Below are 139,182 nucleotides of genomic sequence, written 5' to 3' on the forward strand. Positions count from 1 at the left end.
TGGCTCAGGACCCATGGATCCTCGACACGTATCTTAACGCCTCAGGGCACATACGGCTCGGAACCATCTTCATGGATCTCGATGCTCTCTCTGGCATCATTGCGTAAGCGTTTAACAGCTACGCGTAGTAGCTGACCTGGTCTGAATGCTGCAACAGGTACAAGCATACCGGAGACGACGTGACTACTGTTACGGCTAGCTGCGACCGCATTACCATTCACTCCCCACTGACCGAGATATGCGATCTAGAGCTGTCTGGCCGCGTGACCTATGCGACTGGCCGAAGCAGTCTGGAAATCACGATGCAGGTTGCCAAAGCGCCTAAGGAAGGCGAACAGGCCCAAGACGAGGATGTCCTGATCAACTGCACCTTCACCATGGTCTCACTAGATCCAGGCACCAAGAAGTAAAGATCAATATAGTGGGTAAGGATTCTGGCAGCTAACTGGTCCGCAGGCCCGTAAACGTCAATCCCCTAATCGTCGAGACGCCCGAAGAGAAACGCCTGTATGCTCTCGGTGAGCGTAACTCGAAAGTGCGAAAGGAGCGCCGAGATACCTCTTTGCTCAAGCATACGCCGAACGACCTCGAAAGCGACCTCATACACGCCTTCTGGCAAAAGCAGTTGCAGTATCATGGTCAGTCCTATCGCTACCACTACTTATCCCCCAACTAACAATCGCAGACCCCTACGATGACCTACGCAAACCCGATAACGTTGTTTTTATGGATGCGACACGTCTCCAGACCGCCACAATCATGCAACCGCAATACCGCAACCGACATCATTTCATGATCTTCGGTGGCTTCCTCCTAAAGCAGACCTTCGAACTCGCTTTCACCGCCGCCGCAGCCTTCGCACACGCCCGCCCAACCTTCGTCTCCCTCGATCCCTCCACCTTCCAAAACCCAGTGCCTGTGGGCAGCATACTATACCTCACGGCTACAGTCGTATACACAGACCCGCCGCTGATTGGCGCGCCGGACGAAAAGGTCGACGATCAAGCCGAATACACACGAGTGCAGATTAGGATTGACTCAAAGGTGCGGGATGTGGAGCATGGCCACAGCAAGCCGACAGGGCAGTTCAACTACACGTTCACGGTACCGAAGAACATTAGGGTCATGCCGAGGACCTACCAGGAGTTCATGATGTATATTGATGCAAGGAGGCGAGCTGAGCAGGTCAAGCGGACACTGGAGGAAGGATATGGTGTCAGCCCGAAGACGGCAGAGGATAGTTTGACAGAGTGAGGCCTCGATGTCACATTATAGGCAGGAACAAGGCAGATGGAGGTTTGGGTCAATGCTATACAGCATGCGATCAGTATGCTGCAATTAAGCTTATAAGAACAGTATCCAACAACTTGACCAAAGTCTCTCATGATCCCGAACGCCTATCCCAAAACATTCCATTTCGAACAAGGCTCAGAAGCCGGTGAATGCGCCTGGGTGCGCCGATAAGCCAAATCATACAATGAAAAGGTATAGCGCGTCCAACACAGGCCGAAAAGGTAAAAAGGAAAGTACCGCGTAGGATTGATGCAGCGTGCAGTATGCAGCATGCACGAGGCTGACGGTACAGGACGTGCATCAACAAGGCGGTGAGCCTCATCCGGCCAATAACTCCAAACACGCACGCGTGCCATCACAACGCTATGCGCAGTCGCCCTGCAGGACAAGTCAGCTCTCATGCCGTATCCCATCGGACGTGGAATCCGTCTCCGCGCACTCCACTCACTCACCCTGCATACCCGCTTGTCTTCCCCGTCAGCCGAAACGAAAGATGAAGCGTATTCATCCAGTCTTCCCATCTACAGTTCATCCAACTCAAACTCCAACGCCACGTCTTCTGAACAATCAGTGCAGTAGTAATTCGAGAAGCCGCCGCATTCGATCTTCATCTTAGAGCACATGTCGATGGACCAGGCGTCGTAGGAGTAGCCGGAGAGGAGGCGCGAGGAACAGACTTCGATGCTGTTGGCCCTGGGGAGGTGTTAGTTCGAGTTGGTGGTTTGAGGGACTGGGGGAGGGGTAGGAGGGCGTACCAGATGTAGTAATCGTGGTTACAGTAATACCACGAGTATGTGTATGAGCACATCTTGAATCTAACACCAGATTGTTCGTTGGAGTTGGTTGGATAGGTATTTGTGCTTGGGTATGCCAGCCGGCGGAACAATGGCTGTCTGGATAGTGTCGTTATGTGTAACGATGCTATACATATACACGTTAGCTGACCGCTTCTTCCCCTGTAGATCTCCCTTGCGTTCGTGGGTTGTGCTTCCGCGGGACATGGAGTGTGGATTCTAGACCCTGCATTGTAGTCGTGGCTCCAACGGAGCTGTATGCAAGATCTATCGTTTACTTGGTACTCACCTTTTGGTGTGTTACTCCCGAAAAAGAAACCGCAATTGGAAGTCTTGGAGATGTGCTCGTTCCTTCTTGATATGTTTTACTTCAAGTCCACGCCGATGGTGTCCAAAACAGTTTTCATTCAAAATAAGATAGGTCATAAGAGCTCTCGAAGGACATCACCGCGTCTTTATGCTCATCACTTCTGACTCTTACCAGGAGCTTGGGCCGACGGCTCATTGCAGATACGCCGATATGCTTCATGGCAGTCCCCCGGATTAGCTGATAAGACGAGGCGGTGCTTTCCAACCAATCCGACCAACCACACGTTCGTGTCATCCAAGATGGGAAGCCGAGCCGGGGGATAGATCCATGGCCCATGCTCGAGGTTCGGCTATTCTGAGGTCGCGTGGAGAAGGCGGTGGAGGTTCAAGCATGTCAGATCGATGTGGTTTCCAGCTCCTGGCCTGCTCCCTATATCTCCATAGAAGTTTGGAGCTGATGTAGGCTATGTTATGGCTAGTAGATCGCGTCGTTTGACAGCTCAAGTAGAGCATCTGACGATAGCGAGCGCAAAGGTGTGTCAAGAGACCCCAGACTTTCCATCTTTCCTTCTCGCCGACGACCGGTTGGACCCTGCGTCTGCGGGACCTGACCTGCATGCAGGGACCTCAGTCTAGCCGGATCGGTCAGCTTCACTTCTCATTGGACAAGGCAGACCGGAACGAGTAGCTGTAACGGCCTTCGGCCTCGAGATAGCGGTTGCAAAGCTGTCTAAGATAGATTGTATGACAATCGTGCAGCATTTTGAAAAGCTGCTGAGTGAGAAGGGCGCAATTGCAATGTCTCTGATGATCACGTGCCAAGATGTGTGACCAAGACGGGAACAAAGACGACTGAGGATCATACCTAGATACAAGCCGAACTTCTTCACAGAGACTTTCACGCGATCTTCATCCCCTCCCGCGTGTTTGATATTCGCAAGACTACACCCAGATCGTTGCTCGTTGCGGCATCGATCAAAGGCCTCCTGCTTCGGTGAAGTCGGCGGTCTTATCGGCTAGCGTGCGATAACCGACAATGCCTGGGGTGTCGGCATCGCGCAGTCTTCCAGCTTCCAAGGTTCTTCAGCATCGTGAAATGAAGTCAGCCTTGAAGATATCCAAGGCGGCGATACGATGCCGACACTGACCGTGTCACCCGTCACTCATCACGTGCCGAACCTGCCCCAACGCGCCCTCGATCTCGGTCTCGGTCCTCCCTTCCCAAAACCCGCCGGTCTCGCCAAGCAACATCCAGGAAATCGCCCCGTCTTTCTAGTCGCAGACAAGACGGGGCATCGCATCGTCATCAAATCCGGCGCCCCGATGGCTGTCGGGCCTGTCGCACCGCAATGCCGAAGGGTTTCGATGGTTTTCGACGTGTGTTGCCTGTCTGGGCAATGTTGAGCTCTTGGTCTGACGGTGGTGTCGCATGTCGGGCGGCCGACCCCGAAATTTCACGGGCGTCGGCGGTGTTGGAGGGCCACCGTCGGCCGACGGGCATGAGACGTCGTCCTACTCTCCTATGTACAGTGCTTCCATCAAGTCGCGGGAATTCGACATTGCCAGCTCCGACCGTCTTAGCATCTAGTCACGTCGCCTCATCGTTCCTGCCGCGGTCGGTCTTCTACCCAGCTAATGTCACACCAAAGACCCAAATGATCGCTGAAATGCGCATTTGACCCCTTTTCTGCTACGTCGGCCGACGTCTCCGCGCCGTAGGATTCCATTTCGCTCGTTTGCAGGACGCGCATGGCTGAAGGGTTGAGGTTAAACAGAGCGACTTTGTCCAACCGGTTTGGCGGGAAAGACTGTTCCCCGTACAACCCCCAGGTGTGGCCGGGATCGTTTGGATGAAGCTCTTCCCACGCGTCCGCAAGACCGTTGTTACTGACAAGCTCGTCATCTTCCGGAAGAATGCAATTGAAGTCGCCGGCGACGATCCCACGACCAGCAGCCCCGAGGTATGAAGCGCAGATGGAGACTTGACGCGGCCTCATCGACGGATTGATTGGCAGCGAATCCAAGTGGACGTTGATCAGGCGAACTCGTGTAGGCTCTTTGCCTGACGTTTGCTTGCGCGAAGAGTTAAAGATCAGATCGCAACACAGCGCGTCTCGTCCAAAACGACTCGGTAACGCGACCCTCCACATAGCGCCTAACTGGATGCCATCGGCGACTACCCAGGGCTTGGATACCAATGTGATGCTGAGGAACTTCTGGGTTCCGAAAGCCGAAGCGTTAACATCGCTGATGTACCAGTTTTGCTGTATCCAGGAATCTTCAAGCAGTGCTTTAAGCTGTTCCCGTGATACCTCTTGCAACAAGACAATGTCTGCTGCTCCGGTGGTTTTGATAGCCTGCAGTAGTGCGGACATACGAGACTTTGGTAACGGTGCATCTGCGTTCACATTCCAGCTCACGAGGCGGAATGAGCCCGCCCACTGGTGTTTGATGCCAAGCTGAGTGGCTTCGTCGCTGGCAAAAGAAACCCACCGGTCTTGGTCAAAGATGTGCCACTTCTGGAAGTTAGGTGTTGCGGCAGCTGCTGGTAAAGGTGTTTGTTGCCACCATGATTGGAGGCGGGTGCGTATTTGCGATAGCATGGCGAAGTCGTGTTTGTGGTGTTGGCGGGAAGGTGTTCAGCGCAAAAGGGTTCTTATCTTGTTGTTTGTATAGTGATAGGGTAAGGTCTCACCGTGGTTGTCGTCGAAGTAGTAAAGGGTAAAGCGAGTCGGTAGTCTACAAGTTATGCGGGCGAAATTTGAAAAAGCTGTTGCAACGTATTGGTGTTGGCTGATATGAGTTAGCGTTGACGTTGTACCAAGGTTGACGCTTCAGTGAGCAGGCAACCGCTTACCTATCCGCGGTTGCGTCGCTCTTAGTCGGTGGATTCTAGGGTGTACACTCTTATTCTAACTGTGCTGCAAGGTGTGTAGTCGCCTGCGCTGAGGATGTGAATATGGATACGGCTGACATCTCATAGGCGTGGACCAGGCAGCCAATGTAATGGGTGCTGGCTTTTCCTTCGAAATTCGGCTGCAAATGGTCTTTATATGTGTGTTTTGATTGAGTAGCTATTAGGTATAGTGATATATATTGGTACACATGTAACAATCTGAAACTAATCTAAGAAAGCTATACTGGCATGAAGTCTTCGTCGGAGTAATGATATATGGGGACGTAAGATCGCGACAAGCTCTTGAAGTTGCAATTTTTGCAAGCTTGCTGAAAGTCCCGTTGAATGTTTCTGCGGCCATTCTTGTATGCATTCATTCTGTAAGTACCTTTTCCACATTTGTGTCTGAGCAACACTTTGCGGAACCATGCCAGACGTTCGTGGACTTTGTCCATACCAGGCATTGTCAAAGCAGGCTTGATCGCAGCGTACAGATCCCATTGAGGATCTGACACAATCCAGAGTAGGATATCATTGTCAGGATCTCTTAATCCCCTATGGAAGGTTCTCTCTCTCTCTTGCCGTTGTTTATAAAAGGTGGTTCCTGGAGCTTCCTCTCGTCGTCTGCTGTCCCAAAAGACCATTACCATCTGCACGAGATGTCGGATTACCCATGTAGCGTCGACCTCTTCAGATGCTGGATTCGTGACGTAGGCGCATATTCCAGAGGGCTTCCCTGCCGTGTTTACGATCGCTGCTGTGTTTATGAAAACACAGTCTTGGGTAGGGTCTGAGACACAATAGGGCTTCACCGAAAGCGAATGATAGGCCGTTGTGAATCGGTAACATGGTGCGTAAGCTTTGTGAAGCACCGCTCGTGGATTCTCACAAGTGCGCTTGATGAAAGTATCCAGACGTCTTGCCCATGGCGTGACTTCGCTGTCGCTGTGGAAGCTGAGGGCGACACGACCATCCAGTTTCTCTTGTTCAGATGCGGTGACACAAAGCACGTTGGTCTGGTCGCTGGCGTAACGTCGAAAGTAGCTCTCGGGGCTTGAAGCCCAGGCTTCACGCAGCTTGAAGTCAAGTACGTCTGCTTCAACAACTAGCTCTTTCCGCGCTAATACGTCTTCCAGTCTCCACAAGCCCTGGGCGATTGACTCAGTGAGCGCGATATACGTCAATTCTCGAATAGGTGCACCGTCACTGTCCTTGCGGTATCGCACATAAAGCGAAACCAAGATCTTTGGCCGCTGAAGATTTTGGACGTCCGTGGTGTCTTGGACGTCCGTGGTGTCTTGGACGTCCTTGGTGTCTTGGAGGCCGGTCCATGCCTGTTCGATGATCTTGAGTCCCTGGGCGCTTGATAGAAAGAACCAACAGCGGCTCGCATGAACCGTTCTCAATCTTTCCCAGCCCGCGCCCATGAAGTTTTTCTTAGCATCATCATCGGTTTCAGTGATATACAGTCCTCGTACTCGTGACTCGTACTTGGCGCTGTCCCAGACCCTAATATCGATATGATTTCCAGTGCTCTTAAAGAGGGGTTCGAAAGAAGGCACAATAGTGGAGTTTATTGCATCGAAGGCTGGTTTCGCAAGCACCTCAGTGGTTTCAGCTCTGCTAATGGCAGCGAAAGGTCCATCGCCAATCCGAGAGTTGGCGTAACCAGTCCTTGAGAGGATGTTGGGGTCAGCGGTGACTGTGTAGGAAGACTGCTGCCCTTTATCTACTACAGACTTCAGTTGTCGAATGATGTTGGGCCGGTAGATATCACGCGCCCAATCAACGATGTAGTCCATGATGAGAACCAATTGGAGCGCTGCATCGTGGCGGGTGATGCTCCCCTCCCATAGAAGGATGACTTTCTGCCGAGATATTAGTAAACCCATTGGAAAAGCCATGTATCAACTTACGTAAGAAGGCAGACTGTCTGGACTAGACTTTGTGACGTAACATCCGTATACCTTCCATTCTTCTCCCCTGTACGCTAGAAACCAAGATAGCGGGCCTCCAGGTACCTTCATCTTGTTGTCCGGGTCATCTTGGAGTTGCAGCTGTAGGTGCAGATGGTTTCGTATCGGTATTGCTGTTTGCGTCTCGATGTCTTTCCAATTGCCATCGCCTTTGTGGCTCTTGGCTTCCATCGCTAGGAAAGGGTATATGCAGGGTTGGTCACCACCGTCTGGATTGCAGCTCATAGTTAGTCTCTTAGACAGATATTTGAGTGCAGTGTTCTCTCCCAAGTGGGAAATGTGTAGTTGCTGCAAACTCTCCGCCATGGCTTCGGTAGTCCTTAGTCCGTAGACTCGATCAGGCTGCTCCTTAATTCGATGACGATTCTCCGGGTCGTTCTGGATGAGGCTTCGCTCGCCAATACGATAAGTGAAGATATCGGTCAGTCCTGTACTCAAACTAATCACATGATCAGCTGTGATTCGCTTGCTTGGTGAATCTATCGACTCACATGCTATGCTGTTTTGCCAATGGCTCACACGAGCATCCTGAACGACGTTTCTGACGCTCTACGAGCGACATCGTTCGACTGTTGCTGTGTTTCGGATCCACCTGGATGCAAGATTCCCACAGACGTCTCCGACATCCTTGGCTACTTTCGGTCAGCGTGCGAGACATGAAGTAGATCAGATGTATCATACCATCCAACCTCGATCTTAAACCGTTTAAAGACGTAGGGCTCAAGTTCCATTCTCCAGCTATCCTCGTTCTGGTAATCATCCCTCGATCGAACAGCCCAGTAGATCATCTGCTTAGCCCGCCTCTTGTTCTCGAGCTCCCATGGCTTGTCGATGGTGTCAGGTCGAGGTTGTATCGCATACGACTCGTAGCTCATCTTGCCCAGTTGCTGAATATGCTTGAACTTTATCTGATGTTCTTCAGGGACATCTCCTGGATGCGGTGGGTAGAATTCCGGATAGAACTTGATGCGGAACTCTTTGGTTTTTGCCTCGTCTTCAGCAGCTTTCTGGCAAGCTGTTCGTTTGTCGGAAACAGCATCCGCTGTCTGAGGTTCTTGGAGATGCGATACTTCTCTCGTTCGTAGAGTATCCGCTGTCTTCTTCCCTTTCCGTTTCTTTGGCGCCGGATCCGCATGTGTAGCTGAAGCTCCACCTCGTTTTCTCTTATCTCCAGTACTAGCAACAGTCTTCGAGGCTTGCGCATTGCCCCTAATTCTCAGCGTCGGAGCCATGAGTGCTGATACGGAAAAGGCAATGAGATCTGGTGTAGTCGGTCTGAGTCTTGTAGGTAAGCTATGGCAACTTTGCTCCTCGACAACAAATTGCGACAAAATGTGGTGCGGCTGGCGCTGGGAAGTTGCGACCAGATCAGTCGGCCGGGGTTGCGTTATAGGTGCCTTGACTCTTGGGGCCAAAAGGCCCAGCAGCAATCCTTCGCGCAGGCAGCATGTTTCGATGCAAGAGCTTGAAACTGTCTACTAACTGCATTCCGCCCCATCTTCTTACCCGAATCTCGCTTCCCCCACACTAGCGCGGATGCGCGGATGTTGGTGGCCTGAGCGTGCATCAGGGGGATGCGCGCATCGACGTTCTGATCCATGGATCACTTCCTTACACTTCTCACGTTGCGCGCCCGCCATGTTTGCGACTGCTACGCATTCATTGTTGGTGTTGTTTCCCCACGCGCTCCGTTTTGCTGCGGGTCCCCTGTTACCGCCCCCAAGCTCGTGCGTTATAGATGTACGCAGGTGTAAGGGTCCGCTTATCTCTTGCTCCTAATCCGATGCGTTCTAGAGCATGCCATTCCCTTCATCATCCAAGCCACTGGTTGAGCAGACGGTCGATAGAGAATTCCATGGGGAAGTATCCGATAGCATCGGTGGGTAGGAAGTCGATCCAGTCACTTAAGGGGCCACGAGGACCGATCATGCTCACGGCTTTGACGAATTCCCAAGACTCTGGATACCAGCCTGCCGCCTCCCAGTCGATGATAGCCGACACTCGAACGACCTTATGTTCAGTGTGCATCACCTCACCCTGTATTGGAATAGCCTGCCTATCATCTAGAGTCACCATGATGTTTCGGGGGTGCAAGTCACCATGAGTCATTACAATGCGATGATCGTCCTTCATAGAGCTTCGAAGCAATTTAACCCATGGCGTTACTGTTTTCTTGGGGTGTTGGAGAAGGAAGTCGTTGAATTCCGCTTCGGTGCGTAGTGGTGCTGAGCTTACTCGTTTAATTCTCCTTACGTCTTTGCATAGTCCCGACGTAAAACTTCCTAGACGTACACCGGACCCAGAGTCCTCAGCGGTAGGAGTGCGAAGGTGCTGGAACAAAGAGTTCAGCTGCTCCTGTACGGATGTCTTCTGTGTAGCGGAGAGATCTGGCCAGACACTTTCCAGTGTAGTGCCTGTTGCTCGGGACATGAACAGATAAGTCCTTTGGTCACTACGTAAAACGCCTAGGCAGTCGGGGATCGGGAGCTCCGGCACATGTGTGGCAACGTATTGTATATTATCGATGTGATCAGGATCAAGAGACAGGGCGACTTTGACTACATGGCTCGGCCCGATCTCGACGACGAAGGTTTCGTGGAGCTGAAATAGGATCTTTCCGCCGCGTATTAGCTGGTTGAATGCTGCCGCCATTTCTTTGGGTATATGGCTGAGAACTTTGTCGCACTCGGCTATCGCATGTAATAGACCCAGAACCGATTGGTCCAAAGAGTGAGTGACTTCGACGGTGCCATCCACTGGCAGGTCCAGTAGCCCAGTCGCAACGGAAGGCTGGTGATCTTTGTTGTGCGTTTCATTAATTGGGGACGAATTAAACGCTACGGAGAGCTCATTGACTAGACGAGGATACGCTGTTGCTTCTCGCTTCAAGACTTCAGCTATATCTGCAGCAGGGTCGTGGCTCACCATTGAAGTCAATTGGCTAAGCGTGGCTTTGTTGGCTAGACTGCGTGCCTCTCGGACGGCGACATGGGTGGCGGTAAGCTTTGCATCGTCTGAGTCTGCTGCGTGTGGCATGTTGAGCGTCCTGAAGTTGTAGATAGTGACCTCGGGATGTGTGCCTTTTCCCTGCGGACGTGCCCAGGTGGAAGGTTCATCGAGGTTCACAGGTAAGCTGAGGGGCGCCAAGCTACTAGTGTTTCCCCCACACTAGCGCAGATGCGACGGATGCTGGTGGCCAGAGCGTGCATCAGGGGAATCAGGCACCGACAAGTCAATTCACGGGTTACTCTCTTCCAACACACATCCTACATCTTTGTTGCCGGTCTTAGGCGATGCCATGGTTTACTTATGCTGTGTTGGCCAGCTGAGTTCCACCGCGACAGCGCCACGCATGACCGAGAAGCATCCGAGCGTCCACCACACACGGCTTCGCTCGCGTGAACATGGACGACCGTCAACAGCGCCAATATAGGTAGTCAAATCATCTAGACTTCCACATACGACCATAGGATCATGAAAATTAGGCTTCCCGTCCGCTCAGCCATATACAAGCATGATACCGGCGGATTAGTAGTTAGGTGGGTGACCACTAGCGAATCCCCGCTGTTGTATGTTTTTGCTCTTCTTTTTGCCCCCTCAAAATCTATGAATCGCCGTCGACATCGTGAGAAGCGCACTCAGATCGCTCAAGAAGATAGCGCGCATCACTGTTGTGTACTTCTTTTTGCTCACAGTCTAGAGATGCAGCGAACCATGGCTCTACCGAAGGTGTGGGTCGCTTGCGCAACCCACGATCTGCGCCTGCGACCTTACATAAACAAGTGCGGATCGCCCGCCTTGAACCGCCAGTTCGAAAGGTAATCCTCATAGATCCCAAGCATCTGCGGCTTCCAATCGAGAGTCTTGTAAACGCGAACAGCCTTGGACCTCGCACTGGAGCCGTAACCAATCTTGCTAATCGGGTCAACCTCCATTGCCTCCTCTGCGCTGAGGTAGTCCACATCCGGGGTGTCCAGCTGCCCCCTCTCAAAAGCCGCTTTGCTAACAGCTTGCGCAAATTCGCCCCAGACCATCTCGCCGCTTTCCACAAAGTAGTACGAGTTCACTCCTCCCCATGTTGCCGCGCCACCGCCCTGTGCGGCTGCTTCCGTAGCCTTGACGAAGAAGCTTGCTAGATCGGTGATGTGTACCGTGTTGACGATTGCCTTGCCGTCGCCAACTGCAAAGCCCTTTCCGCGATCTAGGATGGAGTTGACGTATTGCCGTGCTGCGCTACGCTCCTGCGTGTCCTGGGCGTGGCTCATGCCGTATATGATCGGTGGGCAGACGATCATGGTTTTGATATGCGGCGCTTCGCGGTCAAGCGCTAGGATCATGGTGTCGATGTTCATGTGTGGCGCTTCGGGAGGGAGCGTGAGGAGGTCGCTTGCATTGTCCCAGTCGTCGTAGATCTTGGTGGTAGCCTGGCCGTAGATTCCGCTTCTGGCAACTTCACCGGTGAGTATACCGCAGCCTGAGGTGTGGATGAGGTAGCAGGTGGATTTGTTCTTCTTCATGCCATCGATGATGGATTTGGTGAGCGGCTCATGGTCACTGCTGCCCCAATTTATGACTACGTCTGCGGCAGCTGCCGCAGAGGAGATGATGTCGTGACTGTCAAAGTCTCCGATCACAAATTGTGTCCCTTGGGGCAGGAAGCGCTTCACACTCTCCTCTTTCGCCTTGTCTCGGAGGAGGACTATCCATTCGTATTCGGGATGCGCAGCTGCAATTGCACGAGCGCTTGCATTGCCAACCCATCCAGTAACCCCGACGCTTTATGATTGACGCAAAGTTTAGCAAGTCTCTTTGGAACAGTTTGGACGGAAGGCTTACGCGAATATCTTGACCATGTTGAGGGTTACTCTACAGACGGACTGGTTTGAGTGGCTGCTTGGTCAGTAATGGACCTTCTTAAGTAGCAGGCAATACAAGCTGGTTACCACTTACCTTTTGTTCCTACATAGGAACATGATCGCGTCCGGCCAAAGACCGTTGAGATTCGTCCGGAGACGCACGCTTGGCGCATGTTTGATCTCTAGTCGCTTCCTTCATGCACCCTCAACCGTCTAATCTCTAATGCTCATGCACTGACTGTGCGTTATCACATTGTTGCCTTTGGCAGTTCAGCACTCTCGTCCGAGACGGACACCGTTACAATTCGCCCAAACAATGCGCGAGTAACGCAGTCGAAGAAATTACTGCATCTGTATGTAGCTCTTGAAGCTGCGAACGCATGCTCATAGCGCGAAGCTTGCTGATTAGTTTCCGCGCATGTGATGCCGCTTACCCGACTAGAGACTTGATTACAAATACAAGAGAGTGATGCGGATGTAGAGGCTAAATAGAGATGCAGTCTGATCTGTTGATCAACAGTAATCAACCAAGGATGATCTTTGTTGGCGGCGTACAGCTCGCATCCCATATCGTCTTCGGTACGCGTCCTGCCGCACACCGATATGCTATTTCTTCCTTGCGCTCAACCCATAGAACATTGTAGAAGTGGTACTCTCGTCCATCTGGGCCTTCTATGCCATACAATTCCATCTCTTTCTTGACTTCTAGGGATTTGTTAGCTCGGCATCCCACAGGATGTAAGCAGGCTCGTTCTACTGACCTTCATACTCAGAGGTGTATACACACTCGTAGTGACGAAGAGACCCAGAATTTTCTGCATCTGCCGGACCGTTGTCAACATATGCGGATTCCATCAGCCTATACAGCTTATCCTCTTCATCACCTTCAACACCGGTAGAGTCGATGGTTCCTGTAGATATGGCTATGAGATCAACGGTATCGCCTGGCTTGACTCCACCCTTCTTCATGTGACGAAGAGTACCAGCAGAGATTCCTGCTTGGTTTTCGAGACTAACCAGGCTGCAAGTAATCTCCTGCGATGGGGCATTCGCGAATGGTGGGAGTTGAAATATTGATGGCCTCGCCGTCATCCCTAGCTGCAATGTAGCACCAGGGAAACTATAAACATTTTTGATGCGTAAGCATAGACAAGTTGTCTGACACGAAAGAAAAGGCCAAGTATCGTGAGGCTGGGGGACGTATCGCGGACTTCCGCCAAGCGATACGGGACCAAGAAAAGGCGAAGAGTCCGTTTCTTGACGCGCTGATTGAACGCTCGCCACACTTCCTGTGGCATAGAGATCGCTGTCTCCAAGTTGGGTCGCCGACATTCTCAAAGATATGTCATCTTTCCTGCCCATGGATACTCCGCCAACGGAGATGAATGGCTTGTCCGCTGGTACTTGGCAATGCATATCTTCGGGCAACGTGTACCACTGTACGAGCTTTTGCGTTCTCCAAATCGGGCTTTGAGAAGCGCGATCGTCTTGGTTGAAATTCGAAGATCGCGTCCGAAGAAAATATGGGTCGACAGGGCAGGTCCAACCACACCATGACCATGAGGGCAATTGCGCTTTTGGGGCTGGGGTACCTGAGTCTTGATTGATTCTTTCCCTGCGAGCCGCCTTGTGAAAGGGTTGCCATAGGAGCGCAATGTCTAGTTGGTCGCGAGGCAAACCATACTGAAATCCAGAAGGAAAGTTTTTCCCAAGGGTTGTTAAAACACCAGAAAACGCCGGTAAAACATCCTGCGGATATGTGAAGACGCGCTTGTTGTAAAGACTGATCATCTCTGTGTATAAGTCGAAGTCGGGGTAACAGCTGGTCAACATACGGTTGGCCTTCTCAAAATGTGGAGATTTGGAGGAAGCACTTCCGGCTGCGGTCGTTTCCGGTGTTGATCCGTCTGGGCTCCAAACGGCCTGTTGGCACTCCCAGAACATACAATCATGGATGAATACAACAGCTCTTCTTGAGAGCATCTGCTCCTGAAAGGTCCAGCCACGGGATGCCCACGTGGATCCGTAGAGATCGTCGTAAAGATCCTCCACCTTTCCATTCCTTCTCGTTTCGTAAAAGGGACTGGAAAGACCTTCCAAGCTACCCCAGGGGGTCGCCGCTATAACCGTCAGATGTGCCCCAGAGTATATATCGCCCATGTGATCAACTTGTTCACGTGTCTTTTCGTCGTCTTGAACGATGCACAAACAGTCAACCCAGAGGTAATTCTCTCCAAGCCTGCGGACTAATGGTATAGCATCCTTGACAGCAGTTGGGAATCGAGTCCGTACATTCTTCAGATACCCAGGTGTTTGGAAATCCGATAAATTGCGTTTCTTCAGCAAGATGCTGTCGATTGGACGCGTGTCATTTGGGGTCTTAATAGAGCCTTGAGACCAGACGTAGCTCAAGGCAACGTAACGGGATACAGTATTTCCCGGAACTAAGCACTCCCGACTGATGTCGATAACCCAATGTGGCAGTTGTTGGGGTAATCTGTGCTCGAGGCATGCTGGCTTACAATGCTCTCCGTGCTGAGCGTCGCATGATTGCATCCAGTGAGTGATATATGGAGGATTGACGTTACTAGAGCCTATGTCTGTTTCCAAACCCTCGTCAAGCCTACCACTGTTGAGCAGCAGTTCCTTCACTTCGTCATTGCGGGATGTGACGGTCCACATAAGAGGTGTAATACCAAGCTTATCTTTGCAGTTCGCATCCACTCTGCCAGTGTTGAGTAGCATCTTGGCAATTCTGACTGAACGGCTGCTTCGCGAAGCCCAAGCTAGAGGTGTGAGACCGAATTTATCTCTCGCGTCGGGATTGACCCTGCCACTAGCAAGCAGCAATTCTACGACGATCTCGTGCCACTTTACAATCCTGGATTTTGAGACGCAACCATGCTCCATCACGGCAACAGCTAGTGGTGTCTGGCCGTACCTGTCTCTTGCGTCTAGTTCCACTCTGTCGTTTTCTAGGAAAATTTCAACGACAACCTTGGAGCCCAACCTCGCAGCCTCCCACAATGGAGTCCGACCTCTTACATTGCGTGTATTGACATTGACTTCCTTTCTCTCCAGCAACATTTCGATAACCGTTTTGGAACCATGGTGTACAGCTCTGTGTAATAGAGAGGAGCCTCCGTGGTTCTGTATATTTGGGTCGACACCGTGATGTTCGAACAAGGCTTCTAACGCTGCAATATTCCCGCTCCTGATGTGTCCCGACAATTGACCCCATTCTGTATTCGTGACCATTGTGGCGGACTGTCGCTTGGTCGTTTGAACACAGTTTACGAGGCCCAAAAGCTAGCCAAGTGCTCACGAGCCTGGCTATGTATATTGCCAACGGCGTCGCTGATCGTGTGTGTGATAAGTTCGGGACCAGAGGAAGGGCCTCAACTGTGGAGTTGCGTTTCGCGCATTGGAACGTTTGACAAGGAGCGCAAGGTTCTTCCCACCTGCCGGGTGATTTGCAGACTTTACATGCGAGACTAATGCTGACATGCAGCCAAGGCTCACGTGAAGGCCGCATTCTGCCTAGACTTTCCGCTAAAGACCGAGGCGTCATCGTTATCATCAATGCAGCCCAATCGGAAAAAGGGAGTTGCGATTTCGCCACTGCTGCGCCGCTGCACAGCTGTTGCGAGACATCAAGTGCATGCCTTACGCAGGGACTTGGTCTCGTCACTCACCCCATCAGGCTGACCGTTTCCCCAATCCTCTTCAACCCTTGTTTTCCTTGTGGTACCGACGTAACGCAGTCCATTTTGCCAGTTATAGCAACTTCAAAGTCTTTCGCACCCATGCGCCATCGGCCACGTCAAAGTCGGTGAGCCCGACACGTCGAAAAGCTTCTTCGTCGGAGTCTTTCACTTTTTCAAGGACCAAGCCTATGATCTTTGGGTTCTTCTCTCTTTCTTTCCGCTCCCGCACAATCTGAACACATAAGTACTCCCTGACATTCTCGCGATCGTATTGTTGATCGACACCCGGGAAGTCTGCCGCAAAGGAACACACATCGTCGCAGGACCCTGTCCTCGAGTCCATAAATACACGGTGTCCTGGCTCGTTCCACTTTCCGATGGCTTCTATCACATCCCAGACGTTGTGGTCGAAGTCCGAGTCTGGAAGGTTTGCCACGTATATTGAGCGGCAATGCCCGACCATGGTTAAGCTGCTACCTTCTTGTACCCTGCCTTTCCGATCCTCATTCATGGGAATGATATTGTGATGTTCGAAGCGTGGCCCGTATCGGCTATTCCATGACACCCACTCAGATAAACTCTCAGCAGATATACGATCGCTTCGACGCCATGTGTCGTAATACCACACTATTTGACCACTTGTCCATCTGCAGCCCCATGATGGGCTCAGGTAGACTTCTGGCTGTCTCTGCGCGCCACGCGTAAACCAAGCCATGGAAAGAAAGGGGTTGCTTGCCCAGACTCCGGCTAAGTATTCACCCATCCCAGGTGCCTCTAGTGCTGATGCCAAACCGGAGATAGAGGGAAGCTTATCTGTCTCATGTGTAAGTCGACGGACAGCCATCTCTTGTAAAACTTTGTTCCAGGCTCCAATCTTGTCAATGATGTCCGATTCCGTGGGATTAGGGTCAATATTTCCTTGTTGATGGTAGAAATTGGTAAATGTGTGCTTAGCGAAATGACCGATCTGGGTGCTGTGTCTTCCCCTGTCTTGTTCCAGATAAAGTGTTGTGTTACACTCCCAAGCAATCTGGCTTCGAAAGAAATGTAAGTTACGTGCGGAAAGAACTCGTTCCTGGAAAGCCCATCCGCGAGAATAAAGCGGATGTTCAGTCATGTCTTCCCAAGGTGAACAGGTAGTTTGAAGGCACATCGCGAAGTCAGGGCCGAAAAGGGGTGACTGTAGGACTGTGCGGTTGAAGAATATACCATCTCCTGTAATACTGGATGAGTTGTAGAATATACCATCTTCTGTACTACTGGATGCGTCTGCACAAATAGTGAAAGCTGATTTGCTATAGATTTCAGCCATACGAGATGATTCAAGACTCCAGTCATCGATGCTGCCTTGGAGAATACACAATTGGTCGATCCAGATCCACTCGAGGTCCATCTTGTGTACAATGGCAACAGCATCCTGTAGAGTCTTTGGTAAATCTGCTGTTCGAAAGCCGGATCTCAATCTATTGATGGAATCGACCGTGGTCTTGAGGGTATTCCCTTTACCCCACGAATAGCTCAGGGCAACGTATAGCCCTTGCATCCCTCGTGTCAGGCACAGCTTTAACTGACTGGGATCGTCGCGTGGAATATGAACCAGGCGTGTCGGGAGATCCACGGTCGCTGGAAGGGCGCATGCTGTACCATGCGATCGGGTGCAACGTTCAAGCCAGCTCTTTGCGACATCGAAGCGCTCTGCGCTGTCTGCTTGCGACGCTATACGGCGGGCCAAGTACCTGTCATCTAGACCCTCGAAGTCGGCCCAGAACGGTATTTCGAACCCTGAACACGGTGAAGATTAGAATACGTGTGGTTGACATTGCATCATGCACATACCAAAAGCCGCACAAAGCCTTAGCTTATGTGTTCCTACAACGGACGAAAAGGGGTCTCCCACTCGAACATAAACCACGTCGATGTAGTTTCCGTCACCAGAACGTCGTCGCAAGAATACATCCGTCTTTGCTTTGAAGGCTATCTTGATTCCGTATCTTCGAGCAACCAGGAGGAAGAAGTGGCAGCCCTTACAGTCTGATAAGGTCATGCTGCTCAAGTTTTCGAGAGCATAGTAAATTTCCTCTTCTAGAAGGATGCCTGTGCAGAGAGGACACGTAGCGGCAACTATGGCTGACATGACTTTGCTAGTATGACATTTCTGAGTCTGGATGCTGGCCGCTGAGGCGCGCACCGTACTTGTACGCACTGTAAGCCATCTTACAGGGGAGTCAGTCGTGTAACATGTCCCAGGCTCACATGAGCTTGGCTGGATATTGATCGTCGCTAAACAGCCTCGCTTATTGGCAAACCGAATCTTCTTTATCTTGAGGCAGGGGCATTAAATAACTCATGCTGGGGCGAATGTTGGCGTACCAATAAGTGCGCTCAATGGCCTGCGCTGAAGCAGCAGAAATTCCGCTCACCAGGAGAACGATACAGATTACAGCTAGAACACGTCACAGGTAGACTTTACATTCAATGTACTAGCACTAGACAACCTAAATAATCTAAATAATTAACTAAATAACCTATTACTTATAATAGCTACTTAGCTATTACTATAACTACTTTATATATTTTTATTTTTATTCTTTATAATAATTTTATAACTTACTAGAATAGCTAATATCTATTATAGACTAGCCTTAAAGTGTAGCTATAATAAGCGTTAGTAAAGATATTATATTTCTTAGAGAGAGAGCTTATAGTAAGCCTTGCTCTATATACTAAGCTAAGACTTAGATAAAGCTTAAGCCTATTATAATATCTACGTCTTTTAGTTTATATTTATAAACTAACTATTTAAAATATTTTACTTTACTTAAGTAAGCTAAATACTAAGTAGTTAAAGTTACTAAATAAAATTTAATACTACTACTTTTTTAGTAATTAAGAAGTTCTTAGCTACTTAGTTTATACTTATAAATATTAGCTATATTTATATTTATATTAGTATTTTTAGTATATATATTTATATACTTTAATACTTATTAAGAATAAAACTATACTTTTAAGTATTATATAATTATTTAGTATATAGCTAAGCTCTAAAAAAAGTACTACTTTTAAAAATAATAATAAGTTAGTAATAAGTAGCTTATAATTTTACTACTTTTTTAATTATAATAGTAAACTATAAAAAAGCTAAAAGTTATAAAAAAATACTAAGTAGTAGTAATTTACTATTAAAAGTAAGCTAAGTATTTATATAAAAAATAGTAATTATATTAGTAGCTATAGTTATATATATATTATAATTAAGAAGTAGTACTTATAGTAGTTACTTTTTATATTTTTTTTTCTTTAACTTATATTTATATATAGTATTTTTATCTTTTAGTTACTATTTACTTTATTTTATAGTACTATAGTAATATAGAGTAAAATAAGCTACTTATAACTTTTATAATATTAATAACTTTAATAAAAAGATACTCTTATAAATAAGAGAAATCGCAAGTATAATATACACGTCACAGGTGCAGGTGGTCTGTGGGGACAGCCTACTAGAGCCTTCTGCCTTCTGCCTTCGAAAAGGCAACGAGGCGTTAGGATCGAGCTGCACTTCTGCAATATGTGGTAGATAGCCACCTTTGAAACGTTATTCGGGGGTTGTCCGCGTCCCTTCCTGCTCTAAGCACCGACTTCTCTGGCCTGGATAAATTGTGCTCTGCTTATCGATCAGCACGACCACTGTTGTGGTGAGGCTACGCAGGATGCCACAGCAAGGGTTTTGCCGACACTACCGGCTAAAGAACGAGGCATTATCGCTCCCAGCAACGCTGCCTGCCTGAAACAAGTAAGCCGCGACTGCACCACAACGAGGCTGACAGTGAGCATGAGGTGGGGCCACAGCCTCCATATGACGGACTAAAAATCCCACGCCGTACGAAGGGACTTGGTGTCGTCGCTCACCCCATCAGGCTGACCATCTTCCCTCTTCCTCTTCTTAGCCTTCTCCTCCTGCTCCTTCTTCATGTCCCTCCTTTCCCGTCTCTCCACTGCGTCCCATTGATCAACTCCCCACTTGACATACTCTTCCAGAAAAGGCTTAAGCCCACCCCAAATCCTCTCCTCATACGCGGAGTGCTGAAACTCGATGCATAGCCACTTCAACGCCCTGAGCTGATCTATACCACCATAAAGATCCAAAGCTGCACGCTCATAAACTCTCTTGTTTCCCTCGTTTGCTTCCGCGTACACCTTCTCGAATTTCTCGACGATGGGTTTGACCGACGCAGGTGGTATAAGTGTAACGTTGCCTTCACCATCGCCAGTGCCGATGGTGAAGCACGCGTAGTCGCCTAGTTCGATCTCGTCGAAGTCTTTATCGCTGCCATGAAGGAGGTGGTCGTTGTTTTCGTTGGGGAACAGTGTATAGTCCATGTCATGCATCCAGCTTCCTGATGTATTGACTTCGTTCGTGCTGTAGAAGATATCCTCATCGATGCCGTTGCTCGCACGTAGGAAGTCTTTGTAGTCATCAGGAAGCTTTCCACTGGGGAGCGCGACGAACGAATGCTCGTCGGGTGAGGAGAGGCGTTTTTCGAGGGCGGCAATCTGAGCTTCCGTTGCGCCGTCCTTGAGAACAGTGGGTATTGTATCTTCACCGCTATCTTCGCGTTCGGTGAGGATGTTTTTGTCAACCATCTTTACAAGTTCGGCCATCGTTTTGGATCGATACGGTCGAGCGGGGCCTTCGGTAGAACGCTTCTCGATGAGGGCGCAACCTTCTTTGACATATTCATCCACGTCACATGCACGCACACCGAATGTATCCCCGAGCTTAACAGACGCGAGAACGGGCCAGATGCCTGGGCAATACTCCAAGCCTTGGCGACGAAAGATGTAGTGCCTGGTCTCGTCACCGCTTCTATCTGGGTTGTCCCAATTATCCAGCAAGTACTGATATAGTTCTTTCATGTTATCTTCGACCAGACTGGTAGCTAGACGATGTTCGTCCGCAAGTAACGCAACCTGTGTCACCGCACCGAGCGTCATGGTTTCCCCGGCATGCCTGTAGGTAGCATCCGGCTTCATGTTTAGGCGCTCGCGTACGGTTTCCACATCCTCTTTACTGAGCGTCCCTTCCTCAGCTTTCGTTGCGATGTCGTTCGGCAAACCCGCGGTGCTGATGCTATCCGCATCCGCGTCGTCTGCTCTGCGAGCCCATGTTGGGAAAGTGTCGCTAGTTGTCCATGCTCCTTGCAACTGCTTTTCGGTAGTGTGACCGTAGTAGTCCCAGGTTGTTGTGTCAAGACCGTACTTATGGATTGACTCGAGAAGTTTGTTGGCTTGGTGGGGAAATCCAAGAACGAACAGGTCCAGAGCTGCGTGCTGCGCTATCCTCGACGAGTTCAAATGCATGCGACAAGTAAGAATGGAGGTCTTGGACCAGGGTATGAGAGGCAGGGCGCGTGCCATGATGTCGAAAGCGGCGTCCCAGGTGCTACTGTGGGTGAGGATGAAGTGGCATTTTAGACCTTGGTTACATGTTTGAAGACCTTTGAGCTGCTAGCCGTAGATGTCACTATGTGCCGGTATCGTGGTGTTTTGAGATTAGCTGCCAGGCTGCAAGCAGCATCCGAGGTGCGATGACATCATGCCCGAATTAGCCAACCTTGGAAGGCTATACCAGCGAGGCCTTCCAACATGACCGCGACTGTTCCAACGCGATGCCATGAACTGATTGAACCTATACCCATGCCATCGGTATGTCAATCTTTCCTAAGGGTCCTCGGTGCGCAACCCGTGGACGGACCGTGTCGTCAGGTGACATACACGGATGCTCGGCCTCGGGGGACTCTGGAAGGTACCCCGAAATGCGCAAGCGAGCCTCGCGCGGTCTAGACGATGCGCGCAGATCCGTAGAACTAATGCCAGGGACGTGTGTGTAGGCGACACTACTAGTCGTATGAGTGAGGTCGAAAGGAACGAACATTGTCGCTGCGTCCTCAGTCAGCAAAGCCACCGGATTGTGGCACAGCCGCGCGATTTAATCAACTGCCGCCTGGGCAAACTGTGCCAATGTCGGAGGTTCCGTCGATCCTGCAGAATTGAGGTTTCCGCTCGCGTAGACATTACAGTTTCTCGTACGGAAAAGCGTCGCCACACATCACATGACGTGCTGAGAAATCAGGGTCAGCTCTGGCTGGCTCCAAAACTTCGGCCCGTGGAGGTGGCGCGGCGGCTCTTGTGGATCTGGTGGGGTCGGTCTTAGGGTCCGATCCACAACTCAACAGCGTTGGATTCGTCCGTTCGCCATGCTTTCATAAACCTTGAACTACGCAATCTTGATCGGTCTTCAATCAAGTGTAATGGCGACCATGCAATCGCTGAAAGACAGTCGCGCGACGACGTCCTGTACTGAGTGTCAACGGAGGAAGCAAAAGGTGACGACACTCCACATTGGCCCTGCATCTACCCCTTGAACTAATGACGCGGCTAGTGCTCGCGAGAATGGCCCTGCAATCACTGTCAGGCACGAAAAGTACCCCATCTTTGTCAATTCTCTGTCAAAAGAGGGCAGCAGGAGCCTTCTCCAGAGTCGTCTCGGTATGTAGATCGTCCTGCCTACCCCGCCATTAGCGGAACGCGGTAGTAACAGCGATTGCGCAGTGAAAATTCGGCGTCCAGCATCAAAGGCACAAAACGAAGCGCTCCTGACTCTGCAGAGCCGCAGTTTCTGTCGCAGGATGGCGAGCAAGAAGAGCTCGAAGATGGGCTGAAAGCGTGGGGGTACATGCCTGGTCATGTGCACTACAAAGTCGGCGGAGTCGAGGAGGTAAGAAGATACCCCACAACATTGATATCGACTAACGCGTTCAAGAACGGTCCCCGGAAAGACTCACCGACAGAAAGCTCCGTCACTACGGATGTTCTCGAGAAAGTCCTTTCAGCCGTGCCGCCAAGATCAATAACGGGTAGGCACAATCATTGCGAGATCTTAGCGATCCATTCTCTAACCATGAGCAGATGCGTTCGTTAACCACTTCCTCAATGTCGTAAACTACCGCTACACAGCCATATACGGGCCAACATTAGCCGAACAGTACGTCCAATGGTGGGCAGATCGCGGTGCCGGCAAGCAACTTTCTCCAGAATTCACCTGCCTACTCCTAAGGATCTGCGCGTACTCAGTGCAGTATCTCACACCCGCACTCCGCAAAATGATTGAGTTTGAGTTGGCTTGCAATTGCCAGACTCTGACGGACCGGTTCTCCGACGCAGCGGAAGAGCTGAGCCGGAGTTTTGGAGCAGCGAGAACAAGCGTTGAACGCGTGCAAGAGCTGTTTCTGAAGTGCGTTTGGTTGAAGGCTGAGTCCAAGATCGTAGAGTCGTGGCATGCGCTTTCGCGCACGATCCGGGAAGCACAAGAGCTGGGTATCGACAAGGATGGAGGTATCGAAGGCCTGTGCGAGTTTGATATCGAGATCAGGAGACGTCTCTGGACGTTGCTGTATATCTGGGACTGGTAAGTACAAATCCGCGTATGTTTGAAGCATGATCTGACTTTCGTGCAGGCAAATGTCAGCATGGCTCGGCCGTCCAAACCTCATCGACCAAAAGAATCTCGACTTCAAGTTCCCCAACCTACGGCTCGACAAGTCGACCACGGAGCCAAACCTACTCTCACCCTTTGCACACATCGCCCTCCAAGCAACCCTCGGTCGTAGGATCGCCGCTACCATGGGGAATGCCCAATCTGAACACGCCCTCTCGGACAAGCAGGTCTTGGCGATAGAAGCCGAATGCGAAAAGTTCATTGAGGAGCTACCCCCCATTTTCCGCTTCACAGACCCCGACACGTCGTTCGATGAGTCCCATCCTTTCTTCGTGTTCCAGCGTTGTCAGCTCCATTGCGTCATATTCGTGACGATGCTGAACTTCTTCAAGCCCTACCTGACCCGAGAACGGCGAGACGCGATAGCCGACCAGGACGACGAGTTCCGGAAGAAAGGCGTAGATATCGCGTTGCGTCTTCTGAAAGTAGCGCGACAGCTTTTCGACCACGAGTTTCCCATCAACGCGAAGTTCCACATGGTTGTCTTTGCGATCTTCGACACGGCGACGTTGCTCTGCTCGGCTATTATTCACGACCGCGAACACCTCCTACCTCATCGCGAGGAAATTGTTGATGCAATCGAAAGCTCGCTGGATATGCTGCATCAACTCAGCGGGACAACGAAACTAGGCGCTACATCGTACAACTTCCTCTTCAAGCTCGTGCAGGCCACACCAGAGCTTTCGCGATACTCGTCAGCTAGCAAGCGACAACGACAGACTTCTTCCTCGGTCCCTACGACAACACCCCCGGTACCGGCGCATGAGCCTGCGCCTGCAGTGGTGATGCCACCGGTGAAGAACACAGCCCCGCCGGAGCCGACTGCTGCGCCGATGGTTTCCACTGCTGCTGATCTTCCGTCAATGACCATCTCGGATGAGCTGTCCTTCGATATCGACCAGTTCCTTGCTCAGAACCCCTTTGGCACGGTCGGCGATCCGGCTGCCGTCGATATGGGTGGCATGGAGCAGATTTGGGATTGGCAGGATTTGCATATAGATGTTTACGCGCAGGGAGAGCCAGATGCATGGAATGCTACTGGTGATGGATCGTGATGATGCTGCCTTCAACGTCTTGCCAACGGTGTTAACGCTTCCGATGGAATCGTGACCGTGCAGCCGCGGGTCGTTCTGGAAGATGATTAGAAGAGCAGATTGTCAGATCTGGAACGTATGGCCAACGAATCGGGGTCATGCATGCTTTTGCCGTAGGGGGCGGGCTGGGTTCAGCTCGTTATGAGACGACAACGAGGAGCCTGGCAACATCGGCTCTTGGGCATCCATAGTGCGCGATCGTGCGCTCTCATGCAGCATCTCATACACCACATGCCTGGTGTCTTCGGTCATTTTTCTACCTTCATACATACCAGTTTCTTTGCCGAACACATAGTAATACCATACGTTACCCTAGTACACACAGTAGCAATCGGAGCCCCCTCACACCCGATGCGAAGTCAAACCACGCACTTATGATTGCAAATTCCGCGAAGATTGCATATTCGAGATACTGACGCAAACTACCTTAGGTTTCAGTGTTCAGAAAAGGGCGGGCAGGGCTGAAGTTAAGTGTCGCAGGGTGGCTCAAACCCGAAAACCTTCGGAGGCCCTAAGTCGCGGCGCCGCGAACATCGTCATGTGTGGCGGTGCAAGGAGACAAGCTTTTGTTTAGTGATTTCGTTTTTCTTTGCACGTGGTGAGGGAAAGCAATAGTGTTATTGTTGGTATACTCACTGCAGGCCACCATTTATCCATAGTCGATAACCTCGCCTGTCCCCTAACACCACGCGAACCATGGACCAGACATGATACTCACGCGATCAGAACGGGGCTGATTTGCAACTCAGCTTCCTTGCTTTCCTTGCCGACGCTGCCTCCAGCTCAGCGGCCTTGCGCTTCTCGGTGGGCTTCCTGACGCGCTTCGGGCGTCGCGGCTCTGTTGCCAAAGCACCAGGGGATTCCAGGACTTCCTCCTTCGTGACTGGCTTGGCCGATAATCTCAGGACCAAGCGCGGATGTTTGGCACGTCGTTCAGGCGTCGTGGGAGGCATGATCGGAGATGGTGGTATTCCTCCGACACCATGGTCTCGTCCATCCGAAGTCGATGTAACATCCTGACTGTCCGTCGCAAGAGGAGTATCTCTCAGATCCTCCAGTCTAATATCCGCCGTGGATGTTGAACGCGGTGTGTCGAGATACAAAACCTCCGGTTCTTGCCCTTGGACGCGTACCGCAGCAAAGCTGTTCTCCGTGCGCGTTTTCCACTCGCTCATTTCCATCAAAACCTTGGCGTGATTGCCTAGCTCTTTACACTGCTTCAGTGAAAGCCCCAGGAGTTCGTTGTGTTTGTCGGAGAGAGCTTGGTAGTCCCCCCGCAGGATACCGTATGATGATGAGAGCATGTCGATCTGCTCTTCCAGGTCAAGAAAAGACTGTGCGCTGCTGATCCGTAGGTTATCAAGTTCCTGTCGGAGGGCGCGAATGCTTGATTTGGGATCTATCGCAGACATCCGACGGCTTCCGTGGTTTTGGTCATCATAGACTGTGGGTGGTGTGTTGTAACGGAGACGGACGATGCTATATGATGTCAGCAGGTCACCTACCTGATCTGGACGGCCTCAACAACGTACTCATCCGCATCATCAGAGGAACATTGACAGCAGCTCTCATTCGGGGAATATTCACCCTCTGATGCAGTTTCGTGTCCGATGATAGGGAATTCCTTGTCACCCGTGATATATGACTGCCAGTCGCTATCGCTATCGGACGGCTCACACATGGAGGACAAGTCAATGACCTCGTGTCGACACACCTCTTGGTCACAGTAGTGATCATTGCGGGCTGCTGGCCATTTGGGTGTAATTGCGACCGATCGGGACGCTGCAAAACGTTTCCGTTCATCAAGTAGCTTGTAGAAGGCAACCACGCATTCAGCGCTGTTCTTGCTGACGAGGGGTTCGGCGTCGCACATGTCGGTAGCTGATAGTAACAGTTGATAGAAATGATGGTCGTGCTATTGCTGAGTGGTGTTTATGGCACTGTTGATAGAAGATGCTGGTGCATGTCGCTCGAAGGAAGGCTGACCCACGATAGAGCGGATCAATGAGGAGGGCTACTACCTCGTCCAATTTCAGACGACGTTCGCCGTTGCCATTTGGGAGGAACACGCATCTCACCTCAAGGCAGCCTCGACGCAAGGCTGGAGCAGTTGGGGTGAGAGAGATGGAAAGATCGAATCAAACCTTATGTATCTTTGTAAGGCTGATACTGGGAAGATGCCGACACCGGGCGCAGAGTGCGCAAACATTCCTCAGTGACATGCATGCCGTCCTGCAGCTTTGCCTATGGTGTCGCTCGAGAGATGCAGTCGGTGTCAGACTCAGGCGATACATGTTGGGAAGAACCGAAAGATTCTTGATCTTGCTGTCGCCAAGTAGTGTGGTACGTAGGTTACATTCGGGTAACACTACAGTACCGAGGCGATACGAGGTCAACAGAAAGGCCCTGGGTCCTTGTATCGAGCATGTCGCGTGACATTGCCCGTTGTCGATGCGACTTGCTTTAGGGCAGGCCCACCCTCGCGCCTACTCGGCACGTGCTGCCAGGGAAAGTGTTGCATTCGGAGGAGACCGGTGAACTTACTGCAGTGGTTGGCAGGTGTGGAGCCGGGCAAGGGTCCAACAACCTGCCACAGTGAACGGCAGATTTCTCGTTGCAATTCGAGCGTTTCGGTCTCGGTCTTTCCAGTAGATTAGCAGTGGCAGGCCGCGCATTCAGGGAATGTCGATCTCCCATCAATGTTGGGGTCGCAAGCATCCCGCGCGTTCTGAGATTGATATCTCTGGGACGTCATGCCTGATCTGGGCATTCAACGAGAACACTCGAGCCACCCCGCTTACTGTCGGTGTGATTAACGACTGGCGATAATTTGAGGCCGGTCTTCTTAGCCATTTCGCGTGTGCGAAGCCTGCGAAAGTAAACGTAATCGGCACGTCTTTAGTCTAGTCGCGTTTCGGCACGCGGCAAAATTCGTCGGGTCCGCCACAAGCGAACAGCCTCGCGACGCGAGGTCAACGTCGTAGTAGCAACGACGATCTGTGCTGGTAGCCATCAATGTCGACCGATGCACCTGGTCTGTGAGCTGTTGTGTTCATCGAGGGCTCAGCGTGTAAGGTTCTGTCATTGCGCCCATCAGGCGCGCTGCTGCAGGCGCACCCACGCACAAGAAGAGAGAGTGCAAAGCTTACCAGACCGATGGTATTAGCTAAGGCCAAGCCAAATAGGATCGAGCGAACCACAGAGGCGAGGTGGGACGATCTTTGCAGTGAACGGCAGAGGAACGTGATGGGGTCTGATGCTTGGTCCACCAAGCACTACGTCACCGCGCGCCTTAATGCCGCTACCTTGGCGCACCGTACCAACGACTCCACACCATCTGTCCGTTCCAAAAGATTTTTTGACAGGGGCGGCGCCGGGGAGAGCTGGAGTATATGAGGGGCCATGACCCTCCTCCAGGACCGAGCTCGTGTAACTCTTGTCATCAATTTCCTGCGACCCTGTTGTCGCGGAAGCTTGCCATATCCAATATACAAGCTTTTCCAAGCCTCACAAGCCTTTAGCATCCTGCTTGGGTGAAGACGCCGTGACGGTTCGACACATAAACGACAACGCCACCAGATTACAGCGACACCGACGATTCGACGACCCTGGACAGCACCATCCCAATTGCGACTGCCCCATTATCGCACCCCTCTTTACCATTGCGCCAACCCCAAGCAACAACTCCACGCCCATCCTCCATCGCGGCACCACCACCATCACTACGCCAAGATGGTCCGAACTATGTTTGTGAATCCCTTTAAGGCTCATCATGTCGACGAATTCCCCGGCGTCCATGTGCCTCTTGATGACTCGACCCATCGCGCTTCTGTAGCTTCCACCCACCCACGCGCCTCCCTCGCTGCCACAGAGAAAACGACCAAAGACGACAAACCAGAAGATGGCCTCACGCGCCCTGATAGTAATGCATCTAGTGGTGTGGTTAACCATGGCTTGACAGTCGCAGCATTGAAGGCAGAGATTGAAGCAGAGGTCGCTGCTTCGGACAACGACACGCCATATGACCGTACGTCGTGTGGCTTTTCCTATCACTTCGGTTAGTTGCGCAAGGAAACAGTACTGATATTCCACAGGCAAGTCCAAGGTTATCAACAAAGCCTTGCAGGATATGGGCATGGGCCGCTACCAATGGCAGCTTTTTGCTCTTTGCGGTGGCGGTTGGATGGCCGACAACTTGTGGCTGCAGGTGCGCATATCAAATTCCTCATCAACCAACAGGACTTACCAGAATACAGGGTGTTGCTCTTACACTACCACAACTCAGCGTTGAGTTCGGTGTCAGCGAGACGGAAGTCAGATACACCACACTAGCGCTCTTCCTTGGTCTCTGCATTGGCGCTTCCTTCTGGGGTACCGCCTCTGACATTATCGGTCGCCGTCTCGCTTTCAACTTTACTCTTTTCCTCGCTGGGGTCTTTGGTCTTGCATCCGGCGGCGGGCCCAACTGGATCGGCACATGCGCACTCTACGCTTGCATTGGTCTTGGTGTCGGTGGTAACCTCCCAGTTGACGGCGCTTTGTTCCTCGAATTCCTGCCTCAAACATCGGGAAACCTCCTTACGCTGCTTTCCATCTTCTGGCCTGTCGGTAACCTGATTGCCTCGCTCCGTAAGTCGATACCGCTAGCTATACTCATCATTTACTAACGACCTGCAGTGGCATGGGCATTCATTCCCAACTTCTCATGCGCTGACGGCACTCCCCTCGGACAATGCCGCATGGAAGACAACATGGGCTGGCGATACCTCATTCTGACTCTCGGCGCGATCACATTCTTCATGTTCATCTGCCGCTTCTTCCTCTTCCATCTTTACGAGTCACCCAAGTTCCTGTTGTCTCGCGGTCGCCAGGCCGAGGCCGTCGCCACCGTCTACGGCATTGCGCACTACAACAAGACGCACACTTGGCTCACCGAGGACATTCTCAACCAAATCGGCGGCGACCAGGAAGTCACTGGAGAAGATGTCAAGCTTAGCGTCTTCGAAATCGTCAAGCGCTCCCTCAGCCGTTTCTCGATGAAGCGCTTCAGGACTCTCTTCCAGGACAAGAAGATTGGTCTTACCACTGCTCTACTCTGGTTCCAATGGTCGACTATCGGTATGGCCTACCCGCTGTTCAACGCTTTCCTCCCGCAGTACCTCAAGAACTCGGGCGGCGGAGTTGAGAACGACATCAGCATCGTCTACCGCAACTACGCCATCACCGCCATCGTCGGAGTCCCCGGATCCATCCTCGCCTGCTACACCGTCGACCTCAAATACGTTGGCCGCAAGGGCACAATGGCCATCGCCACCGTCATCACCGGTGTCTTCGTCTTCCTCTTCACCATCTCTTCCGACTCCGACTTCCAGCTCGCTTTCACTTGTCTCGAGGCTTTCTTCCAGAACATCATGTACGGTGTCTTGTACGCCTACACACCTGAAGTCTTCCCTGCCCCAATCCGTGGCACGGGTACTGGAATGAGCAGTTTCTTGAACCGCGTTGCTGGTCTTTGCGCGCCCATTGTTGCTATTCAGGCGGGTGGAAGTAACCCCAAGGCGCCGATTTACGCCAGTGGTGGATTGTTCATTGCGGCGTTCTTTAGTATGTTGGTGTTGCCTATTGAGACGAGAGGCAAGCAGACTTTGTAGATGGTACGCTTTGAGTACTTGACGGCAGGACCGCATAGCGCAGTTGTTTGATATGTAGCGCTAAGAATTGACAAAATCGAATTCTATGTTGAAGCCAATTTCATGTTTTTTATCCGTACACATCCTTAACACCCACTCACAGCCTAGCCCTCACCTCCCCCAGCTTCAAACCCCATCCCCTCAACCACCTCTCCACGAGCTCCTCCGTAACATCTTCAACCTCCGGCAACATCTCCATCGCATTCTCATTTCTAAAAACCATCGCCTCATTCTCCCTACCCTCCCTACCCTCCATCAAAAACGCATGCATCTTAAACTTCTGCGGGTCCAACATCCCCAACCACTGCGGCAAACTACACTCCCTTACTTCCAGTCCAAATCTCTCTACCAGCACCTTCTGCAGCAACGCCCAAGGTGCAGGACGAGGGTGCATCATGTTGTACACTTTAACATCGTCTGCTGATGTGCTTTGTTGGGATAAGGTGACATTGGCAATACCCTCTGCCAATGAATCAACAGGAATCCAATCCACAGCATTCATCCTCACAGGCCAATGCCCCAATTTCTGAGCCGTCTTGAATATAACGTATAGCCAACCCTGGATAGGCCACTGCGGCGCATTGAGTATCGCGGACGATGCACCACCAATCTGGCCTGCGCGTACAATAGCCACGCGTAACCCGTGCTCCTTTCCCGCGCGAGCGAGAAGTTGCTCCGCAAGACATTTACTTTGACCATAACCCGTGTTCGCTGCGCTGGAAAAGTCCCAGGCGTGGACTTCAGGGATGAGCGGGGTAGAAGGGTGCTGGGTTGGGTGGTTCATTATCGAGGTATTCGACGACACGAAGACGATACGCGGGTTTAGGCAATTGGCAATACATGTAGTGATAACATGTTGAACCGCATTGAGGAGGGGTAAGTAGCCGATAAGAGGCGTCGCCCAGTTTGCGTTCCACGCATTGAAAACGATTTTCGAGACGCTGGTTGTGAAGTGTGTGTATTGGGTGGGGGATAGGCCGAGTTGCGGGAGGGTGATGTCAGTTGTTATGAAGGTGAGGCGGGTGAGGTCTTCGTTGCTGATGCGGGTGAGAGACGAAGTGGTGCGTTGTTCTGCGTCTCTGCTACGGTTTAGGCAGAGGATGGTGGTGTGGGGATGTTTTTGGAGGAGAGAGGCGGTGATGTAGGGGCCTAGGAAGCCGGTGGAGCCGATGAGGGCGATGGTCTTTTGTGAGGTCATTGCTGGCTGTGAGGGTGTGGTGCTATCTTTGATTGGAATGAGGTTCTTGATATGTATAATCGGGGTGGTGAGAGTACTAAACAGTCGTCCATTGATACTATTACGCACGTGAGTAAGTGAAGGGTGAGGTTAGTACGTGATGTCAGGTACACGTCCGTTTGCGCCTTATACTTGAAGACGGGTCGGGAAGTGAGGTCGCCTCGACTGAGATGTTGGACATGCCGTGCAACATCCATTGGTAGGTAACATAGGGGCGTCCTGCATATAGCGATTTTAGGCCCGATACTTGTTCTCTCCAATGAACTGAATGTGAGATACACACTGACTGTCTACAATCGACATGACTTGTTGTCGGGTGGTCCGCGGATGCGTGCCAATCTCTCACAAAAGCGTAAGGGGCCCAACAACGGTAGCGATGTGCTGCTACATTGCATAAGATACACATTGCTTGTACCGATCTGTGTAGAGCGACGTCGCGGAACCACATCGATCACGCGTCCCGTTGTGTTTGCAGCCTTGTGCTCTTGGCCCTTCGATCTCAGCTTGCGAAGAGCGTGGCTGAAAGGGTAGGTCACCGTTGAGCGATACACGACAGGGTTTTGTGTGGCGTTGCTCCAACTGCGTGGTGGAATCCTGCAAGGCGTTGACTATAGTGTCTCTCCATGTCCTCGAGACGGACTGGAAGGCCTAGACCTAGCGCGATAGTAATCAGACCAAGTTGAAGATTTAAAGGCGTAAAGGGTACGTTGCCATAGGCTAGGAACGAATGAGGAAAGAGTCTATCGTCGACGTTCAGTTCACATCGCAGCATCTGCCGTGATACAACATGCCAGTACCCGATACGTGACGGTTCGCATGGGTGGGTAATTGTGGGCGCAAGGGTGACCCAAGACTGAGGCACGGAAAAGGGAGGTTTGAGATATCCCTTTGGTCTGATGATGTAGCAATGCGACTCCACAATCGCCACGCGCTGCTCCTTACCTCTCCATACCACATGTTGTGTACACCCACCGCAACGGCTGCCGTTTTGGTCGAATGATGTACTCCGCAGCGGCACAGGGAAATAGTTTCGAAACGCCGTGAGGCGTTGCCGCGCTTGCCATCGCCTTTCTTGAAGAAAGAAGCTTGCCCCGAGCTGCCCTCGACTGAGCGACGGTCCGCGCTGTCATAGACTTTCCCGTGCCGACCATGCCGCTCAGCCAAGATATAGACTTGCCGTCCTTGCTGTTCGTCCATGTTGTTGTCTCGTCTAGCAGCTCGGTGCGGGTGTTCGATACACATCGTGCATTGTGCTCTTCGTCGTGGGAATCGGAGGAGGGACCTATTGCGAAAGGCAGTATGGCTAGATCCAGCTTCGGGTCGTCGTGGGCAGACAGAGCAGAGCAGCGAGGCCGCTGTCAGGCTGGACGCAAAATACCACTCAAAGTCATTACAATCGACTCATGTCGAGACGAGCGCGAAAACAATAAGATCTTGTCAGGCTGAAAGTACTGCTGCCATTCATTGTCGTCTGCCCAAGGCTGAGAGTACTGGCACAGCTGCGCGGAGGGTATTGCATCCGGCGCTAATCCACAAACGCGTCGGAGCCACGTTTCGCCGACGCCCGCTAGTGCGTAATCGAAAGATGAGCGACCCCCGGGGCGCACCATGCCAAGGTCATCCCCAATCGCGTGCATTGCGATGTCTCTGTTTGAGCATACTGTTGATGCGCTAGATAAGATACACTAACACGACACCACTCGATGGCCTGTACACAGCAATTGAGATGTCCATCAACCACCCGGCACGTCCACGGGTTGCTTCCTGAAGAGCGTGGTCGCCCTACATGTGCGAATTCACGCTGCGACGCTCGTTGTACCAGTCCAGGCTCTAGAAAGTCACTCTCCTGCGACGATGGCATCAACATTCTCCCGACGTCTCCTGACATCTCGGTCGAATCCGAACCCCCGCACTGGCCTATCGCTGACATTGCCCGACCGCAAGGACACAAATTCTCCACGATCGCGACGCACCAGCGACCCAAGGTTCAGCGGTTTGTTTGCACTAGCCATGAGCAACTTCAGCACTGGATCAGATCGCTGGCAGTGCACATGTCTTGAAGCTAATCAGCGACACCAAAAGGTTCTCTGTCCGAACCACAAAGCGGAGTGCCGATACCGGATATGCCGTCTATGATGCAAATGATCGGCTTTCGCTTGTCCATGTCGCCCACGATCGAGCCGAACAGAGATACTAAAGCTGGCACGTTGCATGGCGACACTGCGTCGTAGAGACTCTGCTCCTATGAAGATAGCTTGACGTGCGTTGAGTTAGGATAAAGGAGTAGCTGGGTGATGAGGCTGCGTATAAGTCCAGATGATTCGCCAATCATGTTCTGGTCAAGCTTTGTAAGACTGCTGCGAAGAAGCGCAGAATTACACTGGAGCGTGTCTGGACGAGCGTGGTTGCCAAAGAAACTCTTGAGACGAGAGGGGAATTGTCTTTCCCATACCATCATCTCTGCAATGCCCATTAACCAAGAGGATTTCAGAGAACGGCCGATTAAGTCAAAGGAAGCAGCTTTCGTGCAGCTACATCGCTGATTGAACTCAGTGCAATGCAGATAGTAGCGCGGATACCGCATTTGTATTGTCAGCGCCGGATCAAGAGATACAAACCATAGGCTTGAGGCCAATTAGAGAGACGGATCTCGCCGCGCGAATGGGGGCTGACAGTCCGCAGCAAATCTGATCAGAGAACATTATTATCAGGTCGGGTCCACGGCAGTGGGCCTATGCGAACCCCAGATCTAGAACGCTCTGCGGAAGGTGTGCTTGTCCAAGCCTGACACCGATAAGATTCGATGCGGGAAACCACAGCTAGCGGTCAAACCCCCTAGTAAGGCAGTCGACGAGAGCTTTATTCTTTACGTAGCTCATGGACTGAGCGGTATTGTTATTTCATCCCCAAACGTGTGTAAGGAAGCCTCTGCGAGAAATAACTCGCGGCTGCCACAGTTGCTGAGTCTAACAGAAGGCAGCGACTGCACTACCTGGCCGACAGGTACACGCCACAGCCAATCACCGATTTTCCCCGCACTGCCCTCAAAACACATCGAAACTGGTCCTTTTCGCGCAGCGTCTCCATGCAGCGTTTGGCTTATTAGATTAGCCACAGTAGCTCGAGGTCTATATCTGGTTCCCGGCCAGCGCGCACTTTGACCGGAACCGACGGGGCACTCATCGTGGCGATTTGGCAACCAGGCAACCCCGATCATCCGTTGAGAATCACCGCTACCGGCAAGAAGTGTGTGCCCGACACGCAGTCAACGTATATCGTGCAAACAGGGCGTCTTGGATTGGAAGTGACCCCCTTCAGCCTTTACTACTGCGATCGAGGCCTTTCGATTTGCCAGGCAAGATGTCTGAAGGTCAGCAGGCAGCCGTTAGAGACGATGGTGATGGATTCGCTCAAGAAGAGCCAAATGGTGTGGCACACTCGGAAAAGATCATTCCTCAAGTCCGAGAGTGTAATTGGGAACAGTTCAAGAACAGACATAACGGTAGTGGAGAGGTTTCCGCTTTGGAGGTGCTGGTTGCTGGTGATTCACTTCCACGTCAAATTTATGACGAGGATGTCAGAAGGATGCACATTCCTGGACATAACTCTGAACCTCCGTCTTTCCTTGCGGACCCGACCATCACGATCAAAAAGCACGGCCTAGCACATAGCAAAGTACGCAGCGATCGTTGGATCCAACAGGTCCGGATCAATTCCAAAGCCGTGATGAAGATCCTTGGAAAGTTCAGTGATGCCGACAAAACTTGGGAAGGGAAACCACACACATTCCTGCAGCCTTTTCGACATCTCCTTCACTTCCACGAGAACATGAAGAAGGAACTTCACATCATCGACGCAAAGATTACAGGCTCATCAGTACCACCAGAAACGAATGTCACCTCGCTGGATGCATTCAAGCTGATGGACACAGCGCCTGCTTCCGTTGCCGATGGTGGAGACATGAACAATAAAAAAGAGCAAGATCCAGACGATCTGGAAGCGTTGTATCTGAAGAAAGAAACGCTTGAAGAGGTCCAGTGCTACGTCAACTTTGTAGAAGACCACCTGCTACCTCTGCGCCAACGATTCCGTAATCCGACCGCGTCAGGAGTGCCCAAAGTAGGCTACGAAGATCTGAGCTATCTCTTCGAGCCGGGCGATCTGGTGTATGTCCCACAGTCGAGCCAACAAGGGCCCATCGCAAACTCAACTGTACAGGAGATCCGAAGAGTTTTTCGGGTTCACGTCGGCTACAATAAAGAGTTGCTGACCGGCTGCGATTGCTCCGTTTGCAGGATACACAAGTTTACCTCAGTGCAGTCGTACTACTTGGACTACGACGGCGAGGGATACGGTTGTGTTATGACACCAATCTCCTTTGAACCATTTCCGGGGAAGAAACTTGTCACTGAGCTGCCATGTTACCCTCTTCTGTTCGTCAATGATCGGGAGATGAAGCTGAAACACGCCAAGAGTGACGGGTACAAATTTGTGGAAAACATCGCCAACCGATACGGCTTCTATGACGGGTGGTCGGTCAGCAAAAGTCCTGTCGGGGACAACCTTGAAGACGCAAGAGGAGGTATGATCAAGAGCCCTGAGCATATCCAGAGCGACGTGTTGGTGGACTTCATGGAAGCTTCCAACGTATATCCAAAGTGGAAACCCGAGCTGACCCCACAAGAAGAAGACGCATACACTCTGTCACCAGTTAGCGATGACACATCCATCATAACATGGAAGGGTTCTAACCGGAAAGATCTTCTTCGAGAAAGCCCTGACAGTCTCATGGATGACAGTTTATTCGAGTTCCTGGAGTACAATGCTTATATTAAGCGCGATGCCTTTCTGGCGAAGCAGCATAACCAAGACCCTCCTACTGGAGAAGACCTGGTCCTTCTACCACGGCGCATGTTTGCGTACGCCGTACGGGATCGTAAGTTCGTGCATATCGACTCTCGCTATCTCAAGCCCGTGAAGCAGCTAGGCAGGGCGGCTGAGGCATTCACAGATCTTCAGATTGAGGACAAGAACAAACGACTCATCGAATCGCTTCTGAAGTCGCACTTCAGGAAGAAAAAGGAAGAATCGGAGGGCACGGAAGTTCCCTCGCAAGATCTCATTCGAGGAAAAGGCCGAGGCGTTGTCATCCTTCTACATGGTGCACCAGGCGTTGGAAAGACGGCCACAGCGGAGGCCTTTGCCCAGAAATATGAGAAGCCGCTGTTTCCGATCACCTGCGCTGACCTTGGTTTTACTCCGGAAGGTGTGGAGAAGTCGTTGAAAGAATTCTTCCGCTTGGCCCATCTTTGGGACTGTGTTCTGTTACTCGATGAAGCTGAGGTCTTTCTTTCGCAAAGAGACAAGAATGATCTTCAAAGGAATTCTTTGGTGTCCGGTAAGCCGTCTTCATCCCGCAAACAATAATACTCATACTTACATCATGATTAGTGTTTCTGCGCATGCTCGAGTATTACAACGGTGTGTTGTTCCTCACGACCAATCGATTTGGGGTTCTTGATGAGGCAATCAAGTCTCGAGTTCACCTCCATCTGCGATACAACCAGCTCAACAGACAACAGACCACAGAGATCTTCAAGCACAACATCAGTCGACTCAAAAGAATCGAACTTCAACGCCAGGATCCAGCTGATCGCCTATTTATCGTTGAAAGCGAAATCAACGAATTTGCGCTGACCCATTTCGACGAGACCGCCAAGTCTGGCGTAGGCCGGTGGAATGGCAGGCAGATTCGAAATGCATTCCTGATCGCTGCTTCACTCGCGCACCTCGATGGCGATGACAATCCCGGCATGCAGAGACAGCTCAGAAAGATGCATTTCGATACTGTCGCCCAGACGATCACAGTATACGATAGCTTCGGAACCGCCACCCTGGGTCGAGATGACAGTCATCTTGCCGACGAGCGCGAGGAGAGATACGACGGGTTTGATCAACGTTCTAGTGTAGCTTTCCCGAGTAGTCCATATGGACAGCCTTCGTATGCCCCGCCGCAACGTCCTGGGCCTTCCGGCTACTATGCTGCACCGACAGCTCAGAATGAACGTACAAATTATACGGGGGCTCCGGTACGTGGCCAAGCCTGGTACTCCGACAGCATATAATTCACTTCCATTGGATTCAGATTGTTGGAGTTCTTACGAAAGGGGTCCAAGATCATTCTCGAGAGCAGCAGAGTGGCAGCAAGCGTGTAGCATTCAGTGACACGAATAGAAGAACAACGTCGGCCGATCCTTGTGTAGCAGACGGTTCAATTTGTACCTTTCTTAGATGCCGATCTCTTCTCTTACTTTCCGTTTATCGCTTCTCATCTTTGGGCTAGCTTAGCTTTCAATATACATGACAGCATCTGCCGTCGTACGACCTGTCAATACCCTATACGGTACGGTTCGCATGCGTGAATCGTGATGATGCGCGCAAGAGCGGCTCGGGTCTGAGGCGTGGGAACGAGAAAATCATGGCCCTGATGATGTAGCGACGGGTGGAAAGACGAGAGAATCTAAAAATTGGCCAAGGCGGGCTCCACAACTGCTACGCGCTGCAGGCCGCGACCCCTTACGTCTCCGTCCCACATGTCGTCTACACCCACCACGACGGCTGTTGCTTTGGTCGAATATCTTTCGAGAAGAGTAGTCTCTATCTGTCTGTCGAGTCAGCAAATGACACGGAAAACACGCACCGCAACGCGCGAGTGCAGCCAGGGTCTTTCCCCGCATCTGGCTGCCGAGGCTTCAACACCATGAAGTTTGGCATCTCGAGACTGCAAAACGAGGCGTAACCTCATGAAATCACGAGAGCTAACATTATAGACCCTACTAACCAATTTACTTTAGCCCAGGTAGCATCGCATCGCCCCCGACATCGTAATCGCAATACCTAAACCCTTCCACAAGATGGCACTAGGCGAATACACAAACCTACGCGTCTCCCGCCACGACCGCGTCTTCATCATAACCCTCGCCAAAGCCCCCGAAAACCGCATAAACGTCGCCTTCGCGCAAGAAATAATACGCGCGCTCCGCGACATCGAGGCAGAACTAGGCGCCGACACAGAAGGCTGCGTGATAACACGGGGAAACGACGAGAAGTTCTGGTGCACAGGTCTCGAGCTGGACGAGAGCGACAGAAACCCTTTCGCCAACAGCGATGGCTTCTTCCCGCTGCTAGCCACCTTGCTCGACTACCCTTTCCCCACCATCGCGTTGCTGACGGGTCATACATTCGGCGGCGCCTGCCCCTTCGCTCTCGCACACGACTACCGCATCATGAACTCCTCGCGCGGCTTCTTCTCTATGCCGCCTGTGAATCTCGGTTTGCATTTCCCTGGCATCGGTTTCTTGCCGCGGCTTAAGCTGCGCCCGCAGGTTGCAAGGAAGATGCTGCTTGAGGCGCATCGCTGGACGGGTAAGGAGGCATACGAGGATGGTATTGTGGATGAGATTGCGGAGCCGAAGGTTATGCTTGAGGTTGCGCTGAAGAAGGCGAGGGATGTGCAGGGGAGGGCTAAGATGGGTGTTTATAGTGTGTTGAGGAATGAGCTTTGGGGGGAGGCGGCGGAGAGGATTAGGGGGATTTGCTATGTGCATGGGAAGAGGGTTACTGCGCCTGCGAAGGCGAAGATCTAGAATTGTCGGTTTATACGACTGATTATCATCGTTATCAATCTAGGCTGACTCACTGATCATGTATTTTGGTTGTTCTTTGTTGGATGGTTTCTCCCTTCCGCAGTTCGCGCGGACGTGTCCCATTTCGTCATGGATCCGTGCGTCATCCCATCGCGACTTCCTTCCGCTTCATCTCACTCCACCTTCCTTCCGCCTCATCACACCCCGAAACACCCCTCCATGTCGTTGTTTCATCTTTCACCAATTCCCTCAGATATCGCAGAACGGTCGCTCACCTTTACGAACCTGTTGCGACAAACAAAGTACGTCTACCGAACGCACGAGGGTCGGTCGCGAGCTATCTCCAGCACCCTACTTGTCTCTGCGGAGACCGGACCGAGAAAATGCGCGTATCAGGCCATTGATGATCTTTGATATCAGTATATACAAGTGTACTTGTGTAATGGTAGATTCTGTCTATCTGCCGCTGGCCGTCAAAGGCTAAATGCGTCGTTTCATCTACCGGGCCCTGGCAACCCCCATTCAATTTGCATCAACACCTGGATGCTCAACACAACAACGTGAAACTGACTGGACCAGGCTACTTCAGCCTCAGTTTTGGTTATTGTTCATACGCCCCGTACCATAAGGATCGGATTGATTACGCCTGATCGATCCTGGGTTGAATTGAGGCTCAAAAAACAGGAACGGGGGCCCAGGTAACTACGCATCTGCGCTTTTCGATACTTGTGTAGATCACACACGAAAATGCGCCATCATGTAATTCTAACAGCAATTATAAGCGTGGAGCATTTTGCCGCAAGCGGGACGCAGCAGCAATATACAACCAACGTGGAAGCGGATCAACACTTAACAGAAAGTACCGCCGTTCATACTTTCAGTCATCATGATGCCTTCAAGGAGCTTATCGCATGAGCGGATGACGATACGCACTCAGCCGACGACCATCGTATGATGCGCATTGCGTCTCCCAGCATCGGACGAAGGGTGAACTGGCGCAAATCTGTAAGCGCCTTGCGGCTATCCTCACAGTCTTCGAGATGCTGGTACAAAAGACGTGCACATCTTATATCTGGTACGAGTCGCGTCTTCGACAGGATTGAGCTCTGTGCTACAGTATAACGTCATTATCTGGTAGAGTCTACGTATTTCGCCGACGATGACGATAGGCAGGCTGTTATTGACGCTTGTTGCTATCAGCCATACAGGTACTTGCTCCTATACACAAATATACTTCACTCTTGTTTATCTGATTGACGCTATTACAGCATATGGCCAAACGACCAAGCGGTACTGCGATTTGGAAACCTCGATGTGCTATTCCGGGTGGACTGGTACGAATGGCATCACCTTTGGTGTCGCTCTACCTCGGTCAAAAGCTGCGCCTTTCGACACCGTCCTGCAAATTGTGTCGCCTATCAAGAATGGATGGGTCGGTTTCAGCTGGGGCGGGACGATGCCATATGTCCCACTTACAGTCGGATGGATGAACAGTGCATCGAATACCTCCATCTACTCATCAAGGATGGCTTTCGGTCTGAGCTTGCCGCAACCCTACGCCGATGCCGAATACTCGTACATCAAAGGAACTGGATACAACGCGACTCACTGGACCCTAAATGTGCGGTGTAAAGGTTGTTCTCAATGGCATGACGTGGACGGCAACCTGGTTTCCATCGACGCAAATGCATCTGCGCAAAAGTTCGCGTATGGCTTGTCGAGTAGACCACCTGCTGAACCCGCGAACAACAGATCTACCTTCAACGTGCACAATTCTTTTGGAAACTACCGAATTGACCTCACACAAGGTCAGAATGCGGATTTCGACGAGTTAGTTGCTGCGAACCTCGTCGATGTTACACCACCAGCATCAAGCAGCACCCCAGTACCTAGCTCGGCTATCAGCACAATATCGACTACGATGAGCATGAGTACGGTCACTTCGGGGTTACCGCAACCAACCCATACAGGAATACCTGTGTCGTGTCCTGATGTTGCAGAACTTGCATTTCCTGCGAACACAGCGAAAGGATGGAGGGCGACAAAGGTCGCAGGAGGACTGACCCAGCCAAGAGGTCTTATATTCGATAACTCTGGGAACCTTCTTGTCGTTCAGAATGGAATGGGCATTACAGCTCACAAAGTTGCGCCAAACGGTTGCCTCACCTCGATCAAGACCGTCATCGCTCAACGAAATCTCAACCATGGCATTGTGCTCAGCCACGATGGAAAGACGCTGTTCGCTAGCTCTGCAACTTCGGTATTCTCATGGTCATATGATGCAACCACCATGAGTGTATTTGAGAACGCAACAACAGTCCTAACAGGCATGGACAGTAGAGGGCATGTCACCAGGACGCTAGCGATCCCACCAAAATACCCGAATCTCCTTCTCGTCTCGCATGGCTCGAATGACAACTTCGATTACGGTTCTGCAGATATCGCAACCGGCAGATCTTGTATCAAAGTATTTGATACAACCGCTATCCCCGCGGATGGCTACAACTACCCAACCAGTGGCTACCAGATGGGATATGGGCTCCGCAATGAAGTCGGTCTAGCGTTCGATGCTGACGGCATGCTTTGGGGTGTCGAGAATTCTTCGGATGAGCTGCATCGCACCATTGACGGGGTATCCGTGGATATCCATACTGATAACCCAGCTGATGAGATCAACTACCTCGGAGATCCATCCAAAGAGAACACGGACTGGTATGGGTACCCCACCTGTTATACCGTCTTCAACCCGGCATCTATTGCAGACAAACCATTCACGATAGGCGACCTGTTCGTTCTGGAGCCTAATGCGACCTTCACAGACGATACCTGTGACACCCGCAGTATACCACCGCGTCTTGCTCTCCCAGCACACTCCGCACCCCTTGATGTGAGCTTCAACAAGAACTTCACTAGCATGTACATTACCCTCCATGGATCGTGGAACCGCAACCCTTCGATTGGATACAAGATCATTGAAGTGCCGTTTACCAAGGGCGCGAACGGCTTCGGACCGAAGGCAGCCGTGAATAGTACGCAGAGTTGGGCTGATATTTTCTGGAATCCGGATGTGGAGTCTTGCTCGACTACGCAATGTTTCAGGCCTGTGAGTATTGTGCAGGATGGCTATGGTAGGATGTATGTGACTAGTGATAGCGGGGCAGAGGGGGAGATGATTATCATTGGAAGGGAGTAGATAGGGAGATGTGTGGGATCATGGCAGCTCTTCGCATTCGCTTAATGTGTCTCTATATTAGACTCGTCCGCCTGCTCCGTCTACCGACCTTTCGGAATTTACTAGCAGTCTGTCTGCCTGCCTCGGTGCTTTTCACAATCGCTATTTGACATCGCGCCTTGTCTCGTGAACATCGAGATGTTCAGACATCGTTCGCTCGAACATACCGAGGTATCTGGCTTTCGGACGTCTTGAGTTTCCGAGAACCGGGGACTTGTAGCGTCGTCCAGCCCTACGAAAGTTTCCGATAAGGCAGTACAACTTAGCTGGTGATCATGATCTGCGGGGTACATGTGACTCGGCCTCTCAAATCAACACTCCAAGCATCTCACCAGCCGTAACCTGTCTCGCGCATAGTGGTCCAAAAGGAGTCAACAGAGCGAGTCATGGCTGTCGCACACAAGTCATGTTTCCTTTTGTGGCAAGGTGAGCGGCTGCCGAAGAAAAAGCAACTAAGGATCTGCCTCGGCAAAAAACTCGGTGACGTATTTACCGCTTCAACAACACTAAGGTTGCGAACGACACCCCCAATCGCACGGCGGTGAAAGGCGGCCGTGATGGACTAGATGATGGACGAATTGTCTAGTGGTGGGGTAGCGTGCGCAACGTGTGGCGTCGCACGATGGGGGTGGAGCCACCTCGGAGGTTGAGGTCTGAGGTGGTTAGGTACAAAGGTCGACATGCACCGGCTCCCCTGGCCATTGCCCACCACTGACTTGCTGTCATAGCTTTTGTATTTGTCGGACGATTCACATATACTCCGAGTCACGAAGCCGATTGAGAGACTACACTTTACCTCCCACCTCCCCACCTCCCCACGTCGCGTACCTGCGCCGGCACCCTTTCTCCACCGTAAGCACCGCCAACAATCCGCACACCGGCCCGCCATGATCGACTCGTACTTCGACGTGTTAGTAATCGGCAGCGGCCTCAGCGGCATCAACTCGGCCTACCGCATCCAAGAGTCGCTGCCAGACGCCAAATTCGCCGTCCTCGAAGCCCGCCACGAACTCGGAGGGACATGGTCGCAATTCAAATACCCCGGCGTACGGTCGGACTCCGACCTGCATACTTTGGGCTTCCAGTTCTACCCATGGAGGGCGAAGAACCCGATTGCGAGCGGCGAGAGCATCATGAGCTACTTGCAGGAGACGGCGCACAAGTTTGATTTGGATAAGAAGATTCGGTATAGACACAAGGTTATGAAGGCGGATTGGAGGAGCGAGGAACAGCGGTGGAGACTTGAGGTGGAGGTTGGAAATGATGTTGGGAGAGAGCCACGGACGGTGGTGTACTGGACCAAGTGGCTGATCACTGGTACGGGTTACTACAACTACGATACCCCGCTGAAGGCAAATATCCCTGGTATCGACAACTTCAAGGGCAAGCTTGTTCACCCGCAGTTCTGGCCTGAGGATCTGGATTACAAGGGCAAGAAGATGATTATCGTGGGAAGTGGCGCGACTACTATTACCATGATGCCTGCGATGGTGGATAATGGTGTGGGCAGCGTTACTCAGTTGCAGAGAAGTCCCACGTACATCATGAGTCTACCGCAGAAGGACCAGGTGTGGTTTGAGAAGTGGGCGCCCGAGTGGTTCACCCTGCGCTACAAACGTACGTCCCCCTTTCTTCCCCTACCAACCTCAAACTAACACCCCCAGGCTTCATGTTCACCCTCGTCCCCATCCTCCTCTACAAATTCTGCATCTGGTTCCCCACCCTCGCCTCCAACTTCCTCGTCAAAAAAGCCGCCCAACAACTCCCGCCCGACTTCCCCGTCGATCCCCACTTCAAACCCGGCTACAACCCCTGGCAACAACGCATGTGCCTCTGCCCGGACGGCGACTACTTCAAAGCCTTCAGCTCAGGGAAAGCGCACATCGTCACCGACACCATCAAGAGCGTCGTCGCTGACGGCATCGAACTCAACAGCGGCACCAAACTCGACGCTGACATTATCGTTACTGCTACGGGCCTCAACATGCGTTTCCTCGGCGGCATCGACGTGCGCGTCGACGGCAAGAAAATCGAAGTCTCAGAGCAATACATGTGGCGCAACGCCATGCTGACCTCCCTCCCCAACCTCGGCAATATCATCGGTTATTGGAACGCGTCTTGGACACTCGGTTCGGACGCTGCCTCCCGTCTCTTTGTCCGCTTGATCAAGCACCAACAAGAGCAGGGGTATACTAGTGTGACGCCTGTGATTGATGAGAAGAGTAAACAGAAGACTGTTAGTGCTAGTCCGTTGAATAGCACGTATGTCAATGTGGCGATGAAGAAGATGCCGAATTGTGCGGATGCGGGGCCCTGGAAGCCGAGGGATAATTGGTTTGCGGATAATTGGGGGGTTACGAGGGGGAGTATTGAGGAGGGGTTGAGGTGGGAGAGGGTGAGGGTTGAGTAGTGTGGTTGGGGGTAGTAGGAAGAGGGGTTTTGAGATGGATGGGGTTATGAGGTTCTAATGAATGATACTTGAGTACGGTAGTTTGGTCTGAAATGTTGTTGTTGTGTCGAGAGAGTGGTGTGGTGGTCTGTTGTTGCTAGACGCTTCCATCCTAATGCGGCAATTCCCCTTTCACTTTCACTTTCACTTTCACCGCGTCCGTGCCATCTTTTCGACTTGCTTATCTCAACGTCCCCCGTCTTGCAAACTCTTTCTCTACACCCCGTCTCCCACCCACGCTGCTCCATCGCGACCTCAGTTGTCGACGCTGCGCGTTCCTACGATGAATCTTCCTGAGTACTTCACGCTCGCTCACCACCCAGCGCCCTACTATTCACAGCATGCCGTCGCGTCATACTACAGAGCAGACTTTGGCGATCTGCCGCGACCTGGTTGCGAAGAGATGTAGCCTTCGCGCTCAGTTCGCGACGCAGTAACGCACGCGACGGCATCACTGCGTCGTCGCCACGCCGGCCTGAACTGAACGCGTCGCAAATAATACGAGGATGAAGATAACAATCCGGACTCTGATGGCTCACCAGCGTAGTCCCCGCGACTATGTCGCGACGCGACAACCCACATCACGGCACGACCGCGTCGTCTCCCTACAGACCACAACCAGTATTATCGCGCAGCTCTTACGCGACATCGAAGCAATTTCAAGATCGACCTTGACGGCTATAAGCACTTGATCCAATTTGCTGCAGTTCAGACGTTCTTCCTTGAACGTTCTCGCGCTGCGCTATCGACGCGTTGAGGGATGTGGAAGACATGATGTTAGCGACGACCGAAGATATTGGAATATCGTCGGAGCGACTGTTGTTTGGTTGGAGTTTAGCATCGTCGTGGTGCTCGCAATCTGCCGTTACCGAAACGCAGAACCATTGTCAGCTTCCATCGCTCAAGTGGAAGAACCTTCAAGAGATATCGCATCGCGCACCCTTCGACCAACTCGACGTTCATTCCTGTCTTACCACCGACGTTGCACGCAGGATTCGTCCCCACATCGCTAGTCGGTTCCTGTGCTGGTCCCGGCAAACCTCCGAAGCCCGGTAAACCTCACCACATCTTACCGAAGTGGGGCCTTTACCTTCCCAACTTCCCAACGCGCCTTTCAATCGACCTCGCTATTGCTGGCGATATAAATGCCACATTTCCTCATCCTTCCATCAAAGCAGTTCCTCCTCCAAGGAACAGCACAACCGGGCTTGTGGTTTAGTGGTATAATACTCCCTTAGCATGGGAGTGGTCCAGGGTTCGATTCCCTGCAAGTCCATCTTTTTGCGCTCGTCGTCGTTGGGGTAGGGCACTGCTGCGTGTGGTTTTGGCCATTTGAAGAATTTCCAGATGTTCGGTTTTTGCATTTTGGGGGAATTTAGTTGAGGGATACTGGGCGCAAGAAGAGGAACCCGCAGCGAGGCGGAAGGTTGATATGTTGGTAAGCTGATGTTGGGGGGTTGGGGGTATGGAGAGTGTTGGAGTGTTGGAGAAGCACGCGGCGTGTGGGTGTTGGTGCGGACGACGGGAGGGCTCGCTGGAGACTCCTGCGTTGGAAGTCGTCTTTTTAGATCTCGGTATACCGCGTCGAGTCGCCACTCTGAACACTCCATCGTTCGTCTTCATTGTTTCAACGCCGATAATCTACTGTATATCCAACCACCGCGTGCGAACACAAACTCGAAAACCGCCTACTGAGCAAACCTTTATTCTCGATACCCAATAGCCGCGAGCTATTTCATAGAAACATCGCCGTACTTGAGAGGCCTAGCCATTTCTTCCCCGAGATCAACGAATGCGTTCACTTCCAGCTCTCCATCTCCCAGCAACACGGCTTCAGGCGTACCCAAACCCTGCCCGCTTTTCGCCTTTCGAGGCAGCCCCTTGTTACTGAAGATCAGACAAGTGCCGTAATACTTGCCTGGCTCGATAGGGTTGCGGCCCATATTGAAATCGAAGCCCAAATTCCACGACTGATTGAACGTACAGTCAAGAGAAGCAGTCGTGATGATGGAGAAGTGGCTAAGCAGAGAAGAACTTGTTGGTACCGTAAAACGTTTGGAGGCTGCGCATACCAAAACCTTCCGCAGGCATCGATACCGACGATGAGTTCAAGGATATCCACACGGTTGACTACACTGCAGCCGGTGACTGGCCTGCGCCTGGCCAGCAGTTCAATAGTCCTCATCTCCACACTCTACTCATCCCGCTCAGCCACTCAAATCTCCATTCCCCCACTTTCAATATCGCTCCATTGCGCTGGGCACATTCACCATTCACATCCCCCACCTCAATGCCCATATCTGTTTTCGCACAGTTATGACACCCCATAAAAGCGTAGAACTAAACAACCTAGAGCCTGCATCAAGAAAGAAAACATGCAAAGTAGGGGACCTAACGTAGGCTCTAGGATGTTTAGCTTTACGGTTATACAAGCTGGTTGCAGAAGTCTAGCGCGTGGTCGGAAGGCAATTTGGGGCTTTTTTTCTGGGAGGTAGGTGTTATTGTAGACGATGTCGTGAATACGTGGAGAATTAGCTTCGCAGGGTAAGGAGCAGCAATGGCAGAGGGGAATCAATCTACGGTAGTAGTATACTATACATTTGGTATGTTCTGCTAGCTCTTTGATCATGACTGTCTGGCTATGAGTCGATGTGCTAGGACCATATCGTGACTTCGCTCGACTATAAAGATTCGACTGCTTCCTGTGCTCCTACATTCCCGTCCACCTCTTGAACCACATCGTAGACCTCAAAGTCGTCATCCAACGCCCAGAGTCGATCACAGTACAGCACAGTAGAAATATATCATCATCGTCTCTCAACATTCTTCATTCTATGCAACCAGTAATCAGGATCCACACTTCCACACTCCCCAATATCTGCATCCCTCCTCTCCAATCTATTCTCTTCCCCCATCGAGAAAAGGGTGATCGACTTATCAAACAAAAGAGAACGCCCATGCTATGCAATACCAACCTAACAATGCTCGTCCCATGTCCAAAGCCAAAGCCATGCGAAACCGTAACGCCATTCTCGTATCCACCGCTGAGCAAAAGTATATCCAGGATCCAATCCAAAAAGAAAATGTACAAAGGAAAACACACCCCACACTGGTTGGTGTGGTAGGAAGGTCAAAGACCAGTCCACCCCCTCCTCCTACGTACCTGAGTCAAGTATCCATCTCCACCTCCATTTCCACCCTGCCTTTCTTTCTCAGGCGACTTCGTCACCCCGGATTTCTAATCCTGCACCCCCTTCCTCGCCGCCGTGCTCATCTCCCCGCCACTAGTCTCCCTCCGTCTCCTCACAATCTGCAGTCTGGGGAGCGGCGGCGCATTACTCGTCGAATGCACCGGCTGGCTACCCGACGGAGCAGGAGACCCAGTGCTGTGTCCATGCGAAGTCGCATGGCTCGGTGGTGTTTCGTTCTCGCCTCCGACGACACTCTGCCGACGCCGACTCACGGCTTCGCTGATGCGTCCTTGTCTTGCTTTGGGGAGGCGAGACGAGGATTTCGTGTTGTTGTGATTTGCTTCTATACGTGCGAGACTGGTTGCTGCGTCGCGGGATGGAGGACGAGAGGATGTGCGTGGGCCGGTTGGTGTGCTGGTGTTCGATTGGAGGGCGGCGAAGGAAGTGGAACTGCGGGCGAGAGCGGGTGGTTTCGACCTCCCAGACGAAGAAGGGGGGAGGACGGCGGTGGGGTCTTCAGCGAGATCCCACATTGCGGTTGAGGATTGGGAGCGCGTGATGCGGTGGTCGCCGCGGTGGCCTGTCGGTGTGCCAGACATGGGTGGGAGCATGAAGGTGGATTTGAGGGAGTTGGGGGTGGGAGGTGTGAGACCCATGCCGCTGCTAACGAGCGTGGAACCGGTGCTGGAGCCGGAGCCGTCGCGGCGGCCGGCTGAGGAGGCGGGGCGGCGGAGGTTCATGCCTACGTTTGAGGCCCGACTAAGGCTTCGTTTGCCGTTGGAGCCTTTGCTGATGCCAGAGAGTTCGACTTCGTCGCAGGCGCGGACGAGCTCTTCGGCCATTTGGCGTACCAACACCGCAGAGTCGTGTTCCATGAGCCAGCTGATGCGCTCGTAACAGCCGAATGCGCGTATGAGCCAGCAGCCCTCGTCCTTCGCATCGCAAATCGTCCGCAGGATACGGAGGAAGTTGAGACGCGTCACGGCATCCTTGTGTCCCAGCTTTTGTTCTGTGCGACCAAAGATCTCGGGTACGGCGAGGGAGGCAGCGATTGGTGGTGACAAACGAACCACCTTTTGCAGTGGCTCGAGCATGTTCTCAAAGGTAGAGTGTGGGAGGTCGGCGGAGGTATACGCGGAGATGATGGCGACGGTAAAGTTCGATTGCGAGGAGAGGAGGTATTGCTCGACGCGCGCGGTTTCTTCCTGGAGCCTGTAATAGTTAGCATGAGATACATGGCCATCAACAATCCCAAGTATACATACCACACGAAAATGGCATCCAGGGCCGTTACCGCCCAATTGCGGTCGCCCAACAGCGAAACGTAGAACGCCAGACCCTTTGCATCCCACAACATCTTCCGTGCCACCTTGCCCGAGTTGACCATCTCAAGCAGCACCGGCAGCGCAAACTCCTTGAGCGGACCGCCTTCGCGCACAACTTCCTTCAGCAGAGGAATGATGTCCGACAACGCAGCCTCCTCCTGTCTGCTCTTATTGTGCCGACACAAGTTGTACATGGTATTGAGGATCTGGTTCGAGATCTCGCGGTGGAACGGAGGGAGTCGAGCTGGGTCAGAGGCGGATCGCTGTTGACTGCGGCTCATTGCGTCCTTCTGTCGGGTCGACTTCAGTAATTCGATTAGGATGTCGATTGCGTTGGAGTTTTGTAAGGCTTCGTGGGTCGACGAGAGGGAGCTGAGGTTCTTGATGAACTTGAGCATCGTGATCTGGTGCGGCGGTGCCATCTTGCGAAGATCTTTCAATACACCTGTGATTTGTTAGCTATGTTGAATCTTGACAAGATACTACCAAGATGCCTAAGCTTGTGAAATTTGAGGGATAACTTACGCTTCAAAATCATCCGATCCGCCACAAGATCCTTGACATGACTCTCAGCTTGCGAGAAGATGAGGAAGATCTGTACAATCCTGCCGACGATGAGGCGCGCAACCTCACCGTCCTCCTCCACCATACGGTTTAGCACCAAGCTGAGGGGGTAAAGTACGCTCGATCTCGAGAAGATGCGACAAAAGTCATTCTTCGGGGTCGGTCCTTGCAATTCGAAAACGCCAAAGACGCCATTGACGCCGATGAGCACCAGATCGCGCTCAGCGTCAATGTCCTCTTCCAGAAACTCAACTAGCACGTTGATACCGCCACAGCCGATGAACATCTGCAGCGTCAGTGTGCTTGTTTGATACATTTGCCGTACGAAAGCTGCTGCCTCTTTCCGGATGTCGCTAGGGAACTTCTTGGAGGCGAAGTAACAAATGGTAGGGATGCCACCCAAGAACGACAAGCTCTCTTGTGACTCAGAATCTTCCAGGATGATTAGGTTGATAATCTTCAGAAGAGGTAGGACCACCTCGTTATGCGGTCTGGTTCCGAGAATCTCCAATATCGGCAGCATGCCGTGGCTCCGTAGTATGATTGATCGCTTATCCGGAGATTCATGTAACACCTGTAGTAGTTGATCTGCAATATCGAGCAGCTCGTCGTCGGGTTGACTTGTCTTTAGACAGCCCACAAGACTCTCCGTCATCTTCGTCAACCGATCATCCCGGTCTCGCGCGACGTTGTTCTCCAAGTTGATATTGTCAAGACCCTCGTCCAGGTTGGCGAACGGATCCAGGTCGTCCTCGTCGGCTATGATGAAAGAGTTCGCCATCTTCGATGTGATCATGGCAAGACTGCTGTGCTCACTTCCGCTATCACTCTCGGCTCGACTGGGGTTAGCAAGCTGACTCTTGATATCACCAAAGACATCCGAAAAGTCATCGCCTTCATCCTCGGCGTACTTTTGAATCTCAATCTCCGACTGCGTCCGTTGCAGCTGCTTCCGCGTCGATGTTGAGCTCGTCGATCTCTGATGGACATTGCCACCAGACTTGAGATCGCGCGTTGACTTGGGCCCTGCTTTGAGGTCGCTGGGATGGAACAATCGTGGAGAGAAAGTGTCAGATGGCGGACTAGAGTTGGTGACGATTACTTGTCTAGATGGCACGGCTGGTGAATTTGCGTACTGCATGGACGCTAGCTTACGCTCAAAGGCACCCTCATCAGCTGGCATGAGATCCGAATAATCCTCGACAGTGTCCTCGCGAAAGAGCTGACTTGGCCGCGCTGGCGCTGTCGTCTTTGGCTTGGGAGGCTGTGCAGCCCTTGGTGTACCGCGCAGGAATGCCGTTCTTGGCTGGGGTTCATGTCTATCCTCGTACTCTGATGTGGAAGCGTTCGAATTTGATCTCGAAGACGTGTTTGATGAAGATGCAGACGTCCTAGGTCTACCGTTGGCGCCTCTCGACCTCTCAACCGCTCTATGGCCCGACGCTTTCGGGAAGCTCTGGAACTGCGCCAAGTTCATCGGACTCTTCACCGTAGCCTCGCCATCGTACTCTGCCATCTCTGTAACCGACTCAAAACTGGCAAAAGCCTTGAGCTTGTCGCTCGAAAAGAGACCGCCAAAGTTGTCCTGTGGCTTCAAGTGTGGCATCTGCAGGGCGCGGGGCGATATGCTTTCGGCAAAGTCATTATCCCAGTTATCGTCATGATCTAGCTCCGGGGAGCGGAACGACTCAGCGGTGGGTCTGTGCTTCGGGATGTTGAGATTAACATTGGCCGGATTCTTGCGAGATGAAGCAGCAGGACTGGCTTTCTGCAAGCCCGACACAAGACGCGAGCTTCGGCGCAGGGAGCTGGGCGACTTTAATGCCTCGTTCCATTCCTGCACGGACTTGACTGCTTCCTGATATTCGGTAGGTTTTGTGGGTACTGCAGGGACAGTCCGCTTGGCGCTGAGAATCCACGGGTGCTTGAGGAGGCGTTTTGCGGAGATGCGGAGCGTGGGATTCTTCTGGAAACACTCCATGAGGAACTCACGCAGCAGCTGTAGGTGTTAGCATCTGACATACAGGGACCGCGGGTGCACTTACCGGAGAGGCACTTCCAGGTATCGGCGGGTGCTCATCGTTGACGATTCTGAAGAGGGCCTGCATGGGCTGCAGCTTGTGGTAGGGCGGCTTCCCTTCGATAAGCTCAATGACTGTGCATCCCAAACTCCATATGTCTGACGACGTAGTAGCGCCGGATAGTTCGATAACCTCGGGAGCCATCCAGTACGGCGTGCCGACAACACTCGACTGGTCCAGACCTGACTGCTTGGTGGCTACGCCAAAGTCTGCCAGCTTGACGAGGCCCTCCTTGGTCGTCAAAATGTTTGCGCCCTTGATATCCCGATGTATGACACCCTGCTCGTGGAGGTAGAGGAGACCGTGGAGGACCTGGGACATGTACAGCGCGACGAGGTTTTCGGGGAATTTTCCAAAATTCTTGCAGATGCTGTGCAACGATCCGTTTTCGCAGTACCTGACGACATTAGCTACGCCCTGGACGGTCATTCGGGCCACTCACTCCAGAATAATGTACAGGCTCTCGGAGCTCCTCACGAAGCCGTTGTACTTGACGATGTTGGGGTGGTTCAGGTTCTTGAGCAGGTCAATCTCCATCTCCATGTTCTTGAGGTCTGCGGTGCCCAGGTTCTCCAGGCGGACCTGCTTGATGGCGACGGCCTCGCCAGTGCCCCAGTTGAGGGCGCGGTACACGCTGCCGAATGCGCCTTTGCCCAGGCAGTCGCCCAGCTGGAAGTCCTTGAGGCCATCCACGCCCTGGGCGGCCTTTTGCGCGGTGCCCTCTCTGCTCGGCCGCTGGTCGCGCTCGCGGGGCTGGCCATTGTGGTTGGACGACGACGACGACTTCTTCGCGTGGCCAGGTGTGCTGGCGGTCGGGGCGGAGGGCTGCGACGAGCGCGAGTTCGAGGCTTGGTGCGCCGGTCGGGAGGGGTGTGAGACCATGTTGTCGTCTTCCTCAGGCCCGGGCCGGCTGCTATGCCGTCCTATCGTCGGGGCGTCGTCTGTCGCGGCGCGGAGGTGCGTTGGCGGAGGTGGGCGGCGGCGGCGGTGAATGGCAGGCTGCGGTGTGCATATCCTCCCTCAACACGCACCCGGGGATCCAGACCGACGGCAGCGTCGCGGGCAAAGTCGCAATTGTTGTTGTTGCCCATGCGCGGCCCAGGCAATGCGTTGGAGGGGCCCGTTACCAGCGCAAAGCAATTATCACACGGGGATCCTGGCCGCGAAACACGCTCTAGCACGCCCAGCGAATCCCAGAGTCGCTCTCGCCTGCCAGCGGCTGCCGTTGTGGAAAGACTCGTCGCCCAGTGCTGCCGCGGAGATTGAGGCAGTGGGCGTCGGGGAGTCGCTAGACGGCGGCGACTCGAGCTGCGGTGAATGTCTTGTTGCTACTCGACCTGCGCGCAGTAGCGGCCGCGCCGTTGCAACCTCGCATCCTCGCTTCATGCGCCCTGCCTCGTACCATCCACTCACCGCGCTGCACCCCATGGCTGCCTCCGGTTCCGAAAATTGTGTATGCACGTATGCATGTAGGTGCCAGCAATGCGACGCGACGCGCCGTACGTTTTGTTCTTCTTAGCAAAATTTCGTCACAAAGACACATTGTCATCAAAGACGTGCTCTCCACGTGCGCTAGCCCCTTGCATAAGCCACACCTCACATTTCCGTCACCTACGACGCGCACATCATCATTGCTTGCGTCACATCAGCTGTCGCTACCACTATCGCTCACTATCGCATTACGTGTCTAAGTAAGCCTTAGCTTTAGTATTTCTTAACTATAGAAATTTAAAAAAATCTTAACTTAATAACTAAAGTATACTATTATAGTTATATACTACTCTAATACTTAAAAAAAATAAAATTATAAAATTTTTATACTTATATATTAATTATTTTTTATCTATTTATATAACTTTAAAATAGTAATCTAAACTTAATTAAATACGCTTATATATATATTACTATAAGTACTTAGTACTAATAAATATAAATAATTTATTAATACTAACTTCTTTAAAAAAAAGTATTCTAACTATACTTTTAAGTATAAGTATACTATTAGCTATATATATACTATAAAGCTTTAAGTAATTACTTATTATAAAGTTATAGCTAAGTTTATTTTTACTAATATTTTTACTAACTTTATACTATAGCTTTTTATATATAAAAAGCTTATAGCTCTAAAATAACTTTATATAAAAGTTTTTACTAATAATACTATATTTACTAAAAATAAAATTATTAAGACGCTTATATATAAAAGTTAAAAAAAAGTATAAAAATAAGTAAAATATATTTTAGTTTTAGTTTAAAGTAAGTAAGAGAGATAAGTAGATTAAGTAGACTAGTAATTAATAAGCCTATAGGCATGCTCTAACGTCTTTCGCAGCGTGACATTAGGCTTACTATCGCAATTAGACATTATTAGCATGGTTTATCGCTGTCGCGGGGAATGTGGGGAAACGGCTTCGGTCAGCCTTGTGGAAACCCGACCAAAGAGGAAGTGCCGATGCACGAGTCAAGTTGAGACGCCTAACAGTTGGTATGATTTCTCATCAGACTACTTCATCATTTCCCTCACATCTTCGCCACCAAACTTAAGAGCTCACAACGTTGAGCACACCGCCATCCACCGTCAGAATCTGGCCGTTGACATAGGAGTTCTTGGTGAGGAAGATGACGGCCTGTGCCATCTCCGCGTCGCTTCCCGCCCGACCGTGTGGGACGTGGCCCTTCTCTTGGATCTTCTCATCCGGCAGGTCGCTCTTCTGGTTCTCGTCGCTCTCCTTTGCTGTCATCTCCGACGGGAAGTAGCCAGGGGCAATGCTGTTCACGCGGATGCGAAGCTGCTGGAACTCCGCCGACATGAGTTTGCTGAGGTGGACTGTGCCGCCCTAGAATATACTGTCAGCCGAGATCCTCCACATGTCGAGATGAGTCTCTCACCTTGGCAGCGTTGTAGCTGAAGTGCCCTTGTGCGTCCTTCATGATTCCCGACATGGACGAGATGACAATGACAGAGGCAGAAAGATGGCCATGGCTCTCGGTTCCAGCCTGGAGAAGCGGTAGGAGAACGACGGTGGTGAAGTAAACGGCGGTAACATCGGTGTTGTAAGTCTCGGCCCAGCCCTCGAATGTCTCGTTGTCGAAGAGCTTCTTCTTCATGTCGGTCGCGTTGTCTGCATCGGGAATACCCTTCTCGCCTGAAATGCCGGCTGCGGCAATGAGAAGGTTGATATACTTCTCCTTGGACGCCAGCTCCTGGTACATGCGCTCCAAGTCGTCTTTCTTGGTTACGTCACACGGTGAAAGAGGAATGATCTGGCCGCCTTGGTCGGGGCTGTGTGACTTCGCTGCGGTCTCGAGGGCTAACATGGTCAGTCTTCCCGTTTGAATGATTTGAGGGGGCTGTAGTCGTGCTTACCTTCTTGCCGACGACCAGTAATGTAGACCTATCTGATGTTAGGATTATTCTTTCGCGAGAAGGAGGAACGTACTTTTGCGCCGTTCGCTGCAAGGGCCTGGGCCGCCATGAGGCCGATACCAGAGCCGCCTCCAGTCACTACGCATACATAGTCCTTGACTGAGAAGAGCTTCGCAACGTGAAGGTCGGAAGTGTTTGCTTTGGGAGGCATGGTGAAGCGAAGCTGTCTGTTTTGTATGGTACTGGGATGTGAAACTCTTTTCGAATGGAGTTATCCTGAGTGATTCTGGTAATTGCAAAGTTCAAAGACGAGAGTAAGACGTTCGTGCAAAAAGCCTAGAAGTTCTGTTAGAATAATTAGCTATGACGTACAGCTGTAAACAGCCCACCTGGCCCAATTAGGCTTAGCTCCAACGCGCTCATGCCACAGCCTCTCTTGCCTCATACGGTCTCGCGCAAACTTGCCGTTCAGCCCGTTCAGCCTCGACCTCCAACGTCCAGGCAGTCGCTTCCATGACCGCGCCACTGTTTATTCGACGTGCTTCTTCCGCGCATCATCGCATTGCTTTCACTCTTTCTCGACACTCCATCATAATTTCAACTCACCCACGGTTGTCTAACAATGCCTACCCACGGCGCGTAGCACATACACGGCAATCTCCAAAACTTGGAGATTATTACTTCCTTCATCTTTCTCAAACATCTCCACGCGTCTAGAAACCGCGGTCATAGCTCGCCCACGCAACTTTACATGGGAATATCGCCCTCAACCGCCCGCCGCAATGTCTGACCCACGCCACGAGCTCATGGTTCCACCAGGAATGAGTGACCAGCTATGGCCCGAGCGCCTGGACACACCCGGACTCATCCCGCATCACCTCAAACGCTCTGCGACAGGTCAGTTCCCCATCTTAGAGGTTATCCAGCGTCTACTATATCGACTCCGGCCAAGCGGCATCGGCGATCTTGAAAAGCTCCTCGCACTCATCGGTCTCTACCAAGCTGTTCGTCCCGCATACAAGCATCTGAAGGATTTCTTTACATGGGCCTTTACTGTTCAAGTCACCATCCCAGAGACCGATCCGGTCGCTAGAGAGGTTCTGGCGTGGATGGGCTCCGAGGTGATACTCAACAGCCACACGAGGAGTGCCATGCTGGTCACAGGAGGCACACAGGATCCCAATGACGAGTTTCATCGCCGCATGATGGCGGCGCATAACCCGAGACTTGCATCCGAGAAACCGGACGATGAGGTTCTTTGTCTCCCTCCAATCGGTACACGACTATTTTGGGTCGGATTTCGACCCTATCTATTCTCACGTCGAGGTGGCCCTGGCTATCGGACCAACAGTGGTATGACTGGTAACCTGCTCGATGATAGTGGCCAGCTCCAAAACTCCCTCACTATCATGACGCTCGGATGGAGCCTCAAACCACTCAAGCAGTTCACCAGTCTCTGTCGCGAGTTCCGACTCAACAACCTCACTGGTACCACAACGGTATACTTCGCGGGAGATCGTACAGATCCATACGGTAACGGTTGGCAGTCGGTCTCCAAAGCCATCCGAAAGCTCGACACTATAGACATGGACGAGACTACCAAATTTGATATTGTCAGAGACGCAGAATACTACTACAGCGAGGAGTCGCGGTCATTCTTTGCCGACTGTGGTATCCCATATCGGCGCGGATATCTCTTCCATGGCCCCCCGGGTACTGGCAAGAGCTCGTTCAGCGCTGCATTGGCGGGTCATCTTGGCTGCGACATCTACCACATCAACCTTTCCACTGGGAGCATCAATGATGGAACACTTCACCGCTTATTCCTAGGCCTTCCACGCAAGTGCGTAGTGGTTCTGGAAGACATCGACTCTGCTGGTATCGGTCGCGAACGAACACCGCCGGCTGCCCCAACAGGAGCACATGCGCAAGCGGATGAGACTTCAGGTGACGTCGCTGGTATCCCAGGTGGCATCGGTCCGCTGCCAAAACTTCGGGCTCGTGATTACCCGGGTGTGGGTCGTAGATCGAACACAGTTACACTAAGCGGCCTGCTGAACGCCATCGACGGAAACGCCTCTCAAGAAGGAAGACTCTTGATCATGACCTCCAACGCTCCCGATACGCTTGATGCGGCTTTGACGCGTCCCGGTCGTATCGACAAGAAGGTCTACTTCGGCAATATGGACCCTAGTGCGGGCAAGAGCATCTTCAAGCGCTTGATTGGTCGATCAGCTCTCGCTCATGATGCGGAGTTCACTATGGCGCAGATCGAGGAGTGGGCATCTGAGTTTGCTGAGAAGATGCCCACAAATACATGTAAGTGGTCATGGCATTTCAGTTCCAAATTTCGTACTAATAGGAATATAGTTTCCCCAGCGCAAGTGCAAAACTACCTCCAAGGCTGCCGCGGCGACCCACTCAAAGCTCTCAACGACGTTGAAGCCTGGATCGCGGAAACTAAGCTCGAAGCTGGGAAGTCGAACGGCACTGAGCACGGCACTCAGAACGGTACTCAGAACGGTACCCAGAACGGTACTCACAACAGCACTTTCAACGGAGTGGTCCCAGTCGGTCCCTTCAAACTTGCGCCAGAAGGTAGTGAGTTAGAAGCTCTGCTCCTAGCCGGGAGCACGGACTGAAACAGCATCGGAAACACTGTATTGATCTTCCCAGAGTACTGACATTACACTAACAGCTGCGTCCACCCCGGTTCCTCCAACCTATACAATATCACTTCCGTCCATCCGGGTTCCTCCAGGGTTCTATCAGTGGAAGAATCCAGAACGGGTAGAGAAATGGTATCAAGATCATCCACACGCATCGGCGTGGATCATGGCACCACCTTTTAGGGGATCAGACTCTGAGGATGGCGATCTCTCTCATTTGTGTTAGGGGGGCATTTGAGTAGATAACTGTCACGGCCGGTAGACCGGAATGAAGACGTTGGGTTTTCGTTGTTATGGATGCGAAGAAGTAGAGACTGGAAGTTGGGGGTATAGATGGGGTTGGAAGTTGTGCGCGCACTTCTTCTATCGAAGCACAAACGTTCACGGATTTGGTAGTGGATGAAATTACGTCCGGATAGCCAGCAAGGCCTAAGCTTTTCCATGTCGCTGCTTCTCATGTTCTAGACTTAGTGAAGCTCAGTGCACTTCATTCTCCGACCAGGCCCTCGGTACAAATACCCTCTTCATCCCGCTTGTATCCTTGACTAATCAACCATCATACCAGCCACCATCCTCATTTCACCACCACCCCGCCCTAAGCCTCATCCGCACCTCTTCCATCATGGATATTAACGACGCATACCGCACGATCATGCTAGTCAACCATCCAGATAAGACACAGTACCTTCCTTCGCCCTTATACTTGTGGATTGCCCCATTGGCACTAATCATGCTGTATGGGAAATGATACCCGGTCCTCCAAAGAAAGTGGGTCAGGATGCTGAGCTAACAGCTCGTAATGCTCTGATCAAAACGTCCCAAAGTCCAACTCCAAGTGAGCTTCGGCGTCTTCGCAGATTGCAAGAAGATGGGTGCGAATTTCATGACAACCGGCTCGCAGATCGGCTTGCATACCGGCCCGCACGCCGTAACTCTGAGCATAAACGACGTTGCTGATCCCGCTCAACTTCTGATAGAGCACATGGAATGAAAGTCCTTCGAAGGGATGTTGGTCATGTTTCTCGATGCGACTCAGCAATTTTGTCTCCCACAAGCCTCGCTGTAAGAACCCCAACATCATTGCCGAACATGCATCATTGCATCCCACTTTGCTTTCGTATAGATCTTGGATGAGCTTGTGGGTGCCGGCCAGTAACTCTTGGATAGCTTTACACCTCATGCTGTCAAGCTGACTCACTCCTATAAGAGTTAGCGAATCCTCATAGACTAGGTGGTTCACTCACCTTTTTCACCGCGTGGAAAGGGTAGATCCAAGAACTGTATCGGATGACACGCCTGCCTAATTGCCAGAGATGCCATGCTCTCAAATATATTCCAGCTTTTCAGCTTCACACCCAAGAACATCCACAGCATTGACTCTTCGCCGTAATGTTTGGGCACCGGAAGCTCATAGAGTTGATCTTTCCACTCTTTCGTAAACAGCCTCAGCGCATCTTCCATTTGGTAGTAATCTGCAACCAGAAACAGCGCAACAAACAACGTAACGCTGAGCGTCTTCGGTATAGCCGCGAACTGGAGATGCGCAATATTGAGCATGATAGCAAGGGCATGCGGGTTCCACTGCTGCGCTCGTACGTGATACAGACCGTCCTCGCTATTCGGAACAGTCTCGTCGTAGTTCCGCTTGAACATTTTTTCGAAGTATGGTGAAACGATGCGCAACTGTCGCGATGACACGAGGTAGTGGACTTCGGTAGGTTCCGGCTCCGGTAGCGCAGTTTCGTTCTCGATAATCGCTTTGGCGGCCTCTGCCTGGGCGATCCAATCTTCTACAGATTCGCTCTCGTTTCTCCACTTCGACTGCGCGGTACTCCGGTATTTGAGCTTGATCAGCATGTCGCCGTTTGGGTCGATCGTTACGAGCTTTGGTTTTTCGCCCATTGTGACGAAGGCGTGCGCTGGGTACGGTCGACGCGACGATTTTGGTCTGGCGGATTGAGAGAGTCCAGTCAGCGTGTGAGTTGAGCGTAATGGGTAGGTGGTGAAAGACAGCGCGTTTGCTTGCCAAGCCCGCTAGTCGGAACGCGCTGCTAGGAATAAAGTGAAGGATTAGTAAAGCGGTCGAGCTCACCCGGGACATGTGGATGGCGACTATAATGTAGTTAAGTTTTAAAGAAGAGTTATAGTAGACGGCGCCAGTATACGCATCACGCGATGACAGGTTAGCACTTGCCCATCATACACATCACTTTACTCAGTGTAATACTATTTTTCTATGCTAGGTGATAGGCCAAGCCACGCAGAGTAAATAGGCTAGCCACGGAAGTATGTATACCCGCTCTATCTGCTAAGGCTAGATTTCTACGTGCACAGCTAAAAAGAGGCATGTTACAACGCTGCCTGCAGCAGCAATAGGCTATAATAAATTATAAGAGGGCTATATATATAAGTTAGAGGGGTATAGGTAGTCGCTTTGCGAAAATTACACCTTACAGAGCCGCTTCGCAGGAGTTAGAGACTCTGTATTGTATTGTTAGATTCGTATGTCATGCGGTGTCGAAAGCCTCTAGCAGTTTTGCACCTTTCTTTCCTCAGCTACCCTTCCTTCGCTCACTGATACATGGTCATCCATCGCTACCCTGTCTCGCCATTGACATCACGGACATCTTCTCTGAACCCTCAGTCCGAGGATTTGACGGGTCTTGACGGACTGAGATCAAGTTGGAACTTCAGATCGTCGTCGACCTTCTTCATAATCCGATCGAACAAACCGCTGAAGTCGCATTCCTTGCATGCTCCTACGGGCATATATCCCTGATCTAGAATTATCCTGCCTCCCATAACAGAAGATTGTTTCCGGGTCACCATAGCCCCCATGGCGGCACAGGCTTCCTGGAGACTCATGCCATGGTAAGACGGTGAGATGGTGCCCCCTCCGACTGTGGAGAGTCCACCAGATTGCTTGAGCAGTATCAAGGAGCCAAGGACGGAAGACCGGCATGTGAAGCTGCAGCATTCTTCACCTCTGCGAAGACGTTCGATGAGACTATCCAGCTGGTCGACGATCGCTTTGATAGCCTGCTGTCGGTGCTTTTCTAACTTTTCTAGTATACATTAGCCAGGTCGTATACGATAGCACCTCATACAAGGGAAAAACTGAACACCTAGGAGCCTACGTTGCTGTTAGGCCACCAACTTCGCAAGCTTTTATCTTAATGTAGGCTCTTAGGTGTTCGGTTTTTCCCTTGAATGGAGTGATAGGGTGGTGTGCAATCTCACCTGGAATGTTGCCCAGTGGCAATCCCAGATCTTGCAGAGGCCCCTTGCTGTGTTTCTTTGCTATTTCGATCGTTCTCCGAGAGATATGATTATCTTTGTACACTTTCGACAAGAACATCCACCTAATCACCTTGCCATGAAGAACACTCTCGGGCATGAGTGAACGATACGTGCCGTTGCCCCACCATCGAGTAAAGAGTCTCTTGGCGTGAGTGTATGGCGTCTCGTGCATGTCGTAGTAATCAACTATCAAAGCCATGTCGACCACTACGTCGAAACTGACATTTTCATTTACGCCTGTATTTCGAGCATGCGCGACAATCAGAAGTTGCTCCAGCGCCGTAGGGTTCCACTCAGTAGCCCAGATATGGTATTTCCCATCCGTGGAATCGGCGACGCTCTCGGCAAAGTCTCTCTTGAACATGGCGTCGAAGTAAGTAGATACAAGACGGAGCTGACGTGATGACACCAAGAAGTGTACTTCCTCGGGGTGCTTACGCCGGTCGCTCCCGTCCGCACCTTCCATCGCAGTATCCTTGTGTGATGACTCGGTGATCTCGGCGGGCGGTGCGAAACGAGTGGCTTCGTCGATCCATTCCGGTAGCTCCCAGTGGATGTCCTTGAGCTTGAGGAGGGTGTCGCCGTTAGGATCGATCGTGATGAGCTTGGTGTGTTCCGCCATCGTCGCGGATGGACGAAGTGAGTTGGGGAGTTGTTGAAGCTCCAGGATTAGATCCCGATCAGCTGTTGATGGCGAAAGCAGATGAGGAAATTTGTGAGTGTGTGGGAAGGTGCGAGGAGACGCGTTTGCTCGCCAAGCCCGCTAGTCCGGTGTTGTGGTACAAACTCGTAGGGAAGGAAGGTCTTTACTCATCGCAATGGATCTGGACTGATTGAGGGATTATATGAAAACATGTAACAATACGAGTTCATCGGCATGAGCAAGACACCTGGAATAACACACTGAGCAATATAAGCCCGCTGTGCAAGGCGCATCGACTATCAACTGCATGTGCTGTATTACCCCACTCGGAGGTCTGTGGATAATAAGGTATATACATGAACTACGTTTACATAAATTATAATTCAGGAAGCGATACCTTCAAGTTGTATTTGCTCTCTAGTAGTGAGCAGGGGCGGGGGTAGCCTTGGGCCTGACCCTGGTCTCCAAAGTGCAAGGCGTGCTGCTGGCCTTGACACCTCCGTAGCCCTGAGCAGCAGAAGGCTTGGTGGGGCGGTGAGCAGCATGGGTAGGCTTGGGGTAGGCGTGAGGCCACTTGCCAGAAGGCCTTGGGCGGCCCCAGCCGAAGCCGCCTTGGGGACGGCTGCCGTTGTGGAAGTAGTCTGGGCGAGGAGTGCCAGAGGGGCGGGTGTTTCCAGAGGGACGCATGCCGGTTCCGGTGGGGTAGGCTGCTGCTGAGCCTGTACCGGTCGGGCGCTGAGGAACGGGCGATGAAGCAGTAGCGTCAAGGGGCACGCGAGTGCTTTGAGCCTTGCTTTTGGTGCAAGATGTGGAGGTTGCGGGTTTGGGTGTCGCAACGGTAGAGGTAGCTGCCGAGCTTGCGCCGGTAGGCTTCTGAGGGGCAGCCGATGAACGGGTAGCGTCAAGGGGTACGCGGGTGCTCTGGGCCTTGCTCTCGGTGCAAGTCGTGGAGGTTGCAGGCTTGGATGGCTTGACGGTAGGAGGAGCTACCGGGTATTCAGCAGAGCCGGTAGGCTCAACAACGGAAGAGCTGGATGCGGTAGAGTAAACCGGCAAGAGGGACAGAAGAGGGACCGCGGCAGTTTCCGTGAAAGCAGGTGCAATAGCAGGGTTGAATAGCTGGGATGCCGGGATGTAGATGGACTTGAAAGGGTTGGGCAAATCATTGTCGGGAAGGAATCCTGAGGGTATAGCTCCAAGGGCGGATGTAATAACAGAGACGATGGGTACTATGGGCACCAGGGACGCAATCGGGTTCGGGACGGGCGTGCCGTACCCAGCAGGTGCTGTGACGGAGGGAGCAGGCTTCGAGCCTCCAGCAGGGGCGTTGTAGCTGTTATCGCCATACTGAGCAAAGGCCGTACCGGCAAGCAGGGAAAAAAAGAAAGTAGAGTGCATCATGATGCTAGCAGATGATCAAACAAAGCGAGGAACGAAATAAAGAGCGAACGACCAGCGAACCAGGTCAGTGTGTCTGTGCGAAGACGGTAAAAAGAATGTAATCGATGCGAATGATCGTGAAAGCGGTAGCAGGTCGTCGTCATGTTGGAGTTGCTCCCCTATATAACCAGGCGGGCAATGAAACAAGCCATTTCCGCTGGGGCCTGAGGCCTGGACCAAGAAGACGGCGCCAATCGAGGATCATCTCGGAAACATTTGCAGTGCACCCCAGTGCGGGGGCCGCCGCGCCTGTACAAAGGCAAGGTGAGAGCTGCGAGTGGTTGGGTTGCTGAGGCGCGGACCGTAGAATGGGTAGCGTAATTGCGGTCGTTTCGAGTTGTTTCGCCAAGATCTCGCTAGCGGTAGATCGCCGCACCAACACGTGACGAGGTCGGTACGGGATGGTCTAGATCACCAGCTCGTCATTGCGTCAACGCACACCATTGTCCGATCCATCATTTAGATTTGAGGACTTCAGCGCTGAGTACTGACTAGCATACACTTAACGGACATCTCGATCTATTGTATCACGACGCCGTCTTCCGCCGCTTGATACCGATCCACATGTCCTCCCAGAATCCTACACCACCTTTGACTACAAAATTGCCTTTGCGGCTTTCGTCGATCTCAATCTTGAACGTTCTGAAGAACTGCAACGGGGCCTTGTACAACTCCATGAGCGCGATGTCTTTTCCAAGACAGACTCTCGCGCCATATCCAAAGCCCATGTTGTACTTGTTGTACTCTTTTGCTTTTTCCTCGCTTTCGAGCCACCTTCCTGGACGGAAATCGCAGGCATCTGCACCATAGATCTTCTCATCGCGGTGCACGAGCCAGGGGTTGCAGGTTATTTCGGTACCGGGCGGCGCGTAGCGGCCATGCAGGTGCATCCCTGACGAACCCACAACGCGAGGGAAAATATTCGGAGCGGAGGGACAAAGACTGTATTCGTCAGTATATGAGAGTGACAGTGAAGAAGATGAGTATGACCTACCGCATGCTTTCTTTGACGCAGGCAACGTAGTATGGACAGTGCTCCAACACTTCGTCATACTGCGGCATGGGGCTCAACTTGCCCTCACGCGTGACGCGATCTAACTCATCCATCAACTTCGCGTATACTTCAGCATCAGAGGTAATGTACGCAATCATCGCTTGGAATGCAGTGCCCGTCGTATCAGCGCCAGCGAGCAATACGAGGAGAATTTCGGCTCTGATGTAGTCCAAGTCCAGCGGTGCGCCATCTTCTGTCCGTGCATCCAGGAAAGTCTGTAGCAGATCAACTCTGTCAACTTTACCGGCTTCGATATCTTGGATTCGCTTGGCAATGAGCTTGTCACGGAAGCGCATCAGCGTGCCAATACCAGAGTGGTCCTCAGGCTTCGCGACAAGATATTTCTCGCCGAACCATGTGCCTTTCGCCCATTGTGTAAACGGCCAGAGCCGAGCCATTAGACCAAACGGAAGTAGACCATCGTGGAAGCCTTTGATCAAGCCGTCGATATCGGAGCCGCTCTCGATAAATCCGATGGGTGCGCCAAAGCCGATCTCCGATATGATGTCATATGCCATATATACTGCCTGTTTCAAGTGTCAGTGCCCCTGATCGCCAGCATAACGATAGTGTGAAGCGTACCCACGGCGCAAAGTCAAATCTACTGCCATCACCGAAGACTTCCTCCAGCTTGTCAGTCCACTGCTGGATGCGATCGTCCACTAGCCCTTCCATCTTCCTGACGTTGCTGAAACTATATGGACCAGCAGCGATCTTGCGAAAGTGCGCGTGGTGCTTGTGTTCCCGCATATTGAACAAACTCTCGGTCTTGCCGAAGCTGCCGGTGATATAATGATTCGACTTGTTCGATTGGCGATTGTACACTTCAGGGAGCTTGGTAGCATCGGATACCAAGAGTAGGGTAGGGGTGACGCGAAGCACGGGGCCGTATTTGCGGTGTAGAGCGAGTTCGATCTCGCATTCATCAGCTTTGATGTTGTGATAGGCGATCCATAGCCGTGTTACGCTGGCCCAGAAGGGACCCGGGAAGTGTCGTAGCGGGTGGAAGTATTGATAGTAGATGATCTGGTAGACGCATCTCACGATAGTATATGCCACGAGTACTAGGAGGATATTAGGTATTGTGAAGTATGAGGAGAGGTGCAGACTAGAGTCTTGCGTAGACATCATGCGGGAACTGCAAAATACGAGTACAGTGGATCAACTAGAAAGGGACACTGCGATGCCGACAGTAGATATATCCGTTGAGTGTCCATCGCCCCAAAGGATCGTCAAGTACCCTTACGGCGTAGGAAACTAACATGTCGTCCGGAGAAGCCTCGCCAGCGCCTTTTGAAGATTTTATACACATGATTCGACATAAAATCATCCAGCGATCACACTTCTCTTCCACATGTTCTCCGATAGCGTGGCGGGGTAGCGAACGCTAGAATCGATGCTGTCGCGGGGTACCATACGCAAGAACGGGCACCGTTTTCCGATCTACCAGCACAACGCGGGGTCGGGAGTTGCGTTCCATGCCACAGAAGCGACATATTCGTGTCGTGGTTGATGTGCAACGGTCATGAGCTAGGTCTTGCCAGTCAACTCAGACTAGGCTGTAGACGGTGATCTCAATAGTCGGCGATGGTCTTGTGCAGACAAAAGTCTCTGTCGAGAAAAGGCACGCCATCGTTGAAGCGGACTCGAAGCCGTGCCAGTTCTGGGGCATGAACGCTGAGGTTGTTGGGGTGATGCACGCTGCACGCAGGCAGAGCGGAAAGATCCACCTGGGCATCCAGGTTTGCCAAGTGCGCTAACCCTCGCTGATTTTAGCGCTGTAGCCCCTGGATGCTGCCACTTTGCCCACCTGGGCACCTGCAGTGTCGCAGCCGCTGGGCTACCGCCAATTCCTGCTGCTGCATTGTTACTCTACCTAGCCACTGCGCGTAAGCAACGCGCGCATCGGGAGCTGCACCCAATGACACGGGTGCTGTTCGCCTCATGCCAGTCAGCGCTTGTCCTTCCTTGTGCCGAGGAAGACTGTGGTACCAGCCGTTGAACCCGCTTTTCATGTTTCTATGACTTACCTGCGATATCGTCCTCAATACATCAATCGAACGTTCTCGCACTGCCTTCATACACATATTACTGGAACACGAAAGCCCTCGGGCCGTCGTGTCGGCTTGTCCTAGTACTTCCAACTTCTTGATGGCGTTCTGAATTCTGTCACGTAGTTTCACTTACGTGGGTGATGCCCCGTAGTCACGAACAGCAATTCTGGTTTATCAAGCTGTCAGATCTTGTGCGACTACCCTTTCCTGATCAGATATGGCGCTTATACCAACACCCATATTCTGAGTGATTGTCCGAATCATGCCCAAGGAGGGGTGTACATCAATATCAAGAACGGGCAGTGCCTGTAACAGGGCGGCACATGTTATAGTTTATCCAATCGTTGACGAGAACACAGAAGCTGACCGCACAAAGAAGGGCGAAGAACCGGTGAACATATGTTGGTGATCAGCGATGATTGTGACAGCTAATGTAATGCTTTCGACGGTAGTAGCGCCTAGTTAAGAGGAACCCTAGAGAACAAATTAACACTTATTTAATAGTTTTAATTAACTAATAATACTATTACTAATATTTTTTTACTTATTTTTAGCGTAATATATACTATTTACTTATTCTTACTTATAACTTAAGTATACTAATATAGTACTCTAGCTATCTAAGCTTTATTTCTATTTTTAAATAGTTTTTTTATAAAGTTTATATTTCTTTTATTTATAACTTCTTTTATACTTTATTTTTATTAAAACTTAGTAAGAGTATTAACTTAATACTTAATAACTTTCTCTAATATACTTTTTTTATTATTATTTTAGTAAAAGTAAAAAACTTATTTAAAAATAAGCTAGCTAATTTATAAAATAATTTAAGCTTTTTTAATATTAACTTAAGCTATAACTTTATTAGTACTTATACTTTATTTAATACTAGTAATATTTTTAATAAACTTTTAAGCTAAGTTACTATACTAGTGTATAAGGTATTTTTATATAAATTAGATCTTTAATAACTTAAGAATTACTTAAAAAAAGAATATCTTTTAATAAAAGCTTTTTAAAATTATTTTATTATTTACTATTTTATTTTTTACTTATACTTTTTAGTATTAGACTTTTATATAATACTTTAGATAATAAAATTTTTCTATAATAGAACTCTTTTCTACTAAAACTATTACTTATATACTTTCTTATTTATACTAATTACTTTATATTCTTATAGTAATATATCTTTATACTCTTTAATATTTATATAAATAGTAAAGCTTATAGAGATATATTCTACTATATAGTATAAGAAGTAGTTAGTATATATTAATATAATATATATAGTAATAATAACTATAATAAATATAATAAGTATAGACTTAGCTTTTTTCTTTAGGTTAGCTAGAACTATAATAGTAGTTGTATTTAGGCTAACTACGTTCTTACTACTAAGTAATATTAGATAAGATAATTATATAAATAAGGTAACTACTTAGAAATACTAGAAAATAGTAATTTAACTAATATCTAAAATAGTAATATTAGAAGTATAATAAAACGCTAAGCTAACTAAGTTAATAAGATACTATAATAGTATATTTAGAATATATACTAGTGTAGAACTATAGTTTAATAGAACTAATAACTTAATAAAGTATTATAGTAAGTAAAACGCTAAGCTATACTAACTATAAAGGTATTTAGAAAGTATTCTTTACTATTAAATAGAAAGTATTAAATACTATTAAGTATTTAGAACTTATCTTTTAATTATATAATCTTTATAGTATAATATTTATTTAGTATTTAAGCTATTAAGTAAAAAAGTATTAGCTTCTTTATAAGTTATTTAGAACTATAATAACTACTAAAGAAATAAAAGAAGTATAAGATATTAAGAGATTTAGTAATTCTCTTTTCTAAGTATTTATCTACTACTTCTTTAACTACTTTAATACTAAAAATACTAACTTTTAAAACTATTTCTAAAGTAAAAAGTATATTATTATTTATAATAGTAACTAATAGTGTAGTCTTTATAGTTTACTTTAAATACGCTACTCTAGTTTTTACTAGTAATAATATTACTAAGTTTCTTAAAAACTATAACTAATAAGCTAATAATAAAAGCTTCTTTAATAAGATAAAAGTTTTTATTCTTCTAGATTATATTAGTAATAAGAATTACTCTATTACTTATATTATTAAGCTTTTTACTAGTTATAAAAAAAAGAACTAAGCTAAGCTTAAAGTAAATATAAAGAAATACTAAGTAGATAAGAATACTACTATTAAAATAAGTAAGTACTTATACTTATAAGCTTTTATTTATAAGTATATAAATAATCTACTTAGTTTTACTAAGTATTATACTTACTTCTATATAATAGTAAAAGCTTATATTACTAATAAGTAAGTTCTATAAAAGAAACTTAGCTTTCTCTTCTACTATAAACTTTTAAAGTATAATAAGTAGATAGTTACTTTTATAATACTTAATACTTCTAAAAGTAATAATTAGGCTAAGTACTATATAAATAAGATTTATACCTTTCTTAAGAAATACTATAAGAAAAATAATACTATTAATAATATATATACCTAAAAACGTAGTAGTATAAATACTAAGATAAGATATATTATACTTACTAATAAGTACGCTATTTTTAATCTAGAGAAGATAAAAAGTATTATTACTAATTTTAAGAAGTAATAGAAAAAGTAAAAATCTCTACTTTCTTTTAATATAAATTCTAAGATAAAATAACTTATAACTTTACTAAATAAACTAAAGCTTAATATAGATATAGTTTATTTCTTTATAGTTTACTTATTAGTTACTCTAATCTTTAAAAACTTTTATAATACTTTATACTTTATAGACTATATAACTAAGAAAAAGCTCTCTATTAAAAAAAATAATAGTTTTTTTATTACTAAAGTATCTAAGAATATAGCTTCTAAGAGAAAAACTATTTAGTATAGAAAGACTAAGTATACTAACACTTACTATATATATAATAAAGAAAGTTATAAAATTACTAATTATAAACTCTATAATAACTTTTATAACTTAGATTAAATTAGTTACTATTAGAATAATAAGTATAAGTAAGAAATATACTATTTTAGCCTACTCTATAATTATCTTAACTAAATCTCTAGCGCTTCTTTATTAACTTATAAGCTTAAATAGCTTAGATTTAAGATTAAGAAGTATTTTAATATTACTAATAATATAATAAAATAACTTATATTTAGTATTTTTTCTAAAAAGTTTAAGAGAGACTCTTACTCTAAGTATATTCTTAAGTAATTAAACTTAGCTAATATAATTACTTACTTAGACTATTACGTTAGTTATAAAAATACTTAATAGTAGTTTATCTAGTTTTAGAAAAGTATTAAGTACTCTAAAAAGGCTTAGCTACTTAATAATATTAATTCTAATAGTATTATTATTAGTAGTAAGAATACTATATTTCTTTATAGTACTAAAGGTAATACTATTAAATACCTAAATAAAAGTATCTTTAGTAACTTTAATTAAGTTTATAATAGCTATATTAAGAAAAGAGGTAGACTTTCTAAGTAATTATAAAGCTCTTAGCTATTACCTAAGAAGAATATAATTAGATAGATTTCTAACTTATAGACGTTAGACACTACTATAATACTAAAGAATAGTTAGTTAGAATAGCTATTTCTTTTATAAGCTTCTAACACACTATTTATAATTATATATTTATCTACTAATATTTATATTAATAATAGTATATTAGCTAATTCTAGATATTTATTATAAAGCTATAAGAAGAAAGTAGTTAAGTTCTTAGACGCTCTTTCTAACCTAGAACTTAAGAAGCTTATTAAAGAATAATCTAATTATATTATAATAGCGCTTCTAAGTTAGAAAGTATAAGAAGTAATAGTTTCTAACCTAATTAGTTAAAATAATATTACTAATTAATTACGTAATCTTCTAAAAAAGAATAGTATTAGTATAGATAGTATTAGAATAGTAAATAGCTTTAAGGCTAGCTATACTATAGATTTTAAGTAGGCTCTATTTTTATCTAAAATCTATACGCTCTTCTACGTATCTATACTCTACTATTATAACTTCTATAAATACTTATTATAACCTTTACTAACTATATAGTTATATTAATATAATACTAACGCTTTTTATAATACTATTAATTTATACTACTTAAATATATAAACTTAATATAAAGTTACTAGTTATAGTAACTTTTAGAGTAATACTTTTAACTATATACTTACTAAAGCTATATATAGAGTATAGTAACGCGCTAAATACACGTTTATATAAATAAATCTACTAAAGACCTAAGTTTATATTTATAGTAATTCTATTAAATACTTTATTAATATAAGTATATAAATAAATATTCTTTATCTTAGCTTAGCGCGCGTATTAAAAATACTATATAAATACTAGATATAAAAGCTTAGTAACCTACTATAAAAAGTAACCTCTACTAATAGTAGCTATTTACTATTTATTAGTACTACGTTTAATGTCTTTATATATATTAGTACTATAGTTATTTATACTACTTTCTATATTATTATAAACTTTATACACTTAGCTATACTTAGAGAACTATAGTATATAGTATTATATATTAAAATATAATATAATATATTTAGTAAAGTATAATATTATATTTAGTCTAAAGATAAAACTAAGTTAGTTTTCTTTATTACTTTAGACTCTAAGCCTATATACCTATTCTTTACTATAGACTATAAGTAAAAGAATAGAAATAATAATACTATAGAATATATATAAGTTAGTACTATAACTAACTTTACTTTAGAGCTACTTTAGAATTTTCTTATAGTTTAGTATCTATACTAGAAAGTATAGTATAACCTAATATATAGTTTTAGGTAATATAATATACTATTTCTAGTAAGTATCTAATAGATATAAAAAAAGTAAATATACTTTTTCTTTAATAATAGCGTAAAAGTACCTTAGGTAGATAAAAATACTAAGCTAATTATTTAGTATAAATAAAAGCTTACTAAGTATACTATTATATATAAGATTAACTATAAGAAGATACTTAATTATATATATAGAACTTATTAGTAACTAGAAGTTACTATCTTATATAAAACTATAGATAAAGAAGTTTAATCTATTAATATTTCTTAAGTAGATAAGCTAATAGAGTTTAGATAGAAAGACTAGAAGAAATAAGCTATTTAGTGTTAATAACTTTACCTTTCTATTTATAAACTAGACTTAGAACTATATAATAATTGTCGCGTCTAGGAGTATAGAAATAAATAGAAGATAAATTATTGTATTACAAGCTTACTTAGAAAGCTCTCTTAAGTAGCAACGCTTCTAAGAGCTTATCTTAATCTATGCTAGTATAATTACGTGCTGTGCTCTTAAGAAGCATCTAGAGGTGCGTTCTGCAACACACTCTCTAAGCATCCTACAAGAGCAGGCTGCGCAGTTATAATAAGCTCTCTTATTATAGCTAAGAACGCTAATTACGTGCTTATTAGAGCGTGCGTAGCGCTAAGAGCTTGCTTAGCGCACGCGCGCTAATTATAATATTACTAAAAATTATTTAATTAGCTAAACGCTCTCTACCTCTTACCTAAAACAAAAGTAAGTATCCCTAATTTTTATTAGTACGCTTACTAACTCTAGCAGCATACTCTATTAAACTAATTAAACTAAGTATACCTCTCTACATCTGTCTCTAAGCTCTCTAGTATTATATTAAAGAGAAATAAGTATAAGCACAAGAATAGCTACCCTTCTAAGAATAAGTAGTCTAGTTCTAGCTCTGCAAGCGCCTCTAAGGCAACTTCTTTAAGTTCTAGTTACGCAAGCGCGTTAAAGGCTAAGCTGTTAAGCTCTAACACCTCTAACTTCTCTAAGCACCTAGCTACTCTCTCTAAGGCAGATAATTGCAAGCGCTTAAACAAGCTCTATAGTGTTTCTAGAGGCTCTTCTAAGCGTAGTTCTTCTAGTAAGAAGTAGAGCTCTAGTTCTATAAATACTTCTACTTCTACCCGCAACCTATTTGCTACTCTAACTTACGCTCTTAAAAAGTCTAATCTATTTACTAAGCATAGTAATGTAGTTACTTAAGAGTAGGCTAATAATATTTTACGTTACAACAAGCGCGCCGCCTAGAAGTACGCTAATAAGTAGTACACTTACAACCTTAAAGCTAAGAATAAGGTAGAGCAAGAGCGTTATAACTAGATTGCTTATAAGCGTTATATTGCTAGTTAAGCTACAGAAAATAAGCAGCGTCTGCGTTGCGAGCGTAATAAGTAGATTAAGCGCGACTTAGAGCGTAGCAATAAGAATTCTAAAGCTAAGGCTAACGCTAAAACTAAGCGCATTAAGTCTAAGAACAAGCGCTTTGTTAACAAGTAGCGTGCTAAGCAAGAACGCCTTAAGATCCTGCTTCTAAAGGCTATTAAGCTCTATTAAGAAATAGTTCTAGAGAAAGTAATCTGCTAAGCGCAGTAGTCCGCTAATTCTATTAGCGCAATAGAAAAGTACTATAATAAGTAGGCTAGTAAGACCGCCTAGAAAGAGCATACTAACTACAATTCTAACGTTGCTGCGCTCTCTTAGAAGCTTTCTAGTAATTCTTGTAAGCATTCTGCTAAAGTTACTGTTGTAGTTTCTAGTTCTTTAGCTACTAGTAATGCTTATCCTAACGTTCTATTTCTAGGTTCTTCTAGTTCTAAGAGCTCTACTTCTAAGAACTTTTCTACTATCTCTTCTAACGCTTCTAAGCTTTCCGCTAAAGCCTTAGGTAAGCTCTCTGTTTCTTAAGAGAGCAGCACTATTTGCAACGCTTTACCTTTCTCTAGCTCTACTCTTAAGAAGAAGCAGCGTTCTTTTGTTATTATAAGTAGTATAGAGAGCTTTCTCTTTAATCTAGAGCTCTCTGTCTAGTCTAATAGTTTAGATAGTACTAATTCTTCTAACAAGCATAATAATAAGAAGCATAATAATAAGAAGTATACGCTTAATAAAGATTCTAACAACAAGAATAATAGAGCTTTAGTAACTAAGTCTACACGCAAGCGTTTCTCTAAGAAGCCTACTTTTATTACTACTAGCAAGCTCTGCAAGATAGTGTGCCTCTAATGCTTCTAGTCTATAAGCACTAGAAAGGCTACTAACCCTCTCTACAAAAACTATATAAGCATTAACAAGAGTAAGAAGTCTACGCGCTGCCTTGCTAGTACTATTAGTAATTATAGATATAATAACGTGTACGTATGCTCTTTCTTAAGCTTAAGAAGCTTTGCTAACTCTTTTTTAGACCTAAGTGCATAGAGAAGGTTACTAAGCGTATAGTTAATTAGTTTCGCAACGCAGAGTAGAACCTAAAGACTAGTTATCTACTTAATATTAAGAACTCTTACTTTTGTAAGCTTGTCCGCAACTATAACGCTGCTTTTAAGTAGTACTTTAAGTATAGCTACATAATCTAGAGGCGCAGTAAGAAGTAGAGCTTTAATACTTTAAAGGCAAAGCGTAACGCTAACAAGTCTAAGAATGCTTCTAGTATTAAGTAGTCTTAATCTAACCTTAATAATAAGGCTAATAACGCTCCCGCTTCTAAGCAGCGCTCTTCTAGTAAGTTTTGTTCTAGTGCTCTAACTTCTTAGTACTAATAAGCTTTGTAGAGCTTTATCTAGTAGTTAAGTAGGTTAACTACAATAAGACTACAGATAATAGTGCAGCGCTCTCTAATAATAATAATAAGAGAGCGTCTTCTAAGACTATTACTAACAATACTATTATAGTTACCTATAAAAGTATTACTACTAAGCTTAGTTACGCATTTACGTCTATAGAGAAAGTTGTGCTCTCTTAGTTCTTTGCCTTAGAGTTTAAGTATCTCTAAGCTTACAAGAATACTACTAATAACTAGTAGTGCTTCTCTAACTTTGCGCTTAGATAACTAAAGAAGCGTTGCTCTAATTATAGTTCTAGGTGTGTACTTTTTTATCTTGCTACGCTCTTTAAAGCGTGTACTTTAATAAAAGCCTTTTCTAATAAGTAGTTTTCTACGAGCCCGTAAGAGAGGCTACACTTAAAATACACTTTCTACTACTCTCTAAGAAGAGCAGCTAAAAACTCTTTTGTACTTTATAAGCTTTGTAATACTACTAATAATTTAATATTCTTTATATTTAACTACTTCTTAAAGTAGGCAAATTGCTAAACTAACAGATTTTTAGTAAGCCTATTAGCTAGCATGCTCTTAGTCTCTAGGTACTTAACTCTAAAAGACCCTTTAGCATGCTCTTGCCTTAGCTATATATTTTAGATATTAACATATCTAAGGCGTGTTGTTATACGCTTATTAGCGCTAACTACTAAGCGTATAGTCTACTAGTTGTCGCAGAAAATTATCTACGCTGCTTCTAAGGTAAGAGTAAGCTTCTAAAATAGCCTCTTAAGAGCTATTACTTCTTTGCTAATATACTTAAGAGCAAGAAGCTCCGCTTCTATAGTTAAAGTTGTTATAGTTACTTATTGCACTACTTTCTAAACAATAGCACCTCTAAAGAGCATAATAAGGTAGCTCTATAAAAAGCGCCTAGTCTCTAGGTTATCTGCAAAAGAAGCGTCGCCGCAAATTATAAGTTCTGCTCTAGAGTACGCTCTATAGTAGATAGCCTAGTAGCAAGTCTTGTATAAGTACATAATTACTTAGTTAACTACTTTAATGTACTCTTTACTTAGGTTTATAAGAAAGTGCAAAAGCTTTAAGGTAGCGTATGCTATATTAGGCCGCAGCATAATAGCTATATAGAGCAGTAATCTAATACGCTCTTAGTAGTCTTTAACTACCTTCTTATCTACTTCGCCTATTAACTTTATAAGCTCTTAGCTTAGAAGCAGTGTAGCTAGGCTTAAAGAAGTGCTTTCTAAGTTAAACTTCTTAGCAAGCTTGTCTAAATACTTATTATGTACAAGTGTTATAGTACAAGCAGCGCGATTACGCAATACTCTTACTTCTAGAAACTATTTAACTAGGCCTTTCTCTTCTAGATTATATGCTACTTTTATTATATTAGCGACTTATAAAGCTTCTTAATAAGTAGTACAGTAATATATAAGTAGTATATTATTAACGTAGAAGAGCAGAAGAATCTTTCTTTGTTTGTTAAAGAAGAGACAAGGCTCTTCTTTAGAAGTAATAAGACCTACTTTCTTTACTATGCGTAAGAGCTCTTTATACTAGAGCAGTAGAAAGTTCTTTAGTCTATAGAGAGCACGCTTAAGCTTTACACACTTACTAGGCTCCTTAAAGCTATCTAGCATATTATATACTATAACTAGCTAGTGCTCTTAGTGCGCATAAAGAAATGCTTCTACTATATTAAACTAGAGAATCTCTAGGTTAAATTTAGCTACTATTGCTATTGCTGTTCTAAAAGAGCGCAAGGTAAGCGTTACTATATACGTAGAGTATATAGAATTAATTACTTATAGATCTTCTCTTACTACTACGCGAGCTTTACACTTAATAAAGTAGCTGTTCTAATTAACTTTGTATGCAAATACCTACTTTAGTAGAAGTAGACGCTCTTACACTAAGAAGCGCTTAATCTTCTTCTAGGTACCTGCTTAATAGAGTGTGTTTATCTTCTTATTACAAGCTTTATAGAAGAGCTTTCTATATAGATAGTTACTAAGATCTTTATACTTCTTTAGAAGCAGTAGTAGTTAATTATAGTATGCACGTTTAGATAGCTTATACTTCTATAAAAGCATATTGCCTAAGATTATAGCTACTATAATTAAGTAAATAGTTATAAGCTCTTTCTAGTCTTCTTCTACTCTATATAAGCATTAGAGAAGACTATTTAGAAGATTATTGTCTTATATACTATTCTATAGATTATACAGCACATAAACTTCTAGTTCTTCTACTTCTAGGCCTTCGCGTTGCTCTCTAATTCTAGAGCTTAATTACGTTAGTCTTCTATAATTACGCCTCTAGCGTGTTAGTCTAGAAGTAGGTAGTAGTTCTATTTCGCCTTATTCTAGAGAAGTTCTAAACGTAGAGCGTACGTAGAAATATAGTATACTTAGAGGTACTCTATTCTAATAAGCACTATATACCTTATTCTAATAAAAGCTCTCTGTGTTAGAAAGCTATTTATTACTTAGTACTAGTAGGCGCTCTTCTCTAGTTTAGTGCACTTTCTAGGCGTTACTATTATACTTCTAACTAGACCTTACAGTTTAGTACGCTCTAGGCTCTAGTGTTTACTCTAGAGTAAATAGGCTAGTATACTCTTAAGAGTCTGCATAAATTCCTAGTAGTTAGCTAGCTAAGCTTTCTACCTATGCAGAAGATGTATTATATACTACTTATTAATTAGGCTAGCTAGCCTATTTAATAGTAAGCTACAACACACTACTCTCTAGCTTCTAGATAGAGTCTTTAGAAGCATGCTAGTCTTGTGTTTCGCTTACTGCAGCGCAGAGTTAGTTAAAGATGTCTTTATACGCTTCTTCTACGTTATATAGCTTATTCTTATATAGAAGATTAACAATCTGCGTAAGCTCTTCTACTAAGTGCTTCTAGCTACCTTTAGCGCTACTCTTATAGAAAAGCTCCTTATTAAAGCTTACGTTTCTTATTGTAATTATTTAATTAAGCTTTAGAACCTATATTCTATAAATATTAAACGCCCTATATTCTACTAGGTATCTAATATAGCCTCTTAGTACAACTTTAAAGTCGCGCTTATTTTATTTAGCTACTCGCTCTCTATTAAGTAGGTAAGCTCTATAGCTATAGGCGTAGATAGTACTTTAATTTAGGCGAAGGTTAGCTATAACAGCACAGACCTTCTTACTGTACTCTATACACTATACGTTAAGCACAGTGTTAGGTGCTAAGAGATTATAAGTATGCAACAAGCTTATGTTATATAGCTAGGTTGCTGCTTCTACAATATCTAGCTAGAGCTTTTTAGAGAGATTTGCACTAACTCTTATCTTAATAGACTTAGTAATTATCTTCTAACCTACTCTCTCTGCTCCTCTATTTAGTTTATAGGTATAGACAAAGATGCGCTCTATAACAATGCTCTACTCTTTAGCCTATATCTTAAAGCGTAACTTACCTCTCTAAGGCAGCGTTGTAACATTATTGTCTTAGATAATAACGCAGATATTAAGCTTATACTAAGCTATAAGAAAGCTTATAAAGTTGTAAAAGACTCTTATAATCTCTATAAGCGTTTTAGCTTAGAAAGCATATTAATAAATCTTACTACTATAATTATCTTTAAGTACTATAATCTAGAGCTCTCTATTGTAACTAGTAGGAAAGTTAAAAAGATTCTACAAGATTCTCTAATAAGGTCTTAGAGCTTTCTTACGTAGTTGCCTAGAGATGCGCTGCCTTATATAAGTAACAGCGCAATGCTTACACTTACTTTAGCTTATTCTCTTAATACGCACATTACGCGCATTCTTAACAAGAGCTTAGAGCGCTTCTAGACCTAGGTAGCCTACTCTTGCGTACTAAAGCTCCTCTAAATTAGACTAAGAAAAGCTTCTCTAGAATTATTATAAGCGCTAGTTATTAGTTACGCTTATTATAGTTAGGTAAAACTTTAAAGAATTATATTTAATAAACGTAAGCTTATACTCTCTCTTAAGCTTTGCTAGTATAAAGTTGTTAGCAAGCGTTTCTATACAAAGCGTTAAGTCTAACTCTAGGTACTATAGTCTAGCTTTATTAAGAGCTGCTTCTAAGACAATATTAATGTAGAAACCCTCTACAAGCGCTACGCTTATTAGAATAAAGTTCTCTATATATAGTCCTCTTTTTCTAGTTAAAGCGTTTCTAATTCTTTGTGTGCTATGTCTAAGCACCTAGAAGAAAGAGCTTTCTGCTTCTATAGTGCGGAATTTGTATGCTCTTACAAAGGTCTTTAGCTTAAGTAGAGATATATTATTAATAAGATATACTACTACTCTATTATCTAAGATAGTGCTTGCAGAGAGTAGGTAGACGTTAAAATCTATAGTAGAGTATACACTGCTAATGCTTAGCTAACTTGTAATAAGAGTAGAGTTAATAAGCATTGCTTAAATTAACTCTAGGTAGACAGAGTTTAGGCCCTTAATCTATGCTTATTATAGAGTAGTCTATCTCTTCTTGTTAAGAGCTCTCTGCAGGCTGTTATACTTTAAGTCTCTAAGCTTAGCTATAATCTTAGCCTTAACTTTATTAGAAAGCTTTAGAGGTTTGCCTGTAAGCGCTGTTTCTAAGCGCTTACATATAGTAGCAGACTACTTATAGTGCTGTCTATATAAGCAATTCTTCTTAGTTTTCTAGAATAAGTTATTATTGTTAGAAGCTTATTGCGGTGCTTCTATAATAGTAAACACACTGCCTCTACTAGTAGAGCAAGCGGTATGCTCTTAGATTAGCGTAGTAAAAATCTTTAACGCTTGTTTAAGAGTAACCTAAGTTCTACTAATAGTAAGAGCTTTAATAAGGTTCTACTGCATAGAGCGCCTCTATTCTAGAGCAAGCCTAACGCTAATTACTTCTAAATAGTTCTAGACAGCGAGCGTATTATTAACTTTAGTAAGTTTATACGCTTTAGCTTAGGCTAGAACATAGAGGTATTTCTGTTGCTAGCGCTTAGCGTTAATACGTTCTTGTCGCGCTTTCTAGAGGTGTGCTCTATACTATAAGCGTATAAGATTCTTAGTGTAGTTCTCCTCTAGAGAAAGCGCAGACTTAAGGTGTTTAATAAGTACTTACAACGTAGCCTCTTTCTCTATAGAGATAGAGAGCATAGCTAGAGCTAGGAGCTTTAGACTAATAGTCTAATTAACCTAGTTCTAAAGATACCTAATGCAAGTGCTCTTTAACTACTATTCTGTTGCTTGTACCTTATACTTTGCAATAGACAAGTTATACTTATTAGCGTAGAGCTTATTAACTAAAGCGTTCTATGTAATTGCTGCTAGCTCTAGAGCAGTTAGAACGCTTATCTAGATAGAAGTAGCTGTTTTAGCGTTAGAGTTAACGTTAGCCTAAATTCCTCTGCTTAGAGCATAGAATTTAAACTAGGTAAACTACTTAGGCTAATGCGCTAAGTTAGTAAGCGTAAAAGCTCCTATAGAGATTGTTATAGAGTTGCTTATTATAAGCAATAGAGTAGTGCTTCTGTAGAAGCGCAAAGATTAGTAATAAGATTAGTATTGCTATGCTCTGTTAAACGCCTTGCGTCTTAAGTATATAAATATAGAACTGTATTATCTTCTTAAAGCGCTAGGCTTATAACTGTCGCGTCTAGAAGCATAGGAATAAATAGAAGATAAATTATTATATTATAAGCTTACTTAGAAAGCTTTCTTAAGTAGCAACGCTTCTAAGAGCTTATCTTAATCTATGCTAGTATAATTACGTGCCGTGCTCTTAAGAAGCATCTAGAGGTGCGTTCTGCAACAATAATATATTTAAACTATAATATACTATATTTTTATAAGAAATTTATCTTATATCTAAAAAACTAGCTAATCTTTATATTAAATTATAAGTTATATAAGAAGAGAGAAATCTCTTTATCTAGATACTCTATAATAGAAAAGTAGCTTTATTATAGAAATTTACTAAATCTAGTAGAATATACTTTAATATATACCTACTATATAAGATCTATATAGTTAAATATAAAGCTTAGTAAGTGTAAGACTTTACTATTTCTAAGAAGCTTAAGTAGGTTATAGTTAATATAGCTAATACTTACTTTAATAGAAGTATTTAGAAACGCTATAATAGTTAGTATTATAATTTATAGTACTTAGTTTTTAAAAAGAATAAAAAAGCTTAATAAATCTCTAATATATAAAAGATTAATACTATTAGTATATAAAATATAAACTTACTACTAATAGTAGATAAGTTCTTTAAATACTTTACTAGATATCTTATTAACTTTTTTATAAATCTCTATTCTAGTTATAATTAGATTACTCTTTACACTATAAGCTAGAATATAATAGTTTTTTAGATACTAGTTAGTTTTCTTTATTTATATACTATAGTTATAAAAATAACTAACTTAGTTATAGTATTCTAGCGCGTTATAATAAAGATTCTTAAGAACTATTAGCTAAATACTATAGTGTTTATTAATAATATTACTTATAGAAGTTCTAAGATAAACTATAGTAAAAAAATAGCTATATCTAGTATTTATTACTACGTCTATAAATATATTCTCTAACTTAACTATATTTTTATAGATATTAAGCGCGTAGAAGAAATAGTCTCTAGTAAGAAGTACTACTTTCTTATAAAATATCTAGAAATTATTAGCTATAAGATAAGCTCTAAAGAATACTATTCTAATAGTAAGAAGGTTTAGAAGCTTTTAGACTAGCTATCTTACTATAATATATATAATATTTACTTATTTTTTAGACTATACGTCTACTACTATATCTAGATAAAAGAATTTACTACTATTACTAAGCTTCTCTTCTATCTTCTTTATAGAGATATAAAGTATAAGTAGAGTTTAGATTAGAATTAAGTAATATATATACTTAAGTATACTATATACTTAGTACTAGCGCTAGTAAGCTTTAACTACTCTAATACTTTAAAGTATAAAGTCTTTTTTATAACTAACACTAGTTAAAATAAAGAAAAAGTCTATTTTAAATAGCTATAGGCTAATAGTAGATATTACTCTATTTAATTTAAAAGTATACTCTAGTTAGTAAGAGAACGTCTTTAGTATTCTACTAAGTTAAAATATAAGGCTATACTATAAACTTTAAAGAAGTTTTATATATATCTATATAGTATACACTTTACTATTAAAACTAATATATTAATACTTATTACTTAGCTTAATTATTTTTCTACTAATAACTTAGAATTAGTTATAAATTAGTAGATCTTTACTATTCTTCTTTAGAACTTTAATATTATCTATATTCTTAGAAAAAAAAACGTTATTATAAATACTTTTTCTTACTACTTTAAATCTAATAATTAGGTTCTACTAAAAGAGCTTAAGAATAATCTTAAGAAGTTTATTTACTATATAATTAGAAGTATAGAAGAAGAGCTACTACCTATTAGAGTAGCCTAAGTACTTAAGTATAAGTATTTTAAGTAATCTTAATAAATTACTTAGTTTTTTATTAACTTTAAAGTTTCTAAAAGTATAATACTAAAAAAGCTTTATATATAGAAGAAAAAAGCTCTAAACTTCTTTATATATAATTATACGCTCTTTTATAAAACTTTAAGAAATATAGCTATATACTATATTATTAATAATACTAATATCTACTTATAAACTATATAGTTAATATATAAAACTATTAGCTATTATAAAACTAATACTATATACTTTATACTCTTCTAACGTTACTAGTAGCCTAATATATATAAAGATATTTAAGAAAGAATTTAGTATTATTTTAAATACTAGCTTTACTTCTCTAAAAGAAAAGTTAATATATTAACTAATATATATAGCTTTATAATCTAGAAGTTAGTTATAATTAATATAGTTTATATACCTTATTACTAAGATAAGAAGTATTTTATTATTACTAAAGAATACTTAAGTAGATAGCTAGTGTTACAGTTCTATCTATACTTACCTAATTACGTTATTACGTAACTAGCCTAGCCTAATTAGGTTAGACTAGCGCTAGCTCTAGAATATAAAGGTTTCTATACCTTTATATTCTACTTAATAGCTTGTATTCTATTATATACCTATTTAATTATATCTCTTATATTATATAAGCTTCTTTTTAAGATAAGTAAACTCTTATATATAAATTATATTCTAGTTGTAAAGTAATATAAACTAATATATTTAGCGCGTAATACTAATAAGTTACTATAGCTTACCTAAATAAAGCGCGTAACACTAACTAGTTATAGTAGCTTTATATTTTATATCTCTACGCTACTAATAATATAGTTTAGAACACTATTAAGAGTAGCTCTACTAGTAGTAATAGCAGTAAGCCTACTAATCTTAATAATACTTAGACCTAGTAGTAGCTTAATAAAGACTTTAATAATAAGCTAGGTAACTTTAAAACTAATTCTAATATTAGTAAAGCTAAGAAGGCCTAGCTATATAAGAAGTGTAAGACTACTCTTGCTAAATATTAACGTACTTACAAAGTACGCTTTAACGTAAATAATAAAACTAATAATAACGCTAATAATAGTAGTAATAAATAAAAGTGTTACTATAACTCTAGGCACTAGTCTCTTAAGGTAGCTATTAACCTATATAGTTAGACTCTTCTTAATATAGGCTAGAATAATAAGACTAACGCTGTTTACCTTTATTTCTTTAATATCTACTCTAGTAGTAAAGAGAAGATTCTTGCTAATATAAAAACTTCTACCTAGTACTAAAAAGCTATAAATAACTACTCTATTACTATATTTAGTTACGTAGTTATTATTATAAATAATTGCCTTAACTATAAAAAGTAGGTTAAGTAGCTTAATAACTAGGCGTAGCTTACTAAAAAAGCTATTAACACCTATATTAAGCGCGCTAGAGCTTAGACTAAGGCTAGCGTAGATATTAAGATTAAGTTACTTACTATAAAGTGTACCTATATAACTAAGCTAAAGAATAACTACTACGCTAAGATTACTATTCTTAATAAGAAGCTATAGGCCTTTTATAACTCTAATATTTAACTATACGCTTACGTTAGTAAGCTTATTAATAATAAGAACTAGCTATAGTAGCGCCTAGATATCTACACTAATAGTAGTATTAATATTAGTAGCAGCACTACTAGTAGCTACACTTACCTTAATAATAATAGATAGACCTTAGGTTATTAGCGTCTAGTTAGTTCTCTACTACTACTACTACCTATAACTACTAATCTATTTATTAGCTATAGTAATAACCTACTTACTATTCTACCTATAATAAACTAGCCTAGCCTACTATCTAGCCTATAGCTATCTTACCTAGCGTAATTAGTATCTAATAATCTTACTATAACTAGTGTAAAGCTAAAGAATATTAAGACGTTCTATAGTAACTTCTCTAACTATAATAAGTATAAGTACTAGCGTTACTTTACCTAAAACTTTCTTAAGAAGACTAACGTTTATACTATGCTAAAGAATTAAATTAACTATATTATTAATTACCTTTATAGCTCTATAGCTTAATAAGTTAAGTATTATATATAGCTAATATATTATATAGCCTTTATTAATGCTAATAAAGTCTTCTAGGTACTTAACTATATCTATAATACTACTAACTCTATTAGTAATACTACTATATTACTTTATAATAGGTTGCTATAATAAAAAAATAGTAAGGCCTTTAATGCTTAGGTTAGCTATTTTACGTCTATTATAGCTTCTATTAATATATCTAATTAAGAGCTTATTTAGTACGCTATCTAACTTATAAAGTATAGTTATAATACTTCTACTTAGTACTACTCTAGTAACTTATAGAAGTAGTTTATATGTAACTACTAAGCCTAGGTTTAGTTACTCTACTTAACTAGTAGTAGCTCTAGCACTAATAGCTCTTATAGTAGACGTAGTAGTAGTAGTACTACTACTACTACTACTACTAGCAGTAGCGCTTAATTCTCTAGTACTTATAATAACTATAGTTAGACTAAGGTGTAGCTTACTATTTTATTTAAGTAAAACTACTACTTTAAGTATAGTAGTACTTATAACACTAATAGTAAGAACTATTATACTACTAATAGTAACGCGCTATCTTTTTATAAGAATAGTTTTATTATTACTATTTCTAAGATCTCTACTCTTACTACTACTTTTACTTAGACTACTCTTTAAGTAACTATTAAGAATAACATCTTAGTAGAAAACTAGGTATCTCTAGTAATTATTACTACTAGAAACTATAATAAAAGAAGAATAATATATAGCTACTAATACCTCTAACTTCTCTATTTATCTTACGCTTTATAGTACTTACTTACTCTAATACTTCTCTAGACGTTCTCTTAAGGCTACTCTTCTCTAGACTACTTACTCTACTACTACTACGCTTACTAGAGTAGAAATTAGAGATTTTACACGTTTATATATAATACTTAGAGAAGTAGATATATAAGAATAATAGAGACGCTAGTAGAGATATTACTCTTAGTGTAAATATAGTAGTTAAGAGCTAATAGCTAGTCTAGAGATAGTAGTTTATATTTAAATATAAAGTTATATTATCTACTAGCTTCTCTATTAATATAGAAGATTTAATAAACTCTAGCGTAACTAGTAACTATATATTATTATTATTTACGTAATAAAATAAACTTATAATATTCTCTTTAAAGTAACTACTTTGTTTATGCCTTAGTAATAGTAGTATTATAGAATAGACTATTATCTATAGTATACTTATTACTATTACTTATAGTAACTATAAAAGTAAGAAGCTTTTCTACTAGATTAAGATATTAGGCTATAATATAATCTTTAGTCTTCTATAGTTAGAGAAGTATAACTCTTATATTAACTAGTAAGACTAGATAATACGCTTTAATAGTAAGCATTATTATACTAACTATCTATTTTATAGTATCTCTATATAGGTTAGTAGTAGCTATTATTATAAGAAGAAGCTTACTAATTAAAAGCTAAATTCTACCTACGCTCTTCTTAATATTTACTATATCTCTAGTAATACTATAGCTTTACTTACGTTCTAGAGTAACTATAATATTATCTAGATATACTCTAGTAACTTTACGCAACTTAATAAGAATAAAAACGCTACTAGCTATTACTACGCTTAGCGCGTATTTACTTCTATATTCTCTATTAAGTTTAATATACTATTATAGAAGAATATTAAGAAGTTTTATAAAAAGCTTAATACTTTAGCTAAGAGTTACGCTAAGGTTCTCTAAAAGCTTTCTAACTAGCTCTATAATATAGCTAGTTATTTTAACTTTAACTCTACTACTACTAAGCTTTCTTAATAATAGAGTATAGTAGACTATAGTATTAATATTATCTCTAGCTCTAAATATCTCTCTACTAGAATATATAGCCTAGGCTATAATAAAAGTATAGCTATAAAAGCTTATATCTAGAATATAAACTCTAAAAGCAAGATCTATAAGAGTAAGTTAGAGTTTATCTTACTAGTGCTTATTATTTATAAACTAGAAAGTAGTTTCTATATTTACGTTAATTATAAAGCTCTTAATATAGTTACTATTAAGAATAGAAACGCTCTACTAATAATTAAGAAAACTTTTACTAAGCTCTCTAAGGTTAGATACTTTATAGTAGTTAATATTATTACTACCTTTAATAAGATTTATATTAAAGAAGGTAATAAGTATAAGATAGCGTTTCTTACCTGCTATAGTTTCTTTAAGTACTTAGTTATACCTTTTAGTTTCTATAATACCTCTAGAATCTTCTAGTTCTATATTAATAAAGTTTTAAAGAACTATTTAGATAAGTTCTATATAGCCTATTTAGATAACGTTTTAGTTTATAGCTATACTCTTAATAACTATAAAGTGCATATTTATAAAGTAATCTAAAAGCTTAGAAACGCTAGTTTATATTTAGATATAGATAAGAGTAAGTTTACTATTAAGAAGGTTAAGTATCTTAGCTTTATCTTAATAACTAAAGGTATTAAAATAAACGCTGCTAAAGTTAAGACTATACTAGACTAGAAGCTTTCTACTACTCTAAAGAAACTATAAGTGTTTCTAGAATTTACTAATTTCTATAGGTAATTTATTATTAGCTTTTTATATATCTCTTAGCTACTAATAAACCTAATAAAAGAAGCTAATAGTAACGTTAGAGTAAACTTTTTTATTACTTATAGCTTTTCTACCTATAAGGCGTTTAAAAAGCTTAAGCACGCCTTTATAATTACTTCTATTCTTATCTATTTTAACTCTAATCTTAAGACTTAGGTTAAGACTAATGCTTTAGACTCTATTACTACTACTATTCTATCTTAGATTTAGCCTAATAGTATTTTTAAGCCTATTACTTTTATCTTTATAAAGATATTATCTACTAAGTATAATTACGCTATATATAATAAGAAGCTTATAGCTATTATTAAGGCGTTTAAGAAGTAGCACTCTAAGCTTACTAGAATAGTAAACTTTATTAAAGTTATCTCTAACTATATAATACTATAGACCTTTATAGTTAATAAGAAATTAAATTACTACTAAGCCTGCTAGACTAAATTTCTTAGTAAGTTTAATTTCTATATTATCTACTAACTTAGCTATCTTAGCGCTAAACCTAACGCTCTTACGCGTTGCTCTAGTAACACTTCTATAAATCTAAATAATTTTTATATTTTCTATTAAATCTAAATAATACTTAGTTCTAACTATATTAACTCTATAGTTTAAGAGAATATTATAAGAATAAAGTAGAAGAATAGAGTATTATACGCAGCTTACCTTACTAGTATACTATTTAACTATACTAAGTTAGCGCCTACGCTAGCTACTATAGTATATTTAATAAGTAAGAAGAAAGTAGGCGTAGATAACTTAGTAGATAAGAAGTTTATATCTACTAAACTTTTAGGCGTTGCTAAGAAGAGAGAGTTATTAGTAATCTCTCTACTTAACGTTCTAGCTCTCTAGATATAGGTATCTAAGAGAAACGCTTCTAATAATAAACTTATAGTAGCTATACGTATAGTATATAATAAAAATAGTATAATATAAGAGATTATTAAGACTAAGACTAATAGTGCCTATTATCTACTATATAGCTTTATTATAAAGATGCGTTTAAAGATAGAGCTTAAGAACTATAATATCTATAATAGCCTAGTTTACTTCTATAACTATCTTATTATTCTTTTTAATAATAATCTTTATAATAATATTATTAGACGCTTCTATAATACTCTCTCTACTAGATATAGTAGTAAGTAACCTACTTACTATCTAGTTAGCTGCTACTACTACTAGCTACTTATAACTAATATAATTACTTAGTATACGTAATATTATATAACCTATTAGCGTTTAAAGCTATATAAGAACTAGAAGTAGAGTCTACTTTATTCTCTACCTATACCTAGAAGCTTCTAGACTAATATCTTAGTTAACTTTATTACGCTATTACCTCTATACTTTTATTTTAGAAAAATATATAAATATATTATAGTTATTATTAATAGACTTAGTAAGTAGTAGTAGTTTATTACTCTTAATAGTCTTAAGGTGTAGACTATAGTCTACGCTTTTACTAAGTATATCTAGTAGAAAGAGAGCTTTCTATCTACTATTATTTCTAACTATAGAGCCTAGTTTATTTTCTACTTCTAGAAGAAGCTATATAAGCGTATTAGTGTTACGCTAAAGCTATCTACTACGTACTACCTAGAAACTAATAGTTAGATAGAAGTTACTAACGCTAGACTAAAGTGTTATCTTTAGGTTTACACTAACTATATATAGAATAATTAGGTTAACTAGCTCTCTATTACGCAGCTTACTATTAATAACTATAAGAATATATTAACTAGCGTTACTCTAGCGCTAGCTACTAAGAGTTATCTTCTATGTATAGAAGTTAAGCCTAACTAGTCTATTATAGCTACTTAGTTTTACTTAGAGTAGCTTCTATATAAGAAAGCTTATAGTATAGTATAGCGTATATCTAGTATTATCTAGTTTATATAGAAGAACTTTACTTAGATATAGAATAAGATAGAGTACTATACTAACTAGGCTAGGTAGGCTATCTCTAAATACTACGTTAGTAATTAGGTTTATCTAGATACTTATAATATCTTTACTATACGCTCTAACTAAAAGCTTAGCGTAAAGAATTTAGGCCTTTACTATATTTCTACTATTTCTAACTACTACGCTGTAGTTCTTAATTTACCTAATTATTATAAAAATATCTACTCTATCTTCTACTTATAGCTATTATACTTTAATATAGATTAATCTAACTAAGAGCCTAAAGAGAAGCTTACGTATACTTAATCTAATAGTGTTTATAACTACTACGTTAAAGAGGTAGTTAATTACTACATTAAATGCTAGCGTAAGAACTCTATTACTAGCACTAAGAGTACTTAGTAGTATAAGATAAAGTATACTAATTTACTAGACTAGAACGTAAATTCTCTCTAGTAGAACTACACTAACTTATAGAGTATAGAGAAAGCTATTTAGAACTTTTATAATAGTTACTTTTATAAGCTCTTTTTATATAAGCTATACTAGAACCTAGTAATATATTTTAATACTATTTTTATATACACCTTTAATAGCTACGCTAATAGTACTAATAATAAGAATATAGTAGATAGCTCTAATACTTAGCTAGCTAATCTAATTAGAGAAAGTTAGTTATAGCTCTAGCTTAGAAAGTAAGCTCTATAGTTACCTAGTTATACTAAAGTAGCTAGATAAGATAAGGTACTTAATAATACTTAATTAACTATAGAGCCTAGTTCTTTATACTATACTACTCTCTCTTAGACGTTGCGCCTAGGTTACTATTATAGACTCTAATTCTAACTCTAACTCTAACTCTAACTCTAACTCTAACTCTAACTCTAACTTTAACTCTAACTCTAACTCTAGACCTATTAGCTCTAACCTAGACGCTACGCCTACGTATTATAATATAACTAGATAGTACCTTATAGAGAATATAATACGCTATAGAATATTAGAGAATAGAAAATAAAAATAGAGTATTACTATAAAGGCGCGTATTATATTAAGTAGCTGTTACTATTAAAGCGCGCACTTTTAGAGAAGCCTTTTAATTACTAGTGCAATTACTTTAAAGAGAGAAAGTAATATTATAGTTCTATCTATACTTACCTAATTACGTTATTACGTAACTAGTCTAGCCTAATTAGGTTAGACTAGCGCTAGCTCTAGAATATAAAAGTCTTTATACTTCTATGTTCTACTTAATAGCTTATATTCTATTATATACCTATTTAATTATATCTCTTATAGCTAGAGGCTAGAGCGCTTTCTAATAATAAGTCTAGTACTATTACTAAGTTTATTTATAAAAATATTATTTATTAATAAAGTATAATATATAAGCTTTTAGTTAATAGTAGACTAGACTTTACTAAAGTAGAAAAGTATTTTATAGCTAACTATAAGATTAAGCATATCTAGTTATTTTTATATAACTTATAGGCTATAAGTAAGATTAAGAGTAGATATAAGCTTATTATTAATACTCTTACTAAGCTATTAGATCTATAAGTAAATAACTTATTTACTATTCTTCTTACTAACTATATTTCTACTTAGTTTTAAATAGGCTATTTACTATACTAGTTAATTACTAGTTAAAATCTAGTTCTTTTATTAGAATTAGAGCTTCTAATATAGTAGACTTTTTTATTCTAAAAAGTAAAGAATTATATATAACTTCTAGTAATACGCGTAATATAACTAGATCTTTAGAACTAGTTTACTAAGAATACTATTATCTATACTAATTAACTATATTAAGCTAAGAAGAATTATTAAAATAATACTAAGAAAATATACTATAAAAAGCTTTAACTTAGTAATCTAGTTCTTTTATAAAACTCTATATAAGAGATTAATATATCTAGAGATAAAAAGCTTAACACTAGATAAATAGACTTTTATTATATTTAATAGCTATAGCTAGAGTAAAGTACTTATTAAATTAAGAATCTTAATAGAACGCTACTTTTATATACTATTTCTAGTAAAAAGCTAAAGCTCTTTTACTAATAAATACTAGAAAATATTACTAAGTAATATTATAGCTAGATAAAGCTCTATAACCTAGATAACTAAAAAAACACTAACGTTTCTACTAATATACTAGCTAGCTCTATTAATAATAATAAGAAGAATAGCTATAATACTTTTTTCTAACTATAACTTAAGAAAGAGAAGATAAGAAATACTTTAAAGCTTATTAATTAGCTAAGTATCTTTTTAAGACTTATTAGTTAGCTAAGTATAGTTATTACTAAGCGTCTTATAGAAGAAGAATAAAAAGTATTTAAACTAGACTTTATTTTTTTCTCTAATTCTAATATATTATTAGTATTAGATAGAGAAAGAGCTTAGACTATAAAATAGTCTTTACTTAAGAAAAAGAAAAAAGAGTTTACTATAGACTTTTTTATTTAAAAGTCTTTTTAATAATATATAGTTTACTATTACTAAGTATTTAAAGTATACTTTTTTAGTTTCTTTTTATTTCTTTCTTTTCTATTACGTTAACTATACTATAAAGAATTTTAATATTATAAATATATATAAACTATATTAGTTTTATAAAAAAGTATTTTATAAGTTTTACTAAAACTAGAAAAGTAGCGCTCTTCTTACTTTTAACCTTAATTTATTCTAGCTTCTTTTCTACTATATCTATATCTTAATAGTAATAATAAGTTTCTACTTATTATACTCTTTTTCTAGCTTCTATTAATTCTAGCTATTACTATTAAGATATCTTTACTTTCTATACGTTTTATACGCTTAGAGAAACTATTATTTAAAAATATAATACGCTACTTACTATTTAAAGATAACTATAGTTAGATATATATACTTTAGAAAAGTAGCTAGAATTACTTTCTAGTTATAATAGGCTTCTAAAGAATAAAAGCTAATACCTAATAATATAAAATCTAGCTTTAATCTAAATATAGCTATAGAGAAAGAAAATATAACTAACTTATATAAAACTAACTAACTTTCTTTCTTTCTTTCTCTTTATAAAAGATTTTTTTTCTCTACTTCTTTTACTACTACTAGTAAGAGAAGTATCTAACTTCTTTATAGTCTTAAACTATATTAGATAAATATATTATAAACTATAAGATAAGTAGTAATAAAGATAGTATAGCGCTTATAGTAGCGTTTAGCTAAAAGCTACTACTAGAGCCTAAAGTAAATACTACTCTAAGTACTTTTTACTACTTCTAACTTCTTTACTATAATATTAATACTAGATAATATAAATAAAGAGTTTACTATATATATTAATATCTTTTCTTATAAGCGCTAGATAGTATATATTTAAATACTTTTAGTAAAGTATAAGTACTATAAATTTTAAAATAAAGTAGAAAAGATAGCTACTACTATTCTTACTATCTTACTATATTCTATCTTATATTAGATTCTTTACTATTAGATAACTAGACTATAGAGTTATATAACTACTAAGGTATTACCTCTACTTAGTAATAACTACCTAGACTTAGTTAGTTTACTATTTTAAGCTTTTTAAGCTACTTAAATTAGAGCTTAGAATAGTAATTTCTAGTTATATTAGCTTACTTATAGTTAGATCTCTAAAAAGTAACTACTACTAGATAGATAAGAATATATCTATTCTACTACTATCTTAATATACTTAAAACGTCTAAAGAATATAGTAGCTATAATTTTATATATAATAACTAGCTATAACTCTATATATAACTATCTAGAAACTACTATAATAACTTTAACTACTTTATCTTTAGTAACTATCTTTTTATTACTTTTATATACTTTTAGAAGTAATAAAAAAAAAGCTATAAGTATTATCTCTAGTAATAAGCTAAAGAGAGAAGTAGAAAGAGTAATACGTTTATAGATATAACTTTAATATTAGAAATACTAGTACTAATTATAATAAGTATTACTCTTTTAACTATTCTATTTAGCTTTAAACTTTCTTTAAACTATATTTATATAGCTATTATAGTTCTTTAGCTATAATTCTAATAATTATAGTTTATAATAGTTCTAATATATAGATTTTAGGTAGATTAGAATTTTACTTAAAATCTAGTTATTACTACTATAATAACGTAATACTATTTATTTACTAATACTATTATACGCGTAAGAATACTACTAAGTATAATAGCTAATTATATAATTAATTATCTTACCTTTACTATAATTTTATCTTCTAACTTTATCTTTTAATATTATAATATTATAATACTATAATAGATAGAGGTCTCTTAATTATATATATATATATATATCTTTTTAGCTATTACTTCTTTCTTTCTTCTCTAACTTTTTTAATCTTTTCTCTTTATCTTTATATACTATAGTTACTTCTTAGAAGTAGGCTATATCTTCTTTCTCTCTTTATTAATCTAACTTTTCTTATTTTCTACTTTAGTAATTATAATAATAACTATAACTATAACTACTATATCTAGTATAAAGAAGTATAATAAGTTTATAAGCTATCTAAACTTTCTTTATAACTTTTAGTTACTATTAACTTTATATATAAGAGCGTGCGCTTAGTCTACTATATCTATAACTAATTTTATAAATAAGTGTATAAGTATAACTATATATATATATATAAGCTTAGTACTATTAGTTCTATACTATAAGCTAGTCTAGTAAGAGTTTCTTTATAAAAGCTAGTTTTAGATTATTAAAGAAAGATACCTATGCTACTAAAGGCTTAGTAGAAGATAGCTAGTAATAAGAATAAAAGTAAGAGTAAAGCTATAAATACTAAAAAGTTAACTTTCTTTTATAGCTAAAGCTCTTCTTTATAAGAAACTTTTTCTTAAAAAAGTTTATCTTTTAAGGTTTATATATCTAGTCTATTTAAAAATTTTACTACTTTAAGTATCTAAAGTAGAGCTTCTAAAAGTAATACTAGCTTTTTCTTTACTACTTTTTCTAGTTTATATCTAAAGAAAGATACTTTTATAATTATCTAAGCTCTATATACTAAAGCTAAGACCTAAGCTCTTATCTTAGCTTAGAACTAGAATCTCTAGAATTTAAATATTAATAGTAAGGTAATAGAGTTTATTACTAGTCTTAATAGCTACCTTAAGTACACTAAACTTAATAACTATAAACGTGTTAAAGTTATCTAAGCGTAGTATTAAGAAGTCTATATTAGTTACTACTCTAATAGCTTATTAATTAATAGTACTTATATCTATTAGACTTATATATAAGTAATAGCTACTTATATAAGTCTTTTTAAGTAAGCTATAAATATAAAAGCTATAAATAATATTCTTTTTCTTTTATATCTTTTTTAAGATAAGTAGTATAAACTCTAAACCTACTTAATTATATCTATTCTCTTTATTAAGTAGTATAAGCTTAGTAAATAAAACTTTAACTTTCTTAGCTATTACTTTTATTCTTAGATAGCTTATAATCTATATTTAATTTCTTTTTAGAAAAAGGTTAGTAAAAAAATAGATTAAAGTAAGCTAGTAAAAGACTTTAAGTAGAAAGGTAATATTACTATAAAGAACTTTAAGTAGCTATTCTTTAATAATAAAAAACTTAAGAAAATTATTAAAGAATTCTTTAAGATATACTATTACTATCTCTAATATATTAATAGTAATAAAAATCTTAGCTAGCTTTATATTATATACTATTCTTTTATTTAATAAGCTATCTATACTAATCTTTATTACTAGATACTCTACTTAGTACTTTATAAAAAATATACTATAGTTTTCTACTCTTACTACGCTAAGTATACTATACTAGATAATAAGACATTCTTTTACTATATTAATCTTAATCTATTATTTATCTACGCTTAAAGTTTAGATATAGATATAATCTAAGAATTAGTTTTAATTAATAATAAGAACTCTTAGAACTATATAAAGATTTTAGAAGACTTTTATTATTATATAAAGCTATACTTATAATAGTATAAGACTACTAAGAAGAATTCTACTAGCCTTATTAAAGAATAAAAGAATAATATTAATTAGATATAAAAAGTATAAGTAATAGCGCTAGATATAAAGTAGAAGAAGTTTATTTATAAAAAAGAAGATATTTATATTACTTACTTTATAACGCTCTATAGCTCTATAGAACTAGTAACTAAGATTTATTAAATAATTTTCTTATAGTATATTATAGTACGCTAAGATATTATAGAGATTCTAGCTATAAAAATATATAATAAAATTTTAAAAGCTTATTATAATCTTATAGTCTTTTCTATAACACTATCTAGATATTATAATAAGTATAGTAGTATTAAGTAGATATTTTTAGTAGATATATATATTAACTTCTTCTTTTAGATTTAGAAGACTATTCTTACGTAAGTCTTCTAGAATAATCTTCTTATATATAAGAAAATCTATAACTTTCTTAGTAAGAATAAAAATAGTATTCTAAAGTATATTAGAAAAGAGTATAAGTATATTATTAAGAAGATTAAAATACTATAGCTAGTAGTTAAGAAGCTTAAAAAAGCTACTTTTACTAAAAGTACTAATAGTAAATACTTAGATATTTTCTTCTTTACTAATAAAAGTAAACCTTTTACTTATAAGAGATAGTAGTATATTTAAAATTATAATTATAGTATAGAAGATACTATTAGATATCTTATTAATAAAATTAATATAAAACTAGATATTTATTACTACTTCTATAATACTACTAATCTTAATACTATACTTACTTTTTTCTCTCTATTTAAGACTTCTTAGACTTATACTAGTAGTTTAGTATCTAGTTTATTATTACTTTTTAGCTTTTTACACTTTTTAATAATATTACTACTACTAGTTTTATTACTTTTTTCTTAGTTTAAGATACTAATACTAGCTTTATTAGCTTCTACTACTAGCTTATCTAAACTATATTATAGTAGATAAAATATAAAGTAGACTAGATATACTAGTAATATTACTAGTACTTAGATTTTATATAAGCTTCTTATTTTATCTAAAATCTACTTACTACCTATACTATAGTAGTGTATTACTAATATCTCTACTTAATTATTTATTTTACTTTTTACTTTCTTTTCTATATTTTTTCTTTATCTTTTCTTTATACTATAAGTAATTAATATATTCTAGATAGTATAATAAAACTATACTACTAGAAAGAGAAAGTTTATACTAGTATATAAAGTATTTTTATATAAATTAGATTTTTAATAACTTAAGAATTACTTAAAAAAAGAATATCTTTTAATAAAAGCTTTTTAAAATTATTTTATTATCTACTATCTTATTTTTTACTTATACTTTTTAGTATTAGACTCTTATATAATACTTTAGATAATAGAATTTTTTTATAATAGAACTCTTTTCTACTAAAACTATTATTTATATACTTTCTTATTTATACTAATTATCTTACGTTCTTATAGTAATATATCTTTATACTCTCTAATACCTATATATTACTACTAATATTATAGCTATAAAGTTTTTTAATTTTATTTTATAGCTATAAAGAAAGTATCTTATTATTAAAAAAAAGAGTAAAAGTAAATAAATTAAAGTTATTAAGAATTAATTTAAAAAAAAATTTTTATAGCTATTAAAGTATATAAATATTTATTTAGTTAGTAATATATAGTAGTAGTAGAAATAAAAATAAAGAAGTACTTACTAATATAGTAAGTAAAGTAAGTATTAAAGAATAGAAAAATATTCTTAAAAAGCTTTTATATTACGCCTAGTATATATAGTACTATTAAAAGTATCTTAGTACTAACTCTCTATATATAAAGGTCTTAATAAATACTTATAAATAAGTATTATATTAATAGTATATAGTACTAAAGTATTCTTTTAGTAAAAAATTAAAAATATTAAAATATTAGCTAAAAGCTTAGTATACTAAGCTTTATAAAATTTACTATTTAATTATAAGTAGGCTATAAAAGCTCTACACTTTATACTTATTCTTATATATATATACTATTGCTTATAACACAAACTTAATAAATTTAAAATACGTAATACTTTTAACAGCGTTTCTATTGTATAGTACTACTTTTAGGTACAGTACGGGATACGTTATACTTTTGGCTGTACGTACCCTTGAGTGCTCCCAAAAGTACCGTACTACGTTACGCTGGGAACGCTGGCTTTCGATAAAAGGCCCCAACTATGTCGACTTCTGCTCCTGCCTGAAACACATGATTTCCCGATATTCCTTACTCAGGACGACTGAACTCAATCATACGGATTAGACATGTATTCGCAAGATAGAATTAGCGGCACTATCGAGGAGAATATCCCTACAGCCTCACATACAGAGCCTGAGCAAGCAGGTGCACTGAATACCTCCGCGAATGTGTCGATACGTTCTGGCGAGACGACAAGCTTTACAGAGCAGAGAGAGCCACAGCGCATACCAGACAGCAATCTGAACTCGGTCTCGTCGACCACGGTGACACGAGCATCGATCGACATCACGCGCCCCCTCCACAGCTATCATGAACAGATTGGCATTGAGGGACCGACAAACATCATTGAGCCGGGAGAATCCGAGGGTTTCCTCCACGAAGAATCCCCTAAAGCTAGTCCCACACAAGAAGGAGAGCCGGAGACCAAAAGCAATCAAGTATTGTCAGCAGCAACGTGGTGGAGCGAAAGTCTAGCTTTGGGGCTCGCCATAGGTGCATTAATCGCAATTGTGGTCATGATGAAAGAGTACCACAACAAGCAACAGCCTGAGTGGAAATACAAGATCAATCTCAACACGATCATCGCCATCTTATCCACCCTGATGCGGGCATGCTTGGTATTTGTGGCGGAAGAAGGTGAGCTCTGAAGACAGTCGGTGGCCGCTTACTGACGTTGTACAGTCATCAGCCAGTTGAAATGGATGCTATTCCGCCGACCAAGGCCACTCCAACACCTTGCCCATTTTGATACAGCTTCACGTGGTCCTTGGGGCTCAATACTACTTCTCTTCCGGACAAGAAAATTGTACAGGATTTAACCAAGCAGAAATCAAGTCAATGCGCTAACGATTAGCAGAGACTCCGCACTATTAGGCTGCATAGTGATCGTCTTTTCGGTTGGAATTGGCCCCTTCACTCAACAAGCTATCGAAACTGTACCATGCGATCGGCCTCTGAAGACCACAGAAGCGACCGTCCGTATAGCCAGGTACATGCCTGACTACAATGGGGTCAGATTCACCCCGGCACACAGGGAACCGGGCATAAAAACGAAAGTCGCTCTTGTTAGAGGGCTTGCCGACCCGAATGGAGCCTCATCTGAGATCACGCCTGACTGCAGTACCGGAAATTGCGTGTTTCCATCCTACCAAGGTGTCACACATTCCTCAATCGCAATATGCAAAAGATGCGTTGATATAAGCCCTTTGGTAAAGGAAGTGGTGAACATAGACAACAGCTCGTTTGGTGGGGCTGATGGTAACCTGGTTCCCACACCTGTGGAAAACTTTGTCTTACCAGATGGCCACAACATTGGTGGAGGCGCAATTGCGAATCCGCCAAAAAGGATCATGGACGTCTACGGCAACGCTGACGTCTGGAAGAGTCAGGTGGTCTGGCTGAACAGTTCGGCATTCGATACATTTGACGAGTCTTTCGACGATATCTTACGAGCTTCGATAGTTAACGTCAGCGTCCTTGCATTCACAACCAAGAATCCGGTGGATGACTGCGACCCAGGCACAGGAAGGTGCTTGAAACACAGCTTCAACACGTCGAACCTATAGCTAGAAGACCTAGATGCTGTGGCAACAGCATGCTCACTCTATCCTTGTGTTTAGAACTACTATAGCTCTATACGCGACACTATTTTTGTTAAAGACATTATAAGCTCTTATATTAATAATACTTCTCTTTTTAAGAAAACCTAATTATATAAGTATATATAAATTTTAAAAGTTATAAGTTACTTATTATAATAAGTTATTAAGTATACTATAAAATAAAAGTAATAGTTCTAAAGTATAACTTTATATATATAATAATATAAGTTAGAAGTAGAGTATATAAAGTACTTTAGTATTATTATTACTTATATAATATATATATACTATAGTACTTTTTTTTACTTTTATTACTTTTAAAATCTTAATTTAATTATATATTTTTATTAATATTAAATACTACTAGCTTTTACTTACTAATATAGTAAAAGTAACTTACTACTAAGTAGCTATATAGACTAAGTATTATTAATAAATACTTATAAATATAAATATAAACTTATATACTTAATAAAGTATTAAGTTATATAAATTTTACTTTAAGCGCTTATTTAGTATATAATATAATATAACTTATAATAAGTATATACTAATAGTATATAAATTTATACTAAGTAAGTAAATACTTTTTTTATACTAAAATAGCTATAGTAAATATACTACTTATTTATTTAAGTTAGCTAAGTTACTAGCTCTTTTAAGTAAAAACTACTTTTCTTACTTAAAGTAATATTAGTAGTAATATAGAATAGTAAAAGTATACTAATATACTTCTTACCTTTTATAATGTTTAAAGATGTTGTAAAAGAGACGCTAATAGTGCAACTACAAGAAGAGGTGCATCTGTTCCTTCTATAGGTCTACTTCTATACTCCTTGTCTTATTAATGGCCAGGTATACACCTTGGACAACATATCATCGGTACCAAGAGACAGGCATAACTTCACTACCGAGTTTCTAGACCAGGGAAACATAACCTACCCTACGGAATGCGCTTACGAGATCGATGGTGCTTACGCACAGAGCTTCACCGATTTCATGACGAAAACATTGTTCGGAAAGTGTACTGTGCCATCGAGGATCAGTTTCAACGGAGATTCGGACGACTGGAACTCTCTCCAATGCGACCCATGGTATATCAAAAGCCTAGCCAACATGGGAAACGCCACTTTCCAAAGTATCGATCGCAACATGGAGTCGATTGCAGTTACCATCACCAACGCGATGCGCACGCAAGGTAGCGGCCTTAACATGAGCCTTCCCTACGAACCCATACCGATCTTTGCGAAAGGAATCGTGATGCAGACGACAGTATGCATAAAGTTCAATTGGGTGTGGCTGATCTTCCCGATCTCTTTGACAGTCTTGTCGGTCGTTTTGATATGCACTTCATGCGGCAAAATGTACTTCGATACTCAGGAGATCCCAGCGTGGAAATCAAGCGTGTTGCCTTTGCTGCTTACCGGGAATCAAGTCGGGGCTGTGGCTAGTGCGATAGACATCGACAAGACCAAGGCAAACACGAACAATCTCGTTGTCAGTCTCGCGCACTTGGAAAGAGGATGGGAATTCGTTGTCGAGAGCCACGGAGAGAAGAAGAGGAAGTAGCCAGTTGGCAGACTGTTAGTACGCGAAGACGAAGCGTGAGCTTCATCATTTTTATGTGGACCCTTCGCTGAAACGAGACCACAGGTCATTGGGTTGGAGGGATGGTGGACTCGACGAATTCGGAGGCGTTCATAGGGTCGTAATTCGCCAATGGCGGCGGGGATGGTGCTCTCAATATATGGGATGAAACTTGTGCGATCGGTTGCAGTAGTTTCCATAATGACGCGACATCGTTGGAGCATGGAAGCACTGTGTTGTAGTTTGGAGGTTGGAGGTGTAGGTTTGACCAACCCACGCAGCCAGAGCGGAAAGATGGATTGCCAAGGGCGCTAATCCGCGCTGATCTTAGCCCCAGAGCCCCTGGATGCCCAGCCCCGGAGGTACCCGGGCGCGTATCGCCGCGCGGTTTGCGGGCCAGAACGCGAACACCGTCGCCCTCATTTTCATATCCTTCCAGTTTCATCTCCCGCACGTCGAATCGCGTCGCGAGACATGCTATATGCGCGCTGGACGGGACTCTTGAATCAGTCAACGGAAGAGCAGGAACCGGCTTTCGCAAACGTTTGGCCCCAATGTCAATGTCTTCTCATCTGCCACGCCGCGTGGTCAATACCTTATTTACTGGTCAAAAGCTTCTTCGCACAAAGTCATCTCTTTAGCTCATCCCTACTGTACAGATAGTTCAAGTTCAGCCGCGTGTGCGGCGAACATGTCAAGTACTTAACAAAGTTCGATGTCGTCCGTTCACGAACGACCGACTGGGCGTGTTGTCGCTGCGGCTAGCCTAGCTCCTCTGTTGCATGAAAATGTATAACGCGACGTATGGCAGCCCGTCGCTTCCTTCGCCGATATAAACGGGGCGACGGAAGTAATGAGAGTTTTGAGGGTCGAGCGATGCGATCTGGTCCTTCAGAACGCACTGTCGAAAAGAGTACAGGTGGTGGTATCGCATTGGCTCATATGCATCTGTGGGAGTGTCATGGAGGTGAGTTGATATAGCGACCATCATCTTGCACGTTATGGATCCCCCGAAACACCTAGCGGAAGCATGACCACGATCTTGTCATCTCGTTATTTCGTTCCAGCGTTACCTCGGCCACCCGACTAGCATCGTAGCTCCAATGCTCAGATCCCCGCTACCAAACAGCTCGATATCGCCCTACTTTATATTGTCGCCCTTTCCATTCCATGTGTTCACCAGCGTTCGTACAACCAATCCGGCGCCGAAGGCCCGAGATGCTTTCGAAAAGATGAGGGTACTACGCTCAGCGTGTCTTTTGCGCTAGCGCAAGCAGTACCCCTCCAAATAATGGCAGGGCAGAAGATGATCATTGTGTTTACGAAGACATGAATGCATGTCGCCGCTCTCGGCTTGGGGTGGTTATGTGGTATTGATGCTATTTTAAGGTGTTGAATGTCCATATTGCACGACGAGGAAGCGCCGAGCGATTTCAGCTGCAGGAACATCTGACTGGCGGAGACGAGACGGACGCAGACATGATTGGAGACTGTCGTAACCCCTCTTGCTGGATGACGCCAAAAAGTCCGATGTTGTGCCACCGTGCCACACTCGTGCATCGTACCAGCCCCGCTCGCGCAGTGCGTCATTACCTTTATACAACTCCTTCCATCATCATCCCTTACGGAGTTTTTCCCAACTACCTCAGTATGACAGATCTCGTCGCATTGGCAGAAAAAGCGTCCATTCTATTCCAGTTCTACAAGGTGTCATCGGAGAGTCATTGCCCTACTCACTTCAGTGCTCATTTCAGCAACCTCGTTCTCGCATCAGACCAATGCACTTCTGCAAATTCTGTCAGGCGATACGCCCAGTTTTCTATCGAACGACAACTAATGAAGAGATACCGCACACGGCCTATCGCAGTCACTCCGAGTCGTACCCTGACTTATATGACTCGCAACAAGCAAAGTGTTACATCTGCGCCAGACTGTTCACAAAGCTGTCAGTCATCATATGCGAAGGAAAATATGAGTTTCGTCCCATAACATATTACTTTGCTGCCACAAAGGCGAGAGACGGAGAGGATATCATGAAGAGCGCTGAGCTTCAATTCTATTTCAAGGCTACTATGTCTGGCAATAGTAGGATGATCTTCCTCGATAGCTTGCACTTCACGTGGTTGACTCCGTGTAAGTACGATGTAGAATGCTTATAAAACACAGCTGACCATTTAGACATGCTTGACCAAATGGCCGTGGAAGTACCGCCTCGCTCAAACCTGTCCAGAGCGTTAACATTAGCACGCAAGTGGCTCGTATCGTGCACTGCAAGCCACGCTACCTGCATGGATAATTCCAAGCCAGACTGGTATCCTACACGGCTGCTGGAGATCGAGCCTCGAAAGTTGTCACCCATGCTGATCGAGACTAAGGCCTGCCAACTCAGTGGGGGATATGCGTGCCTCAGTCACTGCTGGGGCTCTTTGCCGATCACTAGGCTGCTTCGTGACAACTACGACTCGTTTCGTAAGGGCATCGATCCAGCCCTTCTACCAAAAACCTTCCGCGATGCGATCGAATTCTGCAAGGAACTTGGGCTCCGCTACCTTTGGATAGACAGTCTATGCATCATTCAGGATTCGCTCGACGATTGGCGAGAGGAATCAAACATGATGTGCCAAGTCTACCGCAACTCCACGCTGTGTCTTTCTGCAGCTGGTGCTGCAGATGCTAGCAAAGGACTTTACTTTGACAGGAAGATCGAAGGAAATTACCCATTCCCGCAGTGCCCGGCTTTTTTAAGCAATAGATGCAAGCGAGATACCCAGAATTTACCCTATCGAGATTGGTATCTTGTGCCTGGAGACTTCTACACAAACCTGTGTGCTAAGACATATACCTTCGACCGCGCTTGGATCTTCCAAGAACGTTTTCTTGCTACCCGCGTACTGCATTTTGGAAGAAGGGAGATATTCTGGGAATGCTGTACAGCAAATTACTGCGAAACATTCCCAGAAGGCGTCCCACAAGACGTAATAGGCAAAACGGATATCTTGCCTAAAGCGACATACGAGAAGATACGCACTTCCTCCTACACTCAGGCCATTATTCATCCTCGCATCTTCGACATCTCCAGTCGACCGGTTGCAGCACAAATGCAGATGACTTGGGAAGCACTCATCACCGAGTATACACGGTGTGATCTATCCAATCTAGGCGATAAGCTCATAGCCCTTTCGGGGATGGCACAAAGTGTATGGCTAGACTGGAGGAGTAAGCTAAATGGAAACGTCCAATATCTAGCTGGAGTTTGGAACATACATCTGCCGCATGCGTTGCTCTGGGCTTGTACGCGTTGCGGCCCGCGTCCTGCGGCATATATCGCACCGACATGGTCGTGGGCCTCCACAGACGGGCAAATTGACTTCCAGCTGCATCACTGGAAGCACGCGTACGAATTCACATCGACTATTCTGGATGTACAAATCTCATACGTCAAGTCATGTTGGGGCCAGGTTAAGGATGGGCACATTTGGGTGAAAGGGCCCATACGGAAGATAAATTGGCTGGTGCGCAAGGGTTACTGGATTTACGCAACACATGATGAGGAGCACCCTCTACCGACTGAAGACACACCCAGCAAATACGGCATCGAGATAGTACCCGACGAAGATTATGACGTGTGTACTCAGGGTTGGGGCGAGTTACATGCACTTCTCGTTATGCGCTTTCTGGATCCAGACGTGCAGAGTCAATGTGTTCTTGTTCTGAACCCCGTGAATGATCAGTTTAACACATTCCATCGCGTTGGTATTATGTCACAGATGTCGGGTGTACAGGTAGCAGATTGGTTTGATGGCGTGGCCCAGCAAGCCATCAAGATAATTTAAGATCGATCCTCTGATACTGCGCAAGCACCAGCGTGACTATGAGCGTTGAATCAGCCTCCTGCAACGCGACTCCATCTGGTATTGCCTACCTCGTGCCAGCTTCAATATATCCTATTTTTTAGCTTCAATCTTCCAAGTATTGGAAGCTATTTCCAACACTGTTTGAGTGATTTTGAGTGTCTGGGCAGCCTTCTCTTCAGTACCGGCTTCGCGCAAAGCTATCACGCAGTCATGCAGCTCTTCGAGGCTTGTCGCGGTTGTTCTTTTCTCCTTGGATTTGAGAGCACTCTTGATATTCTCCGCATCTCCTCTTAATTCCTTGATGACATGTTCGATCTGTGGTGCCAGATCAGACCCGTCTTGGTATCGCTCTTTGCACTGGGCAAGCAGTTGGATGATATCCTGGGATAACGAAACCATATGAGGGATCTGCCACTTATTGGGTATAATGGGTATTGTTCGGCTCTTTGGAATTTCGCTCGAGCGCTTGGGTGTGTATCTTTGTCGATGGGTAACGATCGTGGGAAGAGGATTTGGGAATACCTTCATTTCGGCCACGAATACTCCCTCTTGTACGAAGAAACAGTCACAGCGGGTATGATTCACACTGAGCGCAGTCACATACAGTGTTGTGACTGTGTAGTGGCTGCGTGGTGTTGACTCTTCGCCATGTTAGTCACATTTGACTCTTCACCGCACAGCCCACTATGTCTTTCATCCCATCTTTCACCAGATGGAAGGAAGTTGAAGAAGACGGGAGGAGGTTGAGATAATACTGTAGTATCACGTAAGATGGTTTTGGTGACATGTATCGGGTGTATAGCATTTTAAATAGGGCAGTGTCTGATAGTACTTTGGAAATGGCTGGACAGGTTTTGGGGTAGATACGGTATGTATGTCACTCAAACATCGACCAGTATCAGAATGGACATTGGAATAGCTCTATATGTCTTCAAAGCATAGGCACAAGAGGTAGTTACAGGACATATATCCCCTGAAATCGAACAGTGCGAGGCGGCTACATCGACCTCTGTCACGACGGAAGGAAGCACCTCACCGAACCCAGGAGGTAATTAAGCTTTTTCACAGCCTCGTAACAAGCTTCCAGAAACCCATGTGGCCATATAATCAGCCAATGAAATCACTCCACACCGCCACAACCTACTCGAAGTCCTACACGCTACCTCATTCCCTCTCGAAGATGCTTCACACCACACGACGTATCCTCCAAAGCACTTCATGATTTGCAAGGCAATGAAAGAGACTGGAATACGCTAGGATTATTTCTGGACTAGTGTTCGCTACACCCAGCTTCACTTCTGAAGTTCGACCAAGCCGCGAGTAGTCTGCACCTACTCTTTCTCCCACATTACCTCCATCTCTACACCACCATAGTCACACAAATTCAACGGCGCTATGGCAGACAAGTCGCAAGTACCTCCGGTCTCTCCTGTATATGGGTAAGTAATCTGCGTATCGCAACTGGAGCTATCGCAGTCACTGACCCAATGGGTAGAGCTGCGGCCCAAGGCGAGATCGTCACCATCTTCATCGGTCCCGAGAAGAAGCGCTATAACATCCACAAGGACATCATCTGCCACCACTCCGAGTACTTCCGAACCGCCTTCAATGGCCGCTGGAAGGAGTCGGACGAGGGCGTAACACTGGAAGACGTCGAAGTCGACGTGTTCAACGTCTTCGCCCATTGGCTCTACGCGCAGGAGATACCGTCAGACTGGGAGTCACTCTACGACATCGCAGCACCAGGTCATACTCTCGAAAACTCAGTTTGGAACGAGTGGTCTATTGGGGAGCTTCTCTTAAGGGCTTCCGTCTTCGGTGATCGAGTTCTTACGCCGGTGTTCCATCGTCTGGCGCACAACACATTCGTCGACAGATATGTCCCGAATCCTGGCGGGACCTGCTCCGTGAATTACGCAACTGTTATCTGGATCTACGATAATTTGCCGAAAGGTCACATGGCCATGAGATTGGCAGTCGAGCTGCAATGCATTGTATGGGATACGAAGGACGATGGCAAGAGGGAAGCGCTGCTATGGTCAAAGTTACCGCATGAATTCCTTCTAGCTGTTATGTTCAGGAACAATGCACTGAAGGAACAAAAGTGCTCAGATGTGGGGGTGAAGGCGTGCGCTAGGGAACCCTAACCCGCAAACAAAAGACACAGAAGTGATGGGCGCGAAGAGAAGCCGAGGTATTGTCGCAGTTGGAAACAGGACCCGCAAAGGCAGTCCTAGGGCGATCCGGGTGGGAACAGAATAGGACTGAATGTGATGTGCTGTTTGGCCTCAATGTAGAAAGAGCGATCAGATGGACTGACCTCACGTCCCACCTCACTTAGATTGGTCGCACCTTCCCGTATCAAAACACCCAGACATTCACAATCGCAAAGGAAAAAAAAAGCTCCATTCGATACTAGGGTATAAGATGAAGAAGCCAAAATACCACAAACCCATCCACTCCATCCAGCCCTACCTAGACTAACGCCATCCTCGCATCATCCTAGAGTCACCAGTACCAGTAACTGTATTCCTCACTGCCCTATTAATCCGAATATCGTGACACAGCCCACCCACCAATCCTAACCCCATCAACGCCAATGTTGGTATCTCGGTTATCATAACTTTGTACTCGTGCGCCTGCTTCATTGGGACTGACTCAGGTCTGAGCGTTCGGTGTCGGTTTATCTTCGTGCTCCTCGACGATTGGGCTCGCCGGCGCCTCGTCCTCGTCGCTCGCCTCCCTCGCGTCTTTCCACTCTGAGCTCTTCCGGCTGATGCGGGCGGGACCCATGGGGTTTTCGCGGGGGCTGGCGAGCGGGCTGGTGGGCGTGGCGCGCATGCTGCTGATACTATCAGTGCGGCCGTGGCCCAGGAGCCCGCTGCGCACACTGAGTCCGTCGGCTTGCTTGGTCGCGTAGTAGCTGTTGCGCTCGCTGGGCAGGACTGGGGCTGTGACGCCAGACGCAGAGTAGACGCTCGCGCGCTCGGCATTTACGAAGGCGCTGACGTTGCTTGGCCTGCCGGAGGGCGAGTATATGGCGTCGGGGTTCGCGGATAGTACGCTGAGGGGCAGCGATTCGCGACTGCCGCCGTAATGCGACGACGGGGCTAGTGCGCGCATCGAGGCATTGGTGTCTACGGAGTTGCGACGGCGGCGCTTCGAGGAGGAGGCGAGTGTGAGGATGGACGCGTTATCGGTGAGGATGTTGTTCGCGGTGGCGCCCTGATATGAGTTGGGCTGCTGCTGCTGCGGCTGCTGGGGCGCCAGATGCGGCGGTATGGCTGACGGCGGCGGGGAGGTGGGGAACTGATGCGAAAAGTGCACGGGCGTAGTGCTTGTGGTTGTCGCATTGTTCTGGGGTTGCGCCTGGCCAAGGTTGAGGATATTTGAGGGCGCGGTCGATTGTATGGTGGTCAGGGTGGTGGTGAGGGAGTGCTCGGAGCCATGTGGGGACGAGAACGTGCTGCCGCCATTGACAAAGTTGCTGCCGCCTGTCTCTGCCTTTGACCTTGACGAGTGTACTGTCTCGGGGACTGTGGCTACCGTGGGTGCTGTCGACTTGTTGCTCTTCTCTATCGCCTGTCGCTGTCCGGCTGCGGGCTCCTCTATGGACGTGTAGCTGTCGTGCGATCGTAATGTGGCCGGGGTCGTGACGGACGAGTTGTCGGCGGGCGGTACGTTGGTGTTGATGTAGCCAGACTCAGGATAGGGGTTGTTCTTTGGGGCGCCTTTCTTGACGGTGTTGCCCTTCTTGCCTGGGGCGTCGGAGGATGAGGGCTTGAGATTGGCCAAGCGCTTCATCCAACCCGCAAAGGGTCGCTTGCGCGCATGTCGGTCTTTGTATCGCGTTAGCATCGTGAGCATGATTTGGTGAGGGGAAAGTGGGCGTGGCGTAGGGAGGATATAATTTGGGTAGTTGTCTGAGACAATGGCTGTGCAAGACTAGTTCACCGTACCATGGGGTCTCGACGCAGCTTCGGCCGTAGCCATTATGCCGGCTGCCAAATATAGAGTGCCGGTGGTGAGTGAAGGAGGTCGTTGGGCTAGTTAGGCGCGGGATGCCACGTTTAGTCTGACGATCCCACGTCGAATCTACTGGAGTAATGGGGACGCGGCTGTCGGTAGCGCGGTGTGCGTCGTGAAAGCCAGCGCAGGCGGTCGGGCGCGATTATCGAATGGCGAGACAGCAAGTCGTATCGCTGCTATCAGTAATCCGAGGCGATTGAGGCAGTATGAGTTACGCGGTTGGGGCCGGGAGGTTGCGCTGATGGGGAAAGAGCGAGGAGCTGCTGGTCGCTCCTGCTCATATCTCCGGCTGGACCCTGACCCTTTTCCCCAGCGCACCTGCCGCCCGCCGCGCTAAGCCGCCATGTTCCCTTCACGACACACGATTGCGTATGTTCTGTAGATCTCCATGTTATCGCCCACCCAAACTCAACACTGATCACGGCGCGACCCCTTAACATGATCGAACACGGGTCATCAAACAACGAGGGCTGAGGGGGCGCCCGCCAAACTTATCACTACGTCATGACCCGAAACACGTCCATTGGCGCCAAACATACTATCCCCAATGCTCCCACGCGAACTATACTGCCCCTGCCCGCCGAGGTGATCGCCCAAATCAAGTCGTCGACGGCAATTGTCTCGCTTACGGGAGTTGTGCTTGAGCTCTTGAAGAATTCCCTGGATGCGAAAGCGACCAAGGTAGAAGCCGCGATTGACTTCGCGCGCGGCGGATGCTCGGTCGAAGATGACGGTCTCGGCGTATCTCCCCTCGAATTTCGCGAAGAAGGAGGCCTGGGCAAGCTCTACTGTATGTGTACACGCCGGAAGCCATATAGATAGAAAATTGACGGCGACAGGCACGTCCAAGTACCATGCGACCGACCCTCTCCTTGGCCGCAATGGCACCTTCCTCGCGTCACTCGCTGCTATGTCACTCCTGACCATCTCCTCACACCACTACCAACACCGTTCACACAACGCGATAACGTTCCACCAATCTAAGGCCGTGGAAAGGCAACTTCCGGCGTCGGCGTATCACGAGATATCAGGCAGGCATGGCACCCGCGTCACCGTGCGGAACTTGTTCGGCAATATGCCCGTGCGCGTGAAGCAACGGTCGATAATCTCTCACCAAAGAGCCGAACACGACAGACTCTGGGATGGGTTGAAGAAGGACGTGACGAGTCTGTTACTTGGTTGGCAGCGTTCGGTAGCCATAAGGATAAGGGATGGGGACAACAGGGTGGTGCTCAATCTCAGCATATCCGGCGTGGAAGCAGCCACAAAGAGAAAAGAAAGTGAGATTGCGAAGCCACGATCGGCACAGCTCTCATCACTCCTCAACGTATTGACCCAGGCCAACTACATCACCGTCGATGAGTGGGCGTCGTGGGTACCAGCGTCGGCTTCCACATCTGCCATCTCGATCAAAGGCGCTATATCACTAACTCCAGCACCCAGCAGGCATGTTCAGTTCATCTCGCTGGGCATACGACCGCTTTCTGCGGAGGCCGGCCACAACGAACTTTTCGATGCAGTCAATCGCCTCTTCGCATTGTCCAGCTTCGGTACTATCGAGGAAGATGCCGACGTTGATGAGCAGGAGAAATTTCGACGGCAGACAGACAAGCGCTTCAAGCAGGATGGCTATACAAACAGACAGCTCAAAGCACGCAAAGACGTCGACAGATATCCCATGTTCCACCTTCGCATCTCGTTGAGGGAGGCTCGCAAGAGAAGCGTGTCCGAAGATCAGTTCATCGGAGATGAAGCGAACCTACAGAACGTGATGGAGGTCCTGGATGCGATGGTAACTCAATGGTTGTCGGTCCATCACTTTAGACCCCGGCATCCTCGTAAGAAGCGCGAACGGCCTGGTACTGCTTCCAGCGCTGCTGAGGACGCTGCTGTCAACACGCCATTCACGGACAGCCCCACAACGAACATGGCTTTCCGAGAACACGATACGAGAGTGCGCTCGGCAACACCAAAGCAAAGCTCAACTCCGTCACAATCTCTCAAGAGGAAACGTCCAGAAAAGATATCGTCACGCGAGTTGGTCGACAAGTCTCGCTCCGGGGCTTTTGCAGAGTGGTCACGCATCAAGAGTGGAAAGCCCGAATTCTTCAGCAGCACTCTGAACGTGCCGAAGTCCAAGGCTGCATTCGATACTTCACATGGCGCAAAGTCCGAAGCTTTCGCCCACTTCGAAGTAGCGCCACTAGCTCAAGGTGCTCTGAGCGGACAAGTACAGCGCGACGACGTAGCGCCGCCTACACAGAGCCTGGAAACCGATGACAAGGAGAACGACGATACCATCTTGTGGACTGATCCAACGACTAAGAAGACGCATCTCCTAAACGCTAGAACAGGCTGCGTGGTCCCAGACGCTCGCACGCGACCAAGTACCGACTCAGCTATACTCTCGAATTCGATATCCCAGAACACATCGAGTAGGTCCATGCGATTACCGACACGGGCTGCGACGGCTGTGGCTGGCAAGACACCCTGGCTTGATGATGTACTCCACACGTGGGAGAACCCAGTCTTCAAGACGAGCGAGAAGCGTATACAACAAGCTGTGTTGCACGCAGATGAGGCTGACCACGGACACCATCATTCCAGACATGGCCGTTCTCGCATCGATATCGACAAGGCTTTTAACCAGACTTCCACGGGTGGCTCCAGCAGATTGTCGAGAGAAGAATTGCAAAATGCCCAAGTCATTGCGCAGGTCGACAAGAAGTTTATCTTAGTAAAGATGCGAGATTCAACACGGGTAGAAGATGCGCGCGCGGGACTCCTTGTACTAATCGATCAGCATGCAGCAGATGAGCGTGTGCAGGTTGAGTCGTTACTCAGCCAGCTTTGCAGCCCGCTTCAAGGTGAAGAAGGGTATCGGTCAAAGCTCGGCCATCAGGCGCAGGTTGCCTCCGTCATTCTGGATAAGCCAACGCAATTCGCGATCTCGCCGCAGGAACGAAGACATTTCACAACGCATGCTGCGCGTTTCGCAGCGTGGGGTATTCTCTACGACATCGTCCCGACCGCAATATCTGCATCTCTTTCCAGCACTACCGACAAAGAGAAGTATGTCTTGTCCGTCACAGCTCTTCCAACTGGCGTATCCGAACGATGTAAAGCCGACCCCAAAGTCTTGATCTCTTTCCTCCGCTCGACAGTCTGGAAGTACGCCGAAGATCCACATCTCCCTCCTCTACCCACACCATCTAGTTCTTCATTGAACGACCCCGCAGATTGGGTCAAACGTCTAGCCACCTGCCCACCTGGCCTCATCGATCTCATCAACTCTCGCGCATGTCGTTCCGCTATCATGTTCAACGATGAGCTTAGTATCGATGACTGTAACGCGCTGGTAAGGAACCTAGCGGGTTGTGTGTTTCCGTTCATGTGCGCGCATGGACGGCCGAGTATGGTGCCGCTCGTTGATCTGGGAGGTTTGGGTGAAGGAGCTGGCGGCTTGGGTGGTCGCGATGAGGCGGCGGAGGAGGTGGATTTTGTAGGTGCTTGGAAGAAGTGGAAGAAATGAACGTCAATACACGCCTTTCTCTCGAGGACTGACAAGCTGTACTGAGTCACACGTTCGATGAGTCAAGATACCATACCTCCCATTGTCGCACGAAGCGCAGTTCACGATCGTGCTGCACGCGAATGTACTGACTCACGCACACTGATTGTACAACCAGATATGAGTCCGAATGCGCATACTGAAGAGTCACGGCGAAGTATAAAAGCTCGTTGGAATTGACACGCACTACTCACGACTACTGCAGGGCATCCTTGCTTCTAGTAACTATTTGCCTCGACACTTTCACAAGCGTTACATATCGCCACCGCGTTAGCCATGTCAAGCGCAAAAGAACAAGCACGGGTACAAGAAAAAGTTGCAGAGGATGCCGGACTCTGTCAAAAGCTGGATGACTTGAAGAGAGTGCTTGGAGCCCGAAATTTCCATACGGAGAAAGTCGTCGAGTACAATGCGAAGCAGTTCGCGTCGGTGGTAGAAGGAATCAATCCGTGCCATTGGATGGATATGAATGGGAACTTGCATCCGGTAATTCTGCCTTCCTGCGGAACGCATGACGTCTACTTCTTTACGCCTCTCGATTTCGCCTCTTGGAGGTATGCGCGAAGTCTTACTCCGTTACCGTCATCTCCACCCCATAATACACTTGATATCCTATCGCAACGAGCGACTCACAACTTCCAAAATTCATCTGTACCTATGCAATCAGGTCCTCTCGAAAAAAGAGAAGTATCGTCAACACAAGAACTCTACTCTTGGTTTGACGCGGGGCCGCCGGTCGTCCGCGCTGAGTTGCCGTCGCGCCTGGCCCGCTTTCCGTACTTCCTGGACTCAAATATCAACATGTATATTTTGCCTCGCCTGGTTCGCGATCGATTCGACAGGCGTATCGATATTTTGTTAAAAGTGGACACGAAAGTAAACATTGCATGGAAAAAGAGTTTGGTATTCAAAAACTTCCTGGGCACACTGAACGAGAGGTGGCCAGGCGATTTTCCAGCTGCCAACATCAACAAGGTAGTTTGCTTTGGACTCGGCGAACTGTACGGCACCGAGGAAGAAGATGGTCCAGACAGCCTTAGTCGCGACGACCGTTGTCTGGAAAAATATCTTATCCTTCTCGCCTTTGAACTAGGTCATTGGCTAGAACACAAACTTCACGTGCGTGTGCCAATGATCCTCGAGGATTCAAGATGCGACGAGCAAGATCGTCAGCGCATAAAAAACTACTCAGACGAAACGGTCACGACAATAAGTTTCATGGATAAATGCAAGGCCCTATTTGAAATCGACAAAAATACCCTGGTACTGGTCCCTGGTAAACCTCATTTTGCCATCCGCTCACCCATCGCGGATCTTGCCAAGATCAAGGGAGCCCCCGCTGGCATCTTCTGCGAAACAGTCCCGAGGATTATTACTACTAAAGACGAGGTTACCTTTGGCAAGGACAATATGACTGATCCACCTACCAGGGTTTTGGCGTCTATGGTGGAAGATCACATGGAGGATGTATGTCGAATTCCTCGGTGGGGACTAACGTTCTACATGAAACGTGCTCTACTTGAAACATGACCAGTCGGAACAAACTATCGTTGGTGTTATGATAGCTTCTCCATCGACAAGATCGAAGGACGAGGCAGGGAGTACATTTCAATCTATGATATTTGCATCAACATCTTTACATACCCCAAAGATCGTGAACACCGTTCCTCTCTATTATTCTCGGCAAACTCGACTTGGTGGGAAGCCGCAAACATAAAGCAAACTTGGGTGCCAGACACAGCACAACTTAGCATGAAGTCAATGTCAGGATCACCTATTCTCCCACTCCAAACATCAACCCTTTCACCAACCTCATAGAACCCCCCTCTCAGCCCAAGACTTGATGATCCCCTCGTCACTCTCCTCGTACTCCCTATATTCCATCTCTCCATTCTTCTTTAGGAACGTGTTTCCCTGCACGAACTTCGCCCTCCGCTCCGGCCTCGTCGCCACAACGCTTCTCCACTCCTCATATACACCTTCTACACTGGTCAACGTCTCGTAAAACGGTCGACACGCCCCGACATTCGCTGTGCACCGCCAGATATGTAGGGCACACATCAAGCGACCCAGCGCGGGTTTGCCGTGGGAAATGATCTTGGTACTGTCGATGGTAACGTAGAGGGCGGATGTGTTAGCATTGTGATGGACGGTGAGAACGGCGTCGCCTTCGGTGAGGAGGTGTTTGAAGATAGCGAAGTAACCTTGGCTATGCGCTTGAGTCCACTTCTTGTCATCGGGGTTGTAGTGTTCGAGCGAACGGAGACCTTCGACACCGAGGTGCAGGTACGAAAGGTAGACCAGATTGTCAGCCGTTAGCGCACTATTCTCGTCGTATCCGAAGATCGCGAGAACGTCTTTGTTATCGATGAGGTACGCTGACATGAGTATAGCCCTACACTCTTCAACTGAATTGGCAATGTCCTCGAATATGCTCCAATATGTTTCGTTGGGGCGGTAGCAGGAGGCCACCGTTTGGCCCGTCAAAGGGTCAATCGGCGGGTTAGTGGCGTCAAAGTTGAAGATACCGGGGGCTGTTTCGCTAAGGAGCTTTCCAGTGCCGTGGCCGAGGAGTTCGTGGATAATTGTTGCGACGAAGCGGATGGTATGGAGGTTTTGGCGGTAGAGTTCGCGGTCTGGGGGTTGGAGGTAGATGGATGCGCCGGAAGAGTTGCGATTCGCGCTCATTCGGTTAGCAATGATGATGTTCTTTGAGCCGTGATTCTCGCGGATGTCGTTGTACTGAGCAATTAGAGATGAGTGACTAGATTTTCGAGGTGTGGAGGACAGTTAAGGACTTACGTTGGGGAGATTTGACGCTTCCCAAACATACGGGCAGCAGACTGTTAGCGCTGCGTCATCGGCATTAGCATGCGTTTATGTATGGAGAGGGCCGGCACTCACCATGCACAATAGCACATTGGGGTATGGTAACCACATCCTTCTCGAATAAGCCCTTGCCCTCGTTCTCCGCCGTCGCCCAAGGTAACAATGTACAGAACTTCGCTGCACTAGCCACGAAGATTTCCATCTTCTTTGTTTCTTCTGGGTCTGCGATACACACCACGCCCTCCCACTCCGCTCGTACGCCATGGGGATCGCGATAGGTTTCAACGAAGCCGAGAATGTGTTCGATTGATGGGGATTTGTCTTTGACCCAGATCTCCTGGCCTCGTCGATATTCTCGGAGATCTCCGGTGTTGAAGCTGTACATGTGGCAATCGAGTATGTCCTTCTGATTTTGAGTCTGTACGTACATACTGGCCCTCTGGAGGCTTTAAAATTTCGTTAGTCTCATTGCCAGGCTAGCAGATCTTGATGCTGTCATCGATGGTTGGAAGATAGCAGGATAGAGATAGACCTACTGTGCGGAGATAGTAGAGATCTCGTCCTGATGATCCCCTTTCATGCGTCTGAATCTCGGGCCACCAAGTTGTGTAGCTGTAGTAAGCTTGCCGCTGCCAGTCTGAGTCGAGGCCTGGAGAATGTCGAAGATGGCGTTCCCGTTATGGATCGTCTTTCGCACTCGCGTATTCTCTGGCTCAACGCCTTGTTCCTGCATGAATAGCTGTACTTCCTTGATCTCTGTGCGCATAATGCGGTCGCCCAGGTAGTAGCTCGAAACAGCAGTATCGCTTGGATATCCTGTGTTCTGCGGAGTTACTGCAGTCATACCCTCAACTAAGTTCTCAGCAGCAGATCCTGTCATACCCACGCATCCCACGATTTTCTCCAGAGACTCTTTGCGAAGATCAGGCACAAACTTCTGGCCTCCCTCACCCTACATAGTCAGCACATAATCTTGTCTTCTCTCACAACTGCTGACACTTACATAGAAGTTCCCGAGATTGTACAGGAATAGTCCAGCATAGCTCAAAAAGGCCTTGACTTCATCGCCGGTTACCGCGCATACTTCCTCGAACTGGCTCCACTCGCCCTCGCATGCACGATAGGCCTCTATGATGAAGTTGAAGATGGCTTCGGATTCTAAAGAGGTTTGGCGCAGGATGATGCGTGCTCCTTTCCAGGCTGCTTGCGAGAGATAGTGAGCGTAGAGCTTGTCGCGAGGTGGGAGGCTGTCGAAGAGAGGCTTGATCGCCAGACGGTAGATTGGAGAGGCCTGGTCGGGCACTCGAGCGCGATTGGAAGCCATTGCGGAATGGTATGGTGAGGTCGTGAGTAAAATGCGCGCAGGTGTAGCGACTCTGATCCCGCGTCGCTGTGCGTTTGCATCGGCTGCACGTGATCGAAGCAAACGCAGCCATGGATGCATTGACCCTTGACATCAGGTTCGAGGCGGCATTCTGCGGTCGAGAAGGAATCCAGGTTCACACCATGGTCTTTCGCGGCGCACGAGACTATGCAGAGCTTGGCTCAAGCTACGTTGGTGTACGGTGACTCTTTGTACGACATTGGATGTTGGGTATTGGATATTGATTCGATTAGTGCCATATCCTCGTTTAGTGTTGGTTATGATATTACTTGTTTCACCGAGTCTTTTACTCCGTTCTGGTAAGGTAATGACGCATTAGCGATGGGTCAAGCTCGTCCTCAACTAGCAGCTGCACCGTTAACAAGAAGTGGAAAGATGGTCGAAGCGATCGAGCACAACACGTCAACATGGCGCGGTATTGGCGACGTTCGAGTTGCACCCAGAGACCTAGCGTAAGCAATTATAGAACGATCGATTGAGAACTTTCGGAGGAGCGAGACTTCAAGTAGATTTGCGTCGTTGCCAGCAAGCCAGCAGCGATGGTCTTCGATGAGTCCCGAGGTCGGTGCTCCATGTGGACGCGCACGCGTTCGGCATCCGACCATCTTGACTAAGAGCAATTGCGATGTAGACGGAAGGGTGTTTTGGGGTTCAATTCGAGCATCGGTTCTTTGCGATACTATCATCTGAGAAGGCGGGCATCGCTGTGTTTGATGGAAGAGTGTGTCGTCGATGCCAGCTGGAGAAACGCGCTGAAGTTTAGCGTGGAAGATATGTGATGAGCTAGTCCTAGTTGGGTACAGTCACGTGGTCAACACCCATCATCAATCGCGTCGACGTCGCATTGCTCTCCGCCTTCCATCTGCATGTACTCTGCTCTCCTTTGATGATAACGCAACTGTTCTATCGATGATCGCGATACGAAAGCCGCATCACAGAGGTGCCGTGCCACACGATCGCCAACCGCAGCTGTGACTCCCTCTTAACGGACGGCACGCTTATGTCCATGGCGCAAATCGGAGATCGCCACGCCAGGTGTAGATACAATCCGGAGAACCAAGCAAATACGCGACTGCAATATCCACTCAAGCTTGCGCCCTTCCCTTTGCCGACGCTGACATCGCAAAGTCGAGTCAACACACGTCATTGACGAACTTCATTAACCCGAACGTCTCAACAGCCAAGCCTCCACTCCGCTGCTGAAGCTGAATTTCGTAGGTAACAATGCATGAAGCTAAGCCCGCGAAGCGAGCTCTTACTCCAACAAACGGTCTGTCATAGCCGGATTGAGTAAAGATGTGCGCTGCACCCCGCGATTCGGGAGACGTTTGGCGGGGATCTATCGTTGGAGAATCGGAGGAGATGCAGCGATAAGAGTGTTGGGGGCGTACTGAGTGCAAGGCGTTCCAATCAACTTACAGCAAAACAACATGTCGCTAAAGGAGAAGGATCTTGAAGCCGAGCGAAAGGAGCATGTCAGTGTTCACATAATGTTTACTGAAACGATGCGCTGACGACAGAAGGTCTCATTTGACGAGAAGAGCTATGGCGGTAGACATGACCGTGTCAACAGCGACGACGCTGTATATCCAGCGAATGACTCTTCGGGACCAGCATCGTCGCCTGTCGAAAGAGATGACAAGGAAACACGTCGCATCATTCGGAAGATAGATCTCAGGCTCTTACCAACACTCGCTGTCATCTATGCCTTCGCACTCATCGACCGCGTCAACCTTCCGAATGTACTGCATATCCCCAGTCGTCCTTGTAAGCCGTATACTGACTCACCATTCAGGCGCGTATTGCAGGCATGGACGAAGACTTGGGCCTCTCGATCGGCTCACGCTACTCCATACTCACCATGATTTTCTTTATTCCTTACATCATCTTCCAGTTTCCTGCCAACATAATCATCCGAAAACTCGGTCCTGCCGTATGGCTACCCTCCCTGGTCGTTTGCTGGGGTGCTGTCACGATCGGCATGGGCTTTACGAACGACTGGACGCAAGCATTAGGTTGCCGAATCATACTGGGTGTGCTCGAGGCTGGCTACTACCCTGGCTGCGTCTTCTTGCTGAGTTGCTGGTATGTGAGATTCGAGGTGCAAAAGAGATTCAGTGGATTCTACCTGCTAGCGCTTCTTGCGAGTGGTTTCTCAAACATCTTGGCTTGGGGTCTGAGCGAGATGAGAGGACTGGGAGGCCTGAATGGGTGGCAATGGATATTTGCGATCGTATGTCAAGCCCCTTCATATTCTCTACCAGTTGCTGACAGATACTAGGAGGGTGCCATCACCATGTTGCTAGGCTTCCTAGGCTACGTGACTATTATCGACTTTCCCGATAAAGCCAGCCAACCCAGTCCCATTACAAAACGCCCTTTCCTGACCGATGCGGAAGCCAACATAGTTCTGGCCCGCATCCAGCGCGACCGTGGGGATGCCGTCGCCGACAAACTTACCCGGTCGACCATCGCCAAACATCTCCGCGACTGGAAGATCTGGGAGTTTGCATGGCTCTACTTTCTCAACAACGTCGTCGCATACAGCTGGGGATACTTCCTGCCAATCATCCTCCGCAACGACATGGGTTACTCTGTCGCCATGAGCCAGATCCTGTCTTTCCCGCCTTACGTCCTGGCTGCGGCTTGGATGTTCGGTACGGCATGGGTCGCCGACAAATATAGAATGCGCGGTGCAATCATCGTGTTCAACTGCGCATGGGCAGTCTTGGGAGTGTGCATGATGGCTTTCCTCAGCAACGCTCGCGCAAGGTATGCTGGAGTCTTTTTGGGAGTCAGCGGTGCAAACGCGAATGTGCCGAGCATACTGAGTTATATGCATAACAACATCGTGGGTCAGATGAAGAGGAGTGTTGCGAGTGCGTTGTTGATTGGAGGGGGAGCTTGTGGGGGTATCGCAGCGTCGAACATCTTCCGACAACAGGATGCACCCAAGTACATGTAAGTTCCATGCATCACGACGTACGTAGAAATGAAGCTAACTCTTGTAGACCTGCTATGGCTGTCGTCATCGCGACCCAAGTACTAAGCATTCTGCACGTACTGAAGAACTTCTGGGTTTACTCACGCGCTAATCGCCAGGCTGATCGCGGAGAGAGGATTCTGGAGGGCCAAGAAGGCTTCCGACAAACGCTGTAAATTTGGGGTTGTACTACCCGCCACTGTGCCTGCGTACGATGAACACTACGAATATATGCCGCTACGCTATGCTATGCCATGCTATCAAACTCATCAAATAGTACGCGACGTGACAGCTTCCCTTCACGGCAAGGATCCCATATCTCGTGTGCCAAACCAAGACTAACCCATCAACCTCCGCCGCCTCCCACTGTCAACGCTAACAGTATTGTCTGGCCCGATGCTGATGCTCAAACTGCTGGTATCGTCCTCGCTAGGAGCTCTCCTCCTGTCTCTGTCTCTGTCCCGTCCGCTGACAGCCTGGCTCTTACTCCTCTCGGGTTGTATGACCAGCCACGTTGAGCCGCCCCCTTCATGCTCTTGTTCCATGAGCTGCAGTTGTGGTCCTCCGCCTCTCTCATCTCCTCTTCGCATGTCCCTGTCTCCTCTTCTCACATCAGTTTCGCTTAGTCCTCGCTCGTTTCGGCCGCGCTCTCGACTGGGCTTTGCGTTCTTGGTGGGTGGCGGAGGAGGGAAAAGAGAGGGGAACTTGGCGGTTTTCAGAGGTAGTGTTGTAAGCGAAGAAGGTAGCGGGAGAGATTCGATCAGCGTCAGCTTCTCGAGTGGTATGGAGGTGAGGAGAGAAGCGGGTAGGTCGACGGGTGAGCATGCGACTATCGTATGCCGTAGGTGCGTGTTCGATGCGAAGAACGACAAGTTTTCTGTGTCATGTTAGCGACTTCGCGGCCTTCCACCTCGAGCATGCGTAGATACATGCCTCGCACTTTTCTTCCTGCTCCGCCTTCCTTGCCGACTCCAGTGTCGATCCAGTCGAAGCTCGTTATCCTGCCGCAGAAGCCAGTCGAGAAGGCTCGTAGCTGGCCCAAGTTCCGAACCTTCTCAAGTCGTACAAGGTAGTTGGCCATGCCCTCCAAGTTGGCATATATGCGGACGATGATGTCGAGTGAGTCGGCATCTTCGTACAGCTCCCGCAAGTATTCCCTGATCCGTATGTTCAGTTCGTCTGCTAATGCTTCGCCGCCTTGAGCTTTTCGTGTTATGTATTTGTCTTGGAACTGGGACGGTCAGCTAAGATGCACGACTAGAAGTATACTACAACACATACCAGGAAGCCTTCGGCATCGGCATCTATGAGCACCATAACGAACGGCCGTTTGGACTGCGACTGCACTAGAGCCTCTTCTTTTGCCTTGGACTCTGACAGCTGCCCTTGCATCGTCCGCGTGACATCTGCGATTTCCGCTTGCAGTGTCCGCCTGACATTCTGTTCGGAGCCGAGGTCGAGTTCACATTGTGCGAGGCGTGCTTCTGTCTTTTCGAGCTTGTCTAGGAGTTCCTACCCTATCGTCAAAACCATCATGGCACCCGGGACGCCTCCAGTAGCATACCTCGATAAGCTCGCACCTCTTCTCCTCCAGAATCCTAAACTGCGACAACCGATCGCGAAACGTCATCGGAGGTGGGGCAGGCGGGCCCGCAACAACTAATTCCGCCATCTTCAGAACTGGCAAACGTCACACAATCACCAAAAGGCAGGAAAATTACTAAACGACAGAAAAATCCGGGGATCCTAACATTTAAGAAGACGCGTTGTTTTGGGCTCCCGCGCAGCGCTAGCTAGTTGTTTTGCATCTGCATGGCCCAAAGTACGGTGACGCCGCCGGTGCGAAAGATGGCAGGTTCTGATTGGCTGGGCATGTGGGGGAGTTGGGCTCATACGCTGCCTTGGTGTTGGAAGTCACCGGAAGCATACAGAAGGTCATGAGCTGGCGGGCTGTGTTCTGGTCACGGATGCATTCTTTGCGGCATGCAATATGCGGCGCGAGCCGCAATGGGTCGTGTGAGGCGGAGATGGAGGGGTGATGGGTGCTCTGGAGGGGGAGGAGGGGCATGTTCTTCTCACTTTAGCCCCTCGTTTTTCGAAACGCACGTCACATTGCTTCTCTGGCTAACGATACAAAGGTGTTGAGGTTTCTAGATACATGCCTCTATGAATCACACCTTTTTTCCACACACCCAGAATATTCAACGCTTGCATAGAACCCCAACGCCCTGATGACTCACTCATCAAGGAAGCTCATCGGTTACATGACCCGGATAATGTCGGTATCTGGTATCGCAGTTGCCATCACGGCACGACGATCAATCTTTCCTCCAGACGTGCGTGGCAGCTGCTGCCATATCACGGCGCGGGTCGGACGCATGTAAGCGGGGAGATTGAGACCGCGAAGCAACTTCAGCAAATACCGGCGCGATGCAGCGTTGAGTGTCCCGGTCATGACAACAACAGCCAGGATCTGCGGTTCTTCCTGCTCTTCGTTGCTGTGGAGAACCACGGCCGCTTCCACCACTCTCCCTTTGGCCTGGTCAACAATTGTCCGCGAGACATCTCCCAGCTCAATGTGAAACCCGCCGACTTGGGCGGTTGACTCATCCAAGCGTCGCGAGGTTACGAAAAGTACCCCAGTATCGTTGACGAAACCCCAATCACCGGTCCGGAAACACTTCACACCAGTTCCAGGATGTGTCTGGAAACGATGGTCGTCGGCCTTAGAACCAAAGTAGCATGGCCCAACACCTGGACCAGCGACCCAGATATCACCAGTCCAAGCTATAGGAAGTGGTCTGCCCAGATGGTCGCCTACCCAGATGTGGTTGTTCGGCAACGCGGTTCCCACAGGGATAATCTGGCCTTCTTTGTTGCCCGCGTACGCCTTGTAGTCGACAAAGCTCATGGAGGAAGCGATTGTCGTCTCAGTCGCTCCGTAAAAGCTTGCAAACTCCAGGTTGTTGAGTTGAAGCTCAGTGAAGTTGCGAACAACGCTCGATGAGATGTTTTCTCCGCCACTCAACGCGAATTTCCAAGATTTGCAATCCTTGAGCATGTGACGAGGATGTTGGAACCAAAGTGAGTAGTCGGATGGTGTAGCAATAGTAGTGGTGATCTTCTGGTGCACCATGACTTTGGTCACATTGGCGGGAGATGAGTCTGCGGCTAGGAAGAGTGTGCCTCCAGACGTTAGGGCGAACAAGATCTGAAAGAGCGACATCTCCGACGTCCAATTGCTGTGCTGCAATACGGTCGGCTTTTCGTCTTCGAAATAGTAGGCAGTGGAAGCCACAAGCACCTTCAAATTCTCGTGTGTCAAAACGACGCCTTTTGGCAGACCATCGGACGACGGAAGATGCAGTCCCACAGCAAGATCGTCTGGCAGCGGCTCCTCGATGTTGTCGAAACCTTCCGTGAAGACCATGTCGCCGCAGAAGAACACGGTACCAAGTTGGAGTTTCAGTGCGTAGTCAACTAGATCTGGCGTGCTGACGATGCAAAACATAGTGTCGGAGTTCTTAGCGATAGGAAGATTGTCATCAACGGATAGGCGGTGATCTATCGGAACGTAGACTCCGCCAGCGCACCATATTGCGACGATACTGCAAAGAAGATCGATGGTTGGTGGACCGAGCACGCACACGGGAGTACCACGACCAACGTCGTGCTTCTTCAGATCGGAAGACATGGCGACCGCTCGACGTACGAGATTGACGTAGGTAATCTTTTGGTTCTGTTCGTCCTTTACAGCGACATGATCGGGAGTCGCTGTTGCGATCTCTTGAAGTTTTTCGAGGACACTGCTGAAGGAGACTTGGTGCTCAGGTCCGGCGCCGTGCGCCATACCTTGCTCACGCTCTTCTTGGGGTACAAGGTCCATATCGATGACACTAGTAGTCTGGCTCTGAGCAACCATTTGCATCATTGCTTGGATGTACATCTGCGCCACCACTTCAGCATGTTCTTTGTCATACGTCTTCTCGTCTAGGCCAACGAACACGACTAGGTTGCGGTCGAGGTCTTCGCGAACAATTAAGACGAGGTCTTGAGCATGCTCGAAGTACATATCGGTAGTCGGAGAGGTAGGACTTCCACGAGCAATCCAGTCGAAGGTGACTTGATGAAGAAGTGTCTGCTTCGAGATGTTCAACTCGGATAACAAGTTGTTGACTGGTACATGAAGATACCGTCTAGACACGCCCATGGTCGCCTTAGTCTGCTCCAAGAGTTGGTTGGAGGTGTTTTGCGAGTCGCCCTTGAAGCGCACTGGCATAGTATCGCCCTTGCCCTTCAGAGCTCGACCCAGGCCGATCACAAAGTCGTCGGTACCAGTGAGCTGTGTGAGTAGGATCTGCAGCGCAGCTAAACCGAAGTTTATCCCTGAATGTTCGTAGTCGTCGCACATGAATCGAATGCCGAAGGAGAGATTTGCTGAGATGGTTGTCTCAAAGCGATGGAAAGCCGGAACCGCATCGGGGTTGCGAAATCCTCGAGTCGTGAACGGTAACATTGGTAGAAACGTGGGTCGACCTTCCATTTGGGCTGTCCATTGCCACAGACCAGAGGCCGGTAGGGGAGTCATATGAGAGAGTGGGCTGCTTTCTAGAGTATGGGTCGCCTCAAAAGAGTCGCTAGGGGTCGCTGGAGGCGGTGCAGGCAATGAATAACCGGGAGTGGATTGCGCTCGGCGAGATCGAGTAGGTGCAGCTTGTTCCATCGGATTTTGGGCAGGCGATGGAGATGAGAAAGGATCTTCGTCGAAGTCTCTATCCTGCATAGTCGTGTTAGCCAAGATCTAATACTCGGGCTAGACCGTTAGGGATACTTGGTCGAGTGAATTCGTGGTGCACAGTCAGCTTTTCTACACCGAGCGTGGTGTTTAGGCAGCAAACCATCCTTTCTGTTTCCCTTATCAAACCTACTAATTGCGATAAGTATAGTGAAGCCAACAGCACTGACCTCTTACCCACTTGATGTAAGTGTATAATTTCCTGTGCTTACAAGTTAGATTCGATTGAAGGAACGCCGAATCGACACTCACCGGCCTAAACCCCGACTCGATCAAGAGCATGAGTAACATCGACACTGCTCTCACGTCTGACGACAAAGCCGCTCATGCACCCACGGAAGCACCCACCAATGGGTTTGGAGATCTTGGCAAACTTCCCAGAGAGTTCAGAGACATTATCTACGAAGCAGTGCTTGCTTATGCGCCGCAACGACACTACATGATATTCACTCATGTTATCAGAAAAGATGCAAATGTAAAATCCCAGCTCTCGAGACCTTACTACTACGGCCCATCATCCATTTTCCAGGTATCTACCGCGATCAGGAACGATATTGCATCAGTAGCCCTTGGTAAATCTCATGTTATGGTCCAAGGCTATCGCAATATACATCGACTCACTACCTTTCTCTCAGCCAACAACGCTTTTGGCAGCGTAAAGTCGTTGGCATTAGGAGGCGTGCACAACATCAGGACTATGCTCAGTCATTTAGACAAGTTCCCAGCGCTCCAGCGCCTTACTATCGGAATCTGTACAAGTGTGTTGGCGCGAGTCGAATACAAAGTCAATGGGCCAACAGCAGACTCCGTGGCGAAAATAGTGCAGAAGTACAGGTTGGAGAAACTACTCGTGTGCACTACTCTGCGATATCTCACGTTGAATGAGTTCAGTTCCAACGTCTGCATATGTAAAGATCAGTCCAACGAGAGAGCGCTACGCGGTTTGGGACGATGGTTGACGAAGGAGTGCGAGGAAAGAAAGATCAGCATGCGTGTCGGACTTGTGCAGATATGTGAAGGGGAACGTAACGGACGTTTGCGGGGGCATGCGACGACCAGTAAGAGGTTCTCTGAATAATGGTGGAGACCGAAGGAGCGGCTGGCTGATGGACGAGCCTTTGCTGGCGTTAAGTTATTTGTTAGCAGTAGATTACATCGACAATGCCGAGACAACACTAAAGAAACCTTTCGCCATTACAGGAATGCTCCAAGCTTACCAGTGTATCAGTAGTGTTGGCCGATGCTTATGTAAATACGATGACTACCAATTTGTATGCATGGCGAGACTCCAGGGAACAGCGGAGGTTTCTGTGATACGAGGCCTTGTTACAGCGCGAAGAATCCTCGTGGTCCTTTTAGGGATTGGTCGTAACTCGAATGTTAGAGCACTCGCAAGATATGGATCTTCGCACATAAATAGAGAGGATGTGCATGAGGTCTCGATGGTATAGGCGCGCGAGATGGTGGTGGAAAAGAGGATGAGAAGAACGTCCAGGGGCGGCCGCATACCTATTTGGGAAGTGCTATGAGCGTGCCAAGCCGCTAGCGCCACCGCACGCGGCACACTTCACGTGTCTCCTCTCCTCCACCCGAGATACAACGCGTTCTTGACCGTCATCGTTGCACTCCTACAGGTTACATTGCTATGAAGAGAACTTTTGAACCTTGAAAGTACACTAGGATATGGAAAATGTCTCTACGCGGACGGCCCGGCGTCAGCATCAACGCTCTGGCCAACCAAAACGCGTCGCGTTCTCAGCCGTCGAACCTAGCGCGCCAGCATCATGACACCATGACACGCTTGCTTGTCAAACCTGAACTTTGACCTTCTCTGTCTGTTCCTCGACGATGAACTTCCACATCACCTCTGCCGCCGTTTTTGCTCCGTCCATGGAATTCAACGTCTCCGCTAGCATCCGCGCGCTCGCTGCATATGAAGGATCCTTAAGCACCGTCAACACCGTGCTGCGAATGTTCTTGGCCTTCCAGAACTGTTTCTGCACGCGAATACCTGCTTCAGCATTCATGGCGTTGTCCAGATTCGTCTGCTGCTCGACCTGTAGCGCGACACCAACAATGGGCTTTCCTGCAGCCAAGGCGCATTGGACAGTCCCTTGACCTCCATGCGTGACGATGAGGTCGGCGAGCGCATTGGCCGCCGGTGCTGGGATGAATCGATCAGTCACCAGAAGCCGCGCATCTCCGCCAGCGATCTCAATTGCCTTGTCGATGTCGCAGATGGATTTCGAAGCCAGCACGACTGCGTTCCAGTTGTCGTCAGGGTTCAATCGTAGAGCCTTGATCGCTTCGAACAAGAACTCTTCCGTTCCAGAGCTGCCCATTGTAACTAGGATCGATGGACCAGGACCCTTTGTTAGATGTGCCGATATGTCTTCGTCCAGCTTCGAGTCGTTTCGCGCGTACAAAGGACCTGTGAGGACTATGTTCTTTGGGAGGCGGTGCAGATATTCTTGATGGAATACGGGGTGGTCGTTGACCAAGTTGAGATCGGCCATGTTCATGTCGAAGAGGGAGATCGGTCCCGTGATTGGCCATCCGCAGGCTGCTGCTGCAGCTCCTAGGCGCTTCTGTCGGAAGATAGGAGCGTTCACCATCAAGCCGCTGGCCCACCATGCCATGCGCTGTCGGACCGGTCGTGGAAGCCGTGTGAACAATGGCATCATATCTGGAAGATCGCGAATCAGGCCGTGAGCAAAGGCTCCAGGATGCAACGGAACCGGGAGGAAGTTGATCGTTCGGATACCCAGGAGTCGCGCAGCAATAGACGCTGGAGCCCACATGCCATGGAACACAATGTCGGGCTTCAGTTCCTTGAATGCTGCGAGTTGACCGTCGATGAATGACTTTGCGATTTCTTCTGAACCGAAGAACTCGGGCCAGTCCCATCCGAGGTCATGCGCCACGGAGATGCCCTTCACGCGTGGTTGAGCGGGGACAATGTTGAAGCCAGCGTCCGTGATTTGATATTCGAACCGCGCGCCACAGGACAGGAAGTCGATTCGCAGATTGATGTTGGACGGGCACATATCTCGCAACGCGATAGCCATCGCAATGGCACGTGTCGTGTCTCCAGCGTCTTGCCATGCTACGCTGAGCACGATGTGAACGTTTCGGGAAGTCATGATGCTGGGTGTCGCACTTGTTATGCACAAGAGAAGGATGAACAGCAACGACGTTCAATCTTCCAGTATTGCCTGAGTTTCAAGGCATCTTGGTGTCTTGGTGCATTGGCTTTTATACAAAACACCATGGAGGTCGCCATGCAGATATGCACCATTCTCTAAATGCGGCGTCGATCATATTCGTCTCTCCTCTATGATCTCCGAAACAACAGGTCCGACATGAGCCGCATTGTACAGCTGCGGCTCATTCTCACCATGCAAGAGCTTATCAGCGTCAGCTCACCATCTGTATGGAAGCTCGTAACTGCTATACGATGGCCAGCCCAACGCTGAGCATTACTTGAGACCGACCCAGCTACGTGGTATGGCCATGCTACGACGCCCGACAGCTGTGGGGAACCGTGGGAAGTGCGATCCGGTATCGACATTACATTCGGTCCTTTGTGAGATCGGATCACTAATTGCGTTGGAGCATCTGACGTGTAGTACGGCCACCTTCGCGCCAGCTGTGAGAGGAATACGTGGGCTGACAAACCATTCGCGGCGGGATGAAACGTCTGGCACCGCCATTGGCATATAATGCGCGTCGCTAGTCTTGTTGCTGGTTCTTACAGATTGCACAGCAGACTGCCTGCCTGAGTACGACCTGGTGGTGGTTGTCAGCAAGCTTTAGGTTTACGAACAACCAATCGTGTACACGCAATCTCGGAGCTGGCCCGGATGACGCACCTATCCGACCCCAAAACCACCGAAGTGTGGTTTCACCGCGAGAAGGGCGGCTTCACGGCGATATCCGCGCCCGTGTTGGCGGAGCAGATGCACGTTGGAGCCTGATAGCAACACCGACCCCAACCGTCTATCATCTCAATCAAGCAGAAATGATATCGCAAAAGTGGGGCTCAAGCATGTATATGGTTAATAAAGCTTCGCTAGATCTCGGCTTTGCTTGATTGCTCGTCCTGGACGTGGGATGATCAGCGACATGGCTTGGTGGCTTCGCTTACGCATTACCTGTTGGGTGAGCTGCGAATCGGAATGGCCCCGAAGTCTGCTTCCTTGCGAAAATCAAGGAACGTGTTGTAAGCTTGCGCATTTTTGCCCCTCACAACTCATAACACGTGGGACGCTTGGAAACAGCGCCAAAGACGACAAACTTCAAGCAAATAACGAAGGGAAGGTAGAGCTAATGGCTAATACATTATGCATTAATGGCAGAGATACGATGCGATATGGTATCCGCCCTATCATCATTACACGCTAAAGGACCTCGCATTCATCCATAGATCTAATTCCGGGAAAGAAGAGCCAGCTTCGTCACCTGCGAACTTGCTTCCCCGGGCCCAGTTGATCACGGAGGTCGGGGTTAATGGTGGCTGTCAAATACGACGCAAACTGACCGCTTTGACGGAACATCTTCTTCAGAGCTGGCGCGGGCTCCGCCACCGCTGGCTGGTTCGCTTCTTGCCGGCCCGCACCATTGCCTGGAGCTTTCAGGATACCACGGGGCTGTTGTGGCTTTTGATCCCGCTTCTCATCGAGTCGCTGCACGGACGTGTCTGGCTTTGCTTTGACGCTTCGCCACTCCATGCCTACAGCAGCTGGTATCGCAAGGCAAGCTACGACAAGTGCCGCAAAGAACGTTCCATGTGTGAGCGAGTCGTTGTAAGCTGCGAGTATCAGGGCCTTGATAGCTGGAGTGACACCAGTCGTCAGGTTCGTGGCTCCTGCGTCCAGGATCTTTTGAGGGTCTAAGCCTCCGATTTGCTCCAGTCCAGACGAAAACTTGTGAATGTACAAGTTCTGACCGACAGCGGTGAAGACTGCGCCGCCGAGTGTCTGGAACAGCGACAGCACTGCCGTACCAGTTGGAACGTCCTCCTTGGGCAGTATGGTTTGCACGGCTATGTTAGGATGTTGCATAGTACAGCCAACCCCAAAGCCGACAACAATCTGAGTTCCAATCCACATGGCGTTATCGGTAGTCATCTCCCAAGTGGTAATGAGACCAGCTCCAATAGCCATCATGCCTGAGCCAAGGATCATGAACGGAGTGTAGTATCCGATGCGCTGTACTAGAGCTCCAGACAAGATCGAGCCGAAGACAACCGAAAGAACGAGCGGAATGGTGTTGATGCCGGATTGCATAGCAGATGCACCTTTGATGGCCTGGAACCAGAGAGGGACGTAGATAGAGACTGTGAGCATAGTCGCGCCTACGCAGAACTGGGATGCACTACCGAACGTAACGCTACGCTGGAAGATGATGCGTGCTGGTAGGGTCGCAGTGGTATGCCTGGTGACGTATTGCCACAACACGAACGCTATCAGTAGCATTGCGAAAGCGACAAGAAGTATAACCATCCGCGGTGAGGTCCATGGGTAGTCGGCGGCGCCCCACTCTAGCGCCAGCAAGAGACAGGTGATCGATGGAAGGAACAATGCGGTGCCCAAGGGATCAAGTTGTCGTATCGTCTCTCCCCACGTCTTAAGTTGCGGCTTCTTTTCATCCAACTTCAGCAACAAGCACACTACAAGGAGAGTGAAACCACCGAGTGGAAGGTTGATGTAGAAGCACCATCTGGGTGATGTTAGTATCCGTTTCATATGCGTTTTGTTGACGCTGCTACTGACCTCCAAGTTGCGCTGCTGCTAGTGAACGCACCGCCTAGCAAGGGACCGGCCACACTTGCGACGCCAAAGCATGCGCCGAAGAGACCCTGCAGCATGGGTCGCTTAGCCAGCGGCACAGTGTTGAACATAATCAGGATCGCGCCGGTGAAGATGCCGCTACTACCCAGGCCCGCGACCGCGCGCCCAACGATGAGCATATTGCTGTTCCGCGCAGCGCCGCAGATGATACTTCCGAGTTCGAATAAAAAGATGCCGGATAGGAAGACTGGTTTGGTTGGAAAGAAAGTGTATATGCGACCGTACAACAGGATGAAGCCGGCTGCCGTAAGCATGTATGCGCTACCGTACCACCCGATGTCGCCAATACTGCTGAACTCGTTCGTGATGGCGGGGATTGCTGGACCAATGATGGTTCGGTCAAGAGCGACAAGGAAGATCGAGATGTACAACGAGAGCATTATGATCGCGGTCTTCGCAGTGGATGGATATGGAGAGGGCACCTTGGGCGCTCCTCTTTGTCGTTCGATGTCGTAAACGGTCGGTGGCTCATCAAAGGGTTCGTCGCTCATCGAATGCGCATCCCGGAGATTACTCCTACGGTAGTTTCGGTCTGGGTATTTGCCCATTGCAGGGCTGAGAGGTCCGTCCATGATGCTCTCGTCGTCAAACTTGAAGCTCGTAGGACTGGAGTAATTTGTATCGTCATATGGGTCCATTATGACTGGTACGTGATCGCCATCCTCGGATGTTGAAACCCGTCTTATTGTGTTCCGGCGGAAAGCTGGGTTGGCTGCATTAGCCTCGTTGGCTTCATTCAGCCGCAATATCCCTTCTAGTGCCATTAGAGTGCTTGCCCGCAGGTAAGGTCGGATTTCTTGTAGATCTTCTCGTAGGTTGTTGGTGGTGTAGGAGGTAGCGCAATCCCGCCTCTGCGAGTATGGTTGTGACTGGGCGAGATCTGTGGCGAGGTCTTGTCCTTGTGCGTTGTAAGAGATATATGAGGCTGTGCCTAACCGTGCTTGGTCGGTCGCTCGATCGAACGCAGTCTCGCAGTTGTCAGCCAGATCTTGGAGGATATCAGAGATCAAGCTGCGCTCTTCCGAGTTGGTGCGAGCGTGCCATCTGAGCTCGTGTGTAGATTGTGTAGCTTGTGTAGATGGGCGTGATGATATAGATCCAATGATGGAGAGCGCGGCGGGGCGTGCCCCTCGGTACTTCGATATAGACGGAGGAGGCGCCGCCATGATGTTCCCAGTCTCGAGAGTAAGCCTTAGGTATCAATCCGGATATATTGGGTGCGTGCGCTGAAGCCCGATTTGTTGCTTGCAGCCGAACGTACGAGAGGTCCAAAGAAACGAGACGGTAACAATATGCAGAGATATACGGACATGAGCTATAGGGGTGAAGAGTAATATAGTCATAGACAGACGTCGATTCTTTGCATGAACGTCGCATGAACAGTCCAAACAAGAAGCACATCTCAGGAACACATCTAACAGACCAAGAAATATTCCGCAGTCGCATCCGCAGCACGACCATGAGGCGCAACGGTGCAGTCAGACGGCGATTACCTCTGGCGAATACGACATGCTTCTCGCACACCATCCACAGCCATCAAAAGCATCGGCGCGCCAGCTTCAAAACCACCGATGTTCCACAACTTGGCTTTACGCCACAGAGCTTCTCGTGCGCGTCCGATGGCGTCTATTAATATGAACCGGGTAGACCCTGAGCTGTCAGAGGTGGGTAGCTTCATTATGCTGCATGCGCGCACTGCAGCGACTCTCGTGTTGTGTGCAAGGTTATGCAGAGTCAGCGATCAGAGAGGTCGGTGATTACGCTGGGGAGCCGACCAGCGCTGCGAGATCATTGAGTTCTGCCGAGACACATCAGGCAACATGTCAAAGGGCTGTGAGAGTTTCTTTCGAAAGTGAACATGATGCAGATGATGGAGCATGACGCGGAGTGACGTCTCAGGCACTTAGAAAAGCTGGTGGAGGATGTTGGCGATGAGAAGAGGACAGAAAAGCAAGTCGGCCTCAGCTCTAGCGTGATGGCATCGCTGATGTGCTCAGAAATACGCATCGTCTGAATGGCATGTCTTCGCCTCGCCACTTGCTTGTCCCGTCACAACAAACCCAGTTATGCATTCGTTGCAGGAGGCCCTCGACTGCAAGTACAAAGACGTCGCGATCCGCATCTGCATCATGCTATTGTCATGAGAATTTGACAGCAGCCCAAGGTCAGTCGACGGCCCGACATCGCAGCTCAACACATCGTCATAACCGCACATCTCTTTGCGACCCCGCGCGACCCTCACATCCCCTAGTCAGCCCTGCGCAACAGCAGAGCCTCTACTTCCAAGATGAAGGTGTTCTGGATGCGACACCTCAATGCGGGTGATCGCCATGATCTTCTCAGGGGGCCCACTTGAGGCAAGCAAGCCTTTCCCGCGGCGGATAGCATGCATAGCCAGCTTGGAATGCAGGTACGGTTTCAGAGGCTTCTAGCTTCGTGGGTCTTTTGTCAGTTTGCGGGCTGCATTGTTGTTCAACAGGGGAAGAGTGGATGCGACCGCAAAAGCAAACGGCGCCCCTGAACCAAGATTGGCAGGACGGATCTGCAAAAGCAAAATCGCACCTCGTACAAGACAATCACTGGACAGGTCTAGGGCCTACAACAGCATTTAAACATGTAAAGTAGGTGATACAATGTCGATGTAGGCTCTAGGCCTGTTCGGATTGTTCATACGTGGATTTGGTCGGGACGCCAAACTATGTCGCAACACGACCGCAAGCCTCCATGTCGCGGCATGATGCTGGCGGTCGAAAGAGGGGTGGAGTTCAACCGTTGCTCGTTGAGGTGCAACAGTTACGTCACAATCAGCGGGCCGCGGGTCATGACTTAGAACCTGTGGTGGAGACGGCGGATCAGATACCAGAGCCTAGAGATCGACCCAACATGCGTCAGGAGAGAAAACATTGCGAACTACGTCGACATTGCTTCCACATTCGCCTGTGTCGATGTGTCGATGTGCCGATACTGGTACTCTTGTTCCTCCTTGACATGGTCTTTAGGTAACATGAAGTTATGGTAATTGATCTTTGTTAAGGCGGGTACTTCGACCTGTGCAGTGTAGTTGGCGTATCCGTATTAGATCAAAAAGCTGAACCAGTACTTTGGGTTGACGATTGGATACTTGATGTCAACGTAACTTTGAGGGTGAGGTCGAAAATCCGCCCTCGTGCAGCCTACATCAAGATGAAAACAGACAAAGCTAGCGACCTAGCGTTGACGTAGGCTCCCGGGTGTTGAGGTTTTTCTCGAATGAGGTGCAACCACAAGGTACGCGAAGTGGGTCAAGTATGCAAGGCAAAGCTGGTTTTTAATGAGCGTAGGGTATATTGACTACAGATAACAAGAGCTTCGTGATGCATACCAGATTCGCGAAACGAATCTGCTAAAGCAAATGTGAAACGGCCTGCCCATCACTTGCAAGAAAAGCCTGAACAGGTTTGCAGACTACATCAAGACAAAACTGTGCAAATTGGTTGACCCAACGTTGACGTAGGCTCCAGGGTGTCCAGGTTTTCCTTGAACGAGGTGCTACCACAAGGTATGCGAAGTGGATCAAGCAGGCAAGACAAAGCAGGTTTTTAACGAGCGTGGGTTATATTGACTACAAATAACAAGAACTATTCAATGAATGGAAGTGAAGCGAAATCCGAAGATGTGGAGACCGGATCAAGTACAGAATAAACGGGAGATGGACCAAACAGTCTCGTCGCTGCTCTCTTATCACACCAAGAGAGCCCCCCCAACGAAGATGTTACAAACGATGTTACCGAACGGATAAACCCGTGGATCAGTAAGGATAAGCCTTATCCCAGCTGATTCTCAAATCTTCCCACTTATCCTGGACAGTCTCAAGGCAGTTAATAAGCGGCACGTTGCACATTCCCACTGTACCGCGAAGCTCAAAAGACTCTTTGTTCATGTTGGAGTCAGGCCAGACTGGATCTTGGTTGTTGGAAGCTAGTCGGTTACACTTGATCATGCCACGTTCGATGGTGGTGGTCCTCATAACAGGCGAGGGATCGTTGAGGTGTGCTGGCCATCCCGGAAGGAATTGTACCTGGGTCTCCAAAGCGTCGTTGTTGCATTTAATGAGTGCTTGGTTGCATTGGAAATATCGGACGTTGGTAATGACAGTTCCGCTAATGGAGGACTGGCCAGAGATTTTGGCAGGGTCAGAGCCGTACCGGCTGATGCAACCCTTCAAGTCCTCATTGAGGATGAACTCGCTGTACTTCTGGGAAGGGTGGCGGTCCTTTTCAGTGGCCTTGAAATCGGTATTGGCGTACATGGCATCGTCGTACATGGCATCCATGGCACTGTTCTCGGCAGCTTGACTATCTTGACGGACGGTCTTCTCAGGAGCGGAAGGGGCGACAGGGATAGGCAAGTCAGACGTAACGACGACAGGTCGCTGAAGCAGTAAAGTTAGATGAAGAACACAGAGTAGTAGGCATTCAATACATACCTCGGGTGAGACGGAGGGGACACGGGGAATCAGGGCAGCGGTAGCCACAAGGCTACCAAAGGCCACCGTCAAATACGCGGACAGAATCATCGTAACGCACGGGCGAGTGATAGTGCCGAGACCTGACTGCCGATGATGAATATGTTGGATGGTGCTGAGATGTGAAGACAGAGGAAAGTGTTCAGGGATGGGAAAGGTTGAGATGGTGGAGTAGGTAGATGATCGAATCAGAACTGTGTGTTGTGGAAATCACTCATCGCCCAGCCAGGTTTGTCTTATATAGCGGTTGGTGCCCACACGCAATCCTCGGATTCCGAGACCCTTCAAAGACGAATTTGGACCCGATTGACATGTACTGGTCATTTGTGTAAGGGTTCATTTGACCTGCGCAGTCAGACCCACTAATAATGATCGCCTTGAGCGCGCCTGTCAGCCACTGAGGTCAAGCACAAGGCCCAGCGATCTTGGTCATTAGCCAGACCTCGCTGACTCCGAAAGTTGCAGCGGTAATAAACCACGGACGGAAGTGTTTTCTTGGACTCCGGAGACAATTCAGGGCTCTCTTCTGTCGCACTTAGATCATGGCACGACCTCAACGGAACTGCTTCGGATGAGGGGGTAGACTCTGGAAGACGAGAATCAGTGTAATCACGAAAACTTGGGGGTCCACCTCAGTCAAATGAACGGAGAGGATATCGCAGCCACTGTATTCTTAGAATCAACCAAACTATCTATGCAAGTTGTTCCAGAACTTCACCCTACATCGTTGACAATATTGAAGATGCGGCCTTTCTTCAGGCCGGTCAAGTTGCCAGAAGATGACCTTGGAGCAGTCTCAAGTAGCTACATACCATATCGCCAATGAAGGCGCAGGTCGCGCGGTTGACGATTTCGATGCTGTCACTGTGCGGATTTGAACTTGTAAGGCTACGTACACGATGATGCATTTGAAGTCCGAGGGGCAGAGTTTCTATGTCACTGTTCCCTCATGATAAGAAATGTCCTAGATCGTGCGCAGATGGTTGGTTTATAAGTTTGCACGGTTCGCAATGGACCTGCAATGACCACCGGACGGAGAGCATGGGGATGCGATGATGCATTGCAGCAATCTCAAGCTACGGGGCATACTCGTCGTCTCTTGGTAAGGCAACTGTTTAAACTTTCACCAGGTATCTTGATACACGCTACGCTGTTCAGAGTGACGGCTAGATCGAAAAGGGTCCATTAGCTGTTGAGGCATTGAGCATTGTTGCCGTTGCCAAACAAGTCTGTGAGAGGGCCGAGAACAACAGACACTTGAACGAGGTGCGGGGATGGTGGACCATTGGTTATTGATCTTCGTGATGATCGTTGTTTGGAGTGTTGAGATACCGTGGTCCAAACGATCTCGCATGGCGTTGATATTCAACGATACTGAGCAGATGTCTTTAATCGTATCCTCCAACACGACGAAAAGAAGCCCCATCAATTTTACTTTGCCAAAAATCACCAGAAACCATTCCGACCACCCACAGTGCTCATGCTACGCTTGCTGTCCAATTAACAAATCGTCACCATGCGATTTTCCGCGTGGTTACTCACCACCTTCCATGTCTTCGATGTTGTCAAGGGCTCTGCAAGCGTTGCGTGGTCAAATACGACTTCAGGAAACGGAACCCTGTCAGTCTGGAGCTATGCCGAAAATGACTGTAAGGCGAGTCCTTATTGTGATGACACCGGGGTTACTGGCGACTACGATTGGGACAACGACTGCCCAGACCTTCCCAGGATCAACTATAAACTATGGTTCAACAACCGAGCCGAAGACACAGCATTCTTGAGGGAGAATCTCAGGCATTACGAACAACTCAAGATGAACCCATGGAAAACTCCAAGCGACGAACTCACCTTTCCTGCCTACATGGCGAAGCGATACGCTCCCAACGTACCACCCAGTAGTATGCTCTGTGATGGCTTGGGAATGTGCAGAGTGAGTATTTCATTCCAACTTCGAATTCTGCTATTATTAACACCATAACTAGGCTCCAAGCTGTAAAGACATTGGAGAAAAGCTCCAGCCTGGAGAAAAGCGCGCAGCCATGTTGTTCTTCGAATTCGTATCCGGTCTCGACCACTCGTTCCACATTACCAGCGAAGCTCTCCAGGACCATTGGCGGCATATTCTCGAAGACATCGATCAACTCACCCGGAGGTTCACGTATGCGGACGAACAACAAGAAGCGGCTATCAAGAAGGATGAGAAGAAGAAGAAGGCACTAGCTGCTATGGAGTTGGCGTTCGGAATCATCACGGCAGTCTTTCAACTATTCACCACAGCCGCCAACATCTTCAACTTCAGACCGGAGATCATCAACAAATACATCAACGAAATTTCTATGTTCAAGAAGTTGGGTACGAAGTGGCAGCGAACTCTGTCATGGGCGAGCAAGAGCAAGATTCCAGGTAGCTCACTAGCCAAGAAGCTGCATTCCAGGAGAGTTCCGGAGGGGGAGAACGGCGGTCCACCCCCGGATCCGTCAGGTTTCCTCCGGGATAAGTCGATCGAGAACATGCAGAGTAAGTTCTGGCCTTCGACATGAAAGAGTGATCTAACATCGAGTAGAGCTGTGGACCATCACTAGCGGAGGTTACCTCGGGGTGCAAGGGTTGACCAAAGAGGTAGTCAAGAAGATTGACCACAAGAAGGATTTGTAAGTTGCGCGTACTGTACATTCGACAGCAGAGGTCCTAACAGAAAGCAGGAAAGGATTTGACAAGACTCTGGAAGCGGTACGTGCAGAGCTAGCCGAACTCGATACCAATGATATCGACGAAGCCAGAGCCGGAATGCCAGTCCTTGCGTTGGGCGGCAGAAGTCGCGATGGCCACAACATTGTCGACCTCTATGACAAGGACTTCTTTTACGGCGCCAATGTCGACTTTCGAGCTTATGTCGACTTCGTGGTCGGCATGAGGACTTATGCGACTATCATGAGCGCCTTGTGGAAAACGGAAGGCGTCTACGTCGTCGAGACCTGGACTAAAGAAGGCGGCGACTGCGACCGAGACAATCGTGGACCAGCCGAGAACAAGATCTGTCTTCCGGAACGTCCAGACATATCGTACTGGGTGTACGCAATGACAAATTACAAAGACAAGAAGAATCGTAGTCCACCCGGATGGGAGTACCTCACCAGTGACGAGGGTTTCCACGGCCTCTTCGCTAGTGACGTGGTCCGAGCTGCTCTTTGGCGAGAAGAGGTATATTGGCCTGAACGCGAGAAAGAGGAACGTGAACGGAATTCCACAGCTTCAGGCACCTGCCCAGCAAACAACAACGATCGGCTGCAGGATACGCCGGCCCTGGAGCCGGTGAATCTGGACGGCAAGGGACGTCCGGACACCAACGTCACGCACTCATCGGGCTCGGACTCCACTTTACCCCCGGGCGCTAGAAAGCGTCTGGACGACTATGGCAACGCCCCCAACGCCTTTGACATTGCGGTATGTCGCAGCTGGATGGGTGAAGCTATCTCCAGCACGAAGAGCACGGACCACAACAATGCGCCTTGCCTATGCGATCCCATCAACCCCATCTACGCAGCCTCGTGGGAAGCGCCCACGAACTGGACCATGGCAGCAACCAAGAAGTTTATCAAAGACAGCGGCTTGTACAACTTCGACAGCTTTGGAAAGAAGTGCCACGACTGTGACAGGATGGATGTAAGTTGGAAGGCACTGTTACAACTTGACGACGAGGAAGAGCCAGCGAAGCATATGAAGAAGGCATGGCTTCACGACTGCGACCCGAACCATCACAAAGAACATGACCTGGGGCCACCACAGCTTACCAATCCCAACTCGACAAGCTCATCATCCGTGCCACCGGGTTGCGACCCAACGCAGGCGCCAACACCCACTCGAGAGCCCATCATGCAAGTCACCACGCAACTCCTGCGCGAGGAGACGCGGTACCCGAAGAACACGCCCAAGAATATCACGTCGCAAGGCGCATGCAACGGGCCGTACTGCATCGTGGACGTCGTCTATGAAATCCGGGAGTCACACTTCAACTACACCGTCGACTCCTCAGTCCGCAATGGCGAATACGGTTGCTATCCTGGCGATGACAAGTGCATTGAACAATCCGCGCACGACCTTTGCGACTTCCGCGATGACGATGACGACAGCGAAGAGGCCAAGGCTAAGGAAGACGCAGAATGGGACCGAGAAGAAGTCGGTCCAGACGACGACGAGTATGAGGACTTCATCCAGGAAAACCCCAAAGGCAACGGCACAACTCCAGGCAACGACAAGACCTCGACCGACGGCACGACCCCAGGCAACGACAAGACCCAAAACGACGGCACACCTCCCGGTGACAACGGCGCTCCAAACAACGGCACCTCCCCCGACAGCCAAGACAAGAAGAAACCCGACAACGAAGCCATGAAAGCCTTCAAAGCATGGCTCAAGATGCACGAAAAACGCCTTCCATGCGTATGCGGCGGAAACGGCAAGAACGGCCAACACGGCATCCATTGCTTCCCAGGACCAGTCGCTACGAGGACCACTACGATTAAGGGCCGCATGAGCCAGACAGCTAACCCGTTGAGTCCTTTGGCTGCTACACCCACTGGAGCCGGAGGTGGAGGAGCGGCTGCAAGTGGTACTGGCAATGTGGTGACCAACGTTGTCGCCACGAGTGATGTGTGGGTCGACGCGCGAGAGATATCTGTTGAGATGCCGAGTCTGGGTGCGCCTACGGAGACGGCGGTGTTTTTGACGGGTAGCTATGCTTCGATTGCTACGTATCCGGCGGCGGGTATGGACTGAGATCTCTCGGATGCGGCGGGTGGAGCTCGGGGGTAACGGCTGCTGAATAGGTCGGGAGTCTACATCGACATTGAGTCACATACTTTGCATGGTGTCATGTTGATGTAGGCTGCAGACCAGTTCGGCTTTTTCCTAGGCTGACGTGGGCGGAAGGGTTTGATTATGGCGTTCTTCTTTCATCGGTACTCTATGGTTCTCTGTTAATGGGGAGAGCTTGGGTACACTGCTTTTCGCGTGGGTAGGAGTACTGGACGGGGACGGAGTCTGGGGCGATGGTGCGTTTTTGCCGACTTACTCTTGATATCCAATATCAATCGAATTCGTCTTATATCCTTATCGATCTCATGCTGGTCATGGATGTTGTAACATCTTGACACCCTTTGCAGTGCAGCGAGGTGAAATGAAGTGGTGGTGTAAATCAAACTGATCATTATGCCATGCCATGCAATAGAAGTATTATGAAACGCCCCAGCACTTGGCGACGTTTGATCCAAACAACCGGAAAAAGAAGAGATGAGACCTTTGACCAGCAAAAGGGCTGAATGCAAAGAATGATAAGACGGAAGGAAAGCGAAGGGTATCATCGCTGTCGTGTATGCGCGAAGTAAGGAAACGTGGAAAGACATTACCGAAAAAAGATGCGAACACACCAGAACGCCAGAAAATGCCGAAAGTAGGAAAACGCCACTCTTAGTCTTTTGACGGGAACGGGCTCAGTCGTCCGTAGCATTCATCTTCCCCATCTCCAGCCCAACCTCATCAGTCTTCATCCTCTCCCCGTCGGGCCCCCTCCGTCCACCCCCCACAAACCCCCACAGCCCAATCGCCGCAACCCCCCAAGCAACAACCACAAAAGGAATCATGACCGCCCTTCCAGCGATCTCAATCCCACATTGCATGCCATAGTCTTCCCTCACCATACCCGCACCTTCAACACCCGCGAGCTCGCAAGCCCAGGTCTCGAGATCAAAGGTACCGAAGTTGTAGCGGAAGAAGGAGGGGGATGGTTGGGCG

General features: G+C 46.1%; 32 protein-coding genes and 1 non-coding gene across 33 annotated transcripts in view; 14 read left to right on the forward strand and 19 right to left on the reverse strand.

Moving 5' to 3' along the window:
- The window catches only part of J4E78_009670 (uncharacterized protein), a gene marked incomplete at both ends in the record, with an annotated part of 1,408 nt that extends 154 nt beyond the window's left edge, over nt 1-1,254 (forward strand). The window contains 4 exons of the mRNA XM_049370259.1: nt 1-103; nt 158-406; nt 457-638; nt 686-1,254. The exon at nt 1-103 is cut by the window's left edge and continues 154 nt beyond it. Coding sequence (XP_049218006.1) covers nt 1-103; nt 158-406; nt 457-638; nt 686-1,254 — 1,103 coding nt within the window. The remainder of the gene's footprint in view (nt 104-157; nt 407-456; nt 639-685) is intronic.
- Nucleotides 1,255-3,994: 2,740 nt separating this feature from the next.
- On the reverse strand, nt 3,995-8,500 carry J4E78_009671 (uncharacterized protein; the record flags this gene model as incomplete). Its single annotated transcript, XM_049370260.1, has 4 exons — nt 3,995-4,941; nt 5,681-7,160; nt 7,209-7,707; nt 7,950-8,500. The coding sequence occupies 4 exons, from the start codon at nt 8,498-8,500 to the stop codon at nt 3,995-3,997; spliced, it is 3,477 nt and encodes a 1,158-aa protein (XP_049218007.1).
- Nucleotides 8,501-9,080: 580 nt separating this feature from the next.
- On the reverse strand, nt 9,081-10,568 carry J4E78_009672 (uncharacterized protein; the record flags this gene model as incomplete). The annotated part of the gene is made up of 2 exons (XM_049370261.1): nt 9,081-10,416; nt 10,510-10,568. The coding sequence occupies 2 exons, from the start codon at nt 10,566-10,568 to the stop codon at nt 9,081-9,083; spliced, it is 1,395 nt and encodes a 464-aa protein (XP_049218008.1).
- A 470-nt stretch (nt 10,569-11,038) lies between these two features.
- J4E78_009673 (uncharacterized protein) lies at nt 11,039-12,121 on the reverse strand (the record flags this gene model as incomplete). The annotated part of the gene is made up of 2 exons (XM_049370262.1): nt 11,039-12,044; nt 12,105-12,121. 2 exons carry the CDS (start codon nt 12,119-12,121, stop codon nt 11,039-11,041), a joined length of 1,023 nt encoding a protein of 340 aa, XP_049218009.1.
- A 7,577-nt stretch (nt 12,122-19,698) lies between these two features.
- J4E78_009674 (uncharacterized protein) lies at nt 19,699-21,252 on the reverse strand (the record flags this gene model as incomplete). The annotated part of the gene is made up of 1 exon (XM_049370263.1): nt 19,699-21,252. The coding sequence occupies one exon, from the start codon at nt 21,250-21,252 to the stop codon at nt 19,699-19,701; it is 1,554 nt and encodes a 517-aa protein (XP_049218010.1).
- Nucleotides 21,253-22,997: 1,745 nt separating this feature from the next.
- J4E78_009675 (uncharacterized protein) lies at nt 22,998-24,447 on the forward strand (the record flags this gene model as incomplete). Its single annotated transcript, XM_049370264.1, has 2 exons — nt 22,998-23,302; nt 23,352-24,447. The coding sequence occupies 2 exons, from the start codon at nt 22,998-23,000 to the stop codon at nt 24,445-24,447; spliced, it is 1,401 nt and encodes a 466-aa protein (XP_049218011.1).
- Nucleotides 24,448-25,208: 761 nt separating this feature from the next.
- On the reverse strand, nt 25,209-26,022 carry J4E78_009676 (uncharacterized protein; the record flags this gene model as incomplete). The annotated part of the gene is made up of 2 exons (XM_049370265.1): nt 25,209-25,930; nt 26,019-26,022. 2 exons carry the CDS (start codon nt 26,020-26,022, stop codon nt 25,209-25,211), a joined length of 726 nt encoding a protein of 241 aa, XP_049218012.1.
- Nucleotides 26,023-28,218: 2,196 nt separating this feature from the next.
- J4E78_009677 (uncharacterized protein) lies at nt 28,219-30,137 on the forward strand (the record flags this gene model as incomplete). The annotated part of the gene is made up of 4 exons (XM_049370266.1): nt 28,219-28,513; nt 28,581-28,693; nt 28,743-29,115; nt 29,164-30,137. 4 exons carry the CDS (start codon nt 28,219-28,221, stop codon nt 30,135-30,137), a joined length of 1,755 nt encoding a protein of 584 aa, XP_049218013.1.
- Nucleotides 30,138-34,773: 4,636 nt separating this feature from the next.
- Nucleotides 34,774-37,538, forward strand: J4E78_009678 (uncharacterized protein; the record flags this gene model as incomplete). Its single annotated transcript, XM_049370267.1, has 2 exons — nt 34,774-36,811; nt 36,865-37,538. 2 exons carry the CDS (start codon nt 34,774-34,776, stop codon nt 37,536-37,538), a joined length of 2,712 nt encoding a protein of 903 aa, XP_049218014.1.
- A 789-nt stretch (nt 37,539-38,327) lies between these two features.
- On the forward strand, nt 38,328-39,059 carry J4E78_009679 (uncharacterized protein; the record flags this gene model as incomplete). Its single annotated transcript, XM_049370268.1, has 1 exon — nt 38,328-39,059. One exon carries the CDS (start codon nt 38,328-38,330, stop codon nt 39,057-39,059), a length of 732 nt encoding a protein of 243 aa, XP_049218015.1.
- A 1,159-nt stretch (nt 39,060-40,218) lies between these two features.
- Nucleotides 40,219-42,252, forward strand: J4E78_009680 (uncharacterized protein; the record flags this gene model as incomplete). Its single annotated transcript, XM_049370269.1, has 1 exon — nt 40,219-42,252. The coding sequence occupies one exon, from the start codon at nt 40,219-40,221 to the stop codon at nt 42,250-42,252; it is 2,034 nt and encodes a 677-aa protein (XP_049218016.1).
- Nucleotides 42,253-43,178: 926 nt separating this feature from the next.
- Nucleotides 43,179-44,701, forward strand: J4E78_009681 (uncharacterized protein; the record flags this gene model as incomplete). The annotated part of the gene is made up of 2 exons (XM_049370270.1): nt 43,179-43,908; nt 43,956-44,701. The coding sequence occupies 2 exons, from the start codon at nt 43,179-43,181 to the stop codon at nt 44,699-44,701; spliced, it is 1,476 nt and encodes a 491-aa protein (XP_049218017.1).
- Nucleotides 44,702-45,944: 1,243 nt separating this feature from the next.
- On the forward strand, nt 45,945-46,016 carry J4E78_009682. Its single transcript has one exon. It is a non-coding gene; the product is annotated as a tRNA-Ala (tRNA).
- A 1,962-nt stretch (nt 46,017-47,978) lies between these two features.
- J4E78_009683 (uncharacterized protein) lies at nt 47,979-52,783 on the reverse strand (the record flags this gene model as incomplete). The annotated part of the gene is made up of 5 exons (XM_049370271.1): nt 47,979-49,143; nt 49,197-49,701; nt 49,782-51,819; nt 51,866-52,298; nt 52,344-52,783. The coding sequence occupies 5 exons, from the start codon at nt 52,781-52,783 to the stop codon at nt 47,979-47,981; spliced, it is 4,581 nt and encodes a 1,526-aa protein (XP_049218018.1).
- Nucleotides 52,784-54,444: 1,661 nt separating this feature from the next.
- On the reverse strand, nt 54,445-55,482 carry J4E78_009684 (uncharacterized protein; the record flags this gene model as incomplete). Its single annotated transcript, XM_049370272.1, has 4 exons — nt 54,445-54,741; nt 54,794-55,215; nt 55,272-55,299; nt 55,345-55,482. 4 exons carry the CDS (start codon nt 55,480-55,482, stop codon nt 54,445-54,447), a joined length of 885 nt encoding a protein of 294 aa, XP_049218019.1.
- Nucleotides 55,483-56,053: 571 nt separating this feature from the next.
- J4E78_009685 (uncharacterized protein) lies at nt 56,054-57,913 on the forward strand (the record flags this gene model as incomplete). Its single annotated transcript, XM_049370273.1, has 2 exons — nt 56,054-57,590; nt 57,642-57,913. 2 exons carry the CDS (start codon nt 56,054-56,056, stop codon nt 57,911-57,913), a joined length of 1,809 nt encoding a protein of 602 aa, XP_049218020.1.
- A 1,263-nt stretch (nt 57,914-59,176) lies between these two features.
- Nucleotides 59,177-59,842, reverse strand: J4E78_009686 (uncharacterized protein; the record flags this gene model as incomplete). Its single annotated transcript, XM_049370274.1, has 1 exon — nt 59,177-59,842. One exon carries the CDS (start codon nt 59,840-59,842, stop codon nt 59,177-59,179), a length of 666 nt encoding a protein of 221 aa, XP_049218021.1.
- A 738-nt stretch (nt 59,843-60,580) lies between these two features.
- J4E78_009687 (uncharacterized protein) lies at nt 60,581-61,862 on the reverse strand (the record flags this gene model as incomplete). Its single annotated transcript, XM_049370275.1, has 2 exons — nt 60,581-61,005; nt 61,181-61,862. The coding sequence occupies 2 exons, from the start codon at nt 61,860-61,862 to the stop codon at nt 60,581-60,583; spliced, it is 1,107 nt and encodes a 368-aa protein (XP_049218022.1).
- Nucleotides 61,863-62,300: 438 nt separating this feature from the next.
- Nucleotides 62,301-63,284, reverse strand: J4E78_009688 (uncharacterized protein; the record flags this gene model as incomplete). Its single annotated transcript, XM_049370276.1, has 1 exon — nt 62,301-63,284. One exon carries the CDS (start codon nt 63,282-63,284, stop codon nt 62,301-62,303), a length of 984 nt encoding a protein of 327 aa, XP_049218023.1.
- A 566-nt stretch (nt 63,285-63,850) lies between these two features.
- Nucleotides 63,851-65,508, reverse strand: J4E78_009689 (uncharacterized protein; the record flags this gene model as incomplete). The annotated part of the gene is made up of 3 exons (XM_049370277.1): nt 63,851-64,265; nt 64,318-64,904; nt 64,960-65,508. The coding sequence occupies 3 exons, from the start codon at nt 65,506-65,508 to the stop codon at nt 63,851-63,853; spliced, it is 1,551 nt and encodes a 516-aa protein (XP_049218024.1).
- A 33,612-nt stretch (nt 65,509-99,120) lies between these two features.
- On the forward strand, nt 99,121-99,573 carry J4E78_009690 (uncharacterized protein; the record flags this gene model as incomplete). Its single annotated transcript, XM_049370278.1, has 2 exons — nt 99,121-99,276; nt 99,385-99,573. 2 exons carry the CDS (start codon nt 99,121-99,123, stop codon nt 99,571-99,573), a joined length of 345 nt encoding a protein of 114 aa, XP_049218025.1.
- A 5,359-nt stretch (nt 99,574-104,932) lies between these two features.
- J4E78_009691 (uncharacterized protein) lies at nt 104,933-105,592 on the forward strand (the record flags this gene model as incomplete). Its single annotated transcript, XM_049370279.1, has 1 exon — nt 104,933-105,592. One exon carries the CDS (start codon nt 104,933-104,935, stop codon nt 105,590-105,592), a length of 660 nt encoding a protein of 219 aa, XP_049218026.1.
- A 511-nt stretch (nt 105,593-106,103) lies between these two features.
- J4E78_009692 (uncharacterized protein) lies at nt 106,104-107,438 on the reverse strand (the record flags this gene model as incomplete). Its single annotated transcript, XM_049370280.1, has 2 exons — nt 106,104-107,284; nt 107,405-107,438. 2 exons carry the CDS (start codon nt 107,436-107,438, stop codon nt 106,104-106,106), a joined length of 1,215 nt encoding a protein of 404 aa, XP_049218027.1.
- A 540-nt stretch (nt 107,439-107,978) lies between these two features.
- On the forward strand, nt 107,979-111,006 carry J4E78_009693 (uncharacterized protein; the record flags this gene model as incomplete). Its single annotated transcript, XM_049370281.1, has 2 exons — nt 107,979-108,264; nt 108,314-111,006. The coding sequence occupies 2 exons, from the start codon at nt 107,979-107,981 to the stop codon at nt 111,004-111,006; spliced, it is 2,979 nt and encodes a 992-aa protein (XP_049218028.1).
- A 1,851-nt stretch (nt 111,007-112,857) lies between these two features.
- Nucleotides 112,858-115,198, reverse strand: J4E78_009694 (uncharacterized protein; the record flags this gene model as incomplete). Its single annotated transcript, XM_049370282.1, has 5 exons — nt 112,858-113,787; nt 113,848-113,897; nt 113,950-114,251; nt 114,411-114,826; nt 114,878-115,198. The coding sequence occupies 5 exons, from the start codon at nt 115,196-115,198 to the stop codon at nt 112,858-112,860; spliced, it is 2,019 nt and encodes a 672-aa protein (XP_049218029.1).
- A 1,490-nt stretch (nt 115,199-116,688) lies between these two features.
- Nucleotides 116,689-118,417, forward strand: J4E78_009695 (uncharacterized protein; the record flags this gene model as incomplete). Its single annotated transcript, XM_049370283.1, has 5 exons — nt 116,689-116,733; nt 116,782-117,000; nt 117,054-117,491; nt 117,540-118,219; nt 118,270-118,417. 5 exons carry the CDS (start codon nt 116,689-116,691, stop codon nt 118,415-118,417), a joined length of 1,530 nt encoding a protein of 509 aa, XP_049218030.1.
- A 162-nt stretch (nt 118,418-118,579) lies between these two features.
- J4E78_009696 (uncharacterized protein) lies at nt 118,580-119,913 on the reverse strand (the record flags this gene model as incomplete). Its single annotated transcript, XM_049370284.1, has 4 exons — nt 118,580-119,118; nt 119,175-119,472; nt 119,523-119,753; nt 119,806-119,913. The coding sequence occupies 4 exons, from the start codon at nt 119,911-119,913 to the stop codon at nt 118,580-118,582; spliced, it is 1,176 nt and encodes a 391-aa protein (XP_049218031.1).
- A 588-nt stretch (nt 119,914-120,501) lies between these two features.
- On the reverse strand, nt 120,502-122,829 carry J4E78_009697 (uncharacterized protein; the record flags this gene model as incomplete). The annotated part of the gene is made up of 1 exon (XM_049370285.1): nt 120,502-122,829. The coding sequence occupies one exon, from the start codon at nt 122,827-122,829 to the stop codon at nt 120,502-120,504; it is 2,328 nt and encodes a 775-aa protein (XP_049218032.1).
- Nucleotides 122,830-124,844: 2,015 nt separating this feature from the next.
- On the reverse strand, nt 124,845-126,179 carry J4E78_009698 (uncharacterized protein; the record flags this gene model as incomplete). Its single annotated transcript, XM_049370286.1, has 1 exon — nt 124,845-126,179. One exon carries the CDS (start codon nt 126,177-126,179, stop codon nt 124,845-124,847), a length of 1,335 nt encoding a protein of 444 aa, XP_049218033.1.
- A 1,314-nt stretch (nt 126,180-127,493) lies between these two features.
- Nucleotides 127,494-130,054, reverse strand: J4E78_009699 (uncharacterized protein; the record flags this gene model as incomplete). The annotated part of the gene is made up of 2 exons (XM_049370287.1): nt 127,494-128,757; nt 128,811-130,054. The coding sequence occupies 2 exons, from the start codon at nt 130,052-130,054 to the stop codon at nt 127,494-127,496; spliced, it is 2,508 nt and encodes an 835-aa protein (XP_049218034.1).
- A 2,621-nt stretch (nt 130,055-132,675) lies between these two features.
- On the reverse strand, nt 132,676-133,443 carry J4E78_009700 (uncharacterized protein; the record flags this gene model as incomplete). Its single annotated transcript, XM_049370288.1, has 2 exons — nt 132,676-133,299; nt 133,354-133,443. The coding sequence occupies 2 exons, from the start codon at nt 133,441-133,443 to the stop codon at nt 132,676-132,678; spliced, it is 714 nt and encodes a 237-aa protein (XP_049218035.1).
- A 1,465-nt stretch (nt 133,444-134,908) lies between these two features.
- Nucleotides 134,909-138,168, forward strand: J4E78_009701 (uncharacterized protein; the record flags this gene model as incomplete). The annotated part of the gene is made up of 4 exons (XM_049370289.1): nt 134,909-135,322; nt 135,375-135,909; nt 135,956-136,043; nt 136,095-138,168. 4 exons carry the CDS (start codon nt 134,909-134,911, stop codon nt 138,166-138,168), a joined length of 3,111 nt encoding a protein of 1,036 aa, XP_049218036.1.
- Nucleotides 138,169-138,881: 713 nt separating this feature from the next.
- Nucleotides 138,882-139,182, reverse strand: part of J4E78_009702 (uncharacterized protein) — a gene marked incomplete at both ends in the record, with an annotated part of 954 nt that continues 653 nt past the window's right edge. The window contains one exon of the mRNA XM_049370290.1: nt 138,882-139,182. This exon is cut by the window's right edge and continues 170 nt beyond it. Coding sequence (XP_049218037.1) covers nt 138,882-139,182 — 301 coding nt within the window.

This window comes from Alternaria triticimaculans, assembly GCF_023758025.1.
Source record: "Alternaria triticimaculans strain BMP 0046 chromosome Unknown scaffold_22, whole genome shotgun sequence".
Lineage (NCBI taxonomy): Eukaryota > Fungi > Ascomycota > Dothideomycetes > Pleosporales > Pleosporaceae > Alternaria > Alternaria triticimaculans.